Consider the following 144,179-nt stretch of genomic DNA (forward strand, 5'->3'; position numbering starts at 1 on the left):
TAAACGAGTTCAGGAATTTTGCTAGTAAGCGAGCCTTTGGCGAGCTTACTAACGAATTTCCTGGACGAGTATGATATTACAACTTGTGCCAGATCCTATATGTATAAGTGAAATGATGTCGCAAACTTGAAGTCACGATGGTATACAGTTGGCATAACCGCAGTACTTAGTGGAACTAGTCGTTAAAAATCACGTGAACAAAACGAGCTGGTTTTCATGGTAAGTGCATACAATATTTATCAAACTCACATTGTGTGCTCATTAGCACGTTCATCTTCGACATGTATGTAACAGAGGGACCAGTCAATAAACCACGAATACACATTATGTAATATGTATAACAATATAATATGCATAAAATGGCAACTCATACAATGGTTGCTCATGTTACAAACGTACAAGTGGATCATGATTACCTTTTAATGTGAGTGTGGCTAGACTCAGTTTCAGGCTTATGATGATGAGGCAAGTCTCTGTTTTAGGCTAGGCCAATATGTCTACACTCAGTTTTAGGCTTAAACCAATGAGCAATATCAGTTTAAGTGCCGGATAAAGAAACCTATGAGATATAACATGTTTTGAACCTGTAATATGTATCAATTCAACAAATAGTTTGTATTTGTCAACATGTTTGAACTACTCTATAATGACGCGACGTGTCTGGTACCTTTTTCATTAAACAAAACTTCAACTTATCATTGCCAACTTTATATAATAAGCAATGAAAAAACAAACGTTCTGTTCGTGTGTTTAGAAACTTTGTTAATATTGGACCAAGTCCGAAGAACATGCTTATATGTGCACGTTTGCAACACACGAAATGCAAAAATTGATGTAATCTGCCGTTATCTTTTTAATTAAGGAGTAAATAGCATCGTTTTGGCATGCTAATCTCAAACAAAATTATGTTTTGGTCCTAAGCTGACTCGACGTGACCACGACGCTGTTCAACTGCATTTAACTCTGAAATGGGCATTGCTCCACATATGTATATGCATTAATGAAACATGTAGGTGCATAAACGACCAGTTGTTCAAAGAACAAGAAGCATACATTTAACTAATATTTCTTAAGATCAGAATTTTAAAAGGCAGCCTGCAATTAAGAACACATGTGTATACATTAGAGGTACGTTATGAAACAATTGCTGTGAACAAATCATATACCTACTTCATGCATTTTAAAATTTTCCAATTAACTTAACATTCATCGGATGACCTCTGTCAATACTGGCTCAGTCTCAGAACACAAGTCACCAATCCGTGCGTGAAGTAATTCTCACAACACAATTTCATCACTCCATATTAGAACACCCAAAATAACTGTGTTATGTTTCCAGCTAGCAACAAGTTGACATCTTTAAATAATGTGAAGTAAGCAACGTATGTGTGCACTTTGCATTCACACTGGAAAAACCGAAATCACGAACATCAAATATGAAATAACAAAAAAATAACGTGCTATAAAGCACTTGCATCGAGTTCCTAGATTCACTCAGTTTAGACGGTATTTATTGTGTTCAACGAGTGTTCGTTGGTGTAAGATTGTTTTTATTGTGTTTAACGAGCATTGTTGTGTCATTAATATTTTGAATAAACACTTTCTAATTTAAGTGCAACATACAAGACAGATAATAGAACATTGTAAAGAACACAAAATGCAAATGTGCGTCAATCTCTATCTTACATGCAGCAATACTATTCATCCAAATTAAGCGATGTTGTGAGGTTCTTTTGTAAGTGTATGTGCATCCGGACTTCGAATAAGTATATGCCAAATCCTTCTGTTTGCTAATTGTTGCTTTTCAAATGATTAATGGCCGTGAGAATCTTATTCTTGTGTTTCCGGTCCCTGATGTTCATATTGTCCAAATCGCTTTCGGTCAGCTCTCTCAACACCAGCAGGTTCACCCAACCATTGTCCTCTAGCGTGCGAAGGTAGAATCCTAGGCTCAGGGCGTCAAGCCACTCGCCCAATGTCTTCTTCTCGCACGATTGCACAATAGGGTCGCTGATCCGTCTAGTTGTATACGCCTCCTCGAAGCCCTTGTCTTCCAGACAGCTGTACACGTGTTTCGGCGCGTAACTCTCGTAGATCTCGTGACGTTGTTTTATTATTTCGAGCTCGTGGTCACCAAGGACGTTGTATACGTTTTTAGTTTCGGGATTCAATGAACCAAATTGAGAGTCCTGAAAAGAGAACATTCAACCTTAACAACATTCATTCAATTATGTCATACGAAAGACTTGGGCAAATTAATGTATTTTCTTTCACAGAAAAGTTTTGCGAAACTATCAAAGGTTTGTGTAAGTATTAAAAGATAAGTTTGTAAATTTGTTCATTATCTGTTTCAATTGTTCCTCTTGATCTCGTGTAAGGCAGAACACTATTTAATTTATTTATGTTATAAAAATTAAAGTTTATTGGTAAATCCTGTAAATATGTTTACGGTTTATTTAGTTATCTTAAAAATAAAACAAGTTATATAGCTTATATTGTTCATTAAGGAATCCTTTAAAGTGAATACTGATACTATCAGTGCTATTATCGTTTAGCTTTGGGCCCCTGTAAAACGACGTTCTGTGTATATAACTGACTACACAGATTCAGGAATTCATCGAATTGTATTTAGATCTTATATTTAGAATTTTATGCATTTCGAGTTATTTCTCATGTCTGAAGCAAGTCGTATAAGAAAGTTTTTTGGGCGCTAATATAAACACAGATTCTGCTTATTTTAACGCTTAATCCCATATATTAATCAACAAAATCATTGTGTTCCACTTTCTAGCAGGCAGCACAGTTAATCAAACCTACAGTGTGTTTTGATCGGTTTTCTTTTTTGTATTACAAATGCCATGTAAGATGTTACACAAGCAAGCCATCACGTGCGCACCTATATCACTTTTCATCAGGAATAATAATATGACGGGCATAAAGAGTGAACGGAATATGGTGTAAAATAACTCAAGACTACGCATTACATGCACTAATCCAACTCCCAGCTATTGACCGTCAGGGTCGGTGGGCAGTACGAGCAGTATGTGAGCACTCATAAAACCTCAAAACATTCAAGCAGAACTAGACTATACATACCACTATATCAGGATGTTTAATGATCAACTCTGGGACATGGTATTCGTTTTCTTCTGGTTCTGCATATTCGTTCTCCTCGGTGATATCGTCGCCCTCATCAAAGTGGCTGGGAGAAAACTGCCCAATCACTCCACCGTGTAGGACATCGCCAATATCGCTGGCGTTTGTTAACAAACGTCCGCACGTTCCAATATCAACGCCCGGTTCTTGTTCGTGGGTATTTTCGTAATGTCTATTGCAGTATGTGGAGACATCGGGTGACTGGAAAGTGGAAGAAATATTTGTATCGTGTGTGCACGTACGAACTCATCCCTTTAGAGGCAATTACATGTATATTCCTTTATGACGGACGGGGTCATCGTAAGCAAAGCATGTGCAATACATGTATATATATAAAATTCTGTTGCTATATGTGAAGGCATATATTTCATAATTAGCGATACTATTCGTTGATATGTTAGTTTGCATTTGCATGACAAACATGTTTATTGTATGATATTATGAATGATATTATGGTTATATAAGTGTCGACAATGATATGTACTTAAATGGTATTTACTACCGATAACGATGTGATAAGACATCTAATGTTACCAAAAAATATCTTCTCATTGTTGCCCGCACTTATAATGTATTGTTCCCCATATTGTGAAAGAATTTGAATACATGTGTGGATTTGCAAACGTGTTGGTTTATCATGACATTGAGGCGTAACATTTTATCAGAATCTTCATTCACATATACGTGAAATAATATTAAATCATGTGTTTGTCATTAAAAGACAATATCGAGATTCACTTGTTATTGCTGGGTTAAATAATCGAAAAATAATATTTCTTCTTTGCACTTTATTGTGTTTGTATTTTCTGCCAAAACAATGAAATAAAACATCCACACTTAACATACATAAGAAAAGTGAACATTTAAAAACAGTTCTATGACATCAAACATAAATTAAACATGATCTTTAACTTAGTGCATGGGTAAGATTCTGGCACACAGTATTTGTTGAAAAAGGCATTAACATTCAGTTTACTTCAAGACATTGAGAAGGTATGGTGTATAACAAAATTTGAATAAAAGATTTAACTTGTAACATTGACGGACAAGAAATAATTACAATAATCATCCAAAGAAATATTAAATAAATAAAAAACATTAAGAAGTTTATATGTAGCTGAAACTAAATGTACTTGAATTTTGATGTGTGAATTGTGACCTTGATCTGAAATGGAAAACCATTTTGTTGTGAGGGGTAGAAATCTGAATTTCTATTTCAAACCTTCAATACATTATGAAGACAAAAGTTTGAAATCTGACCTTGATTTGTGCCCTTGTCCAATGCAATGGAGCCCTCTGTTTTTAAAAATGTGAGTTCAATTTGCTACAAACACTATAAATTCAGTACGACTAGCAAAATATTTTCATACATTTGTTCTTAAAAAAAATAAAACATCACATCAATTTCTAGTGAAGAAAGATGTGCATGTACAGAAGTAAATGACTAATACCTACATATGTGCATGTAACAAGTCAATGTCAAATATTTAGAACATTATGGGACTAAAAATAAATATTTACCATATATGTGATATGCATTATCAAAGAATAACTATAACAATTTTAACAACTGGATTATGAACAATACCCCATACTTTTTAACAAATACTAAACTTACTTCACTTTATAAAAGCAATTCAATTGAAGATGGTTTTAACAAAAAAAAACATAAAAAAAGAAAGATTTGATAGATGCACTTCAGTGATAAGACAGTACCGTTTGTAGGTTTGTAGGTGGACATACAGCTAGTCCTTTTTTAAACAAAGACAAGAGTTCCGCGGTCGGAGATGACCGCATTGAAGCCGGATTTTTGATTTAAATGACAGGAAAGTACCTTTCGTGTTTTTGTCAATGCAATACTTAAATTACTGAAATATTGTTCAAAGGTCAAAATGAAATGTAAGTACTTTTCAAGGCATGAGCAAACCTTGTGTTATGTTTTGAATGCATGCATATACATGAACAACAATAACATTTAAGGTCACAAATATGAACTTGAATTGACAATTAGGAAAGTTTGATCTCAATTTTTTTATTTTTTAACATTTTTACATTCAAGGTCACGGTGACCTTGACCTTAAAATGACCAGTGGTCATCTACTAGTTCTGGCCAACCTTCATATCAAGTTTGAAGACTCTAGGTCTAAGCATACCAAAGTATTAACAACTTTAACATATTTACATCCAAGGTCACAGTGACCTCGACCTTCAAATGAATGACCTTGAAATGACCAGTGGTCATCTAAGTGTGCTTGCAAACCTTTACGTCAAGTTTGAGATTCTAGGTCCAAGCATACCAAAGTTATAACAATTTTAACATTTTAACATTGAAGGTCACAGTGACCTTGACCTTCAAATGAATGACATTGAAATGAGCAGTGGTGATCTTCTAGTACTGGCCAACCTTTATGTCAAGTTTGAAGACTCTAGGTACAAGCATACCAAAGTTATAACATGGAATAAGAACTTTAACATTTTTACCTACCAAAGTTATAAGAACTTTAACATTTTTACATTCAAGGTCACAGTGACCTTGACCTTAGAATGAATGACCTTGAAATGACCAGTGGTCATCTAAGTGTGCTTGCAAACCTTCATGTCAAGTTTGAAGACTCTATGTCCAAGCATACCAAAGTTATAACAATTTTAACATTTTAACATTTAAGGTCACAGTGACCTTGACCTTCAAATGAATGACATTGAAATGACCAGTGGTAATCTTCTAGTACTGGCCAATCTTTATTTCAAGTTTGAAGACTCTAGGTACAAGCATACCAAAGTTATAACATGAAATAAGAACTTTAACATTTTTACATTCAAGGTCACAGTGACCTTGACCTTCAAATGAATGACCTTGAAATGTCCAGTGGTTACTTACTAGTTCTGGCCAACCTTCATGTCAAGTTTCAAGACTCTAGGTCCAAGCATACCAAAGTTATAACAACTTTAACATTTTTACATTCAAGGTCACAGTGACCTTGACCTTCAAATGAATGACCTTGAAATGTCCAGTGGTTACTTACTAGTTCTGGCCAACCTTCATGTCAAGTTTCAAGACTCTAGGTCCAAGCATACCAAAGTTATAACAACTTTAACATTTTTATATTGAAGGTCACAGTGACCTTCACCTTCAAATGAATGACCTTGAAATGACCAGTGGTCATCTGTTAATCCTGGCCAACCTTCATGTCAAGTTTGAAGACTCTAGGTCCAAGCATACCAAAGTTATACCATGAAATAAGAACTTTAACATTTTTACATTCAAGGTCACAGTGACCTTGACCTTCAAATGAATGACCTTGAAATGACCAGTGGTTACTAACTAGTTATGGCCAACCTTCATGTCAAGTTTCAAGACTCTAGGTCCAAGCATACCAAAGTTATAACAACTTTAACATTTTTTATATTGAAGGTCACAGTGACCTTGACCTTCAAATGAATGACCTTGAAATGACCAGTGGTCATCTGTTAATCCTGGCCAACCTTCATGTCAAGTTTGAAGACTCTAGGTCCAAGCATACCAAAGTTATACCATGAAATAAGAACTTTAACATTTTCGAGCACGCCGCCCGCCCGCCCGCCCGCCCGCCCGCCCGCCCCCCCCGCCCGCCCGCCCGCCCGACAACATCAATCTATAAGCCGAGATTTTTTCGAAAAAAATCCGGCTAACAAATGTGTCAATATTTTCCTGTATCACAGCTTCAAAAGTTGTATAAAACATAAAGCACAAAACCACACATCCATCCAAAGAATCATTAAAATGAAATGCTTGCCTTAATTAATTCCCTACAGCAGAACTAGTATAATGTTAATGTCTTGCTAGGTAACAATTAGGAGGAACAAGGACATTAAAGAATATTGCAAGCAAAACTGAAACAAACTCTTGACAAATACTAAATGTTATAAACAATCTTAATCAAGAAGTCCAAATCCTTGAAAGAGTTTAACTTTGGAATAAATGTTCAATCTAATTTAATATTAGGCTTGGTAGCAACGCTACCTTAACATTAGATCTCAATGAACTTTGGTGCATTGGTTTCTTCGAGTCAAGAGATATGTAAAACTTTGGCTATGCATAATCTCATATGTTTACAGCATAAACTTGTTTAGAAAACACAATGTATAAACGAGCATCTTTAGGATCCTTGCACGTTCATATACCGACCAATATATAAAGCATCTCCAGGCTTTGTCGTTTAAGAAAAGTTATTTGTACAGATAGACTTCACCGTATCCAGCTAGCTAAATATGAGCATGTTCTAAAAAGAACTGGGACAAAACTGATATTATCATGATACAATGTCATGGCAAAAGCAGTGGCGATTGTTTGACTCAATTCCAATCATGGCCACATCTCCATGACTGATTAACGCTTATTTTTTATACATGTAACAAGCCTAATGTTCAAAAGGTAAATCTGGAGTACATTTCCAGTACATTTCCAATATTACTTCATAAAAGTCACATCCAGTCTTATTTCAATAAATGTTTGTTTAGGTTGTTTTATACCGTTTTCATTAACGAAAAACCAAACTTATCATACAAGCTTTATTAATACCACAGAATTTTATCATTATGGAAACATGTTTGTCATCTTACTTGTTTGATCTTCAACACGAATTGTGAAATGTTTCCCATGGCTTTCATCCTTATAATTTATAAGCCATGATGACAGATAAATAAGTTAATCATACAAATATATCAATTTAAAAATTATCAGTTTTTGATATGTGTGAAAACTGAAACGGATATCGTTTAACCGTATATGTTGACTGACAGATCTAAGAATGGTTATTTAGTTTTTAACATAAATCGATTTCAAAGTGTATAAGTTCATATAGTATTTAATTTTATTTATGAAAACAAATGAAACAATATTATATAAGATAAAATATATATATATGGCATAAAAGTAACATGTAGTTACATGATGTTTATCAAAACTAGCAGGCTAGTATAAAAGCATCCTGTCATGGTACAATGGAATAGTCACTGAACACACGGAGTACTGTCTCTCTTTGTTTTGGTGTCAAGTTATAGTAACATACATCAGTATATACAATATATAATATACATCAGTATATTATCACATCATTAACTATCATTTTCAATGCCAAAACGAGTATCATTTTCATAAAGTGATAATGCATGGTGAATATTTTATTAATACTCAAATGACGATGGATTAATACTATAAGGAAACAGAGAAACAAGAGTTGCGTAGTCGGAGACATATGCCCCCCAATCACTGCTTTGAACTAGTGACCCAAATTTCAATAGGGGTCATCCACTGTCCAAGGCCAATGCACATGAGAAGAATCAAGCCAATCGGTCGATTCATTGATGAGTTATTGCTCAAAAACGATGTTCCCACTTAAATTGTGACAGTGACCTTGACATTTGATCAATAAACCCCAATTTCAATAGGGGTCATCTACTGTCCAAGGCAAATGCAAATGTGAAGCATGAAGCCAATCAGTCTATTCGTTGATGACTTATTAATCGGAAACGATTTTCTCACTTATTGTGACAGTGACCTTGACCTATGACCTAGTGACCCCCATTTTGTTAGGGGTCATTTACTGTCCAAGACCAATGAACATGTGAAGTATCAAGCCAATCGGTAAATTCGTTGACGAGTTTTTGATCTGAAACGAACTGGTCTACCAACTGACACACCAACAACCAGCAAAACAATATACCCCTCTTCTTCGATGGGTGGCATACAAATAATAAATACAAAACAATTGCATGTTTAAAAATGTGTCTGAAATGATCACAAAAGGTATGCTTTATATAAAAAAACTAACATGTACTAAAATATTTATAATTGTTTTTAACAGGAATTCAGATTAAATATTCACTCAGTCAGTATATAAGTGTGATTACAGAAAAAAGTGCTTAATATTTACAGCAGATTCGCAAACACTGAATGGAATATTTCCATGTATACGAGACTTTATATATACATACTCCAACGTTTTCAGTTACCACTGTTGTTAGTAAAGCCAAGCAGTACAAATTTGCAAATGGACGGTAAACATAAATATAAAAAGGGTGTTCCTGGGTAAAGTGGGCAGGGACAATGTTTGTAGGTACAATTGTTTATGTAAACAAGAAATTTGTTTGTCCGAAACACTATGTCCCCTTCTGCGCCGCTTAGACTTTTTTTCTTTTTTTTTTACCTTTGACCTTGAATGATGACCTTGCCCTTCCACCACTCAAAATGTGCAGCTCCATGAGATACATATTCATGCCAAATATGAAGTTGCTATCTTCAATATTGCAAATGTTATGGCAATTGTTAAAGTTTGACCAAACCAACAGACAGACCAACATACAGGGCAAAAATGCATAATAAAATTAGGTATAATACATCTTAATGTACGTGATTTTAATGTATATTGTATTTAAAATGAAGCATGACATATCCAAAACTGACAGCCAACATCCAACATAACATTGATTAACCTAAGAAACCAAAAGAAAATTGCCCAATAATGCAAATAATCCAATAAGCCTTGAACAAACTATGAACACAGTGTTTTAATTCTATATCGAAACATGTTTCTTAGCCCTTAAAAGATATCTGTGGTCGCGCATGCGGAATCAGTGTGTTTACGCAATATGGCGGACGCTGTTCGCACCTAAATTTTATCAGTCTTTTAAAAAAAAATACGTTTTAAGCGTGTGACGCTTGATGTTTTGTGTTAGATTCGGATACTTATATGGTCATTTGTGAGTATTTATTTTTATTTATTAATACTAGTGTTTATTTCGGCCGAAAATCAAAAAAAATCTGAACCACGTGGAGTGTTCATGTCAACTGCTTCATTGAAGCATGGCTTAGAATTTGGATAAATCGTAGGCCGAAAGCAAAGAAAAAGACAAAGCTAAGGAAGCAAAAGAGCCAAAAAGAATGAAAATTCTCGATTTATTAATGGAAATTAAACAAAAAATTGATAAATCGGAGGAAACGCTATCTGATGTTTGCAAACAGGTCGTGGACCTCGAGAACAGTGAAAATTGTTACGATTTGCAGGGTAATAATGAAGAAAATGTGGATTACGAACCGGATCCATGTTCAAGTAAGCGATCCCATGACAAATCTTGCCAAGATGCGAACAATAATGAGACTGTCACTGACAGCAGGTTCTCTTAGTTGGCAAAGAGGTTCAAGGAACAAGAAGTTACAGATAAAGACATAGACACTGTATTGGCCAGTAATGTAACTGATTTGTTTAGGAAAGGGATGGAAGAAGACCAGTATATGTTACTTCTTAAAGATGAAAAGCTGGCGAGGCCAGCTAATTGTGATGGATATCAGTTGTCAAATGCAATCAGCTTGTTTGGGTTTTGCTAGCGCCAAATGCTCGTGCAACAGACAAAAAGTTACAGAACTTAGAAACTTCTGTTGGGAATGCAGCAGTTGTTTTGACTAAGATGGTTGATCAAGTCGCAAACATGAAAAGAAATTGGGTGAGAAGTGCGAAGACATTTAGTTCATAGTGGACAATGTGAATGACTCGTTGGCCTTCCTTGGACATGCCAATAGACAAATTAATTTAACAAGAAAGGACTTGTCAAAACCTGAACTCAAGTACGAGTATGCGCATTTGTGCAATCATCAGTCGCCATACACAAATCAACTGATTGGAGAGGATGTCTCAAAGGCTGACAAAGAAATAGAGGATGAAGCCAAAAATTGAAACACGATGCAACAGTATGGGCCTTATAGAGGTCATGATGGTAACTTCAGAGGAGGCTGAGCTGGTTTCCGGGGTCGTTTCAGAATCCGAGCACAAGGTGTTGATCGAGGTCCAGGTTACTACCTGGGATCAGCTGGTCATGCTGGAGTTGATCCACAAAACTCTGCGAGGAGGGGAGGCCTGAGAAACCCCTCCAAGAACTAGAAAGAACTCAGGTATGTGGGTTTTCTGCTGGTAGATTGAGATTTTTTGTTGCCGAATGACAAAAATCAACATCTGATCCTTCAATTTTGCAGATGGTAGAAGGTTAAAAAATAGAGTCTCTTGACAATTCACCACCAAAACAGCCAAACATGATAAGCCATTTTTTTTCAATACAAAGGAAACACATATTATAAATACAATTGTCGATGAGCTGTTGTCTCAAAATGTAATTGGTTAAGCCAAGTTTAATGAAGATCAATTCATATCACCAATTTTTCTTTGAGAAAAGAAAAATGGAGAATTTAGATTGGTAAATTCAAAAGATCTAAACAAACATATTCCATATAGGCACTTTAAAATAGATACCTTTGAGATAGCATTGACAATGATCACAAAAGATCTGTATATGGCCAGCATTGATCTTCGTCATGCTTACTATTCAGTGCCAGTTGGTAGGAGTACAGAAAATATCTTAAAGTTGACTGGAGGGGCCAAATATTTGAATTTGCATGTTGCCAAAATGGCTTATCATGTTTGCCATTGAAATTTACAAAGCTTCTTAAATCAGTATATGCAAAACAATGAACTAAAGGTGAAATATGCACTTGTTCATAGATGATAGTCTGATTGGTGCAAACTCGAAGCTAGAATGCTCAACATCTTTCAAAAAAGCATGTGCTTTATTCGAAAATTTAGGTTTGCTGATAAATTATGAGAAATCAGTGCTTATTTAAAATCGCTAACTTTGCTATCTTGGCAACATAATAGACTCTGAGAAAATGATAGTAGCTTTGCCAGATGACAAAAAAGTCAGAATAGATAGAGAATGTAAAAATCTATCCTGTTAAAATATTGCAACAATCAGACAGTTTGCTCATGTTATTGGACTGATTGTTTCCAGTTTTTCATCTGTAGAGTATGAACAACTCCATTATATGGAACATGAGAGAGCAAAATATGTAGCTCTAAGAAAAAAACATGGGAATTATGATGGTCAAATGTTGATTTCGGATAGCATGAAATCTGAGTTACAATGGTGGTGTGAAAATGTTCACTCGCAGGTTAGACATATATATATAAAGGAAATCCTGATATGTGCATTACAACTGATGCAAGTATGTTAGGCTGGGACTGTCTGTGAAAATTTAAAAATTGGTGGTCGTTGGAGCGATCAATAAAAACAAAAACACATTAACGAACTAGAGTTTCTAGCCATATTGTTTTCATTGAAATCATTCTTTGCCGATCTGCAAAAGAAACATGTTAAAACTTTAACAGACAGCACTACTGCAGTGTGCTATATCACCAACAGGGGGGGGGGGGGGGACCCAGTCATTGGTTTGTGACAGAGTTAGTCATGAAATTTGGTCTCTTTGCATTGCACATGATATCTGGATTGCATGTACACACATAGCAGGAAAAGAAAATGACGCTAATAAGCCATCAAGAGTGTTCAATGTTCAGAAGGGTCATTGTGTAATGATGTATTAAAAATTATGTGTGATAAGTTTAAAAAAAAAGTGAGAAGTGTGTATGAAACTAATAAGCCCATAATGGCGTTTAAAAGGCCTAATAATATAGGAAACTTCATTACACGTGCTCAATTTACGAAAAGTTTGAACAATTCACGTGCGTCAAGTGCCTGTGGAAGAACACGTTGCTCCCATTGTAAATCGATACACGTTGGAGAAAAATTTAAAAGTACAATAACAGGCGAGCAATTTAATTTACAGAAGAATATGAATTGTGTATCTAAATATGTAATATACCTCATTGCATTGTAAACAGTGTAAGAAGCAATACGTTGGACAAACCATGCAACCGGTGTCAAAAAGAATGAACAGTCATCGATTTGACATAAGAAACTTATCTAACCCTGAATTTTCAACTTTGGTCGCATCACATTTTAATGAAGATCACCACAGCGCAAATTTCTTTTCCTTATGCCAATTTATGTTGTTAGTAACAACATGAATCGTCTGTGTAAAGAAACTTACTGGGTACATAGACTTAAAACATTACACACTAATGGTATGAATAACAAAGTTCTTTTTAACATAAAAGACTAGCTCTTTAATTTAATTTAGCTTACTTTTGTTTTTTCCTATTAGTATTTTTATATATAATTTTATAGGAAATTGGGTATTCTTGAATCAGAAAGTTAAGCTTAATTTAGTTAACATTCATTTTATTGACGTACATTTTCCCGCATTTTAATGTACGTTAAGTCAATGACGTAACATCCGCTTTTTGTTATTATTTGTATTATCCTGATGAAGGCGTAAGCCGAAACGTTGATAAAAAAGGAAAGAAAAGTATGTGTTTTTGTTGGATTTATCATACTGTGTGTGATAAGTTTAAAACCTCAGATATTGATCTATTTGCATCCCGACTTAATACGAAGCTTAAATTGTACTGTGCATGGAAGCCAGATCCTGGGGCTAAATTTATTGATGCTTTTACGCTCAACTGGGCAGATTATGATTATTGCTATATTTTCCCACCTTTCAGTTTGTTTACCAGATGCGTTCGAAAGATCAAATAAGACCAATCAAAAGCCTTAGTTATAGCTCCATTGTGGCCAACACAGACATGATTTCCATTATTAATGAAACTTTTGGTGCAAAACCCGTCGATTCTACCGACAGCAAAGAAGCACTACCTTCCACATCAAGAGATACCACATCGTCTCGAAGAAAAACTAGTGTTAATAGCATGCAAAGTGTCAGGAATTCTTACAGATAACAGGGTTTTTCTAGAACTGCTACCAGAATTATTATGTCCTCTTGGCGAAACTCAACAAAATGTCAATATCAATGCTATATTTCGAGATGGATTCAGTATTGCGATAGAAAACAAATTTCTCAAGTTTCAATTTCTATAACAGATGTAGTTGAATTTTAAACTGAACAATTTAACAAAGGGCTAGGTCATAGTGCCTTGAACACTGCACGTGGTGCTCGTTCATAAATTGGACTTCGATTGGAAACTTTTCCTTCTGGTTACTCACCCTACTGTTGTGAGATTTATGAAGGGTGTGTATAATCTTAGAACTCCTACACCGAAACTTACTGAAACATGGGATGTTAATTTGGTACTGAATAATTTGCAGAAACTTTCGCCTGTGAGGACTCTTACGCTTAAGAATTTAACAGTGAAATTGACCATGCTTTTGGGACTTACGGACTCAGCTAGGGCACAGACTTTACATGTTTTGAGTTATAAACTGTTAAAAAAGTTCAGTTCAGGTTACATAATTCAGTTTAATAGTTTGTTAAAACAGAGTCGGCCAGGCTTTGATTGTTCTTCTTTAGTTTTAAAAGCTTATCCTCGAAATAGGAGATTGTGCGTTATAACTGTGTTGAAGGAATATTTAATTAGAACTAAACCAGGTAGAAATAATACCGATTATAGTCTCCTTATAAGTTATATCAAACCATTCCGACCAGTTACCAGAGATACAATAAGCCGGTGGATTCCAGTTGTGATGGCAAGATCAGGAATGGACTACCAGAAATTTACTGCTCACAGTGTTCGGCAGCAGCTTCATCTAAGGCCAAAACTATGTGGGTTCCAATAACTGACATTCTGAAGACAGCAGGCTGGTCTCAGGAAAGTACATTCACAAAATATTACAACGAAACTATCCATGGACATAACTCATTTGCTGAAACAGTGTTAAGGATGTGACAACAGATGTAACATAAAGGTATTTGCAATGTGCTGTTTCATGTAGTATTTCCCAAAATTGTTTGGCATCAGGCTTCAAAATCTCATTAAAGGACCACGAAACATGTTTCCTTATAGAATTTAGAAATTAAACGAGACTTACCTTGGTTAAGTCGCTGTTTGATTTAAATTCGATGAGAAATAAAAATTGAGGAGGCATTAAATGCCACCCTCCCTCCCAACTTCAGTTACAATATAATATCTTTAATGAATAGTAATGATTATAAGACTTAATTTATGTTACATTTATGTAGCATCAAAACAAATTTTGTATTTTAAAGACTGATTGCGCATGCGCGAGCATAGATCTCATCTAATGCCTCCTCAACTTTTATTTCTCATATAATTTAAATCAAACAGCGACTTAACCAAGGTAAGTCTCGTTTAATTTTTAAATTAAATTAAATGTTTTCTAAGAGCTGATTTCTTGCACAAAAATAACCAACATTGATCAGTTAAGTAACTTAATAGACATTTCGTGATTTACAAATACTTTTTAAAGTGCAGTGCCTGATGCTTTAGGCATACATAATTGATGACATTCAGAAACAGAATGATTATATACAAAAATACCAAGATGAAACAAGAACTTTTTTGAAAGTATAGGACCCAAATCTACGTTCTACAAAGTTTGGTAGATATCAATTATGTAAAAAAAAAATAAACATCAAATTTAACCAAGTATTTGTAAAATGAACTTGAATGTAATAAATAAGTGAAAGATTAAAAATGAATGAAGTAAATCTACACACTGTTATAAGATGATGTCATGGTCTGTTAAATTAGGTATATAACATGTGAGCACAAATAGTATATCAATGCAAAAATATGTATACAAATGTTAAATGTCTAAAAATTATCTAGTAAGTTTGAACAACTTACATAAACAATTTGTGGAAAGACATGGATATAAGCTTAGTATAAAAGGTTATGGACAAAAGATGTACACAGATCATTTTCATTTGCATGAATGGTTTTTCAAATGTTTGAAGTGGTATAATACATGAAACAAATTCATAAACAGGTAACAAACATAGAAAAAAGTCAAATTTGACATTCCATAACAGCGATGTTCAGATAAGGGAGTTCATTCAGCTGTTTTTTTTTCCATGTTAACATTAGGCAGAAATATCGCTTTAAAGGCACAAATGGGCTAATTTTAAATCACCCAACAGTTTTGGTAGGTATAAACAGGAAAGCAACAAATGTTTATACTTTAACGAAAAGTTTTTTTAATAAACAACACTAATAAAGATGCATAAGATCAACGCTATTTTCTGCGTTCTTGCATGTGTTATTTTGTCTCTTATCTGTTATATTTGGACAATAATTTGTGTCGCGTTCTAAGAAAACTGGGCATAATGTCTGTGCGTAAAGTGTCGTCCCAGATTAGCCTGTGCAGTCCGCACAGGCTAATCAGGGACGACACTTTCCGCCTAAACTTGATTTTCGGTAAGGAGGGACTTCCTTAAAACTAAAAATACTATAACAGCGGAAAGTGTCATCCCTGATTAGCCTGTGCGGACTGCACAGGCCAATCTGGGACGACACTTTACGCACATGCATTAAGCCCAGTTTTCTCAGAACGCGGCTCATTTATTTGAAAGACCCTTCATGCACATGTTGGATGGCTTCATAATGTGTTATTATAAAATTGCAATGACAACATGAGCATATAAGCTGCAGAGCAGAGCAAAGGGTGTTATTACAGGTGGGTAAAACTACAAAAGCCACCCTTTGGAAAAAATGGGCTTAATGCATATGCATAAAGTGTTGTCAGAGATTAGCCTGTGCTGTCAACAGACGCTTTTATGAGATGACACTTTCTGCTTTTATGGAAAATTTCTTTCCATAGAAATCTCTTCTAAACAAAAATCAAGTTTAGGTGGAAGGTGTTGTCCCTGATAAGCCCGTGCTGACTGCACAGACTAATTAAGAACAAAACTTTCGGCATATGCATTAAGCCCACTTCTTCCACGGCGAGTCTGATACATAGGAAATACAAAGACCAAAAAAATATCACACTTGATTGAGGTCTTTCACGCTGCTCAGGATGACTTTTTGGTGTTCGGGCACGTCTATGCCGATGTTTCTCAAGTCCTCCTGTTTGAGCTCAGTCAGGTACAGGAGGCTATCCCAGCCGTTCAGCAGGAACTTGTCTGTGTAGCAGGAAAGGTTTAGCCCCGCCAGCCACTCATCAAGGGTGGTGGGTGCGTGGCGGCCGTCATGCCTCGCGCCTGGGTGCTGGTCCTGGGAATGTACCAACAATAAACAGGGGCCCGTATTCATCACCCCATTCTTAGACTTTAGAAGAAAGAATAGACTTTGAACCAAGAAATAAATGTCCAGTGTTTTAATGTAAACATGCTTTGACTGGCAATAATGTCCTTAACAAATGTTTTACGTGATGAATGGTGTAGACAGAGGCAGTTAATGCCAAGTTTGACTCAACATTGGAGCTTTTCTTGAATATTCCAATTAAAAGAATATTCTTTTTTCTAAGACTTATCAGTCTAAGAATTGCTTGGTATAGTATGAGCCCAAGGTAAAATAATAACAGTGTGGTCCAAACTTACTATTTCACTCCTTCTTTAACAGCTCTTACTCAAGTTTTCCTAAAGAATCAAGGGGATTTAAGGGGTCGAGAGACAGAAGTCTATGGTAGTGCAAGTATACCACCTACTTCATAACATGAGGCTATAATGACACAAAACATTAGTACAATCTGTACCGGTTACTTACATATAAGACCTGTACAAATTGCTACCTACCACACTAGCAGTCCTGTGCTTGGGTGGCAGTGGAGGCCCAAACTTCTGACCCCCTGGGGCCGAGGTTTGTCTCAGAGGCCGTTGAGCCCCTGCTGAGAGGCCCCCATGACCCATCAGGGGAGTGTTCCTCCTCACTAGGGGCGGGGGTTGACCTTCGACCCCAGAGCCAGGGTGGGCGTGTATGTGCCTTTGGTCAACCAATGACCTGGCCATCTTAAACATGCATAAAATAAATAATCAATTGATTTAGCATTTATTAATTGTTGGTGCCAGAGTCTGATCTGATAAGGCAAAATCATTTAAATGTTAGGCAAAAAACAACAATTTTAATGACCACTTTTGGTTTTGATAATTGACTTTAATGCAAGACAATTACTGTTAATATCTAGTTTAATAATATTAATCCTGTATAATAAATGTAACAAACAAGGCTACATCTTTTTCTCAGTAGTGTTCTTTGTTTATTTATTTACATGTTTGGCTGTACTTAACAGAATTTCAGGCATATTACTAAATTCAGTTAACCTTCTCACCTTTTCCCATGGTAAGCTCATTTATCAGTGACGCTAAATAACAAACAAGAGGGCCAAGATGGCCCTAGTTTGCTCACCTGAGAGGAGTCGGTTCATTTAATCTTTACCAAACTTCAAACTTGACCTAGATATTGTCCAGACATACATCCTGGTCAAGTTTCATCATTATTGAACCAAAACTCTGGTGTATGGAGTGTTTTTGTTTTTGTAAGATTTTACCTGGTGACCTATATTTTGAGTTGATCCCCCTAACCAAACATCAAACTTTGCTTACAAAAATAAATATTTTGACTAAGATTCATAAAATCTGAAACAAAATTGTGACCTCTAGAGTGTTTACAAGGATTTTGTATAATATAATGAAACTTTGGACAATCAAAGGGCAATAATTATGGCATTAATTATGTGATTTTGCTCACTTGACTGAGATCTTTCAGCAATTTTCATAAAGAATGCTTGAGAAGTGTGAATGCTAGAGCGTTTACAAACCAAATGTGGACGAACGGACGGCGGACAAAGACCAATTCTAAAAAAGTGTGTTTCACCGATCTGAGCCATTTTCCAAATTGTCCGAGAAATCAATATTATATACATATAGAGAAAATTGCCCCGCCCACTGGCGGCCATGTTTTTCACCGATATGGACCATTTTCGAACTCGTCAGAGATATCAATAAAACCAATGTTTTGTCCAACTTTCATGATGATTGGGCAAAAATTTTGACTTCTAGTGTGTTTACAAGGTTTCTCTATTGCCAAATAAGGAAAACTGCTCCGCCCACTGGCGGCCATGTTTTTCAACGGACCAGAACCACTTTTGAACTCAACCAACATATCATTAAGACAAACATTTTGACAAAGTTACATGAAGATTGGGAATGAATTGTGACTTCTACAGTGGTTACAAGTTTTTTCCTTTTTTGACCTAATGACCTAGTTTTTGACCCGGCACGACCCAGTTTCGAACTCCACCGAGATTTCATTGGGACGAAGTTTCTGAACAAGTTTCATGAAGATCGAACAATAAATGTGGCTTCTAGAGTGTTTACAAACAAATGTGGATGGACAGACGGACGGCGGACAAAGACCGGTCAGAAAAGCTCACCTGAGCAATCAGGTGAGCTAAAAATTATATGGATGGGCTTGGAATTTAACCTATAGGCCATCACTATACCTATGAAGCTACCAGTCTGCTTAATGTTATATACAGTTGAGGACTGAGCTTTAACGTAACCCTTTACCCCTTTAAAGACGCACTTTGATGCGCTGGTAGTCTCTTTGAAATTCTGATTAAATTTAAAATCCTCTTTACTAGAATCAAGTTCTAAAGGCTTCATTACCAAACCTTACATATTAATGAGCAGCAAACAGCATGAAACCTGAACAGCCTGCAAGTTACTCGCATGCTGTTCTGGTTTTATGCTGTTTGCACATAGCCATTTTTACTTTGGGTCTGAGTGGGAAAGGGTTAACTCTTTCAGTGCTGGAATCGAATTTTGAAGGCCATTGCAAACAGTTTGGATCCAGATGAGATGCCACAGAACGTGGCATCTCATCAGGATCCAAACTGTTTGCTATTCTGATAGTATTCTGTGATGAAAAAAAATGAAGAAATTGCTAATTTTAGAAATTCAGCAGACAACATTTTAGCAGACGACAACTTTCCCAGCATGCAAAGGGTTAAATAATTCACTGCATTATGATGCTCCTTACATCTCTATGCGGGTCAGTAGAGCGACTATCCATGGTGTCGCTGACAGTCTGACGGAGTGCTGCCCTTGACTTGAAACCATGCGCAGGCTGCACTGAAGAGGGACCGGGCTTCTTCTGTGTCTGTGGCGGAGCACTGGAGCGATGCATGGGATGGTCGGACACGAACATTTCAGGGTCCTGGTACTGGTATTCAGTGTCGAAGGCAATCAAACCTTAAAGCAAAAACAATATAACTATTTACTGAACATTTACAATTTTACTGACCATTCAATTGTAACTACAAGTAATCATTTTAAAGCAAATTAAATCACACAAGACTATTGCCAAGCAATATAAGTCCCCTACTGGTGAAATTCCCCCATTTTCAGCAATATTTCTAGTCTACTTGTTGCCATGGCAACCAGAATCCTTGACGTAAGAACAAAATGAAATTACGTGCATAATCTCTATATTGCCATCTATCCATGTTTCAAGTTTCATGAGCAAATATGACGAACTTTTAAAGATATCACAGGATCCAGAAAAGTGTGACAGACTGAAAGACGGAGCAAAAAGTCCCCTCTGGTTTCATCGGTAGGGGACAATAAACAAAAGCAATGATTCTAAGGAAGTGAGACAAGAGCACCGCATAACAGGTACCAATGCTCGGCTGCAAGTGCCGTAATAAATGAAAGCTTGTCCGAAGATTTTGTTTACGTCACAGTGACCTTGACCTTTGACCTAGTGACCCAAAAATGGGTATTGCATGTAGAACTCATCAAGGTGAATCTACATAATGAAGTTTCAAGGTTGTATGTGGAAGCAAGGTCATTTTATAAGAGCTGTTGAGTGCACATAAAGGTAAATTTTCTGTCAGTGCCTAACAGTATTGTAAACCTGACAAATTTCCCAGCATGCAAAGGGTTAACACAGAGCACGGCTCATATATATTAACAATAGTGTTTTGTTAACAATAAATTTTGATCACTGAGCATCATTATTTTCTAATAGTGTTCATGTAATTCATTTTGCTTCAATACTTACTGTAATTCCTATGCATGGTTCTGGTGTTGGTTTGCTTTCCTACTGAACGAACATGGAATTTGCCGCTGAAATTTAAGGTGAAAGCAATGTAAGGTAGTGAATAAGTTATACCACAATTGGATAGCTTTTATGTCATTTATGATAGATGAATCAATTCAATGCCCCGCATAATCTAATGCACATCATTTATACACTTTTCAGGATCTAGCAATATCATAATGGCAGGGGAGGCCCCTATTCCAACTGTAGACTCCATTCATTCAAAAAATATGACTTCCAACTGCATCTATTTTGAGGTTAATGATGATTTAATAGAGTAAAAAACTGCATAACGTGCCTAACTGATTGAATATGCTGCATGGATGATTTAACCCTCTCCCAGTCAAAAGCAAAGTGAAAATGGCTTGTGCAAACAGCATAAAACCAGAACAGCCTACAAGCAACTCTGGTCTGTTCAGGTTTAATGCTGTTTGCTGCTCATCAGTATCTAAGGGTTAAAAATGGAGCCTTTAAAGTTAAATTAGTAAGAAAAGTCTTTCATAAAATTTAACTATCTGAGGGATATTGTGATAGATCAAGTACAGAGGGCGCAAGTCAACATGTCTGCTCCAGGTCAAAATCATACTTCAAGGTCAAATGTTTTTGCCTCCATTTCATTTGTCTCCTGTATATCTTCTATACCCTTTAATGGATTTTCATGAAACTTGACTAAAATGTTTAGGTCCTTGAGATGATGTGCACAAGGCATACATCAGTACACAAACTGCACAAGTTATTCTTGGACAATAATTTTCACAAAAGCATTATAAACCATCACAAAAAAGTTAAATAGATTCAAAATGTTGTCAGCAAAAAATGTATTGATGCTATATTTAAATTTTATGAAATTCAATACTATCACGTGTCAAGCCTTGACATATGCTACTTTGTTTTGATCATGTATACTCATGGACTGTATGTCTATTTTATCCTATTACCAGATGAAAATCGATAGTATAACAACGATCGTATAAACATGAGCTTTATACTATCGCTATTTTTAGATCAGATTTGGGTTTTTCCAAAAATTTGAGAATCTGTTTTTGTCAACTACGGAAAAACTAAATCGTCAAAAAATGCCATATTTGACAGTTATTAATGGAAAATTGTGAGGAAATAATAGGATAAATAGAATATTATGTGAGTTTTGGATAAAGATCAAGTTTATCATGCTCGGCACGAACCATGTTACCACGAGGCTTACATCGGTTCTAAGCCTCGCATGATAAACTTGATCTTTATCCAAAACTCACATAATATTCTCTATGTATATATTGAAGAAACCATCATGTCCAGTTCTCCACAATGAGACTCAATTAAATAAATCACATGTCGAGTTTCTGACCTGATTTTGCCCACCTCCTCCCCCTGGTGGTGCAGAAGGCACTCAAAGTCCTTGGGCTCCTCGGAGAACATGCCGCGCAGGCTGACCACACATTCCCCGTAGGATTCATTGTCCGCATCCTTGGCTATCACAGCTATCAATATGTGCTGGTCCTCCAAGTAGCTTTGGTCCGCAAATATAGGCCGCATCTGAGAATGATGAAAATGTTTTCTATTTTTAATTTTTGCCATTTTGAAAAATATTCCAATCATATCATGTGAATCTGTTTATCAATTTGATACGAAAAAAGAAGTCGCATCTGAAAATGACGTCAACCTCTTTTGTTTACATATTTCTTCAGGTTTTACAAGTTTTTTGGTTGTTTCATGACTGTTTGTTAATCTACTCACTTTCTTCCTGGGTAATTTGGTTAACCAGTACTTACAGCACATTATTATGCTAGCAACGGACAACTGCCCTACTTGAACCCTTTCCCACTCAGAAGCAAAGTAAAAATGGCTATGTGCATACAGCATAAAACCTGAACTCACAGTATGTTCAGGTTTGATGTTGTTTGCTGCTCATCAGCATCTAAGGGTTTAAAATGATAAGTCTAGTAGGAACGGAGGTCCACGGTGCATGATTGGAACCTTTTTTTTATATATGCTGATTATGTTCTACATTGTCTTGGGTAATAGAAAATTTTCATGCCCACAAGGTCTTAATCCAAGATGGCCGACCAGGAACATAGGAAATGCCGTTTTTTCGCAAATCGACACACACAACATATATTTTCCATGATATTTTGGTAAGCTTTTTAATTTAAGCCATTAAGAACATATTATTCTTATTAAACAAATAAGTTTTTTGGTGAAAAATTAAACATTGTATGAAAAAAATGACTAAATCAATGAAAAAAAGTAAAACAAGAATAACAGTAAAACTGATGGATGCTCCCCGTAATGCGCTTTGTCAATAAATGTGTTAATAACCACATAAAAAAATCTACTATTAGCCTCTGTGACCTTGACCTTGACCCCAGTGACCTCAAACCTCATCAAAAGGTAGAGGTCCATGCAAGGTACCTACATGCCAAATATGAAAGAGATTGGTAAAGTATTGAAGGTGCTCTGAGAAACTGTAACAAAAGTGTGACCGGAAAATTTATTATTAGCCTCTGTGACCTTGACCCCGATGACCTCAAAACTCATCACAAGGTAGAGGTCCATGCAAGGCACCTAATGCAAAATATGAAAGAGATCAAATAAGTATTGAAGATGCTACATGAAACTGTAACAAAAGTGTGACGGAAAAATCTATTATTAGCCTCTTTGACCTTGACCCCAGTGACCTCAAACCTCATCAAAAGGTAGAGGTCCATGCAAGGTACATACATGCCAAATATGAAAGAGATCGGTAAAGTATTGAAAGTACGTGTACTATGAAAAACTGTATAAAAAAGTGTTACGGAAAATTATATTATATGCCTCGGTGACCTTGACCCCAGTGACCTCAAAACTCATCAAAAGGTAGAGGTCCATGCAAGGTACCAACATGCCAAATATGATAGAGATCGGTAAAGTATTGAAGGTGCTATGAGAAACTGTAAAAGAAAGTGTGACGGAAAAAGTATATAATTAGCCTCCATGACCTCGACCCCAGTGACCTCAAACCTCATCAAAATGTAGAGGTCCATGCAAGGTACCTACATGCCAAATATGAAAGAGATCGGTAAAGTATTGAAGGTGACAGGAAATAATGTAACAAATGTGTGACGGAAAAAGTATATTATTATTAGCCTCAGTGACCTTGACCTTGACCCAGTGACTTCAAACCTCATCAGAAGTTAGAGTTCCATGCAAGGTACCTACATGTCAAATATGAAATATATCGATAAAAGGTGCTATGAAAATCTGTAAACAAAGCGTGATGGAAAAAGTATAATATTAGCCTCTGTGACCTTGACCCCAGTGACCTCAAACCTCATCAAAAGCTAGAGGTCCATGCAAGGTACCTACATGCCAAATATGAAAGAGATCAGTAAAGTATTGAAGGTGCTATGAGAAACGGTAACAAAAGTGTGATTGAAAATGTATATTATTATTAGCCTCGGTGACCATGACCTTGACCCAGTGATATCAAACCTCATCAAAAGGTAGAGGTCAATGCAAGGTACCTACATGCCAAATATGAAAGAGATCGGTTAAGTTTTGAAGGTGCAATGAGAAACGGTATCAAAAGTGTGACGGAAGCAAGGAAGTAAAGAAGTAAGGAAGGAACTTCAAATTGGCAATTATATGCTCCCCGAAAATTTTCGGGGAGCATAAAAAACATGTGTTTTTGCTGTTATAACATGTTTCAATTTGTATCTGATAAACAGTTTAGATACAATAATTATCCTAACTACATTTATACACACCTATGGGACTAAGGAATATAAATATATAATATTTCATGTGAATTTTATGATATTAATGTGATTTGTAAGACAAGAAAAGTGGGTGGGGTAAATGAAAAATATAAGGAAAAAATGTGCCCAATGTGCATATTGATATATTTTGAGATATTAAAGGCTTGTTATCTTGTTATGTTTATGTATTTTGATCATTTTGATACTTTTTAGTGTATGCACATTGTTATACTCCCGGTAGGGTGGCATAAAGCAGTTGAACTGTCCGTCAGTCTGTCAGTCCGTCCGTCCGTCTGTCTGTCTGTTCGTCCGAAAACTTTAACATTGGCCATAACTTTTGCAATATTGAAGATAGCAACTTGATATTTGGAATGCATGTTTAGCTCATGGAGCTACACATTTTGTGTGGTGAAATGTTAAGGTCATCCTTCAAGGTTAAAGGTAAAAAAACACCAAGGAAAGTAACAAGCTTTAAAGGGAGATAATTTCTATTTATCATTTGGCAGGTACAGATCATTTTCACAAGGGAAGTAATCAAATTTAAAGGGATAGAATAATAATTAAACAAAAGCCGCATAGTAGGAGGGCATTGTATTTCTGACAAACACATTTCTTGTTTGTAAACATAAATTTCGTGTTCTCTTTATTATAATTGTAAAACTAAAGATAAAAATCATTTATCAACAATGGGTATAATTAAAATCTCTCACAATGAGGTCTAGTAGTATCACGGGCTCACGCTGCATGATTCTAAGATTTTATTGGAACATTTTGATGATAATCTATATTTTTGAAGGTAAAACATTATTTTTGTACCCACGAAACTTATTGATCACATGGTTTCTAAAGCCAAGATGGCTTCCAACATCCATGGCTGCCCATAAACCTATAAAATACTGTGTTTGCAGGAAATACGCAAACAACATCTAATTTCGACCGTTTTGGTTAGCTTTTTAATTTAAGGAACGTACAACATATTATTAAAAAAACTACAACAATTTATTGTTTTTGATGAAATTTATTACGTAAATATTTTATATGAAAACATGATTAAATACACGTTAAATTGGTACACAAAATGGTTGTTTTTGCGTAGGACATTTTCAAGTATTACCTGAACAGCTTTTTGGATGAAATTAACATGTCAACTGCATATATAAACCATAAAGAGAATAAAATGATATATTATTTTATGTGAATATAATCCATGATTATTATATACAAGAACATAAACATGGATGAGGCAAGTGACAATCTGAAGAAACAATGCCTAGTGCATGTAGATAAGACAACAGATCATTTTTAATCTTGTTATGTTCACAGATATATGGGTTTATTTTCGTGCTGATTAGTGCATGTACATTGCATGTAATAAGAAGCTAATTCCACTAACTCACACCAGTATTGTTAATAAAAATATGAAAACAAGATCATATAATTGTATGCACATAGCTTACGCATTAAAATCCCTCAAATGAAAGACGCTGTTGTAAGATGTCATTTAAATTATCCAATAAAACACATTGTTACGAAACAAAGATTGTTATTTTTACACACACAAAATCTGCTTAAGATGTGTATTTTTTTGTATTTTTTGGGAGGGGATGAGGGTAAAGTGTCAATGCTGTTTACTAAAAGTGAAACACTGCATAATACACAATGACGAGACAAACTCTTAGTCTTTACTTAATTATGAATTTTGTATATTGTTATTGTAACGTATACTTTCCTTTCTATGTGATTATAGGAAACATATTGCATTCAATCAAGTAAGTAGATTAAATCTAATTAAGTTGAGCAACCAATCCAGTTGTGCCTGTGTGTTTTTTGAAGTTTATGAAGTTCTTCCACGCCTGAGGCTGAATAATGTGTGGACCCAGAGTTGGTTCCATAACTTCTACTATATGAACTCACTAGACTGTTCTTTAAAAATCAAATAGGAAACTAATAATAAATTGTAAACAGCCATCAAGAGCTAGATTTGTATGTGAAGTTATTGTGTATCTCTGATTTAGAAGAAACACAAGTTTTACATTCAAATCCGAATGAGCATTATAATAATGTTCAGCAAGCGGTTAACACTGTATCTTTTAATGACGAACAAGCTTCATGATAACGCCGCTTTGATTTTTTTTTTTACCTTTGACCTTGAAGGATGATCTTGACCTTGAATAATGAACTTGACCTTGAACTTCCACCACTCAAAATGTGCAGCTTCATGATAATGCTGCATTGAAATTTTTTATTTGTTTTTTGACCTTTGACCTTGAAGGATGACCTTGACCATGAAGGATGACCTTGAACTTCCACCACTCAAAATGTGCAGCTTCATGAGAACAACGCTTTGAATTTTTAATTTTTTTGACCTTGAAGGATGACCTTGACCTTGAACTTCCACCACTCAAAATGTGCAGCTTCATGAGATACACATGCATGCCAAATATTCAATATTAAAAAAGTTATGGCAAATGTTAAAGTTTTCGGACGGACAGACGCCATATATTTGACATTTGACCTTGAAGTATGACCTTCACCTTCACATTTCACCACTCAAAATTTTCAGCTCCATGAGATACACATGCATTCCAAATATCAAGTTGCTATCTTCAATATTGCAAAAGTTATGGCCAATGTTTAAGTTTTCGGACGGACAGACAGACGAAGGGACGGACTGACAGACTGACGGACAGTTCAACTGCTATATGCCACCCTACACCCTACTGGGGGCATTACAATGTGCATACACTAAAAATTATCAAAACGATCAAAATACATAAACATAACAAGTTAACAAGCCTTGTATATCTCAAAATATATCAATATGCACATTAGACATTTTTTTTTATATTTGTCATTTACCCCACCCACTTTTCTTGTCTTACAAATCACATTAATATCATAAAATTCAAATGAAATATTATATATTTATATTCCTTAGTCCCATAGGTGTGTATAAATGTAGTAAGGATAATAATTGTATTTACACTGTTTTTCAGGTACAAATTGAAACATGTTATAAGGACAAACACATGTTTTTTTACCTTTATTTCATTGATTTAGTCATTTTATCATATAATGTTTAATTTTTCACCAAACAAATTATTTGTTTAATAAGAATAATATGTTTTCAGTGGCTTAAATTAAAAAGCTTACCAAAATCATGGAAAATTTATGTTGTTTGTGTAATTTGCGAAAAAACGGCATTTCCTATGTTTTAGGTCGGCCATCTTGGCGGCCATCTTGGATTTAGACCCCTTGGGCATGAAATTTTTCTTGGGAATAAACATTTTCTTTTACCCCAGACAATGTAGAACATCATCAGCATATTTAAACAAGAGGGCCAAGATGGCCCTTGTTCGCTCACCTTAGAGGAGTCAGTTCATTCAATCTTTACCAAATGTCAAACTTGACCTAGATATTGTCCAGACAAACATCCTGGTCAAGTTTCATCATTACTTCATCTGCCAGTCATGATCAATGTACCTATGAAGTTTCATGATCCTAGGCGTAAGCATTCTTGAGTTATCATCCAGAAACCATTTTTCTAAGTTGAGTCACCGTGACCTTGACAGCCATAGTGTGAATGCGTTTTTTGGCACTGTGACATTGACCTTTGACCTAGTGACCTGATAATCAATAGGGGTCATCAGCGAGTCATGATCAATATACCTATGAAGTTTCATGAACCTAGGCATAAGCGTTCTTGAGTTATCATCCAGAAACCATTTTACTATTTCAGGTCACCATGACCCTGACCTTTGACCTAGTGACCTGAAAATCAATAGGGGTCATCTGCGAGTCATGATCATTGTACCTATGAAGTTTCATGGTCCTAGGCATAAGCGTTCTTGAGTTATTATCCAGAAACCATTTTACTATTTCAGGTCACTGTGACCTTGACCTTTGATCTAGTGACCTGAAAATCAATAGGGGTCATCTTCAAGTCATGATCAATGTACCTATGAAGTTTCATGATCCTAGGCATAAGCGTTCTTGAGTTATCATCTGGAAACCATTTTACTATTTTGGGTCACTGTGACCTTGACCTTTGACCTAGTGACCTGAAAATCAATAGGGGCCATCTACGAGTCATGATCAATGTACCTAAGAAGTTTCATGGTCCTAGGCCTAAGCGTTCTTGAGTTATCATCCGGAAACCATTTTACTATTTCGGGTCATCGTGACCTTGACCTTTGACCTAGTGACCTAAAAACCAAAAGGGGTTATCTGCCAGTCATGATCAATGTATTTATGAAGTTTCATGATCCTAGGCATAAGCGTTCTTAAGTAATCATCCGGAACCATTTTACTGCTTTGGGTCACTGTGACCTTGACCTTTGACCTAGTGACCTGAAAATCAATAGGGGTCATCTGCAAGTCATGATCAATGTATCTATGAAGTTTCATGATCCTAGCCATAAGTGTTCTTGAGTTATCATCCGGAATCCATTTTACTATTTTGGGTCATCGTGACATTGACCTTTGACCTAGTGACCTGAAAATCAATAGGGGTCATCTGCGAGTCATGATCAATGTACCTATGAAGTTTCATGATCCTTGGCATAAGCGCTTTTGAGTTATCAATCGGAAACCATCTGGTGGACGGACCGACATGAGCAAAACAACATACCCCCTCTTCTTCAAAAGGGGGGGGGGGGGGGGGGGGGGGGGGGGCACAATGAGAAAACTGCCCCCCTCCCAGAAGCCATGTTATTCAACTGACCGGAACCATTTTTGAACTCAACTCTCGTATCAAGGAAACAAATGATCTGAGCAAGTTTCATGAAAATTGGGCCAAAAATGTGACTTCTACTGTGTTCGCATGTTTTCACTATATACATATAGAGAAAAATGCCCCGCCCACTGGCGGCCATGCTTTTTCACCGATCCCAACCATTTTCAAACTCCTCCGAGAAATCAATAAAACCAATGTTTTGACCAACTTTCATGATGATTGGGCAAAAATTGTGCCTTCTAGAGTGTTTGCAAGGTTTCTCTATAGCCAAATAGGGAAAACTTCCACTATATACATATAGAGATAAATGCCCCGCCCACTGGCGGCCATGTTTTTTCACCGATCTCGACCATTTTCGAACTCGTCTGAGACATCAATTGAATCAATGTTTTGACCAACTTTCATGATGATTGGGCAAAAATTGTGACTTCTCGAGTGTTTCTCTATAGCCAAATAAAGAAAACTGCCCCGCCCACTGGCGGCCATGTTTTTTAACGGATCGGAACCACTTTTGAACTCAACCAAGATATCATTAAGACAAACATTTTGACAAAGTTACATGAAGTTTGGGCATAAAATGTGACTTCTACAGTGTTTACAAGGATTTTCTTTTTTTTGATCTAGTGACCTCGTTTTTGACCCAGCACAACCCAGTTTCGAACTCGGCCGAGATTTCATTGGGACAAAGCTTCTGACCAAGTTTCATGAAGATGAGACAAGAAATGTGGCCTCTATAGAGTTAACGAGCAAATGTTAACGGACAAACGACGGACAAAGACCGGTCAGAAAAGCTCACCTGAGCAATCAGGTGAGCTAATATAAATGCTGTCAAACATACACTTCTCAATTTAAATTCTGTTCTTATAATCATATTTATAATGCTCAATGTTTCCCAATTTCATGGTCTATCATGCTTTTTCCCCCAATTTCATGGTTGATTGCGTTAATTTTAGCAATCCAAATGGCACAGGCTGTAACAAAAAAAAGCAAAAAAAATCACGAGTGTATGGACAGGCAGTGTCCATATACACATGCACACCAAATATAAATGTTATATTTGAAGCAACATAGAAGTTATGAGCATTTTTCGAAACCTAAACGCGAAGTGTGACAGACAGAAACTATATGCCCTCCTTCAGGGGCATAAAAACTATTTCAAGTTTGTATTACAGAGGGTATTAAATCTGTCATAAGATGAAAGAAAAGAAAATTGCCAACAAACACTGCAGGATTGCATCAGAAAAAGATAAACTTCCACCTGTAAAATGTAGAAGTGTACTTCATAGAAAGACCTCAAATTTTTCTAGACATCGGAGAAATAATCCTATAATGTTCAATGTTAAAAATATTAATGTTTAATTTTATGCGAGTATTAAAGAGGAATAACACAGATAATTTAAATTAATTAAAGTAACAATAATACTCAAAATCAACAAATATTTTGCTAATAAAATAAAGTTCAACCAGAACAAAAATCAGTACTCCTTATAATATAGCAAAAATTTCAAAGTTAGATTTGGTACCGTAACATAGATTTAAAGAGAAACCTGATGCTCATTTTTGTTGTTTTTTTCGGAACAATATATTAAACACATGTTCACGCACCAAGTTAGTGTTCATTTAAATAGATATTGTAACAGGAAATTTTAATTTGGAATATATTGTGCCTCACATGAACATGTGTGTAATATATTGACCTGCAAAAAACAAAAAAGCATTTTGTACCTTGTTAAATCTATGTAACCAGACCACATCTAGCATTGAAATTTTTGCTATTGCTATAAGGAGCATTGATTTTGTATGTGTTAACTTTATTTCTGAAATATTGTGAGCAATTTTTGTTTGTTCTGAGTATTTCCGGGTTTTTAAGAAACAGGAATGATTTTTGTTTTCAATGTCCAAAGCAGGTCGGTAGCCACATTTTAATTTTCCAAGAGGTTTAAGTACCATATTCACAATTTAAAAGCATAATTGCAATTTTGTGTAGGGTAGCTACACTCCGGGTCACTGAAGCTCCAAATACATATATACTGACCAAGACAAGCAAGATGGCTATAACTTATGTTACTCACCTCAGGCAGATTGTTCTTGAGCCAGACTGGAACTGTGAAGAAACCAATCTTGTTCTCCTTAAACGAAGTGTTGGACTGGCTTCGAAACATGTCTGAAACAGTGTGGGCATGAATGATAATAAAATGAGCCTTGTTCTGTGAAAACTGGGCTTAATGCATATGCGTAAAGTGTCATCCCAGATTAGCCTGTGCAGTCCGCACAGGCTAATCAGGGACAAAACTCTCCGCCTAAACTTGATTTTCGGTAAGGAGGGACTTCCTTGAAACTAACAATACCATAAAAGCGGTAAGTGTTGTCCCTGATTAGCCTGTGCAGACTGCACAGGCTAATCTGGGATGACACTTTACGCACATACATTAAGCCCCGTTTTCTCAGAACGCAACACAAATGAGTTCTCCTGAACAGAGAAACAAAGGACCAAAGAAACAAATCTGATCAAAGAATTTAACAAATGCTCTTCAAGCATAATGCCTTTTGAAAGTGAAACATATGAATCTGAATATTTATGACAAACATACACAAACAGGCTAATATGAGGTATTCAGGTAATAAAATATATAATATTTGTTTACAGTCTGATATATTTCAACAAGAAAGGGCAGTTACCAATTGTTTAAAGAAGTATTAAATATTTGCTACAACTATGCTTTTTTGTGGGAATCTAAATGTTGTTTGACATTTGACTTGTAAATTAAGACTCCATGAGAAGTTGAGCTCAATATTTTCAAATACTTTTTAGCTGTTTTTGGAGAAACATTTACCTGGCAAGCAGGAGGAATGGAAAGTCAGCTGGAAGTATTGCTTGCAACATGTCTTCACCTGCAAAAAGTAACAACTTCACAACCTGCAGGGTTGAGCACAAAACTAGCATATCTAACATAGAAATATGAAGCAGATATAACAGTTTCACGCTAAACTCTTGACTAAGGAGCAAGTAATACTTATTAAAGCCTAAACAAATAATGAGTGTCATTGGTGTAACCAACACTTAACTGTTGGTTTGTGAGAAAGAAAGTAAGGTTGTTGTTGTTGTCCTGTTGTCCTTAAATTTATTTCCATTTCATAGTTACAAGACGGTGGTATAGGTTAATCGTGTGTATTTTAAACAATAAATAATTTTATGATAAACTCTTTTAAGAGAACTGATCTTTTCAACTTGCAACAGCTTCAGTAGTTTGTTAACTTTGGTAATCTTCAAATGATAAACAGTCCTTTTTCTGCATGAAAAATTATAAATTTAAAATTAAGATATTTGTTAAGATAGCAAGGATATTCAAACAGATGATATTTTGACATACAAACATACCCTTATTACAATTTCCTTCATATTGGAACACGGAATACGTGTGAAAATTTAAGAATAAATAGGATTTCATGTTTATTGCTTTCCGTTTTTGACTTTGGGGCAGTTATTGTGTGTTGCTTAAATTAATAGCATATTGGTCAATTGCTATCTATCAGAAACTCAAAGTTTCAAACTCTTCAATTCATAATTAACAAGCAAATTCGTTGAATTGATATCCCCGCAAATATGCTTCTGGGCAAAAAAGTGTTATATTTTCAAGATACAAAGGGCCATTACTCCGTTATCAACAGATGGTGTACAATGCCATTTTGCTTGCATTATCCTCTTATCTATATATATAAAGATACCAAGTTTCAATGAAATCCGCCAAAGCACTTACAAGATGTGACTCCGGACACACAAAAAAAGCATTTTTTCAAGATACAAAGGGCCATTACTCCGTTATGAACAGATGGTGTACAATGCCATTTGGCGTGCATCATCCTCTTATCCATATATACGCATACCAAGTTTCAATGAAATCCGCCAAAGCACTCCCAAGATATGGCTCCGGACGGACGGAAAGACGGAAGGACAGACAACGCCAAAACAAAATACCCTCCACCTATGACGGGGGATAATTAGTTAAGTATCATAATATGTTTTATGCCTTTACATAGCATAGACATTCAAAATGATGTTACACGTATTACAATTCACTAGTACCTGTGCTTCCACTGTGTTGAACACAATGGTGACGGGAGCCATTTCTGAGAGGGACTGTCGTGTCTGGATGAACTCAGAGGATATCCCAACATTGAACGAGGAAAACACGGGCCTGTGGTCGCTGCTGAGTATGGCATCAGAACAGCCTGCAGAATTTCAATACAAATTCAATTTTGTTTGTTTAGATGTGTATACTAGTTATATAATGGCGGTAAGTTACCACTAAAAACTTGTGACCCAATCCAAAGAAATAGTGTGACCTGTTTGAGCCCTTAGTAACTTAGAAACTCATGAATCTTTGATGCCAGTCCTCTGTTTGTCCAACTGAACTAGCAGCCAAGCTACACCATCACTAATAATAATAGGAATAACATCACACCTGAGGAACTTGCTACGTGGTTACATGATTATCAGTAATAACAATAATAACAAACCTCACACCTAATGCATTGATTACACAATTATCAGTAATCAAAGTAATAACACACCTCACACCTATGGTATTATGTACATGATTATCAGTCACATAAAAAGCACAGTTAAGGCACTAACTATATGATAATCATTTAGAACAATAATAACACACCCAATGCACTCATTACAATTTTGTCAGTAATTATGCTTATATACCTTTTTCACTAGATTATGCAAAATAGGTGCATACCATATGCTACGTTTTCCACAAAGGTTCCAGGATATGATTTCCACAGCACACGGTCACAGTAAGATGGAGCATTGATTCGAACCTGTATACAAATGTATTACTTATCAACACCTGTCAACAAATATATAACTTATCAACACAAAGAAACTAAACACAAGGAGACATATATGCTTTGTAAAAAATAGTGTTATCAGCACAAAACCAAATCATATGTGATTGTTGAATTCTGAGATGTGACTTAAACATATATAACTCACTAAAACCCTGGCACTTCTTTGTCAAAGGCGTACCATATACTAGGCCAATAACTGGGGAATACTTGGATTACTGCATTTGAAAACTGTGTCTTGCACATCTACACTCATGGTGATGACACATTTTAATTTCAAATAAATTGCTTGCAAAATTTAGAAGTTTGCTCAAAATAATTTTTTGTGGAAAGTCCGAACAACCATCTTATGGACAAGGTTACTCCAATATACCCTCCTCCTTCTGGTATGATACAAGTTTGAACAACCATCTTATGGACAAGGTGACTCCAATATACCCTCCTCCTTCTGGTATGATACAAGTTTGAACAACCATCTTATGGACAAGGTGACTCCAATATACCCTCCTCCTTCTGGTTATGATACAAGTTTAAACAACCATCTTATGGACAAGGTGACTCCAATATACCGTCCTCCTTCTGGTATGATACAAGTTTGAACAAGAGTGCCAAACTGTCACAAGGTTTTGGAAAACTTGATAACTTTACCATGACCCATATTTAAACTTGACCTACATATCATCTAGACACAACTTCTAACCAAATTTGGTGACGATCGGATGAAAACTACTTCAATTAGAGAGGGGACACCATGCTAAATGCTTGAAATGCACTAAGTGACCTCATGATCTAGTTTTTGACCCGGCATGACCCATATTTTGAACTTGACCTAGATATCATTTAGGCACAATTTCTGACCAAAGTTTGTGAAGATCGGTTGAAAACTACTTCAATTAGAAAGCGGACACCATGCTAAATCCTTGAAATGCACTAAGTGACCCCATGACCTAGTTTTTGACCTGGCATGACCCATATTCAAACTTGACCTAGATATTGTCTAGATACAACTTCTGACCAAGTTTGGTGAAGATCTGATGAAAACTATTTGAACAAGCAAATTCGTTGAATTGATATCCCCCGCAAATTATATGCTTCTGGACACAAAAGTATTATATTTGACACTCAAAAAAGCATTTTTTCAAGATATTAACAGATGATGTACAAAGCCATTTTGCGTGCATCATCCTCTTATCCATATATATACTAATACCAAGTTTCAATGAAATCCGCCAAAGCACTTTCAAGATATGACTCCGGAAACACAAAAAAAGCATTTTTTCAAGATACAAAGGACCATAACTCTGTTATTAACTGATGGTGAACAATGCTATTTGGCGTGAATCATCCTCTTATCCATATACATACTCATACCAAGTTTCAATAAAATCCGCTAAATCACTTCCAAGATATGGCTCCAGACGGACGGACGGAAACGGACAACGCAAAAACGATATCCTATTGCAGGGGATAACAAAGTTTCAATGAAATCCGCCAAAGCACTTCCAAGATATGGCTACGGACGGACAGACAGACAGACAGAAAGACGGACAGACAACGCAAAAACAATATCCCTCCGCCTATGGCGGGGGATAATTAGAGAGCGGACACTGCTGTGGACGCCCCCCGCCCGCCCGCCAAGGGTGAAACTATAATACATCCCGTTTAGAAAAAACGGGCGAATAAAAATCTGATAAAATGGTCATTCATTGATCCCAATGTATGTCAAGTACAACAGACTAACCCCTGTGGTCTTGACTTTTTTCCAGGCATATTTGTTACCAGGAACATTTCTTTCCAGTCGATATGTTGGCAAAAATGTAACTTCTGCTTCCTCTGCAAATGAAATAATACATACAGAATATTACACTAGTCAATTGTTCCAAGAGTTTGTATCAGTCGAGTGGCTTGTGTGATGATGTATCACAGGAGAGGCGGAGCCTCGAGTGTCATGCGAAATAGCACAAGCCACAAGACTGATACAAACTCTTGGAACAATTGATTAGAGTAATTTTCCTTTCTTTATATACAACAACTAACGAAAACAGTGAACAATTGGTTTTTTTTGCTTAAACAAAACTGAAAAAACAATTACTAGAACTATATGCCGTAGTTAATTTAAGACGCATATAAATACAGTTTATGTAAATTAACATGCAAACATTTGAACACAGGTTTCTGACACGCTAACCGTAATGACATCGTTAATTAAATGTTTATAACAATTAAGTTGACAACTTTAATCCAATGTTTATAACAAAAACGTTGAAATGATATGCACTTCAACTTCTATTCGTCCATGTCTTTATCAAAACTTAGTTTAAAGCACACTATTTTATTTTACATTTATGCATATGAACACACACTCAGAAATACGTTTTGCATTCGTGCGATGTTTTAAACAAATAGTTTGCTGTTAAAAAACACCACTTCTGACATGTCCTTAAATTCCAGAGAGTTTAAATAAAACTATTGTGTTTCATCACAGAAATGACGTCACACGATGTTCTACGTAATATATTTCGTAATATAAAATATGGGTTTTCCTACTTTTGGTGCGCGTTATATGTGACGTCATTAAATGGGTTGAAGAAAGTAGTCCGGCTAGTATGGTAATACGGAATCGGAAAACAGCGAGTAGCATAATACGGGATTTATTTCAACAATTGATAAAACATGTATTTTGTTAAAAGCATTAAACAGGTATATAATAAAACATGATATTAGGACATGAACACAGGCCTAGCTATCATCACTTTTTTTCTGAAAACCTGCCCACACCCACACCCCAACACCTGAACTTCCTTCACCCAAGCTCGGATTTTCCTTAACACATTGAGAAAAGGATTCGTTATTGTATTTGGAAATCATTGGATTCTCCACTTTTACTGGCAAATCCATACAAAATCAACCATCCCTGTGCTGGAAATTTATCATAAAGGTTAAACAGTGTACTGTATGTGCTTACGGAAGCCGCTGAAAGCGGTCTTATGTTTCTGCTGTTTTCTCAGCTGGTCTCTCTCCATAAGGAACCCTATGTCCTTCTCATGGACCTTGCGCAGGATCATCTGCACACACAAACATACATGGAGAATACTAGCTTTGTGTAAAACACAGTATATATAGAAAACCTGACCAACAAGCCTAGGCAAGTGTTTCACACTTCCATGCCACCTACTTTAACATGCTAAGACACTTATCACTTAAACACTTATCATAAAAACACATACATGTATCACTAAAACAATTATCGCTAAAACACGTATCACTAAAACCCTTATCTAGCATTGTATTTTTCAATTTATTTTCCTTTTATTTGCATCTTTGATATAAAAAACACACATAACAGCTTGCAGAAAAAAAACACACGAAAAAAATCATGAAACTTCTTGAAGATAAAGAGTTCATTATATATGTCATGACAGCTATAGCCCTGCATACTGAAATAAGCCAAGTTTATACCAATAGATACATGGAAGGATGGAACGGAGGGAGGAGGGACGACAATGAATGATAATATCATGTTGTCTATGTTGCAGAAGTCAGAGAGGGAGTGTTTTCCTTACACATGTTTAAGAGGGTCCTAATTTTGACGGACAAATACCGCAACCCAAAATATTGTCAGAATGAGAAACATTCCACAATCAGAGGGCAGGGGCGTAGCTAGCAATTTTGGAGCTGTAGGCCCGGATATGATACATAAAAACGGAGGGTCCGGGGGTCCTCCCCCTGAAATTTTTTAAATCCTATAACGCCTGTGGTGGGCTTTCAAGCATATCTAGAAAAATAATAAGATATAAAAATTCAAGACTTTGGCCTGTTTTTCTTTGATAATTTACTGTTTTTTGAAAGCGAGTTAGAATCTATACACATAGAAAGAAGTAGAGTTGATAATCGGAAGATATGTCCTTTGAACACGACCACAATCCATTGTTTGAAGATTATGTCAATATGAAATGCAGATTTCTAACACCTCACTCTCCTCAGGGTCAACATTTTAACACCTTTTCGAAGTTGATTCATTTTTATTTTGTTCATGTTTAAAAAGAAGTTGTGTGCTGTGCCTAATAGCAGCTACGCCCCTGGAGAGTGTAAATGCTTTATAACAAATGCAAATGCGTTTGATACAAATTGAACAACATTATAATTCATTTTTCCCAATTGCAAGGCTTAACAATTCAAAGCTCACACTTTGATACCAATAGGTATAAGACCCTTTGACCCTTTTCCAAAGCATAAACAACTCATGCCCTCACCTTTATATCCTCCTCGATTCGATAGTTGAGATCACCCAGCCAGAACACGTGTTGGAACTGACTTGTGATGTCGAACAGTGACAGGTGCTTCTGACCCAGATTCAAGGTCAGGTTCTTCACAATGTCACGGAAATTCTGGTTCCTCCTGAAATTTTGGTTTTGTTTCAAAACATTTGTCTGCATGCTGAACCGAAAATTTGAACTTTACAAGTAAGACCGGTCATTTGACAGTGCATGTTCCAAGAGAAATAACTGCAATTTCACAAAAACCTGAACTGAACCCTCAGTTTATGTCTACGAACATTTCATTATTGTTTCATACCTATTGTACTGAACATTCATGAGTAATTTTCAGCATAAATTTCAGAGCAACCACTGCCGCCAACAAACTTAGACCTATGTTTGTAAAATTGCAAAAGTAACAATATTTATTACACTAAATAAAATTTCTAATGCAACATTTACACTGTTTATTACACTCAATAAACTTTCCAATGCAAAAGATACATTTCTTATTGCACTCAATAAAACTACTAATGCACCAGTTACATTTTTTGTCTAGATTAATTATTAACTGATTTCTTCACAATTTGGCATACATTAAAAACTAAGCATTCAAAAAACTCTCCTAGAAACTTAATTCATCCATGAAAAATCATTTAAGTGTATATTTGATATGGGGGTGTTCTTAAACAACACAAGACTTTTGCTTTAATAATTTGAAAAGTGTCTGTGTTTACAATATGATTAGGGACAGAACATTGATACATAAAATGGGCAGTTTTTTACTCTTAAATATGTTTTTACTATTTAGTTATACTAACAGGCAAAATCTTAAAAAATTCATATCGCATTATTGAAGGATGATGCATTTTGTCAACCATGAAAAATACTGTTGCAGACAGGTTTACCTCATCATGCAATATGCATATAATGCCAGTACGATAACTATTTTGGTAAAATGTATATAATAAAGAAACACAATCATTATTTTGTCAACATTTAATATGAATTTTAAAGGTGCAATTTAAAAGGCAGAATACATCTAACAAAATATCCCACAATTAAACAACATGATTTCCATACCTGTTACACCGCTCGTCTCCAGATGTCAAATGAGTATTGATGAAACAGAACGAAGTACCGTTGAAGTAGAAGGAAATTGCCACGGCCCCTTTGTTGCCTAGAAACGACATATACAATGAATTACAGAATGGTGACATTAATGTTGCCATTCTTGAAGAAATTGTATTAACATTAATATAACACTCTTAACTCAGTATTTATGTATAAATTATGAGCATGTACTGATTCCTACAGATCTATATTTATACTTGATTTTATTCATAAACATGTACCACAAGTTACATAATACAGTACATACCTTTACAGTATTGTACTTTTTTTTCAAATTTCTACAGTGGATTGAATTTTATTTAAGCACCAAAACCAAGTTGAAAAAAACATTAAATGTAATTATATGCATCCTAGCTATTTGTTACATACAGATTAGCTATGCACAACTGTACACGCGTTATTATGAAAAACATTATCATACGTGATAAACTCCATCCACTTAAAGCTGTCCACAATACTTTCATATGTATTGATGGTATGAAATATAAAACACGTACCTAAAGCATTTGCAATTAAAATACTCACAGTATTGATGGTTGCTTTGATGATATGCTACATAAAACACGTACCTAAAGCATTTGCAATTAAAATACTTACAGTATTGATGGTTGCTTTGATGATATGCTACATAAAACACTTACCTAAAGCATTTGCAATTAAAATACTCACAGTATTGATGGTTGCTTTGATGATATGCTACATAAAACTCGTACCTAAAGCATTTGCAATGCCAGTCCTCACAGAGCTGCGCTGCACCCTTGTGATGTGTGCCTTGTGTTCAGGCTTACACAGGATGGCGAGACGTATGCCCCACAGAGAGCAGACTTCCACCAGCTCCATGTCCACCAGGACACATGCTGAAACAAGAGAGTGATGAATTCAACCCTTTCCAAGGACACATGCTGAAACATAAGAGTGATGAATTCAACCCTTTCCAAGGACACACACTGAAACAAGAGTGATGAATTCAACCCTTTCCAAGGACACACACTGAAACAAGAGGGAGGAATTTAACCCTTTTCAAGGACACATGCTGGAACAAGAGTGAGGAATTGACACATGCTGAAACAAGAGTGAGAAATTCAACCCTTTCCAAGGACACACACTGAAACAAGAGGGAGGAATTAAACCCTTTCCAAGGACACACACTGAAACAAGAGGGAAGAATTCAACCCTTTCCAAGGACACATGCTGGAACAAGAGTGAGGAATTGACACATGCTGAAACAAGAGTGAAAAATTCAACCCTTTACCACCATGTCCACAAGGACACATGCTGAAACAAGAGTGAGGAATTCACACATGCTGAAACAAGAGGGAGGAATTCAACCCTTTCCTAGGACACACACTGAAACAAGAGGGAGGAATTCAACCCTTTCCAAGGACACACACTGAAACAAGAGGGAGGAATTTAACCCTTTTCAAGGACACATGCTGGAACAAGAGTGAGGAATTGACACATGCTGAAACAAGAGTGAGAAATTCAACCCTTTCCAAGGACACACACTGAAACAAGAGGGAGGAATTAAACCCTTTCCAAGGACACACACTGAAACAAGAGGGAAGAATTCAACCCTTTCCAAGGACACATGCTGGAACAAGAGTGAGGAATTGACACATGCTGAAACAAGAGTGAAAAATTCAACCCTTTACCACCATGTCCACAAGGACACATGCTGAAACAAGAGTGAGGAATTCACACATGCTGAAACAAGAGGGAGGAATTCAACCCTTTCCTAGGACAAATGCTGGAACAAGAGTGAGGAATTGACACATGCTGAAACAAGAGTGAGAAATTCAACGCTTTAGATGGTGGAGCCGGTAGGGGACATATATTGCTTGGCAATAGTCTTGTTTTATTTATTAGCTTAAAGATCCCATCAGTATACAATTACAAGAACTGTAATCTTTTGGTGTATGTCAATGTGTAAATCACCATCAACTAATAAAACTTTTTGTTAATTATGCAAACATTTTCCACAAGTTCAAGTGCTTATCTGGAGCAGCTGACACACAACACCTGAAAACAATCTACTGAAACTTCAAGTGTTCACGCTAAATAAAATTAATGTCTGCGTCTTTAATGTATGTCCAGAGATCTGTTTCAGGATGTCTCTTTCACACAGATGACTCAAGAAAGTCTGTCCCAATAATCGATATATTCAGTAGCATCCCCTAGACATTTGAGGGCCTTTGTATGGTAACATTTGGAACAAGAAAATTTGTTGTATTGATATTCCCATCCATAAATAAATTGATATCCCCAACCATAAATAAATTTTAAAAAAGACAGACAGACGGACTGAAGGACAGACTGACAGATAAACAACTCAAATAAAATGTCCCTCCACCTTTGGCAGGGGATAAAAAAAGAAATAGACCCCACAGTTCCCTACCTTTGAGTCCTGCCTTCAGCTGACTGACCCAGTCCTTCTCCGTGGTGCTGGACTCCTGTGTGCCCACGACGTACACATCATGGGGGATAACTCCCAGCACCCGGTCCCGCGAGGCACCCGACCCCGTGCACTTTAGCCACGTGCTGAGACTCTGATTGATGGACGCATCACCTGGGGAAATATACATAGAGAATAACAGGTGGGGAAATATACATATAGAATAACAGGTGGGGAAATATACATACAGAATAACAGGTGGGGAAATATACATAGAGAATAACAGGTGGGGAAATATACATAGAGAATAACAGGTGGGGAAATATACATAGAGAATAACAGGTGGGGGAAATATACATAGAGAATAACAGGTGGGGAAATATACATAGAGAATAACAGGGGAAATATACAAAGAGAATAACAGGTTTTGCCTAAGGGTTTTGTAATATATCAGGTATGGAATAAAATAACTGGCGAGGCTTGCCAAGATGTCATTTGATTTGTGCCGAGCATGCTATATTACAAAAAGATTAGGCAAAAACCTGTTTTTCTGTTTATCATACCTCTACGACCCAGTTTTAAAAGAAATAAGTAAACAAATTGTTACAACACTTCAATTTTAGTGGAAATAAATATGATTTTCAACTTTTGACTTGACCATAATGATGTGATGAGCACTTGACCTAAATATTTGTACAATATTTGTTTTCTGTTTCTTTTTGTGTCTAAAATTGTTATCATCTTGGTATCAAACAGTTTTTTTTTATTTTACTAAACATATGATGGCTTTATGGTTGTTTTCAATTAATATGACCTTCCTCTTAACATAAACTGATATACTGTGAAACCATTTATTTTCGTCAGCACGAAATTTCGTCCTTTTTAAAAAAATGACTATTTCGTCAGCACTTGAATTCGTCCATTTCTGGTTTTGAAAAAAAATCGTCCGATTTGTTTTTAATGTTTGTAATACATGTAACACGCGGTTGCGAAAAAATCGTGCTGGGGAAAGAGAGGTGACACTTGGTAGTCACTTGCAGGAGGTGGGCCTTGTTTGGCATATGCCAATTAACAAGTCTGTTATTTCAGGTGATAGTAACTGTCCCTTATTATTTTATGTCATTGACACGTTCTTTGTTATGATTAGCGGATAAGTGGGACTGAATAACCGTTAACGAGTGTTTTAAACAATGAAACCAATTGCCAATTAGTATTTTTCCATTACAATCATTGACAACCAAACACAAATCAATATGTTCTTTATTAATTTGTAAAAAAAGCGCAGAATATATTTCAGTCAGGTGTTGATCACACATCGTCATATTTTAATTGTGTTTAATAGTATTGTCTTTAATCCGGATTCACCGCGTGTTGACTGTATAATCTGCAACACCCCTGAAAAACACAATACACACAATGGGTAATAAAGTTGTTAACAATTAGCGCTAATCAACACTATTATACCTAAACGAAGTCAACGCATTCGATACAGCCTTATTGCATTCGCGTTTTACAGGAAATGTCAGTTGTCAGTACACGTATAATGTACACCCCTTTGTGTCAAAACCGGATTTAACTTGAGTGTGAATAGTCGACTGTTTCATGTTCTTTGTATCAATACCATCCGGGTATCTGTACTATAAATATACCAGTCTACAAACAAGGTGCGCCCTTTCGCATATGGGTATTCGGACGTTCAAAAAATTGACCTACGTTCATGCCGTCGAACGCATTTAGCAATATAACTCGTTTTTTTTTCACTATTTCTTTACTTGCAAAAAATACTAGTGGCTTATAACTAACCTTGCAATCTTTTTTTCTCGCATTTTGCAAGTGTGCGAGTGTTAATTTCGAGCTCTGTGTATATGCGTGGATTATGCTGGATTTAAATGCCTCATGCCTATGGTAATTCAGTCTTATTTGTTTCAAATATGGGACATGATTGTTCGTTAGGATCTTGAATTCGTCCATCGGTCAAAGGACGAAAAAGACAAAAATTAATGTCCGACAAATAATAATGGTTTCACAGTAACTATTTCCTGTTGAACTGAAAAACATCCTACATTCATACCCATGTACCAGATCTCAACATACCCATGTTCCATGTCTTAACAAACAGACATACACATGTTCCATGTTCCAACAAACAGACATACCCATGTTCCATGTCCCAACAAACAGACTAACCCATGATCCATGTCCCAACAAACAGACTTACCCATGTTCCATGTCCCAACAAACAGACTTACCCATGTTCCATGTCCCAACAAACAGTCTTACCCATGTTCCATGTCCCAACAAACAGACATACCCATGTTCCATGTCCCAACAAACAGACATACCCATGTTCCATGTCCCAACAAACAGACATACCCATGTCCCATGTCCCAACAAACAGACATACCCATGTCTCAACAGACATACCCATGTTCCAAGTCCCAACAAACAGACATACACATGTTCCATGTCCCAACAAACAGACATACCCATGTTCCATGTCCCAACAAACAGACATACCCGTGTTCCAACAAACAGACATACCCATGTTCCATGTCCCAACAAGCAGACATACCCATGTTCCATGTCCCAACAAACAGACATACCCATGTTCCATGTCCCAACAAACAGACATATCCATGTTCCATGTCCCAACAAACAGACATACCCATGTTCCATGTCCCAACAAACAGACTTACCCATGTTCCATGTCCCAACAAACAGACATTACTATGTTCCATGTCCCAACAAACAGACATACCCATGTTCCATGTCCCAACAAACAGAGATATCTGATCGATCTCAGCCTCGGTTGAGTGCATGTTCTTCATCTGTCGTATCTGCAGACAGAAGTTCTCTCGAGCATGAGGGTCTGCAAACGAGTACGTCTGCTTCTTCTTGCCATCCAGTATCACGTCCAAGTTGCACTTGTGCTTCGTGCTCTTAATCAGGTGCAAAACTGAAACATACAAAAGGAGTCACCACCCTTTACCACTTAGATACGAACTTTGACATGTTTAAAGTCCCTAATCAATCAAATTGAATCAAAATATCTTCCTTACAAGGTTCAAGTGTTACAGGCTTCATTTCCAACTCTTAAAGATACTGATGAGCAGCAGACACCATAAAACCTGAACAGACTGCAAGTTACTCGCAGGCTTTTCTGGTTTTATGTAAATTGCTTAGAGCCATTTTACTTTGCTTCTCAGAGGAAAAGAGGTAGGCATTTTAGATACAAATGTGTGAATACATTAGCATTTGAAATATCTAGGACACTGCAATTCATAGCTGCATCCATATAGGACATAATTATATCATATTATATGAATATGTTGTTCTAATACTTTCAATAGATGTAATGCTTCCTCATTTCATGGTCTATAATGTTATCAGAATATAATTAACTAGAAGAAACAACCTATTGAAATCCAGATTACTTCTGTTACAGAAGGTCCTTGAATAAACAACCAGCAGAAATCAAGCTTACTACTGTTACAAAAGGAGCTAGCAAAAAACAACCAACAGAAATCAAGTTTACTTCTGTTAAAAGAGATGCTAAAAACAAGAGCTGTGTTTGTGAAACATAATGCCCACAACTGCGCTTTGAAGTCACACTGCAGCTATTTTAGAACAAGAGTTCCGCGGTCGGAGATGACCGCATTGCAGCCGGATTTTTGATTTAAATGACAGGAAAGTACCTTTCGTGTTTTTGTCAATGCAATACTTAAATTACTGAAATATTGTTCAAAGGTCAAAATGAAATGTAAGTACTTTTCAAGGCATGAGCAAACCTTGTGTTATGTTTTGAATGCATGCATATACATGAACAACAATAACATTTAAGGTCACAAATATGAACTTGAATTGACAATTAGGAAAGTTTGATCTCAATTTTTTTATTAGCAAATTAGTAACATATTGTTTGAAGTTTCCATCAATTTCATTACAGTGACCTTGACCTTCAAATGAATGACATTGAAATGAGCAGTGGTGATCTTCTAGTACTGGCCAACCTTTATGTCAAGTTTGAAGACTCTAGGTACAAGCATACCAAAGTTATAACATGGAATAAGAACTTTAACATTTTTACCTACCAAAGTTATAAGAACTTTAACATTTTTACATTCAAGGTCACAGTGACCTTGACCTTAGAATGAATGACCTTGAAATGACCAGTGGTCATCTAAGTGTGCTTGCAAACCTTCATGTCAAGTTTGAAGACTCTATGTCCAAGCATACCAAAGTTATAACAATTTTAACATTTTAACATTTAAGGTCACAGTGACCTTGACCTTCAAATGAATGACATTGAAATGACCAGTGGTCATCTTCTAGTACTGGCCAATCTTTATTTCAAGTTTGAAGACTCTAGGTACAAGCATACCAAAGTTATAACATGAAATAAGAACTTTAACATTTTTACATTCAAGGTCACAGTGACCTTGACCTTCAAATGAATGACCTTGAAATGTCCAGTGGTTACTTACTAGTTCTGGCCAACCTTCATGTCAAGTTTCAAGACTCTAGGTCCAAGCATACCAAAGTTATAACAACTTTAACATTTTTACATTCAAGGTCACAGTGACCTTGACCTTCAAATGAATGACCTTGAAATGTCCAGTGGTTACTTACTAGTTCTGGCCAACCTTCATGTCAAGTTTCAAGACTCTAGGTCCAAGCATACCAAAGTTATAACAACTTTAACATTTTTATATTGAAGGTCACAGTGACCTTCACCTTCAAATGAATGACCTTGAAATGACCAGTGGTCATCTGTTAATCCTGGCCAACCTTCATGTCAAGTTTGAAGACTCTAGGTCCAAGCATACCAAAGTTATACCATGAAATAAGAACTTTAACATTTTTACATTCAAGGTCACAGTGACCTTGACCTTCAAATGAATGACCTTGAAATGACCAGTGGTTACTAACTAGTTATGGCCAACCTTCATGTCAAGTTTCAAGACTCTAGGTCCAAGCATACCAAAGTTATAACAACTTTAACATTTTTTATATTGAAGGTCACAGTGACCTTGACCTTCAAATGAATGACCTTGAAATGACCAGTGGTCATCTGTTAATCCTGGCCAACCTTCATGTCAAGTTTGAAGACTCTAGGTCCAAGCATACCAAAGTTATACCATGAAATAAGAACTTTAACATTTTCGAGCACGCCGCCACCCCGCCCGCCCGCCCGCCCCCCCGCCCGCCCGCCCGACAACATCAATCTATAAGCCGAGATTTTTTCGAAAAAAATCCGGCTAAAAAACAAGCAAATTTGTTAAATTGATATCCCCCGCCATTATACTTCTGGACACAAAAGTTTTCTGGATAGATGGACAACGCCAACCTTCATCATCCTCTTATCCATATCTATACTTATACCAAGTTTCAATGAAATCCGTCAAAGCACTTCCAAGATATGGCTTCGAGACACAAAAACAGCATTTTTTCAAGATACAAAGGGCCATTACTCTGTTATTATCTGATGGTGTGCAATGCCATTTGGCGTGCATCATCCTCTTATCCATATATATATACTCATACCAAGTTTCAAGTAAATCCCCCAAGATATGCCGGACGGACGGACGGAAAGACGGAATTACATACAATGAATGACAAACAGACAGACAGACTGACAGACAGGCCAAAACCAATATGCCCCCGATCTTTCGATCTGGGGGCATAAAAACATCCAATACAAATCAAGCTTTGTTTCTGTTACAAGAGGAGCTAGAAAAAACCACCAATAAGAATCCAGCTTACTTCTGTCATGATCGAAGGAGCTATGCACCAGGTTCTCTTTGCCAGCCAACTTTAGAACAGAGTACTTGCCAGTTTGCAGGTCTACATTCAAAGTTATCTTCGACATTGCTTTACCCCCATGCTTGATCTTTTTAACCTGTGAAAAAAAAAATCAACATCATACAATTTAGGAAAGCTTGAGGATATCATGGTGACGAATTGCAGCATATCAGTAAATATTAGAGATGGCAACAATTATTTGAATTTTTTTAATAAACTGATAATAAAAATTATTTGAATATCTGTTCATCTCACAAACAGTAAGGAAATATCCCTAATACAGTAAGGATGTTAGGAACAAACAGTAAGGAAATATACCTAATACAGTAAGGATGTTAGGAACAAACAGTAAGGAAATATCCCTAATACAGTAAGGATGTTAGGAACAAACAGTAAAGATATCACCCATAAGCACCAAGCTCTTTTGATCATTACAATAGGTACACATTTATAAAATTTACATAGGTACACATTCAGTTAAGTTAATTTTTTTTTAATTGTCCAGTTAAATGAAACATCATGTTCATTCTATTGACCTGAAGCAATGTTAAGATTTTTTATTTCAGAGGAAAAAGGAAATCAAAATACATGATTGTGTCAACACTTCAAAAGCTTTGTTAAACATTTCTCAAGTCATGTACCCACCGCGCACACAGTTGCACAAATACATACCTCAAACTTGCTCTGTGGAATGTAAGGTCGGTACTTGGACTTGAGGAAAGGACCGGCCACTATGCCCGCGACAAATTCCTTCTCTGAGACATGACAGTCCAGGAACTCGTACTCCGAGGGAATCGTGGTTAGTTGAATGGTTTCCTGGGCCTGAATCGAACACAACAGTACATCGGGGACCAGAGTACAGAAACATATATGACCCCTGGTCTGGGAAGATGGGGCTTAATACATGAGGGTAAAGTATATACATGTATGTCAGAGATAAGCCTGTGTAGTTCGAACAAGCTAATCAGGGGCAACACTCTTCTAAGTAAAAATCTAGTTTAAGCAAAAAGTTGTTGTCCCTGAGTCAGCACAGTCTTATCTGGAACAATACTTTATGCAAAAAAAATCAACCTAGTTTCTCAGAACAGGGCCTATATGAAGCAAAATCTTATCCTGTGGCAAGTTAATATTTACCTTCTAAGTCTGAAACAAACAAAGCAATTAAACTACTTTATCACTCAAAAATAACATTTCAGAATTAATGTAAAAATACAGAATTTCAGGTATCAAGATTATCTGACACATATATTTCATTTAAGTTGCAATGTGTCCCTGAAAAACTTTGTTAAGAAATACTTTGTAAAAACTAACTCGCTTTTAATCAATATATCTGAGCCTTGTTCTTGGACAACGGGGCTTCATGTGTGAAAACTGTCATCCCAGATTAGCCTGTGCACTGTACACAGGCTAATCAGGAACAAAAAAATTCAGCTTTCATGGTGTTTTTGTTACAAGGAGCTCTCTTCTTTAAAAAAAACACAACAGTTAAGGCTTAGATCAGCCCGTGCAGGCTAATCAGGGACGACCCTCAACACTCATGCATTAAGCCCAATTTTCACAGAAAGCGGCCACCAGTGTCCGTACCTCTGTCTGGATGTTCAGCACCTTGGTCCTAACACGCGACATCTGTTCCAGCAGAGAGGGCAGGCCAGAACCAGTCAACTGAAATAACACATCAGAGGAACCAGTCAACTGAAAATCCTACATGAGATTAATCAGCCAACTGAATGTCATGTTTACCAGGCAAACTAGAGCTTTGTCACAAACGTGACCAATACCCCCACATGCCGCATTGACACAGAATATTTTGCATGTTGTCTTCACAAAAAACAGCAGACACCATGCTCAATGTTTAAACACACTAAGTGACCCGTGACCTAATTTTTTACCCGGCATGACCCATATTCAAACTTGACCTAGACATCATCTAGATACAACATCTGACCAAGTTTGGTGAAGATCAGATGACAACAACTTGAAATAGAGAGCGCAGACACTTAAAACAGACCGACCGACCACCAGACCGACAGACAGACAAGCTCACTCCTCTATACCCCCCACCTAAACTTCATTTGTGGGGTAATAATGAAACTGAATATGGCATTAATCTGTCAACTAAAATAGATCACAAACAAGTCCACTGAAACTCTATATGAACTGAAATATAATATGTTATTAATCAGCCAACTGAAATATCATATGAAGAGAACCAATCAATTGAAATATCATATGATGAGAACCAGTCAACTGAAATATCAAATGATGAGAACCAGTCAACTGAAATATCATATGATGAGAACCAGTCAACTGAAATATCATATGACGAGAACCAGTCAACTGAAATTCCATATGACCAGTCATCTTAAATATTATATTTTGCGAACCAATTAAATAACAAGGGCTGTTTGTAAATACATGCATGCCCCCCATATGGGCTGTCCGTTGTAGTGGCAGCCATTGTGTGAATACGATTTTTGTCACTGTGACCTTGACCTTTGACCTAGTGACCTGAAAATCAATAGGGGTCATCTGCGAGTCATGATCAATGTACCTATGAAGTGTCATGATCCTAGGCAAAAGCGTTCTTGAGTTATCATCCGAAAATCATTTTATTATTTCGGGTCACCGTGACCTTGACCTTTGACCTTGTGACCTCAAAATCAATAGGGGTCATCTGCAAGTCATGATCAATCTACCTATGAAGTTTCATGATCCTAGGCGTATGCGTTCTTGAGTTATCATCCGAAAACCATTTTACTATTTCGGGTCACCGTGACCTTGACCTTTGACCTAGTGACCTCAAAATCAATAGGGGTCATCTGCGAGTCATGATCAATCTACCCATGAAGTTTCATGATCTTAGGCGTATGCGTTCTTGAGTTATCATCCGAAAACCATTTTACAATTTCGGGTCACCGTGACCTTGACCTTTGACCTAGTGACCTCAAAATTATTAGGGGTCATCTGTGAGTCATGATCAATGTACCTATGAAGTTTCATGATCCTAGGCCCAAGCGTTCTTGAGTTATCGTCTGACAACCACCTGGTGGACGGACCGACAGACCGACATGAGCAAAGCAATATACCCCCTCTTCTTCGAAGGGGGGGATAAAAATAGTAAAAAGGAAAAGTCATTAAAAATATCATATTACACCCAAATGTTCTCTAAACTATGGCGTGAAAGAAAATATTAACGGAAATGTACATTACAGTAACCAGTCAACTAAGTATCACATGAAGGGACACCTAAAATACCACATGTCAAGAAGCAGTTTTCTAAATATCTTGTCATAAGTTTTGTGACACAAAAATCCAAATACTCAGACATAAACAACATAAAAAATAAGTATAATTTTCCAACTATCAAGACTATTGCCAAGCAATATATGTCCCCTACCGGCTCCACCATTGTCAGATTTTTTTTATTTGTTGCCAAAGTAACCAGAATTTTTGACGAAGGAACAAAATGAAATGACGTGCATAATGTCCTTATTGCCATCTATCCATGTTTCAAGTTTCATGAAAAAATATTAAGAACTTTAAAAGCTATCTAGCAGGATCCAGAAAAGTGTGACAGACTCACTGACTGACAGACTAACGGACACACAGAGCGCATACCATAAGTCCCCTCTGGTGAAACCGGTAGGGGTCAATAAATATTTATGTCCTACCTTGCACTTAAATTTCATTTACCCTAGGTCTAAATTATAATTCTAATTTCAATTTTACATCAAACAAACACAGTTATTGATAGACAAAGAAAAATAATTTTATATAACAAATTATTAGAAAAAGAAGCTTCCTTAAATGTACAATACAGTTCTTCAAATACATGCCAACACTCGGCTGGTTTTTCCCAAACATCAGTACAAAAAGTAATTTTGTAATTTGTAATCACCCAAATATGTCTCCATGTGGTAAACATTTCTCTGACTGTATGACTGCACTCGTACCTTTTGTTTGGAATCCAGTGTTGAGTGTTTTCTGTCCCCAACCCTCAACAGCTCATGAAGAGTGTCAATGTTCCTCATGAACTTGTCCAGTTCTCTAAAAAATAAGGAAAGAATTATGCTACATTTTTATGTCTGAGTCCTGGGTAGAACCAGTACATATTTTGAGTCTGGGTCCTGGGTAGAACCATGCAGTACATATTTTGAGACTGTGTTCTGGGTAGAACCATGCAGTACATATTTTGAGTCTGGGTCCTGGGTAGAACCATTACATATTAGATATATACAACATTCTCAAGGGTGACACCTAATCTCAAAACCACTTTCATGTGTTTGTCTTTAACTGGAACATCCTGGTAAACACTGGCTGTCATATTTAACAAACTAACTAATACGTTATTGAGCCTTGTTCTGGGAAGTAGGGTTTAATGCATTTGCATAAATTGTCTTCCAAGATAAGCCTGAGAAGTCTAATAAAGGACGACACTTTCTGCTTTAATGGCACTTTTCCTACAAAGGAAGTCTCTTATGGACAAAAATCCAGTTAAGGCGGGAAATGACATGCCTAATTTGCCAAAGAACTGCACAGGTTAATATGAAATGACACTACGCACATGAATTAAGACCCATCTTCCCAGAAAGCAGGTCAATTGTTTTTTCACATGAAACAGAATATTGTAGAAAACCAAGTATAAATAAAGAACACAATTTATACATGTTATGTATGCTAACGAAATTAATGACTATCAGAACAGTTATAACAAGCTATAATAACATAAAGTAAAGCTGGTTTTTTGTCATAATTAAAGACTGCAGTAAATCAAAGAAGCAAAGTTTTTGTTCTTGGAATGGTATTTATTTATATTATATAATACATTATATGGACTTAATTCTTAAGTGAATATTAAAAAATAATAGGCCACTGGGCTTAATGCATGTGTGTTAAGTGTCATCCCAAATTAGCCTTAGCAGTCTGCGCAGGCTCATGCAGTCTGCACAGGCTCATGCAGTCTGTGTAGGCTCATGCAGTCTGCACAGGCTCATGCAGTCTGCAAAGGCTCACCAGGGTCATAACTTTCCGCTTTTATGTTCAAAGGAAGTCTCTTCTTAGCCAAAATCCAGTCTATGCAGTAAGGCAGTCCCTAGGACTTAACATTACACCCAAAAACACAGCTCATTTCATAGCTCAGTGACTACAGGCTCTACTGGGTTACCTCCTGAGTCCATCAGCAGTGGACTCGAGTAGCTTTGTGAACTCGTGCAGTTCTGAGTCCCCGGCATTCAGAGAGGCAGAGTCCTTTGACACACCATGGTCTATGTAGTCCTTCAAGGCCTGCTTGAACTTGGCTTCACATCTGAAAGGTCAACAATGTCGGGTCAAAGTGCAATCATGCAATAAATTAACATTTAAAGGCTCAAGTTTTAAAAGACACAGACTTATTCAATGATCATTTTTAGTGTGGAATATAAATCCTTAATAAGTCTCAAATAACAATTTGTTGCAGTTTTACCATTCAAATTTCTGCTTATGCTGCTCTTTTTTAGATATTGTTTGGCCATATGTAAATGAGTTTTGTACCATGTGTCATTATTAGATTTTTCATAAAGAATTATTACGGGGAAAGCAATACAATGCATACATTTCCAACTACAAGAAAGTAACAGCTCAATATCAATATGCTACTATAAATACAAAAATACAAATACTTTTTTCATCACCATATATGGGTATTTCAGAGTTAAATTGAGCCACAATTTGGGAAAAAGGACTTTATGCAAGTGCTTTAGGGCTTGTCCCAAATAAGCCTGTGCAGTAAACTCAGGATAATCAGGGGCAATAATTTTCGCCTACACTGGATTTTTGTGTTAAAAACAGACATCCGTTAATCGCAAAACCCCATAAAAGCAGAAAGTGTCGTCCTTGATTTGCTTGTGCAGACAGCACAGGCTAATCTGGAACGTCACTTCACGCACATGCATTAAGCCCAGTTTTCACAGAATGAGGCTCAATTGTAAATCTTGTACACACAATTTAACCCTTTCAGTGCGGGAACCGAATTTTGAAGGCCTTTGCAAACAGTTTGGATCCAGATGAGACGCCACAGAACGTGGCATCTCATCAGGATCCAAACTGTTTGCTATTCTGATAGTATTCTTTGAAAAAAATCGAAGAAAATGCTAATTTTAGAAATTCAGCAGACAACATTTTAGCAGAAGACAAATTTCCCAGCATGCAAAGGGTAAATACAGACAAAAGATGTACATACCTACAACAAAAGTTTTATAATATATGTAAGCAAATTTGTTGCTATAGTGCTAGCAATATTAAATCGTATGAATTGTAAAATGAATGTATGTTTCATAACTTCATGTATGCTGTACTCAAATAGCTGCACTTAAATATTCTGTAAATAACATGCGTTCATGTATGCATGTTGTATCTTATGGAAAGAATAGTTTATGTTCCCCTCCAATACATGTTCTTAAAATACTATGTTTAATAAATGCTTGTATGTATGTGTGCATGTCTGTAATATCTTACGAAGAAAATAAAAAACTTGTTAGTTTTTTTATTATCTTGTACACACTGTGACAGATCAAGTTGTGTGAATCTTTTCTGGAGATCTAGTTTGTCATGGTCCGCATGACCGTTGGATTTGCGCTCTTTCTGGCCAGGAGGGGGACTTCTGAGAGGAGGCATCTCAACAAAGTCTTCGTCTTCATCCTCCTCATCTTCCTCGTCATCCTCATCATCTGAAATATTGTGTTCATTTTAGCAACATTTTGGGAAAACTGGGCTTAATGCATGAGGGTAAAGAAAAGTCCTAAACAAGCTTTTGCAGTAAGTTTATCAAGGACAAAACTTTCCACTTTATGCCATTTTTCTAAAAAGTAAGTATTTTCTGAACGAAAATCCAGACTAATCAGGTTAATCTGGGACAAAACTTTATTCATATGCATCAGACCCAGCTTTACCATAACGCAGCTCATTTTGAAAACCACGACCACACAGCTTATCATGGGTGCCAAAAGGTACAAAATCTTATATTTAATCCTTTACCACTTAGATAAACATTTTGACATATTTGTTGTCCAAAAATCCAATAATATTAAAGACCTTTATTACAAGACTCAAGTTTACAAGGCTTCATTTCCAACCCTAACATACTGATGAGCAGCAAACAGCATAATACCTGAACAGACTGCAAATTACTCGCAGGTTTTATGCTGGTTGCATAAAGCTTTTTCTCTTTGCTTCTTAGCAGTAAAGGGATCATTCGTTTTGGAAAGAGTAAGAAAGACATAACATGGATGCAGCATTCCCTACCTGAGAGAGTGACATCTTCTGAGGAGCCATCTGGTGGTACAGGGTGCACCAAGGCACAAATCAGGCCATTGTTCTCCTTCTTCTTGATGTAGTCTGCTATCAGCTCTGTCAGGTCGTTGTAACCTCGCTGAATAGTACCTCCTTCTGACTGCAATCACAAACCATGCACACTGTATAATAGGTTTGCTGTGTCTTCTTGTTTGCCTTAGGAAGATAATCTAAGGATTTGTCATCAATTCAGTGCACTATGCTACCATGAAAGTCTATTTTACATTATGCTACCATGAAAGTCTATTTTACATCAACACTTTACTATGTGACTATTATATAAGACATCACACTTTGGATGGACATAAATTTACATTTATTTCATGTCCCTGTTGCATTTTTCATTTGTATTTATCTGTCTATACCTTAAGTATAATAAACATTTTTCCATCACTTTTTTCGTAACAGTGATGTAATTTTATCATTATAGTTGTAATGTTAAAATGCTTTCATGCACACATGGGCATAGTTTCATTTTGTTAGAATTAAAGATAAAATCCAATTAACATCAAGTTTTGTAGCAAATCCATTAAAACAAGAGTTCCGCTGTCCGATTCATATGCCCCCCAAACAGAGCTTTGAACTAGTGACCCTAATTTCAAAAGAAATCATCTACTGTCCAAGGCCAATGCACATGTGAAGTATCAAGCCAATCAGTCAATTTGTTGATGAGTTATTGATCAGAAACAATTTTCACACTTATTGTGACAGCGACTTTGACCTCTGACTTAGTGACCTTAATTGCAATAGGGGTAATCTATTGTCCAAGGCCAATTCACATGGGAGGTATCTAGCCAATCCGTTTATTCATTGAAAAGTTATTGATCAGAAAGGATTTTCCAACTTATTGCGACAGTGACCATGACCTTTGATCTAGTGATCCCAATTTCAATAAGGGTCATCTACTTTCCAATTCCAATGCACCTGGGAAGTATCAAGCCAATCGGTCAATTTGTTGACCAGTCATTGATCGGAAATGATTTTCCCACTTATTGTGACAGTGACCTTGACCTTTGACCTAATGACCCAATTTTCAATAGGGGTGATCTACTCAGGTTAAGGCCAATAAACATGCAAAGTATCAAGCAAATCGGTCAATACGTTGATGAGTTATTGATCGGAACCAATTTCCCCACTTATTGTGACAGTGACCTTGACCTTTCACCAAGTAACCCCAATTTCAATAGGGGTCATCTACTGTACAAGGCCTATGCACATGTGAAATATCAAGCCAATCAGTCAATTTGTTGACAATTTATTGATTGGAAACGATTTTCACACTTATTGTGATAGTGACCTTAACCTTTGACCTTGTGACCCCAATTACTATAGAAGTCATCTACTGTCCAAGGCCAATGCACATGTTAAGTATCAAGCCAATGGGTCAGTTGGTTAACAAATTATTGATTGGAAATGATTTTCACACTTAGTGAGATAGCGACCTTGACCTTTGACCTGGTGACCCCAATTTCAATGGGGTCTTCTACTGTCCAAGGCCAATGCACATGTGAAGTATCAAGCCAATTGGTCAATTCGTTGACAAGTTATTGATCGGAAACGAACTGGTCTACCGACAGACTGACTGACATACAGACCGACATCCAGCAAAACAATATACCACCTCTTCTTCGTAGGGGGGCATAATGAAGCAATATTATAAGTTTAAGTATCTACTTTACTTTTACTTTCCAAAATATATTAAATACTAAAGGTAAAACTGCATACAATGCATTATTGAAAAAAGACAATTTATTAAAATATTGCATTAAGCCAAGTTTCCCTACAGTGAGGCTCCTATGGATACCAACTTGTGGCTACAATGTAAGCTATTCTTGTAAGTTACCTGAACATGCAGCTTGCAGTCTGGGCCAGGTAGAACCCTGTACTGATGCACCTTGGATTGCATTCTGTAAACAGTGCAACAATCCATAGATGATATCTTGTGCACAATGAAAAGCATCCTTTAAAAATCAAAGAAATCAAAACTTGGATTGCCACCTGCAAAGAATTAAAACAAGAGGGCCAAAATGGCCCTAGTTCGCTCACCTGAGAGGAGTGGGTTCATTCAATCTTTATCAAACGTCAAATTTGACCTAGATATTGTCCAGACATACATCCTGGTAAAGTTTCATCATTATTGAACCATTATGGAGTGTTTTTGTTTTTGTAAGATATGACCTGGTGACCTATATTTTGAGTTGACCCCCATGACCAAACATCAAACTTTGCTTAAATAAATAGATATTATGACCAAGATTAATAAAATCTGAAACAAAATTGTGACCTCAAGAGAGTTAACAAGGATTTTGTATAATATAATGAAAATTTTGACAATCTATTAGAGACATTATTATTAATTATGCAACTTTGCTCATTATCAAACTTGACGGAGATCTTTCAGCAACTTTGATAAATAATGCTTGAGAAATGTGAATGCTAGAGTGTTTAAAAATGTGGACGGACGGACGGCGGACAAAGACCCATCCTAAAATCTCACCTGAGCAATCAGGTGAGCTAAAAAGTGTTTTGTTCACCGATCTAAGCCATTTTCCAACTTGTCAGAGAAATCAATCGAACAAATGTATTGACTAAGTTTCACGATGATTAGGCAAAAAATGTGACATCTATAGTGTTCACAAGGTTTCTCTCTAGTCATATAAGGAAAACTGCCCCACCACCCCCCACCCCTAATGGCCATATTTGCTGACCGATTGGGATCATTTGCGAACTCATCTGAGATATATATAAAACCAATCTTTTCACCAAGTTTCATGATGATTGGGCAAAAAATGTGACTTCTAGAGTATTCACAAGCTTTAATTTTTTACTATATAAACATAAGAAAACTGGCCCCCCCCCATTAGCCATGTTATTCAACGGACCTGAACCATTTTCAAACTAAACTCTCGTATCTAGGAAACAAATGTTCTGACCAAATTTCATTAAAATTGTGCCAAAAATGTGACTTCTATAGTGTTCACATGTTTTCACTTCATACATAATAATTATAGAGAAAAATGCCCCGCCCACTGGCGGCCATGTTTTTTCACCAATCTGGACCATTTTCGAACTCGTTCGAGATATCAATAAAACCAATGTTTTGACTAAGTTTCATGATAATTGGGCTAAAATTGTGACTTTTAGAGTGTTTACAAGGTTTCTCTATAGCCAAATAAGGAAAACTGCCCCGCCCACTGGTGGCCATGTTTTTCAATGGACTGGAACCACTAATGAACTCAACCAACATATCATTAAGACAAACATTTTGACAAAGTAACATGAAGATTGGGCATGAAATGTATTTTCTACAGTGTTTACAAGGTTTTTCTTTTTTTTGACCTAGTGACTTAGTTTTTGCCCCGGCATGACCCAGTTTCGAACTCGACAGAGATATCATTGGGACAAAGCTTCTTACCAAGTTTCATGAAAATCCGCCAAAAAATGTGGCCTCTAGAGTGTTTACAAACAAATGTGGACGGACGGACAGACGACGGACAAAGACCGATCACAAAAGCTCACCTTTTTTTTTCAGGTGAGCTAAAAATCAAATATAATGTCATGTGTTTTCCTCACTAACTTTCGAACTAAAATGCTGGAATGTTGGGGGCACTTAGAAATCAAGTTGGCAAAGTACAAAATCTTTAGAACTGGAAAATGTGTGCCTTATTTTAAATCCCAATTACAACAAGATACAAGCATTTACTTTTCATTTATGCATTCCTAATGCAAGTCATATATGCAGATATCCTAGGAAAAACTTGCAAAGATAATAGAGCAATAACCATACCCTTAACCCATTTATGCCTAGCGTCTAGAAAAAAGGCTTTGGCAAACAGCGCAGACCCAGATGAGACGCCGCATGATGCGGAGTCTCATCAGGGTCTGCACTGTTTGCTTAAAGGAATTTCTGTAAGAAATATTCTAAATATAGAAATAAATATACTAGACATCCCTTATTTAGGAAATAAATTGATCCAATTTAGAAGGATGGGAGAGTCCACTAGGCTTAAATGGGTTAAAATCATATACCCTTAGTAATCACTTTTTGAATCAGTTACTTTGCGATACCTATATTAAACTGATACTCCTCTAGTCACATAAACATCCACAGCACACTCTCCATTCACATTTCCAGAATCCAGCACCAACTTGCGTATCTCGCCATACATGCAAGCATTGCACACTTATTGCAGGGGGAATGAAATTTTACAGAAAATTGTTGAGGTACCAGAGAGCTTTGCCAGACAACAGATGTTCTTGACAAAAATCTGGCACTTGCTTCATCCTGGAATCCATTCCCCATAAATCATGAAAAGTAAATCATCTTCAGTAAAACAATTGTCTTAAATATGGCGTTTTAAGAACAATTATTTTAAACAGTATTTCTTTCACTATTTTGGTAAAGAGGTCAGGTCCATTTGAATTCGGAAAAAATCTTGTTGTTGTGACTAAAACTAGGATTTTTTTTAAATATTAACAATGTCATTAATGGCAATGCATATTAATGAATACACTTTAACTCCAATATATTGCGGTCCGTTATAACGCTGTGTCCAATATAACGCGGGGGGTGCTTGGATCCCGTTTTTTCTCCAACCTTCCATTTCTGATTCAAATCCGTGTTATGCAACTTCATGTATTTTTCATAAATTCAAAGAAGCCGGCGATCACAGCTTGATTGCTTTATCCGTCCGTTTAACTGATTTTAATCGATTAGAGGTTAAACGACACTCGACAGCTAATTGGTGTTAATCTGTTGTGTAATGTCAATAAAGGTGTGAAAACTCGCGAGTCGGTGTTTATTACATGTATTCCCTATCAGAGCGGTTCGATGCGCTAATTTCAATAAGGCAAGTGCAAGCGGAATAATTATCAAATTAAAGTTATTTAAAACGATTACCTGTTTATGTTTTGTATTTATCGCGTATTGTATTTCATTGTATAAACTATGGCTGAGTAAGTGTGTTATCGTTTATTATATGCTACACATGCTTGATAAATAAAAATATCTTTGTGTGTGTTTAATGTTTCAGTACGTATACGAAAAATAAATTTAAAAATCCTGACGATTTATTTACATGCTAACGCAGTGTAATAGTTAACAGAGATGCACTTAAATTTTTGCCCGTTATCAGAAAGTCCACGGAAAGCACGTTTTTCACATGCTGCGTATGACGCAATAAAACATTTCTTTGTACATGTATCGTATTGCATTCAATCTAAATTCGCTCGTCCAATAAAAGCTGTGTCCCATAATGCACTGTACTAATTTTTCTGAAAAATGGCGTAGGCATATGAATTTGTTTACGAACTTCGTAAACATATTTCTTGTCATAAATGTTAAACATTATTTTTTCGTAAGTGATGTAATTATATTGGATTATCGGATAAATGTGCACATTAGAAAAGCGGTAGTTATACAGTGTTATCGTTCGATTCCGTTTACATGCATGCATTTGCGGATGACAACACAGCATGACGATACACAGGACCTATATTATAGGCTATAGTCTTTACCTGTTTTTATAGCCCCTAAAATAAATAAGCTCAAAACTTATAACGCTGTCCGTTTATAACGCTGTTGCGTGGCTTGGACCCCGTCATTCGCGTTATATTGGAGTTACAGTGTAATCAGGCAATGACCGTTGAGCTTATTAGCCCTTGAAATCTGTGCTGGAGTGAGCTAGAGGTTTCAGTTAGGGCAATACAATATTCCCTTTCTATATTTTGATAACAGTCTCAGACTGAACACTATAAAGTTACTTCTTCAAATCAAGAATAAAAATATTGTTGAACTTTCTAGAAGTTCCTTTAGGCAAAATCAAAGTTTCAGTGCCCAAACACTGTTAGTTATCTTGACAACATAGTCTAATGCGGCATGAAAAACATCATGATTTTCAGTAAATCATACAAAATTAATATGATCATTTATTACAACCAAAGTTATTGTCAATCTATGCAAGGAATCAGCTGTTGATATAATTATAGCTTAAAAAAAGCTAAATCCACAACAATCTGAAAGTTTGAGTGATTCTTTGAACCCATGATTTTGTGGATAAGGATGCAATTAAAGAATTGGGTTGCAAAAACTCATAAAATAAAACAAGAGGGCAATGATGGCCCTGAATCGCTAACCTGACTAACCTTGCTACATCAACTTAAATTCTATCAGACCCATATACAATCCCAAGCCAGACTTTATCAATCAATACATTCTGACAAAATTACATAAAGACATTATGAAAACTGTGGCCTCTTTTATCTACACAAGGTTTTACTAGAATTGGCCTGGTGACCTAATTTTTGACCCGAGATGACCCATATACAATCCAAAATCAGATATTATCAAGATAAACATTCTGCCCACATCTCATTAAGATTAGCTGAAAACTATGATCTATATTGTCTTCACAAGGTTTTTCTAAGATTTGACCTAGTGACCTAGTTTTTGACCACTGATGACCCAAATACAATCCCAACCCAGATTTCATCAAGATAAACATTCTGACCAAATTTCATAAAGATTGGATGAAAACTGTGACCTCTATTGTCTATACAATGGTTTTTCTATTATTTAACCTAGTGACCTAGTTTTTGACCTAGTGACCTAGTTTTTGACCCCAGATGACCCCAAAAAATCCCAACCCAAATTTCATCAAGATAAACATTCTGACCAAATTTCATAAGGATTGGATGAAAACTGTGACCTCTACTGTCTACACAAACAAATTGTTGACGTTTTCTTCTATTATTTGACCTAGTGACCTAGTTTTTTTTACCTCAGATGACCCAAATACAATCAGAACCCAGATTTCATCAAGATAAACATTCTGACCAAATTTCATAAAGATTGGATGAAAACTGCGACCTCTTTTGTCTACACAAGGTTTTTCTATTATTTGACCTAGTGACCTAGTTTTTTACCCCAGATGACCCAAATACAATCCCTTCCCAGATTTCATCAAGATAAACATTCTGACCAAATTTCATAAAGATTGGATGAAAACTGTAACCTCTACTGTCTACACAAGGTTTTTCTATTATTTGACCTAGTTTTTGACCTAGTGACCTAGTTTTTGACCCCAGATGATCCAAATACAATCCCAACCCAGATTTTATTAAAATAAACATTCTGACAAAATTTCATAAAGATTGGATGAAAACTGCAACCTCTATTGTCTACACAAGAATTGTCTTTTATTTGACCTAGTTTTTGACCTAGTGACCTAGTTTTTGACCCAAGATGACCCAAATACAATCCCAACCCAGATTTCATCAAGATAAACATTCTGACCAAATTACATAAAGATAAGATGAAAACTGTGACCTCTACTGTCTACACAAACAAATTGATGACGGACGGACGCACGCACACACGCACGCACACACAACGGACGCTGGACATCACATGGTCACATAAGCTCACCATGTCACTTTGTGACAGGTGAGCTAAAAACACACAAGAATCCTTCAATGCGATATCTTAAGTGAAATAGATTCCTTGGTATACAAGAAGCCGTAATATAATACCAGTCCATATCTGACAATTCATGTAACAAGTTTAAACACAAAATTCCCCTACAGGTGTAAAATAAGGAAAGTTCTTTGTTTGTTAAGCACGATTTTCTGTACAGCCTGTAACTTGATATTTTCTATCACGCTTTTCATGACCATTTCTCAATCTTAAAAATAACTGATAAAGATAAACATCTTTGGTGTCCTGGCATATCAATTTTTGCAAAACAGTGTGAGTGCAGAAAAGAAAGAAATGATATTGCACCTTAATGTTAGCAGTAAATTTAACCCCAAAAAAGGTTAGCCATAGTACAGTCAATCTTGTGCTTGCGACCACTTGAATTAAGCGACTTTTGTCTTATGCGACCACTTTAAATCCCGCCCCGAGCGTTTTACCTATATTTTCGTGTTGTATTAAGTGACTTTTGTCTTACGCAACCAGTGACCGCTGATTTTAGTGTATTATGATGCCCGAGTCTTGAATTAAGCGACCGCTTTAAGGTAAAAGTGGTAAATCTGTTGACCGTTCAGGGACAAATCAGTGTTGATTGTTTATCTAAGCCGATAAAATAAACGATTACACCTTTGTTTTGATTTCACACCAGCCATTTTCCTTTGTCTCGATGACCGGTTCTGACCAGTGTTAATGCTGACTGCGTATCAATTTTTGGTGTCGAATAATACAGTGAGGTATTGCCAGTTCAGTCTACGGGTTAAAGAGTTTACTATCTGGGACGTTAAGTGACAAATTTGATCGCCGATTTTATTGCAGAAACAATGCGCCAACGCGACAAACATTTTCACAGTGTTCTCGAGAGGTGTAAAACATAAACTATTAATCGGTAACATGTACCGAAATCTGTTCATTACAAAATGTAATTGTTATTATGCTAATTAGTTTGTGTTAGCAAATTTTCCAATCAGGCGTGTTTATTTAGTTTTCAATCAAGGTGTTTTATTTATTTCCCTATGTACCATAATCGAGTCATATATATATATATATATATATATAAGCTTACATGCAGAAATTAAAATGTCAAAACGGAAAGTATTAAATCAGAAAAAATCGGGTATTGGAAGTGTCAAAGAGTAAAAGTGCACGTAAATTTAATCGCGAATGAGTTTGGAGTCGGAAAAACCCATTCTCCGTGCAAACCATTTACATTGTATTTAGAATTAGAGAGAACAAATACAACTTATTTTAGTAAAAAAATGTTTTATTCATTTTATTTATATTTAGATTCATTTGATTACAAAAGCAGAAATACCTGTGTTAAAAGGAGATAATCCGATATCTGGATTTAAAATCAATGGTCTGCATCCATCACAAATGGCCTTTTTTTTATTTAAAGACCATTTTATTAAGAGACCACTTTTGGTTACTCCCTTTAGTGGTCTCTAAATACAAGATTGACTGTAGTTGGATTCAATAAAATATAAACAAGATATGTTTGCATAACATGTTTACCCCCCCCCCCCCCCCCATACACACACACACCATCTCATCTCACCACTTGCATTTGCATTTGTCCCTGCAACCTCAATCTCATAAGAAGTCTTCCTCTCATCCCTAGTAACCATCAAATAACTAATTGCATAATGATGGGTCAAGATTTCATTGAGAAAAAAAATGGTCTGTCATATCATGTTCCTTTGGACCAGTGAATGCTAGCATTGATAGCCAGCTTCTTGTCATATCGAGAAACCATCATACTAAATTCCATGATTGTAGGACAAAAGGTAAACCAGTGTGGTTCAAATTTCATGGTTCAAGCCCATTTGACCTTGACCTTTGACCATGTTAAACACAAAATCAATTAGTCTTTTCCTTTCATCTGAAGGGACAATCATATCAAATGGCAGGATCATAGGCTGATTGCCTGATCATGGGATAAACCTTCCCCTGGGCACCACTTTGAAATGAAATGATCTACTGACCAACAAGCCAACTGTCTGAGGCAGCAACCAACTGACCAAGGCAGCAACCAACTGACAGACATGTGTAAAGCAATACACCTTTACCCCTGCTTCTTCAAAGTGGGCCATCATTAATTGCTAAAGACTATGGACCACACTGATCACGATTACAGTGACTTACAAGAATAGCCATATTCACCCAATAGGATCACCTTTACCACAAAGTTATCCAGGACATATTCATCAACCCCTCTGTGAATACTAAATAAACTTTTTTAAATCATAATATTACAAAGGTATCTAGTACGTTCTTATATTTTGAACTTTACAGGTTTAAAACAAGTAAATATTGCTTGAATTAATATTGTGTGTGCCTTTTATAAGCAGAAAACCAGGATTTCACATATTATATATGAAAAGAAATTTAACTTGAAACAATCAAAGTTAATATTCCCTTAGGTTGTTTCTTTATGAAAATGCTAAAAACCCACATGAATGATAATCAAAGCGAGCCCCTTGGCCTACTTACAGCACACAGAGGACGTACGCTCCAGACAGGGACTCTGAGTCACGCACAAGGAAACTCCCATCATCCTTGGCCTGGGTCAGCAGCACCTCGGCCTGGAAGCGTGTGATCCCCTTGTGAAAGAATGCAACGGACATCCTCGTATGGATGTCACGTAACTGTGGGGGCCTCGTGTACCTGGAATCACAAAGTAGAGAACAATTTTAGGAAAGTTGAGTGTGTCTGTGCGTGTGTGTGTATTTCGAAGTTTATGAGGTGGCTACATAATGTGAGAACCAAGAGTGTGTCAAATCACTCCTACCTAATTAACTATTTGACTTACGAAAGTTGGGATGATTTTTTTTAATAAAGCTCAAATGTTCAGCTATTGTTTTTTACTTAAATATACACTGTAACTCCAACATAGCGCGGTCAATGGGGTCCAAGCCGCGAAACAGCGTTATAACGGATCTGTGTTATAGGTTTTGAGCTCATTTACTGCAGGGCGCTATAAAAAAAACAGGTATAGAATAGCCTATAATATAGGTCATGTATATTGCCATGCTGTGTTGACGCAAATACATGCATATAAACCGAATCGTATCGATAACAGTATACATACCGCTTTTCTTATGTGCACATTTATCCAATAATCCAATGAAATTACAACATCACTTAAAAAATAATAATCTTAAACATTAATGACGATATATGTTTAAGAAATTCGTAAACACAACCGTTCGCATATATGCCATTTTCAGAAGTGTTAAGAGTACAGTGCATTATGGGGCAGAGCTTTCATTAGACGAGCGACTTTAAATTTAGATTGAATGCAATACAACTAATGTACAAAAAATTGTTTTATTGCGTCATACGCATGCAAAAAACGTGTTTCCCAGGGACTTTCTGATACCGCGCGAAAACGAAAGTGAAACTCTGTTAACAATTGCCGGTACACTGCGTTCGCATTTAAATGAATCGTCTGCATTATTTAATTTCTTATACACGAACTGAAAGATTAAATGACATAATACTAGAATGATAATGAAATGACAGAAAAAGTTGTTTTATACAGTAAGCAGTATATTTCACAGCCGCTCATTTAATATAGTCAAACTGCAACCATATCAAAGTAAGAATGTTACAATCGTTTTGAATTACTTGAATTGTATAACTATCCCGCTTGCACTTAACTTATGGAAATTATCGCACTGAACCGCTCTGATGAGGAATACATGTAATAAACACTGACACGCGAGTTTTTCACACCTTTATTGACATTACACAACAGATTAACACCAATTAGCTGTCGGTGTTGTTTAACCTCGAGGCGATTATAATCGGTTAAACGGACGGTTGAATAAAGCAATCAACATGACTGTCACATTCCCGCCATCTTTGCATTGTCTGAAAATACATGAAGTTGCATAATACCGATTTGAATCAGAAATCAAATGGAAGGTTGGAGAAAAAATGGGATCACAGCACCCTCCGCGTTATATTGGATTCAGCGTTATAACGGAGCGCTTTATATTGGAGTTACAGTGTATTTTTATTTTGGTGTGGTCTTGTGTTGTGTGTGAGAAGACAGAGTAGCTGAAAGAAACTCCACCTGTTCAATATTGTGACCACAACCACACTCACATGCTTCCAGGAACAGGGATTAACCCATGTATGCCTAGTGGACTCTCCCTTCCTTCTAAATTGGATCAATTTATTTCCAAAATTAAGGATGTCTAGTATATTTATTTCGATATTTAGAATATTTCTAAGAGAAATTCTTTTAGCAAACAGCGCAGACTCTGATGAGATCTGGGTCTACGCTGTTTGCCAAGGCCTTTTTCTAGACGCTAGGCATAAATGGGTTAAATCCAGGTCACCCACGTGAGAAGCATTGACTGGAGTACTAGGTAAATATAACAATGTTAGATCTAATGAGAAATAACAAGAGAAGTGTTTGTCAAAAACACAATGCCCCCTATTGCGCTGCTATGAAGCCATAAATTTGACCTTTGACCTTGGAAGGATGACCTTGACCTTTCACCACTCAAAACGTGCAGCTCCATGAGATACACATGCATTTTAAATATCAAGTTGCTTTCTTCAATATTGCAAAATTTGACCTTTGACCCTTGAAGGATGACCTTGACCTTTCACCACTCAAAATGTGCAGCTCCATGAGATACAAATGCATGCAAAATATCAAGTTGCTATCTTCAATAGTGAAAAAGATATCAATATCTTCAATGTTAAAAATATGACCTTTGACCTTGACCTTGAAGGATGACCTTGACCTTTCACCACTCAAAATTGTGCAACTCCATGAGATATGCATGCATTTTAAATATCTAGTTGCTTTCTTCAATATTGCAAAATTTGACCTTTGACCTTGAAGGATGACCTTGACCTTTCACCACTCAAAATTTGCAGCTCCATGAGATACACATGCATGCCACATATCAAGTTGCTATCTTAAATAGTGAAAAAGTTATGGCCAATGTTTAAGTTTTCGGATGGACGGAATATTTTACATTTGACCTTGAAAGATGACCTTGATCTTCACCTTTCACCACTCAAAATGTTCAGCTCCAGTAGATACACATGCATGCCAAATATCAAGTTGCTATCTTCAATAGTGTTAAAGTTTTCTGATGGACGGACAGACGCCATATATTAGACATTTGACATTGAAGGATGACCTTGACCTTCACCTTTCACCACTCAAAATGTGCAGCTCCATGACATGCAAAAGCATGCCAAATATCAAGTTGCTATGTTAAATATTTAAAAAGTTATGACCATTAAAGTTTTCGGACGGACGGACGGACTGACGGACAGTTCAACTGCTATATGCCACCCTACAGGGGGCATAAAAATATGCACTTAGCCATTTTAAAACCAAAAATGATTTCTCATAGTTTAATACTTTGTACAGCTGATTTTTCTATTTACAAGAGTTTAGATATGAATTTTAACTTAATGTACTCTAATATTTGTGTCTTGTTCTGAGAAAACTGGGCATAATGCATGTGCATAAAGTGTCATCCCAGATTAGCCTGTGCAGTCCGCACAAGCTAATCAGGGACGACACTTTCCACCTTAGCTTGATTTTCGGCAAGGAGGGACTTCCTTGAAACTAAAACTACTATAAAAGTGGAAAGTGTCGTCCCTGATTAGCCCGTGCGGACTGCACAGGCTAATCTGGGATGACACTTTATGCACATGCATTATGCCCAGTTTTCTCAGAACAAGACACATTTGAATAGTCTTAAACCATTAGATCAAAAGTAATAATTCAAAATAGATCAAATGATTTTATACACCAATAACTTGCCTTATCTATAAACCATATCAACTCTCAAAGACAAAAACAAACAATAAAACAACAGTTTTGATAAGTTGCAATAACATTTATAACATATTAACAGCAGATCAAAGTTTACCCCCCTTGACATTGTTTAGACAACCTGGTAAAAGTACTCATTATAGAACTTCTGGAAAATTGAAAATTGGTAAAACAGGCAGTTAGTTATTTGGGGATCACGCATTGGTCAATTGCTTTTCCACATTCATACATTTGCAAATCATTTTCACATCGGCTTAAGGATTTACATCTGTTTCTGAATTTTTATCATGTCTAAAGAAACTCCAATAACCATTAATTAACACAATTTAAGGTTGGTTAAGTAGTTATCAACGGAAAACATATTTCCTGAAAATTCCACCTGTTCTATTTATTTTATGATGGAGATCAAAAAGAGTATATATCTAAGATTTGTTATTAAAACCCAGGCCATACCATTTAATGAAAACAACAAAGACGCATGAACAACTTATTGCTGAGCTTAGTAACATTTATATCAAGCCCAATTTTGGTCTGGTGTATCAAGCCATAGGCATCTATTATTTTGAAAACTTATTCAGAACCATGTTCTAACCAATCCGTCTTCTACTAATTGACAGCAAAAAGGGAAAATGTGTTATGCTAGAGCCTTGTAAAAAGACTGTAAAGCAACAGGTAAACCTTGATAACACCTTGATAAAACCTAATGATAAAACCCAAAATAATCTGGATCAATCTAAGACCAACCAAGCTGTCAGAAGAAGAGATGAATTGTCAGAAGACACTATGAGCCACCTGGATATTTATATATATTGAGACAAGGAATTGCAGAATGATCAAACAGTTCAAAATTTCAGGACTATTGTCTTTCATTGCCAGATAAAATCTGGGATTCACAGTCTGTGAACATTCTGATAGTGAAAACCTACCCAATGTAATGCCCGTGGACTGATTCATTTCAGATAGATTATTTGAGTCGTGTTCGGAGAAAACTGGGCATAATGCATGTGCGTAAAGAGTTGTCCCAGATTAGCCTGTGCAGTCTGCACAGGCTAATCTGGGACACAACTTTCCGCTTTTATATTTTTATTAGTTTCAAGGAAGTCCCTCCTTACCAAAAATCAAGTTTAGGCAGAAAGTGTCGTCCCTGGGATGACACATTACCCACATGCATATAGCCCAGTTTACTCAGAACACAACACATTGGATGCATTTGGTGCATGCCATGATAAGACAAGATGCTTGTCATCAAAGTGTGATGTGCAGAGACAATTGTCAAAAATGCCATCATATTGTAAGTATTAAAAAACCATGATGACCTTGACCTTTGAGCTTGGGACACAGGCATTACTCTCTCAAGGGTATGAACATATTAGCCAATTTTTATTATGATGTTGCTTGTGAAATGATTATTTATTTAAGTTACAGATCAAACAAGTGGTATTAGCCTTAAATTTGACCTTTGATCGCTATTTGTGACCTTGACATTTGAGCAAGTCTAACATGTACAACTGTGTCTCTTCATGGTAAACATTTGCATTTAGTATTTGGAAATGCAGACAAAACCTTTCATACAACGGGGCCTTTACATGGTAAACATTTGGGTAAATGTATTATCACAAAATTCAACATTTGTTCTCTAAGTGACAATGACCTTTGAGATTCGAACATGGTCTTAGGTCCAAAATGCTGATTCCAGATGGGAAATATTTAGGGAAAGTTCTTGAATACTGTAATTTTTGGATACTCTTTTTTTATTCAAAAAGTTTTTTTTGGTGACCCTATATTTTTTACATCCAAACTACTTAATTTCATAAATGACTCTATTTTTTCTAGAAATAAAAACAAGAAACCGTCAGAGACAGGTGATGCTCCCCAAAGTGTTTTTTGTCACAATATTGCACTATATATTCAGATAAAAGGAAACGTCTTGAGGGCACAGTAGTTGGGGGGACCATAATTTTTTTATAGAAATTTCAAAGGGCCATAACTATGTGAAAAATCATCCGACCAGAACCCACTGATAATATGCACATCTCCTCTTGGTAGTGAAGCTTCCCATAAAGTTTCATTGAATTCCGGTAATTAGTTGCTGAGAAATAGCCCGAACAAAAATTGTGCAAGACAGACAGACGGAAAGACAGACGCACACACACAGGCACAGACAGACGAAGCAGCGACTATATGCTCCCCCCCAAAATAAATTTTGGGGGAGCATAAAAATCTGTGTCTTAATTTTAAACAAATTTCTTTATTCTAAAATTCGACATCATCAATTCTTTTTTTACAACAAGATGATGGTAATAAAACCTGTGGGGCTGATTTGTAAGTTACTAAAAACTAAACCATGCACATACATAGCAGAAACATTACAAACAAATTATATGGAAGTATTTTAACCCTTTCAGTGCGGGAACCGAATTTTAAAGGCCTAATTGCAAACAGTTTGGATCCAGATGAGACGCCACAGAACGTGGCGTCTCATCTGGATCCAAACTGTTTGCTATTCTGATAATATTTTTTAAATTCTTTTTGTGAAGAAAAGCTAATTTTAGAAATTCAGCAGACGACATTTTAGCAGACGACAAATTACCCAGCATGCAAAGGGTTAAAAGCCTCTGAGTAGCAAATCAGCTCTGCAAGATAATTAAGGAACATAAACAAACTATATGAAAGTGTTTTCATCGCCCCTGGCCTATAAACAAACACCATTTTTCTGTCTGGCACCATTGCAGGAAGCTGTATGAAATACCAGACAACTATATCATATCTTATATAAACAAGGTATGGATTTTCTCTTTCATCAAAAGGTAAAGTGATTCATAATGTATAGGCTAAAGCCATCAAGCCAAATTGTTCACACATTTATTATTTGGCCACAGCTTCTATATTAATATTTTTTCCCATAACTTACTCATTCAGTTTTGTTAACATAATGCTTATGTCTTTGGAATCCTGATACTGTTGTCAGTAAGGCTATTCAGAATCCGTCAAAATAATGAGTGGGAGCGACACCATTTAAACAAAAAAAAACTTTGTTTTTATTATTTGCACATAAATTATTAAATTATAATTTCTTAATCTTTTTTATTCTTATACTTTCATAACCTTGACATTATTATAATAGGCCCTTAAAATGCTGATGGTGATTGTTATCATACAAAATTAACAAAAACAATTAACAACACTCAGATAAGGATGTTACCAGGTAGCCAAGAAACTGCCAAAATTCATCTTTTTGCAGCTGATGATTAAAAGAGGTGTTATATTGATGTTATCAAAGAGATGCTGATAAGCATGCAAAAAATGAGCAATAAAATTCTAGACCTTCATGATTACAATCATTACAAACTGCATGGGGGTTCAAATGTTCAAATATGTTTGCTGTATGTTTGTTTAATTTATAAAGAATAACAGAACAAGCCTCTTGAAGAAGTCAGTCACTTTGTTATTTGCTCAAAAACAAATCTATGCTCATTGAAATCTATATGTTACTGACTGTTTTTAACCCATTTATGCCTAGTGGACTCTCACATCCTTCTAAATTGGATCAATTTATTTCCAAAAGTAGGGATGTGTAGTATATTTATTTCTATATTTAGAATATTTCTTACAGAAATTCCTTTAAGCAAACAGCGCAGACCCAGATTAGACGCCGCATCATGCGGCGTCTCATCTGGGTCTACGCTGTTTGCCAAGGCCTTTTTTCTAGACGCTAAGGCATAAATGGGTTAAACATGTTTGAGCAGTTTTTTATTTGAGGATGAATTAAAATATAGCATTAAACCACAACCAATTGATCTGATGTTAAACAGAATTTTGCCCAATTTTTTTAGAGTGATAATCTTTTAATTAAAACTTTTAAACATAAATATTTTTATTCCATTTTCTTTGTAGTAATAACTGGTACATGAAAATTAAAAAGGCTACAAAAAAAAGGCTTTACCAAAATAAATAGAAACAAGAGGACCATGGATGTCTTTAAGCGCTTGCCTGTATTCACAAAGACTTGACCAAGTGATCTAGTTTTCAAAATGACCTTGGTATTGTTAAGAGAAACAATCTGGCCAAGTTTCATCAAGTTTATGTCATAAATGTGGCCATAAAATGGTAGATTATTTCATATTTGACCTGATGACCTTGTCTTAGTAAATATTCTTACCAAGTTTCATAATGCTTGCGTCATATATTTATTCCCCTGGTAAGATTTTTGTTAAAGATTTGACCTGCATGGTGATCTGCTTAATGTAGATGCAAGTGATTCAGATTCAAACTTGGCCTGAGCAAGTCGAAATTAATAATTCAAACCAAAGATCCCAAGGATTGGGTCATACCTGAGTACTCTAGAGTGGTTTAAAGGTTTTCCTACATTCTGACCTGGTGACCTAGTTTTTTTATGCAGTATGCACATGACTCAGATTAACCCTTTGCATGCTGGGAAATTTGTCATCTGCTAAAATGTTGTCTGCTGAATTTCTAAAATTAGCATTTTCTTCAATTTTTTTCAAAGAATACTATCAGAATAGCAAACAGTTTGGATCCTGATGATCTGAACGTTCTTTGGCGTCTTATCAGGATCCAAACTGTTTGCAAACGCCTTCAAAATTCGGTTCCAGCACTGAAAGAGATAAAACTTGGTCTAGATTTAGTCAATATACACACTCTAAATAAAGTCTCATTAAGATTGAGTCATAAACGAGCTTAATGTTGATGACACATGCTGCAAACAAAAAGACGATGGATGACGGACATACTGTGTTCAAAACATCTCACTTTGAGCTAACACTTTGTGCTCAGATGAGATAAAAACAACAACTCTTCTTTTAAACAAGAGATGTGTTTGTCAAAAAAACCATGCCCCCTATTGCGCCGCTTTGAAGCCATATATTTGACCTTTGACCTTAAAGGGTGAACTTGACCTTTCACCACTCAAAATGTGCAGCTCCATGAGATACACATGCATGCCAAAATATCAAGTTGCTTTCTTCAATATTGCAAAAGTTATGGGCAATGTTAAAGTTTTCGGACGGACGCACAGACTGACGGACAGTTCAACTGCTAAATGCCACCCTACTGGGGGCATAAAAATTGATAGTGGTAAAATAATGGACCACCGAACATTAAATCTTTTTGTTTTGGCCTTATGATAATAAAATGATTTATTTCCGACAAATATATGAATTTTATGCTGCCTCAACATTTTAATTTTTCTTTACATTTGCAATCACAGAAAATAAACACAAATATTTAAAAAAATATAATCTTAAGCAAACAAATTGTCAACTTTTTATTGAATAATGAAAGCAAATAAAACAAACTTACACTTCAAACTTAGAAGCAACACAAGTTAATGGTTAAATGTTCCAATAAGTAAAAATACCAGATTAAGCCAATGCCCTATTTAAACATGAAATGAAAACAAAGAGAACTGTAATAAAGCTCCATTATGTTGTTTTGTCTTCTGCCAATTTCTCAGAAATGTTCAATGCAGCCACACTTAGTCACTGTCTGCTTTAAAGAAAGCATCTGCAAAGGGGGTGGGGGGGATCTTTATGTTAATTAATGTCCTTATTATCATAGTCTTAAAATCCCACAGAGAGATTCAGCTGAAACCATTGAGTGTTTTAAAACAATTGTATTCATTCTTTCTAAAGCTAAATTTACTTTTGGCTCCAAAATGTGCATAAACCTGCAAAATTGCAATCAATTTTTTCCATATTAAATTCTATGAATATTGCAAAACACAGCAACTGTTCAGATGCTGCAATTACTACCGCTGCTGCTGCTGTTACTACTACAAAATATGCCACCACAGCAGGCTAAATTAATAACTTACACTGACGGATCAGATTGGAAGATGTGAGTGGCAAACTCACTATATTGATGATGTATACTTAATTTTCACAAGTGTAACTTTCAAAAGCAAAAAAGCAATCCTCAGTTTTGAATGTTGTTTGTTTCCAAAGTAAAATTATGTTTATCTTAGTAATACTTCATAAAGAGTCACTGAAGACATGAGTCAATATGTAAGCTCAATTATAATTGATCCTCTTTTATGTTCAAAGTTCTTAACATTCATATACATGGATGTGGTTTCTTTACTTCAAAGTTTTAGTTTTACAGATTATTATTAAAATAACTTAATAAATGTTAACTAATCGCAAAGAAGTTACATTATGGAGCCCTTAGCGTTAGGCACCAATTTAACCCAGCCAGAATAATCTGCGACCACCATGGGGATTGAACCAGCACCATATCAGGCAGATATCACTACGTCACTCAGTGAAAGCTAGCTCATATAGCAAGGCAGTATTTAGTTCTCCTTAAATACCGAACCCTGTTACAATTATATTAAATATTATGTACTTATTTATTACATAATCATTACTATTTCTATTAATTATTATTATGATAATTGTAACTGTAACTAAATGTAACACAAGTCACTGAGTCATCGTTTAAATATATCCACAGATAACATCAGCACAGATGTAAGGATTCGGTGCACTAAAATAAATGACTGGTGACAGTCTTATGGGTAATAAAGCTTGTTTTTCTTCCCCCTACATCTGTTACCGATATGCAAGCCTGTAAAACTCATCATGTCAGCTTTAATGGCCCCAACAATCTGCTCTAAATGTATGCTCTGTTGTTTTTTGTTGATTTTTATTCTACTATATGACTGTATCATTCCTACATGGCACAGCTATGTTACTACAGTACCACAGCTGCTTGCTACTTTCATGCTCCCATACATGCAGTTGCTTCTGTATCATTATTTATACCACCCAGGTTCATCACAGCACAGAAATTCACAAATATTGCAATTAATGAATTCAAAACATTATGATTGTGCATTTGTTTTCATTGGCGCACTTGTTATAATATTATTTGTATTTGTTTTCATTGACATATACTTGTTAGAAAAAGGTTTGAGTAAATCAATATGCAATCAATATTGTAACTGATTTTTGAAAGTCCTGAAAAGAAAGCGCTCATGTCAAACTTCATTTGAGATTAACACCAAGAAATGATCTTTTTGTCGAAATAATAAATACATAATTTTATTTTAAACATAATAAACAAGCAATATCTTACCTTTTATTAGCCCAGGGCCACCTAGGTCGAGTATCAACCATTCCACACAATAACATGTTGGTGGACTGCCTTCCTTAATTTAACTTACATGTAAAAGCATCATTGCATTAAATAATGTTAATACCTTAAATTGCTGAGCTGCAATATCACTAACCAGTGTTATGCAAGCATCATAAAATAATTTAATAATACTTTTACCACAATGTTAAATAACTAAATCACTGCTTTATGCCACACCAGATTTTATTAATCACTGGAATGCAACTTGAAAAATAGTGTATGGTAACTTTTTTTATCAATCAATTATTTCAAATATTGCTCTACTCACTCTTTCAATTTAATTTCAAAATCATCATATTTCTTTTTTCACAACACCTTTCAACTGCCTTTTATGCAATAGCAACAGTTTTATTTATAATCCAATTATTTGACACTGTAAACTTGCAGTTTATATTGCAATCATATTTACTTAGTTTTTAAATGCACAATAAACCAAGTCCATCCACTGCAGCACTAGACCTCTTATGGCACTGGCACTGGTCCCACTCATTACACTGAAAAGCCCTGGCACAGCTTTGGAGTCCTCTCCATTTCATATCTTGACAACATTCCAGTTCTAATCAAGGAACTACATTACACTCTACATCAACTGGCTTTGCCAATTACGTTAATGAAAGATTTTCATTTCTTTTTAAGTTTTTTAAAGATATTTCTCCATTTCTACCATTACTTGTATTACCTTTATGATAAATTTGTTCTATGCTTCAGACCCAATAACATGTTTAAAGACTTTCTAAGAATCTCGGCTCTTCCAGTTCATTTTTACTGACAGTTAAGCAAGGTTCTTTAACATTATAACTGCAAAAAACAATACTTTAGCAATTCTTATTCATTTAAATGTTCATGTATAAGTCTAATAAAATTATAGATTTTGATATCATTTTAAAGTTTATTTAGACAATAATCACAAGTTATTACAAGTTTCAGATAACTGTTTCCTTTTTAACTCAGATAAAACTCAGAAATTTCCAAATAAAAACTTAAGCATGCTATAATAGCAAAATTGATATACAAAGCAAAATTAAGCTTGTTGGTGACTTGAATAAGCATCGAATAATATAAAGCAATAGACTCCATTTATCACATTTTCAATTTGTTAACCATTTCCATTTTCACACTTAAACCTTCCACAAGAGAATTATTCACCAAAAATCTATTTTAATGTATTTTTCCTCATGCTACTAGACACATCAGCACACCCAGAGCTCCCCAAAACCATTAAGAACAGCCGTCTGACCAATCGCATTAGTTTCTCTACAACATTAGAACACCAAAATTCTGCTTCAATCAGCCAATGAATCAGCAGAACATCATCACAAATCATACCTTTTTTCAATGTCTATCTTGGGAGTCAGGCATGAAAACCATCACTATATCAATTACAGCAACCTATGAACATCTGGGTATGCAGTGAAATGTTTTTTAAATGAAGGTATGGGTAAATTACTTTTACAGACTCCATCTACACCACCCCTAAATCACAGTATTTCAGATCGGACCCATGCATCAACTATCTTAAATATAATCAATATAGTTACTCTGATCTTAAGTGGTATTTATATTGATTAAAAGCTGTTCTATGTGTGCAATATGTATTCTTAAAATACTTCATGTTAAGTCATTGAATTCTTGCTGATTGTATAATGACAAGAGGACCTTGTATTGCAGAATATTATCTCATTCACTGACCAAAGCAATAGTTACAGCCAGAGAATATCAAATCATTTACTATGATGATCTTGTCAAAATATCTTAAATCATATGACTTCCAAAACGTATAGATAAAATCTTTTTTGTTAAAATGATAGGTATATACTACATCTGTTATATGACTTCCTATGTGTAATTTTAAACCAAATCTAGCTGTTTGATTATATCACTACATCCTATATCTTATATTCTTAATCGGTCTGATGACATTACTTTCAATATGTATGTGATAATTATGTTTGATAAAATGACTTCCAGGCCTTTTCCCTCTATGTATAGCTTTTACAGGAAGCAGTAGAATTGCTTAAATCTGAAATTCTTACTGAAGGTTAAACATATCCAAATAAGAGAAAACAAGGGCTGTATGTAAAAAACGCATTCCCCCCAAATGGGCTGTCAGTTGTAGTGGGAGCCATTGTGTGAATACATTAGAAACCATTTTACTGATTCAGGTCACTGTGACCTTGACCTTTGACCTAGAAACCTGAAAATCAATAGGGGTCATCTGCCAGTCATGACCAATGTACCAATGAAGTTTAAAGATCCTACGCTTAAGCATTCTTGAGTTATCATCCGCAAACCATTTTACTGTTTCGAGTCACTGTGACCTTGACCTTTGACCAAGTGACCTGAAAATCGATAGGGGTCATCTGCCAGTCATAATCGATGTACCTAAAGAAGTTTCATGATCTTAGGCCTAAGCGTTCTTGAGTTATCATACGGAAACCATTTGGTGGATGGACCGACTGACGGACAGACCCAGTACATGTGCAAAATAATATACCCCCTCTTCTTTGAAGGGGGGCATAAATATTAATGAAGTACCTTAAGTGATAAAGATGTGCTGTTTTTACTTTTGTATTGTCCAAGCATCTACCGCAATTAAAACAAGTAAACTCGTTGAATTGATATCCCCTGCAAAAAATAATTTTTGTGACAGACGGACAGACAGTCATACGGATTGACAGACAATGTCTCCGCCTTTGGCTGGGAATAATCAGTTACTGTGATAGTTAAAGTTATTGTGTTTTGTGGTGCTGTTGGCCAATGATTTCAATTAATATTTATTGTTTCTTATATAATTAGAAGGCTGAGAATTGGAACCAACTAAATTGCACTGCAGTTTTGCAAATGTCAGCAATGTTCCAAGGCGATGACCCCAGCTTTAATCTTTTATGTGTGTATGCTGCTTCGTACTCTTTTGGCAATTGGTCACTTGCTTTTAATAAAGGATCAACTAATTGTATATAATGAGAAAGCAATAGTGCTCCAGCAGCTGAAGTTTCACTTCTTTATTATATTATGATAGAAAATTTAATACAGAAAACCCATCAGGTTGCAATATTGTATCTAGGATAACAAGAGCTGTCTCCATAGGAGTACATATGCCCCCGATAAATGCTTTCATAGAAGTTATGAGTATTTTTCGAAACCTAAACGCATTTTTCGAAACCTAAACGCGGACCCTAAGTTCAAGTTCAAAGTCAAAGGGGTCAAAATTTGTGTACATAATTATGGAAAGGCCTTGTCCATATACACATATGCTTACCAAATATGATTGTTACATCTGAAGTGACATAGAAGTTATGAGCATCGAAATCTAAATGCAAAGTGTGACGGACAGACGTCACTGACAGATGGACAGTGTGATCACTATATGCCCTCCTCCGGGGGCATAAAAACTAAGCTAACAGTTAGCAACAAGATTGTGACTATGAGTATTGAAGCTTAAATAAAATTAATATGCAAACCACAGTATTCCTGATGAAACTTGTGGAACAAAACAGTACATGTAACTTAGACAGATTCAACTTATCAACTTATCAAGTATTTATGAGCATGTCATTCATGTCCTGTTTTAAGATAATATTTTTCACCTTAATTCAAGTACAAGAACAATTAAAAGTTTTTTTACAAAAGCAATACTTTACATATTAATGTGACATCCACTTGGTAGCTTCTAAAGAATTTGATAAATTCCCTATTTGGCTGAAAACATAAACGCGAGTTCTCCCACTTTGACTTGAACAATTTTTAAGGACAGGAAGAATGCTGATTCCTATTTGTTTACACTGTATTTGTTTGATTATACAAAGGGAAAGTAAGTGACCTTAATGTTTGACCAAAAGAGACCAAATATCCAATCAAAATAAGCTTCATGTGTTCAACATAATTTTGACTTTTTCCTTTGATCCTGAGGTGCCAAATATGCAATATAAGAAGGTTATATCTACAGGAATGTTGACCCTGACCTTTGAACATGTACCAACATTTAATCTGCATAATTTTTGTTCATCTAAACTATGTCTGTTTTGGCTCAAATTATGAAACATAAAAAAAGTTAAAATGCTACATGAGTACTATAAAACTTATGTCATTGATCTACAATAAGCTATGAAAAAACAGGCCTTCTTAATGGCTAAAAGTACTACAACGGTCAATTAACTTCTGGTCAGAATGGAAAATGGTTGGAAAATTTTGATTAATGCTAATGAAAAGTGCCAAGTCTTCATGCACCCACCAATTGGCTTTTAATTGCAAACATTGCCAAAACAATGTCTGGAAAATGAAAATACCCTCCTCAACCTGGCATAAGTCTTCAGTTACCTGAACTGTTCATGCTATAAAGCATTAACCCCATATATATTGTGTATGTGTACCCAAGCAACACTGACAGACTCGCTTATAAAAAAATTCAATTAAACAAATCTTAGATCCAAAGATGTGTACAATGAACTTTGTCTTATTTCACCTGCCAGTTTTATTATTACGCCCCTTGTATTATGGTAACAATGTTTAACAATTTAATGGTGTCAAGTCAAAACAGACCATTTGACCAGTGGTCTATGACCATTTGTTATGGCCAGTTCTAACAGCACAAATCCAGTCAGCTAACAATAAATTTCCAAAGTTTTCTGGTTTTTATACAATACAGATCACAAATTTTGACAAATTATCAGCCATTAATGAATTCTTAGAGACATGTATATGCTAATTGTAATGTTACCATGATGTCAATTCAGAATTTAAATTCTTAACATGTTGTTTTTTTGTGTGCCTCAGCTTTAAAGTTATTTTTTGTTAAACAACAAAAATGTAAAAATACAATAAAACATACTTTGATACAGCTTTTTCAATACAGTCGAAACTGACCTAATGGCCACCTGAGAATAATGGTCATCTCAGGGTTCCTCTGGGCTTTAAAAATTTGTCGCCACTCACTTTCGCCAAATTTAAAAAGTTGTCGCCACACTGGGGCAACATTTAGGCAATGAAGATCATATTATTATAATACAAACACAAACTGAGCATTTTACAGTATGTTAAAGAATTTATTTAATAACAGTATTATTAATAATAACAACACATTTAACATTGTTCATTAAATAAAGGCACATTCAATCAGTTGTAAGTCTTGTTAATTGACACTTTCTTAGCAGCCTGAATATGTTGCCATAGCATGGGTGCTTCAGCAGCTTTCTGGTAATCTGAAAATACAAAAAGGGAAAAATAATATTAATATACTACTACTAATAATAAACTAATGTGTAGTATAAAAATAATATAAATGTGTGCTAGCACATGACTACATAAAGCTCATAACACAACAGTCAAATAAAATAAGCATTTGTGTACATGTATATTAAATTGTGTGTCAAATAGATTTTCATGTGTGTCAAATGGATTTGTCAAATGGATTTTCATGTGCTTAACGATGTTTACCTTTTTAAAACAGTACATCCGATAGTGAATTAATTGATTAGTTATGAGAGTATAAAGAGTTCATACAGCATATATTGTGTGTTGGAAATCATATTGAAGGAAATGAAATTCTGATAAACAACTGTCTTAGTTTGTTTTTTGTTTGTTAGCTGGTGAATGTTAGCGGGGGACCGTTTGCATTTTTGAATGAGTCTCATAATTATCAGAATCTAATGTTTACTTTCTAAAAGTCGTTATACACTCTGAACTTGCCATGTTGACAAGTAAAACAGAAATGTCACCATTTACATGTAAATAGAATCAATATATCTAAAATGTTCAATTATTTTCTATAATTACATCGATTTTTCTAAACACAATCGATACTTACCTTTTTGAGTGTCACATGGTTGTCAATGTTACGGTCTTGGAATCGGCTTCGAACACTGTGACAAACACTTCACATTTAAGCGCAAAGTCGGTATATTTCAATATTGCCTTATCTCTGAAGCAATAAAACTGCCAACCAATTAAGATAACTTGCAACAACACCCCAGATAATGGCAATTATCACCATAACATGCCACTTTGCGGTAGTCTGCAGTCAGCACCATGCTCCATTGATAAAAGCTGTATCACTTACATCATGAAAATCTATAGTATTACGACTGCTGTAAAGCGGCTGGTAAACACAGCGTCTTTTGTCATTTTAAGAAAATATGATCGCAGAAAAATGACGATTTTTTTATAAAATCGCCATTTACAAAATTTTGTCGCCAGATTTTTTATTTTGTCGCAATTGGCGCCAATGGCGATCAACAGCAGTAACCCTGCAACTGCAGACAACGGTCAGTCTGGATTCCTCCCCCCCCCCCCCAATTATATTCCACTCAGAAATTCATGTTTGAAATGAAAACAACGGTCATGCGTCAGTTGTCTCGAGTCGCGAAAATTAAAAGCACAGCACATTATTTGTCCGTCTTTTTTGCGGGTAAAGCGTCTGATAGCGGTAATTGCCTTCTATATTATAAAAGCGGCCCGCTGCGAGTAAACAAATAATAGGGTGTTGAGAAGATTTGTTTTCCGGGGATAATTATGGGGGGTATCTTCAAAAGAAAATATGTCAGAGTTTGTGATACGTTTAAAGTAATTATTTCCAATTAAATGACCGCTAATTAGTACATTTTACTTTCAACCTTGAGTATGGTTTTGAAAATAACATTAATTTTGTGGATCATTTTTTTAAAGAGCTTTCTAGCGCACACAACACTTTTAAAAGCAATCGGAATAATAAATCACAGAATAACAATGAGTGGTCAGCGTAAGTTTCCTCACATTAGAGAAGTGAGTCAAGTGTTTGAAACTGTCTGAATCAGGAAAAAGTTATCGTGTAATAGCAAGTGAGCTCTGTGCTGGACGTATGCAAGTGCAGCGTGAGCTTAAGTGTAAGCAAGAAATCATGGAGGAGTATGAATCCAATGCAAATGTGAGTTTGAAACATCCGAAATTTGACACAGAATCAGCAGGTTGAACGATCTGATTTTTAATTGGTTCACCTAGGCTATTGATCTTTTGATAAATGTTTCTGGACCAATGATTCAAGAAAAAGAAAGGAAGTTTGCTGGTGAATTAGGTTTGAATGATTTTAAGGGCAGCAATGGTTGGCTGGAATCATTTCTGAAACGTAATAATATCGTGTTTAAAACTCAAAGTGGGGAACGCGGTGAGACGGTAAAATATAGCCATTGTTAAGGACCTGGCCATTTGTGAGACCAAAATAAAGGACTGGGAGAGGTCTGCGATGGAACTTATAGACGAACTTAAACCCACACATCCGGATGCGGAAACCTAAAAGGAGGAAAAAAACACGGCACTTCCACCATCCAGCACCGTCAGCTCCGTCAGCAAAACATGCCAGTACATCGATCGCTTAAAGAATGTTACTTTGTCAAAGAACAACCAGGTGATGCAAATGACTCCATCATGAAATTTCAAGACGAATTCTTTTCGCATTTGGTCAAGTGTTTGGTATTCAAAAAACAGATTAGTGATTTTTTTAATCGTGGAGTGAATCAGGCAATGTTTGGATTGTTGCGAGTGAGAATGGTTGTGTGTGTTTTGAAGTTTTTTTGAAGTTTGAAAGCAATAGCCTTGATACTTAAGAAGTAAAGTGGATCGAAACACAAAATTTAACCATATATTCAAAGTTACTAAGTCAAAAAAGGGCCATAATTCCGTAAAAATGACATCCAGAGTTATGCAACTTGTCCTTTTACTGTACCCTTATGATAGTTTGCGAGTGTTCCAAGTATGAAAGCAATATCTATGATACTTTAGGGGTAAAGTGGACCAAAACACAAAACTTAACCAAACTTTCAATTTTCTAAGTATAAAGGGCCCATAATTCTGTCCAAATGCCAGTCAGAGTTACATAACTTTGCCTGCACAGTCCCCTTACGATAGTTAATAAGTGTTGCAAGTATGAAAGCAATAGCTTTGATACTGTAGGAATTAAGTGGACCTAAACACAAAACATAACCAAATTTTCAATTTTCTAAGTATAAAAAGGGCACATAATTCTGTCAAAATGCCAGTCAGAGTTACATTACTTTGCCTGCACAGTCCCCTTATGATAGTTAGTAAGTGTTGCAAGTATAAAAGCAATAGCTTTGATACTTAAGGAATAAAATGGACCTAAACACAAAACTTAACCAAAATTTTCAATTTTCTAAGTATAAAAAGGGCACATAATTCTGTCAAAATGCACGCCAGAGTTATCTAACTTTGCCTGCCCAATCCCCTCATGATAAGTGTACCAAGTTTGAATGCAATAGCATTGATACTTTCTGAAAAAAGTGGACCTAAACGCAAAACTTAACCAAATATTTCAATTTTCTAAGTATAAAAAGGGCACATAATTCAATCAAAATGCATGCCAGAGTTATCTAACTTTGCCTGCCCAGTCCCCTTATGATAGTAAGTAAGTGTACCAAGTTTGAATGCAATAGCATTGATACTTTCTGAGAAAAGTGGACCTAAATGCAAAACTTAACCGGACGCCAACGCCGACGCCGAAGCCGACGCCAAGGTGATGACAATAGCTCATAATTTTTTTTCAAAAAATAGATGAGCTAAAAAATAATTTTATTTTGCTTTTTCTTGGGATATGTTTTTTTCTATTCATGTAACAATTCGTACGATTTTACATTTTTCGAGCGACTTACTGCCAATTTGCGCTGGCGACTTTAGTAAGAACAACATGCTGCACCATCAACAGTAGTAAATAATGTGTCAACAAAAAATGCAATAAAGCAATAAATCAGTACCTTTGTGGTAACAAACAGGAGGTATATTTTGAAAATCGGCACTGTTTTGTTTAACTCGCGAAAAAAATAACCAGCGAACTGCGGGGAGTGGGGGCTATTTGCGAAGACGCAATTGACACGTTCATCGAACTCGCGATAAAATTCAGTTGAGACATTGGATGGCTTATTTTGATGTTTTGTTAACCAATATCCAACACTGATTGCCCGCGAAAATAAAGTATTTATAAGTAACCTTTTATCAACAATTGCATTTTTAGTTCAAATCTTGGTGAGTTCACGTCTTAGTTGTTATATCAGAAATTTAAATCATTGTCAGTAATTTACGTCATCCATGATTCCCTCACTACCGTCTGAGGCAGGTTTTATTTTAGAAAGCAAATAATTTAACTAATTTAATAAGTAAAATTAATAATACAATTAAAAGAGAATAAACCAAGAAACACACCATTTGTGAGCGATACGACACGAACGTAACATAACCCAACCAAAAATAAGCTTATGACCCATGAAAATGAACATTGTGTAATACTTAAATTTTGTATTCATATTCTTTTTCGCAGGGAAAATAAAAACAATATATAGCAAACATTTACAAAATTATTAAAACTAGAGGTTTGTCACAGACGTGACGAATACCCCCACATGCCGCATTGACAAATAATATTTTGCATGTCGTCTTCACATTAAAACGCACTAAGTGACCCCTTGACCTTGTTTTTGACCCAGAAAGGCCCATGTTCTAACTTGGCCTTAAGATCATCTCCATAAAACTTCTGACCAAGTTTGGTGAAGATCAGATGTAAACTACTTGAAATAGAGAGCGGACACAATGCTGAATGTTAAAAAATGCACTAAGTAACCCCGTGACCTAGTTTTATGCCCAGAATGGCCCATATTCAAACTTGTCCTAGAGATCATTTAGATAAAACTTGTGACCAAGTTTGGTGAGGATTGGATGAAAACTACTTGAATTAGAGAGCAGACAACATGGTGAGGTTTAAAACGCACTAAGATACCCTGTGACCTAGTTTTTGACCCGGTTTAACCCATATTCAAACTTGACCTAGACATCATCTAGATACAACTTCTGACCAAGTTTGGTGAAGATTGGATGAAAACTACTTGAATTAGAGAGCGGACAACATTGTGATGTTTAAAACGCACTTAGTGACCGTTTTTGACCCAGCATAACCCATATTCAAACTTGCCCTAGACACTATCAAGACCAATTTTGGTGAAGATTGGATAAAAACTTCTTGAATTAGATTTTAACATGGTGAGGTTTAAAACACACTAAGTGACAGGTGACCTAGTTTTTGACCCGGCATGGCCCATGTTTAAACTTGACCCACACATCATCTAGTTACAACTGACCAAGTGTGGTGAAGATCGGATTTAAACTACTTGAAATAGAGAGCGGACACCATGCTCAATGTGTAAAACGTACTAAGTGACCCTGTGACATAGTTTTTGACCTGGCATGGCCCATGTTCGAACTTGGCTTTCAGATCATCTAGATAAAACTTCTGACCAAGTTTGGTGAAGATCGGATGAAAACTACTTGAATAAGAGAGAGGACACCATGCTGAATGTTAAAAAACGCACTAAGTGACCCCATGACCTAGTTTTTGACCTGGCAAGGCCCATGTTCGAACTTGGCCTTAAAATCATCTAGATACAACTTCTGACCAAGTTTGGTGAAGATCGGATGAAAACTACTTGAATTCGAGAGCGGACAACATGCTGAATGTTTAAAACGCACTAAGTGACCCCGTGACCTAGTTTTTGACCCAGCAAGGCCCATGTTCGAACTTGGCCTAGACATCATGTAGATACAACTTCTGACCAAGTTTGGTGAAGATCGGATGAAATCTACTTGAATTAGAGAGCGGACACTTAATACGGACCGACAGACCGACCAACAGACCGACCGACAGACAAGTTCACTCCAATACACCCCCTAAACTATGTTTGTGGGGGTATTATAAATGTTACAAATTACATTTTATTAAAACACATACATGTTATCAACGCAAGATTTCAAATTACTTTCGTTTCTACAGAGAGTACAGGTACGAGCGGTAGGACATTGTTTACGTATACTTTAACATTTTAACTACTAAAGGTGTGTCGGTTAACTGGTTACTAACCGGTTATGGCAATAGGTAAACCGGTTAATGATTTTTGTAACCTCTTGCATCCCTATAAAAAACAAAACTTTTACTGCCCATTTCTTATTTTTCTTTAATTAGGAAGTTATGGGTTTTTTTACTTTACAAAGCTTGTAAACTTCTCATTTCTAATTTAAACAGTGCTGAACTAACAAAAGAAATGCATGAGTATTGTATAATACCATAACATATGATATTAAGAACTTGTACAAATGCCAGATATTTCATATCAATGTGTTATTTTTTCCCAAGCAATAGTCCCCTACAGGCTCAACCATTATCAGAAATTCCACCATTGTCAGAATTAAAAAAAAATAAATTATTTGTTGCCATAGCAACCAGAAATTTGACGTAGGAACAAAATGAAATGACGTGCATAATGTCCATATTGCCATCTATCTATGTTTCAAGTTTCAGTTTATACATGCACAAATCAATACAATGCTACACCAAGGCATTGAGAAACTTTCAGATGTTGGCATAAATTGTCAGTTAAAACCTGAGTCACTGAAATAGATACTATTCAATTAACATTATAAAAATCCTCAACTTAAATTTCCTGATAGCTTCAAGTCAGAAACAACTGAAAGTTATTATTTCTTGTTGTCGAGTGTTCTAAAAATGTCAGTATTTCATTAAAGGCTCTATAAAGGTGACAAATCCAATTATTATACATATAAACTGGTCTAATTTTACCGGATTTCAGTTACTCTTGCATAAAAATTGATAATAACACAGCTTAGGCATACATGCCAGACGCCCCGATCTTGACGGGATCGACAGTCCTGCTTTTGGGGTGTTTGTCCCGGTGTCCCGATGTAACACTATTTGTCCCGACATTTGAACAAAACCATATACGCTCTTTAATTTGAAGAAATGTTTAAAACTTTGAAATTTCCGTATATTTTCGCTATCTCCGATGTTCCTCGGCTTCTTTCGTAAAGTACGGATATATTGGAAAACCGGTTCTGAATCGCTCAGCATGATTGAGTAAACAGCGATGTAAATAAACTGATTGTTTTTAATCACAATTGACATGGAAGACACTGTATTTTGAGCTCAAAACAAGTTGTAATGCTCATTTTTTATGGTTATGTTCAATAGCATACATAGATATTTTTTTGATAACCTTTATAAATAAAATATGCAAAAAATATTTAAAAATTGGTAATAATTACGGATCGCCACCTTTAACGGGCCAAAATTAAAATAAAACAAGAATTCAAACTTGTCTCTTGTATTATTAAGCTTATCAAAGGCAAGCTCTTTTTTACTACCTATTACACAGTTCCTATTATAGTCAGGCCTTTGTGTTTTCCTTGTCTGAAGGGATTCAAGCTTGCTTTTGGTTCTGCTGTCCAAGTTAAAACAGAAACAGTGAAATGTCTTCTTGGTTTGAAAAGTGTGTCTGGATGGTGTTTTGGTTTAACGTTCCAAAGAGCCAGTGCACAAATCATACACAATGACAATAATTAACACAAATAGATGAAAAACGATTGAACATACATACATACATTCCCGCAAAATGAACACAGACATCTTGAACCAAATTGATATACCGTCTTTATCCTAATAAACGCTCCCACCCTAATAAACGCGCCCCTATCGTAAAATAAAAAGAAGGAGTGATCAAAATAATAGCACCCCTTTTTCTCGGCTGCTAAGGGGTAAAGTAATTGCATTTTATTGACAGAACATTCCATTTTACAACAAGGTACAGTACAGCTCACGCAAAACCAACAAATTCCGTGATCGGCGGAGTTTGACAACATCAAGTGTTCGCAGAGTTGACTCGGCATCGACCATCTAGTTGCCGCGTCTGTTCGCCGAGACGAGCCTCGGCATAATGCCGAGGAAATTGTTGGTGATGTGACACTCCGGGAACACTCTTATTAACCATAATTTACCTAGGATAGAAACTTATTTCAAGTTCCGAATCATAAACTTTATTAAATGTAGATTAACTACGTTCGGACATAAACTATCAAAGCCAATCCCCTCCCCGAATTTTTTTTTATTTGTCTGTAGAACAATATGGGATTGTTAGTGTTGTTGTTTTCAAATTTCAACATGTATTTCACACTGTGACAGTTTTTTCTGTCTTTTTAAATGCCGCCTATAAAACAAAACCATGTTCGCACCTAGCTGTAGGATACTGCACCTCGATGAGTGATAATTGTGTGTTTGATAAGGCAAGTAATCGTTTGAAGCCATAGAGAATTCATAACTGATTGTAATAATCTTGTTGTCCCGAGTCTCTCGATTCCCCGATACACACGTTTAAACTGTCTCAATCGCATACATGCAACTTCTCCCGTCTTTATCTATTACTCGATAATCTCGCATATGCCCGATTTCCATTTTTAAAAGCAAATTTCGGTTAATATTGATGATAAAAGTGCTCAATTTCTGCATATGCTTCTATTGAAAGATTTGATGAAATAAGCGCCCAATCAGGACAGTTGTGTTACAGCATGCGTAAATCACCTGACATGGTTTGCACTCGTCTTGTACAGCTATTTTCGGCTTTAAATTCTAGCCACATATACATAGTGCACATGAATTAAATGAATTTCTTTGTTCTGAAAAAAGCGCGCGAAAAATTGGCGTGGGTGTATTTTTTTGTGAATAAACATTTCATAGCGGGTAAAACATTGAGATCATTAATTTTAATTTCCAATAAAAGTTTCGTTGTGAATTTCAACTAAATTACCGGGGTATGTCGCGAACTACTTGGCATGGACATTTCCTCTTAATAAAATATAATTCAAACACGCTGTATTGTTACCGTTACGCTGTTTCAGGTCCTTAATTATTGAAACAATTATTTTATTTTTTACTTACTGCACACAAGTGTCGTGTACAGTTCATATTCGTCTGCAACGACCAATAAACAACTTAAATCGGGACGGCAGTATTCCCACTGAACACGCAGTTCATCACCTGAAGCAATGTGTAAATTTAAATTTAGATGCACATGTACACAAGTCATTTTCTGAAAATCGGGGAGAAGTGAAAGTAATCATTTAAAAAATAAACCAACATTTGATTTTATTCAAATGGTCAACATTATTTATATTTTTGTTGTCTGTGTATTTTAGCATGTCGATCTTATGCAAAATGATTTCTTTTTTTGTCGATGTTTAAAGCAAGTCTCGTTTACGAGATTAAACTGTGTAAATTCCTTCGATATGGTTACTGACCTACATTGTTTTGACAAATGACATCCGATGGTAACTGTATGAAGTATGCAGAAAAGATGACAAAATGTTCAAACAATCGCGTATAAATAAGAACAACAGGGTATTATCTGTATCTGTTTCTTATATTCATTAATTTGAAATCTTTTATTCTTTCATTTGAAAATTATTTAACATTTGTTATAGTATACAATCAATATTTGTACATATTTATCCGCGGCGAATCGCGGCGTGTCAAGACGCGGCGTGATTCGGCGGATCGATGCCGAGGCAGAAACAGAATGATAATAGGGTGCAGATTTCTGGTAAAACTAATTGTGATATGTTTACCATTGCTCAATGAACTTGGAACTTTTCGCAAATACCGGTAAACATATTTTATGTGTCAGTTCATAAAATACCTAAAGGGGGTGAAATAAACGCGCCCCCTTTGTGATTTGCATTGCGCCCGGGCGCGTTTATTAGGATAAAGACGGTAGTTGACATCTTTTTCCAAAGTCTGTAATGTTTATATAACATATTTTTTATATGTGATAATATTATAATAAGTTTATAACTTACACTGGAAATGACTGATTCCTGTGATAAACCACTCTTCAATAAGTAAGCATGTATTTAGCAAGTAACAGTCCTGACAATATAACTTTGAACATAAATAAATTCTTACCAATGAACCAAACATTTTAAGTGCTGAATTAATTAAATATATGTCTATATATCATGCCTAATTGTTTGACATTGAATTCCTTTTTGAGATGCAATTTCATGTACACCACACTGATCTGTATTTAAGTTATTATGTTTATGCACTGATATTTATATATTTTCCTGTTTCAATAACAGCTTTTGAAAGCAGTTAAGTGTCATTGATCGGGTCAAATATTTATTAATACCATTTTATTACTTAAATCGTAGATGTAGTTTGTTGATATCAGAGTGAGATTGTAAAAAATATGTATGCATTAGTGGTTGAAACTCAAATTACCATACATGTTCACTGTGACTAAGGTAAACTAGATAAGCTGCTTTAGACTAGAAAAAAACAGCCTAAAGTGCATGTGCACAAAATGTCATGACAGGTTAGCCTGTGCAGTCTACACAGGCTAATCAGAAATGACTCTTTCCACCTTAACTGGATTTTTGTTTATATTAGAAAAGACTGGCTTCCAACAGAAAATTCCATTCAAGCAATAATTGTGTGAATTGCACAGGCCTATCTGGGACAACACTTTACGCATATGCATTAAGCCCAGTTTTCCCAGAATGAAGCGTGTTCATTGGAGACTGAAATGACCGTTCATGTTCATGCACACTTAAAAAAAGCCATGAAAACGTGTTTAATACATTACAAATATAGATTTTAATGTATGAAACATTTATAAAGGACAGGAAATGCACAGTTTTGTGTAAAACGTCAACAAAATGATATCCATTTTAAGTTATATGTCTTATTTCAGCTTCCCGTAATACTTTTCTTAAAGGTAAAAGAAAATTATATACTTTTTGTGGGGCCAGACGCTGCATTGCACGATCATTTTCTAAATTCACAAAATAACTTTAAAGATTGCACTCATCAAGAGCTTACAGATAAGTTTTATCGGGTAAAAGGGTAATAATCTTCAAAATAATGAATCAATTGGGTAATGGAGAACGTGATTGGGTATCAAAAATTATGATTCCCGCTGATATGAAAAATAATTGGTAATTTGTAACAAAACAAACAAATGTACATGTATTGGGTAATTGCAATAAAGCATTAACTTAGACTTTAAAACACCTATCTATGAATTTAATATAACTATGTTAACAATTGCAACAAACATTACTTTAATACGCCTAAATACTGATTGGTTTCTGGTAAATATTTACAGGCCATAAATTATACTGCGAAACCACTATTATTCGTCAGACATTAATTTTCGTCTTCTTTTTGTCCTTCGGCCGATGGACGAATTCAAGAACCTTACGAACATTTATGTCCCATATTTGAAACAAATAAAACTGAATTACCATAGGCATGAGGCATTTAAATCCAGCGTAATCCACGCAAATACACAGGGCTCGAAATTAACACTCGTACTGACAACTGACATTTCCTGTAAAATGCTAATGCAATAAGGCTGTATCAAATGCGTCGACTTCGTTTAGGTATACTAGGTTGGCGCTAAGGAAAAAAAATTAGTAGCCAAATTTCAGCACTACGATAACGACCCACATTATAACCTTATCTGCTCAATGAACAACATAATCATTATCATGAATCTATAGGTATCAACAATGACTGTATTAAATTATCAATGAAGTCACATTTAAATAAATTATTTGTTACCTGAAATCAAATAATTTCATGTTTTTTTTATTTTTCATTTATATTTATTTTCATGCACTGGCATAAACAGTATACAATGTTAGAACTTTCAGATATGCCCCGGTCTTTGATTGGGTGGGTCTTGCTTTGCATGCGTAGAACTTGTCATTGCAGACGACAGCAATAATTTCGCGCTCTTTCTTATAACACGGGTTTTACATGGCATACCAGTATTAATGCAGTCTGCGAAATAAGCGCACGCACGGTGGCATTAATAATGCATAGTTAATAGTTATAATCACGTGGCTGTAGAAAAACGGTGTAAATCAGTTCTACAAATAGACATGATAAAATATACATGCACTGGATTTAATTTGTTACCGCATCAAATTATTAACGGGTTTTGTTTTTCACAACTTACTGTCCGTAAGTAATTTTACACTGCTCACCAATTGAAATTAACTTCTCATAATTAATGATTGTTTACAGTACGGTAAATAGGTGTGATGATGATGCCCGAAACCGCCTTTAATGTACTGCTTTATTTACCGGTTTTATATCACGTATTAATGCTACAACTGTGATTCATTGTTAATAAACCTGCGATAAACACTTACTATGTGACCGACGTCAATCAAAAATAATAATCGCTATATAACTCCGCCTCCATAAACATTCTCGTAACCGATTGGACGTTAAATATCACAGTTTGGCGACTGAAAAGTTACCCGAAAATTTCCCGTGATGCATCTGTCAGCATACATGACTGTGTTATGTGGCTTGAATATACGATACGAGCATCCGGTTATCTCTTATCAATGGACTATCTATTACCACCTAGTGCTTTTATGGCGATTACATGTGGAAATCGGTACCGAGTTGTCTTTAAAAGTAGGGAATATTATATACTTATAGAGAAATATCAGGGTTTTTTGCAATCGCCATTTTCATTAACATTTTTAACTGTAATGGCCAGCTGAAAGATTAAATCGCCTTTGGCGATTTTGGCGATCGGAAACGCTAACATAGGTATAATAGTGTTGATTAGCGCAAATTGTTAACAACTTTATTACCCATTGTGTGTATTGTGTTTTTCAGGGGTGTTGCAGATTATACAGCCAACACGCGGCGAATCCGGATTAAAGACAATACTATTAAACGCAATTAAAATATGACGATGTGTGATCAACACCTGACTGAAATATATTCTGCGCTTTTATTACAAATTAATAAAGAACATATTGATTTGTGTTTGGTTGTCCGTGATTGTAATGGAAAAAGACTAATTGTCAATCGGCTTCGTTGTTTAAAACACTCGTTAACGGTTATTCAGTCCCACTTATCCGCTAATCATAACAAAGAACGTGTCAATGACATAAAATAATAAGGGACAGTTACTATCACCAGAAATAACAGACTTGTTAATTGGCATATGCCAAACAAGGCCCACCTCCTGCAAGTGACTACCAAGTGTCACCCCTCTTTCGCCAGCAAGATTTTTTCGCAACCGCGTATTACATGTATTACAAACATTAAAAACAAATCGGACGCTTTTTTTTCAAAACCAGAAATGGACGAATTTAAGTGCTGACGAAATAATCATTTTTTTAAAAAGGACGAAATTTCGTGCTGACGAAAATAAATGGTTTCACAGTAAACGTCATCACACAAATACAATTATAGACACCCATTGTGTTTTCATTTGTATTATAATGATATAATGATATAATATTTGTACATTCAGGCTTCAACTATTTCCAAATAATTCTCTATAATTTTTACAGAAACATGCTGGTTGCATTTTACAGCAAAATTGAATGCTTGTGCAAAATTATGTCTAAAATTATATGAAAATGAAATCTGATAAATTATCTTCATATTAAGTTAAATTCCATTGCAATTTTAGTAGAACTGGATGTTTCAGAACTCGTTTGGGTAGCATTTCTTGTACTGACTTATATTTTATCTAAAACAGGAAGCATTAATTGTTATTTAAACAAAAATTCAACAAACTTTAACCATATCAGTATACATGGAGAAATTGAGTAATGTAGAAATGCAATGCATCGAGATGCATAGTATTACAATCATATTATAATCCATGTTGCAAATGGCTCTATCTCTTATAAGTAATGTAACGTAAACTTTGAACATTCTTTGTTCCTTAAGGTTTTGTAGAAAATGAGGCATAACACCCAAACAGATACCAAATATTGAGAGAAAAACTGTTGATTGTGTATTTGCTAAACTTTGCAATATAGGATAATTATAATTTATCAGCTGCATAATTACATTTCAAAATAGGGAATGATGCAAAAAAAAATTCCTATCAACATTTATAAAAGAGACTTACCCTTGTCCAGGCAAACAATTCAAATAAAATCCTTCTGTACTAATACTAATAATGAATTTGAAAAAAAAACACTATAAAGTAGCAAAAAGCTTAATGTACAACTTCATCTTAAACCAAAGATGAAATTTTATGATTTGAATTGTCTACTGCAACACATAAGGAACATTTCAAATAAAGAACAAAGATGACATTGATATATGTGCTGAATAAATACTACCCTAGCTAATTCAACTTTATTTGACTGGGGAATACCCTTGCCTAAGATGTTCATTAAAGCAACTCTTACAGAGAAGATCCTGTTCATTAAAATAACTTGATGCAAACCATGTTAAACCATAATAAGGAATGGCAATATTTAAAATCACGCACAAATCTATAATATCTGAAAAACAGTAGGGATGGCACATATTTATGAATTATGAAACAGCCATGTTTAAATAAGATCAAAATTTTAAGTCATTATAGAAATCTGCAAGACCTTATTAACTGCTGTCTCAAATAATAAAATCTACCAATTAGACTTAGGAGAAGCTTGTATTACACCTTATATTCATGCCAAGATGGTCACAAATTCACAGACAAGTAATAATTAATGACCAACCCTCTGATTTATAAATTTAGTTACCTGAAACCAAACATTGAAATTTTTGTCCTCAGAGCAGACCAAATATAGGGTACATGTATATACTAATTTGAGAAGGATCCTTGTTTATGTGATTGCAACATGTATACATTCTTTTTTATATTCATTACTTTGGAGGATTGCAGTACAGTGAAAGTTATCTCTAAATAAGTCGTGTTCTGAGAAAACTCAGGGCATAATGCATGTGCATAAAGTGTCATCCCAGATTAGCCTGTGCAATCCACACAGGCTAATCAGGGACAACACTTTCCGCCTCAATTGGATTTTTGCTAAGTAGGTACTTCATTAAAATGTAAAATGTCATAAAAGGGAAAGTGTCGTCCCCGATTAGCCTGTGTGGACTGCACAGGCTAATCTGGGACGACACTTTACGCACATCCGTTATGCCAAGTTTTTCCAGAACGCGACTCATATGTTGCAGTTATTGTCTATCTAACAATCACGAAGTCCTGGGTTTGGCAGGGAGTGGCAATCTTCTTTTACAATACCATTCTTATAGGGAATCAATACACTGCAACGCCGATATATCGCGGACCGGTATATCGAGCTGTCCAATATATCGCGCTTTGGCTATGGCTCCTAAAAATCCGACGAGCATGATCACTAAATGACATGTTTTAATCTGATAATTCGCTAACTTAGGCGAAAAACCGGTTCTAGCTAGTATTAACACCCTATATTTCGCGGCTTACTATGGCAAGAAGTGAATCGTGAAAAACAGTCGATAAGTTACAGTGTTGTTTACACACCGCTGGGTTTGTTTTTAACACTTAGGAATTAACCAATTAGTGTCATTGCAAAGGTAATAATGGCAGTTTACTGGTATATAAATCGTTAAATTTCGGTACTTGTCATGAATTTCTTTGTCCTGATAAAAAGCGCGCGAAAATCGGTGTGGATATATTTATTTGTAAATTAACATTTCGTAGCAGGTACAACATTGAGATAATTTAATTTCCATTAAAAGTTTTGTTGTAAATTTTAACTAAAGTACCGCGGTATCTCGCGAATTATGTGGCATTGACATTTCCTCTTAATAAAATACAATTCAAACAAGCTGTATCGTTACCGTTACGCTGTTTCAGTTCCTTTATTAGGACTATTTATAAGGATAAAATCTATGCACAATTATATTTTATACATTTTTTACGGCAAAAATTCTTCTTTTTAGCTGATTCGCGAGCGATCGTACATGAAAATAAAAAATATAATTTACATTTTGATTTTTTATGATAAATACAGATACATATGTAGTTATGAAAATGTTTATTGTAGAATTGGTTTGCAATTATTACTATACAAAAATGTAGCAGCGCCGTATATTAAATGAAAACATTGGGGAAATCTGACAAATTATAACCGCAATACAATTAAGTTAGACATTTCTCGAGTTATATCACGCACCAGATATATCGCGCTCGCCATCTTTGGACCCCACCAACCGCGATATATCGGCGTTGCAGTGTAGTTTTTAGTTAAGCTTTACCCTTTTCATGCAATCAAGATAAAATGAAGGTGTTTAAAGTACCCCTTACTGTTGCAGCTCACCGCTACCCCAAAATAAGATTTTAAGACGTGAAAACAAAACATTACATGCATTAAACAGTTAAAAGATGCATGGATGGTGCTAACGTTTGAACATGATAAAATTGGTGTGTATGCCACAGTGTTAAAGTTAAAGCAAACCCCAGCCCTGCTTAATATTTGTTTGATGTCACGCATCAACTGTAGAGTCAAGAGAATTGTGTATTTTTTATGAGGACCTCATCATTAACAAAGCAAAGTTATAACATGATCAACTTAACTCATTTAATTATGCCTAGCTTCAAGAAAAAAAGGTCTTTGCAAACAGCGTAGACCCCGATGAGACGCCGCAATTGATGCGGCGTCTCATCAGGGTCTGCGCTGTTTGCTTTAAGGAATTTCTTAAGAAATATTCTAAATATAGAAATAAATATACTAGACATCCCTAATTTGGGAAATAAATTGATCCAATTTAGAAGGATGGGAGAGTCCACTAGGCTTAAATGGGTTAAGTTGTTTGCAAGATAACCCAAACCTTAGTTTTTTACGGAAACACTGCTAAATATCTTTTTATTTTTACCAACATGTGGTAGAGCAGCACTAATCAGAATTTCAGCAGGGTTGATAGTGGAGCTGTTTTAAACAACACTTTATCAGCAATTCAATCACTCTTATATTGTCAAGTTACAAAATGGGGAAGTCCCAATTGTGTTTTTTTCCTTCACATGTCTAACATAATCATAGACAGATCAACCCACGTATATTTACTTTGCTTTTTAGGTGTAGCTGTTTAACCAAGCTATAATTCATCTTAAATGACCATAACACCTGCAGACCAGAATGAATACATTTGCAAAATTTCATTGGCTGATTTGAGCACAATCCCCGCAACATTGGCATAGTGTCAGCCATGAAAGTGAAATCGTTTAACTATCTAGCCATACGTGTGGGACGTACGCGGTCAGTCTGTCTGAAAATTATTCCTGCAAGCCAGATTAGGCTACCGACATTTGCCAGTTTGCTATAAATAACACATTGTGACCTCAATTTTCTTCGGAAAGTATTCAGGCTTCTATTTTTACAAAATTTCTCATCTAAGTCCTGGGACTCGATAACTTGCAAATCTATGAGTCCCCAAATTGAAAGAATGAGTCAAAATTTTGAACGATATTATTTTTTGAGAAATTTCAATGCATTTTTGGGACTCACATAATACAAACTTTGCATCCCCAGAGTTTTTTGTGAGTCCACGATGCTGCAGGAATCGCAGGTAAAAAAAATCACTGAATATGACAATGCAAATTTAAGATATTGTACTGACTGTTAACCACTTGGCTGCCCATCTGCCCACCCACTCATTTATCTGCCTGATAACTTTTTTCCATATGATCTTAACCCATTTAAGGCTAGTGGACTCTCCTATCCTTCTAAATTGGATCGGGATGTCTAGTATATTTATTTCTATATTTAGAATAGTTCTTACAGAAATTCCTTTAAGCAAACAGCACAGACCCAGATGAGACGCCGCATCATGCGGCATCTCATTTGGGTCTACGCTGTTTGCCAAGGCCTTTTTTCTAGATGCTAGGCATAAATGGGTTAAGTAAACAAAGATTTCAAATTTGGTTGAAAACCTAATTAAAAACTTAACAAGGGCTGTTTGTAAAACATGCATGCCCCCCATATGGGCTGTCCGTTGTAGTGGCAGCCATCGTGTGAATACGTTTTTTGTCACTGTGACCTTGACCTTTGACCTAGTGACCTGAAAATCAAAAGGGGTCATCTGCGAGTCACGATCAATGTACCTATGAAGTGTCATGATCCTAGGCAAAAGCATTCTTGAGTTATCATCCTAAAATCATTTTACTATTTCAGGTCACCGTGACCTTGACCTTTGACCTTGTGACCTCAAAATCAATAGGGGCATCTGCGAGTCATGATCAATCTACCTGTGAAGTTTTATGATCCTAGGCATATGCGTTCTTGAGTTATCATTCGAAAACCATTTTACTATTTCGTGTCACCGTGACCTTGACCTTTGACCTAGTGACCTCAAAATCAATAGGGGTCATCTGCGAGTCATGATCAATGTACCTATGAAGTTTCATGATCCTAGGCGTATGCATTCTTGAGTTATCATCCGGAAACCATTTTACTATTTTGGGTCACCGTGACCTTGACCTTTGACCTAGTGACCTCAAAATCAATAGAGGTCATCTGCGAGTCATGATCAATCTACCCATGAAGTTTCATGATCCTAGGCGTATGCGTTCTTGAGTTATCATTCAAAAACCATTTTACTATTTCGGGTCACCGTGACCTTGACCTTTCACCTAGTTACCTCAAAATCAATAGGGGTCATCTGCGAGTCATGATCAATGTACCTATGAAGTTTCATGATCCTAGGCCCAAGCATTCTTGAGTTATCGTCTGACAACCACCTGGTGGACGGACCGACCGACCGACAGACCGACATGAGCAAAGCAATATACCCCCTCTTCTTCGAAGGGGGGCATATATATAGTATTTAAATTTTTCAAATTTTAATCGCACATGATAATGACTTTGATTATAAGTGATCAAAGTGAATCAGGTATTATCTTGCAGAGCAGATCATCAGTGCACCAAGGCAGTTTAAATTCTACAATAAAGCCCAAGCTATTTGATCCGGAAATTACAGAATTGTGGTGTGTATTTTGATTTAATTTATCTTAACGGATTTAAGTATACATGTTAGCAAAAAGCATGTTATTGAATACAAAATGTATGCATTTGAACATACTTTTAACTTTTCATAGATATTAGAAATAAATATATTGCAAAGGGAACAAGATATGTACATACACTGTTTCACTGTAACCACTATCCAGTTAATCCCCATATATGGGAGTACTTTATTTCAGCCACAACCAAGTGCATGTCTTGATGATTTGTAATAAGCCACAACCAAGTGCATGTCTTGATGATTTGTAATAAGCCACAACCAAGTGCATGTCTTGATGATTTGTAATAAGCCACAACCAAGTGCAGGTCTTGATGATTTGTAATAAGCCACAATCAAGTGCAGGTCTTGATGATTTGTAATAAGCCACAATCAAGTGCAGGTCTTGATGATTTGCAATAAGCCACAACCAAGTGCATGTCTTGATGATTTGTAATAAGCCACAACCAAGTGCATGTCTTGATGATTTGTAATAAGCCACAACCAAGTGCATGTCTTGATGATTTGTAATAAGCCACAACCAAGTGCATGTCTTGATGATTTGTAATAAGCCACAATCAAGTGCAGGTCTTCATGATTTGTAATAAGCCACAATCAAGTGCAGGTCTTGATGATTTGTAATAAGCCACAATCAGCCACAATCAAGTGCAGGTCTTGATGATTTGTAATAAGCCACAATCAAGTGCAGGTCTTGATGATTTGTAATAAGCCACAATCAAGTGCATGTCTTGATAATTTGTAATAAGCCACAATCAAGTGCAGGTCTTGATGATTTGTAATAAGCCACAATCAAGTGCAGGTCTTGATGATTTGTAATAAGCCACAATCAGCCACAATCAAGTGCAGGTCTTGATGATTTGTAATAAGCCACAATCAAGTGCAGGTCTTCATGATTTGTAATAAGCCACAATCAAGTGCAGGTCTTGATGATTTGTAATAAGCCACAATCAAGTGCATGTCTTGATAATTTGTAATAAGCCACAATCAAGTGCAGGTCTTGATGATTTGTAATAAGCCACAATCAAGTGCAGGTCTTGATGATTTGTAATAAGCCACAATCAGCCACAATCAAGTGCAGGTCTTGATGATTTGTAATAAGCCACAATCAAGTGCAGGTCTTGATGATTTGTAATAAGCCACAATCAAGTGCAGGTCTTGATGATTTGTAATAAGCCACAATCAAGTGCAGGTCTTGATGATTTGTAATAAGCCACAATCAAGTGCAGGTCTTGATGATTTGTAATAAGCCACAATCAAGTGCAGGTCTTGATGATTTGTAATAAGCCACAATCAAGTGCAGGTCTTGATGATTTGTAATAAGCCACAATCAAGTGCAGGTCTTGATGATTTGTAATAAGCCACAATCAAGTGCAGGTCTTGATGATTTGTAATAAGCCACAATCAAGTGCAGGTCTTGATGATTTGTAATAAGCCACAATCAAGTGCAGGTCTTGATGATTTGTAATAAGCCACAATCAAGTGCAGGTCTTGATGATTTGAAATAAGCCACAATCAAGTGCAGGTCTTGATGATTTGTATTTTTTTATTGAATGTTTGTAAAATGCATGCTGTTACTACAATAACTAAATATCCTTGCTGCTTGAAGTATTTAACTCTTTCAGTGCTGGAACCGAATTTTGAAGGTCTTTGAAAACAATATGGATCCAGTTGAGATGCCACAGAATGTGGCGTCTCATCAGGATCCAAACTGTTTGCTATTCGGATAGTATTCTTTGAAAAAATATCGAAGAAAATGCTAATATTAGAAATTGAGCAGACAACATTATAGCAGACGACAAATTTCCCAGCGTGCAAAGGGTTAAGATGAAGCAGGAAACACTGCATACTAGTTCAATGAAAGGTTGATAGGATTACTTGATATAACTTGACTTCAAATAAATATCAGACATTGATGAAAGACCTGTAAACTTTTAAAGATTTTACTAACAAAAATAACCAGGATCTTTGGAAACTTGCTGCAACTGTAATCTGCTGGTTGAATTTTCCAATTATAGAACAAGGGGAGATTAAAAATTAATCTTTGCTAGTCTATTTAAATGTATTACTGATATTCTTTTTTTAATTAATAATAAATATAATAAAATAATCATATTATATAAATATAATATAAATTAATATTAATAAAATACAAATGTATGAGCTCTCTGCTGTGCTTAGTTTCACCATGAGGTACATGTATGTGAGAATCCTTTCCTTCCCATCAAGGTTTCAAAACAATATTGAAATCAATGGAATTTCTGATGCAAAACTAAATTTTAATTTAAAGTTTCACACTGTTGCAGTCAAAAATTATTACAGTTCAGCCAAATGTATCTCACATTTGATTTTATATTAAACAATTTGGTTGTGCCTTATCAAGAAATCCCCTTCATATGACAGCAGTCAAGTGGATATGACATGATTCAAATACTGCTATTTAAAAAACCTGCCACTGTTCTTATTAATTTACATAAAAGGGACAATTATCAAATAAAAAAATAATCAAGAAATTTATTTGATTAATATACAGTCATCCGATTGAACAGAAATACTTAGTTGTAACAACATTTCAGAAGCTTTCCATGTTTTGATATAACTTGTGAAAGAGTTGTAAAAACAGATCGGCATATGCACTTTTTCATTATGCACCAAAAAGTTAGGTTTCCCAACTGACAATTATGAGTGTTAGATGATACATCCTGATCTCTTGAAGTCACCTAAACCGCAGTGCTTTTAGATGTTTACTAAAAAATGCCACAAGGTAAAAATGTAGAACTCATTGGTTGTTTATTTGATTTCAAAGTGATTTGCCTTGTCAGTGATGTTACTTTGAAGTTATTATCACTTTTATCCTTTTTTCAAATCATTAATAGAAGAGATAATTCAAGCTTCATTTTGGGAAAATGGGGCTTAATGCATATGCATTAATTGTCATCCCAGTACCAGAGACTGTCTTTAAACGAAAAATACCATAAAATCAGAAAGTGTTGTCCTTGATTAGCTTGTGCCCATTGCACAGGATAATCAGTGTGCACAGGCTAATCTGGGACTCAGGGACACCATTTATTTGACATGCATTAAGCCCCGTTTTCCCTGAAAGCAGCCAATATGTACAGATTTTAATGACAAACTCAGACCTCTTTACCCTACCGATTACTTCTCAGTAGTATGGAGGGCATCTCTCAGTAGTTTTGGGCTGTTGTCAGTAGTTTTAACCTTTTCAATCATTTTGAGCATTAAAACACCATGACCAGGTCGCATATCAGTTTAACGTTACATAAAGCATTAGATGAATTTACTTGCTTATAATTTAATCTGTTAAGTAATTTTTTTTTGCTTTTATTTGTTACAGCCTGTGCCATTTGGATTGTGAAAATTAGCGTGATAAACCATGAAATTGGAAAAAATAGCGCGATAAACCATGTCAAATTGGCAAACATTAAGCATTATAAATATGATTATAAGTAACTAAGAATTAAAATTGTTTTTAAGTGCATGTTTGACAGCATCTTTATATAATAAAGTGCTGCTTCTTACAATGAAGACAATATGTAGTTAATATCCACCCACATGCATATTAAACTTGCAATAATCTATAGATTCTTAAATACACCATTTGATCATAAGCTCTTTAAGAGTAGCTATTAATTTAATTCAGTACTTTTTTCTAATTAAATATCATAAGGGGAAAACATAAACAAATAATTACAAACACGTACCCTTTAGTGTTCTTGTTGTGTTAATGATGTATTAAATGGAGTTAAAAAAATATATTTAATATTTGTTTACCTTTCAATATCTTGCACTGGACAACCTCAGTTCTATTTCATTAAACTGTACAGCGTAACAAACATAATAAAGCAGAATATGCATATGAATCTGAATATACACAGATCCACTAACATATAAATCAAATCAAGTTTGTCTCTTTCCATTTTCGAACGATATTCATCGTATAATAATAAATGCTTTAACATTGTGAGTAGACTGAACTCCGATTTTTCAACACTCGTTTCCGTGGCGCACATTCACTGTGCAGATTTCTGATAAATATTTGTTGTAGTTTTTTTATCTCAAACGTAGTATTTTGCATTAAATGACACACGCATTACATATTCCCTAATGACCATATGATATCTGTTGTTAATTTGAATGGTATTAATTATTTTCGCCGTAAATCGCAATTTCTCGTCTGCTTGATGCCATCTTGAACGTGTGTAAAAATAGGCGTGCTCAATCCCGATACATCGACTATCGTCGGTATTCTCCGCAATAGAGAGAGATGTGTATATTGGAAAGCAATGTAAAATCGTATATATATTCCGCTAAATTTGCGAACCAATACGTAAGTCAGTTGTCGTTCGGTGACGACTCGACAAGCTTGATCAGCACTCGTTCCCCGGGAAACTTGAATTTTAAAGTTTCTTACTAGGCAGGCGCCAAAATGATTATGATTGATAAATTACCCGCAAAGACCGAAAATAAGCAAAAGTACGATTAAAACTGAAATTTGACCATTTTGATCGATGGATCAGTAGTTTTTCAGTACAAATCCATAGTGCGTAGTTTAGCCAAATAATCCGTAGTAACTACAGCGAATCCGTAGAAGTAAAAAGGTCTGCAAAGTGGCCAATGTCTGTTCAAAAGCTTTGCAGCTTATGTTACTTGTTATATGTCTTGCCGACTCAAAATAAAATTTATTTGATTTGATTTTGATTTGATCGTAAATCCAATATCAAATGTAATAAATTATTAAGATTCAACAAAGATGCCAGATTTGATGATTTCAAGAAATTAAATGTCAAGATAATTAAATAAGCCCTCAGAATTGATATGCTAATCTTCTTGATCAACCTTGGAATAAATTCACTATTATATTAATTTAGGCCAACTACATTATGCCTCTTTCAAGGTATAATAGCTTAAATACTCAACAAATACCCCATACTGCGTTATCACATATTAAAGACACAAGAAACATACACTATTATGGAGTTTATATGCATTAAGGTAAACTGAAGAATAACATTTATTTAAAGTAATAAATCTTTATATTATGCAGCAGGAGCATTCATTCTGCTATACTGCATGCTACCAAAAGGTGCATAACGTTTGAGGACTAATCAGTAGAAGCCAGCCAAAAAGACAGGAAAATAAAAATGGACAAATGGAAATAAATAATTCTGTATAAAGTGCATATAGATTTATTCACCATACGTCTACATTGTATACGCTGCCTGATATAACCCTGCCATCTATATATTCTTTTTATAACATCAACAGGAAGTTGATATATCAGTCATTGTTTGGAGGAAGGTCATATTACTTTGAATCAACTATTAAGTTGGCATACGTTGGTAAAATAGAAACAGGTAAATCAAAAGAAACAATTTGTATCAAGATGTACCATATTAAAGACACACAAAACTACAAAAACAACTAAAACATTTTCTTACAAATATTAAGCACAGGTGTTCATGATGTCCTTTTTGAGATGTCAAACATCATATAAATGACAGATAAAAAATGCAGCCATCTAATAATTATATTTTATTATTTGTTTTAATGGAAGATTATGGAGGTATGCCCAATCGTCCTGTTTTATATCAGGCTTAGCACAAAAGAAGGCTCTGCAATCCTCAGATATCTTAATCTTTTATTCTAAGCCTCACCGGATATCTTACATAACAATAGGGGCAGTAACCCAGCTGATAATCTATGTGTCTGAGGCAATTTCCACTCCTCATTTTACTTATTCATGTTTGATTTTTTTTAAATTAAATCTGAAGTAAACTGAGAAAGGCCTCAGGGTCAAATAACTTACCACATGTGGTAACACTTCAATATTATTACAACAAGAGGCCCCAAAGGGCCCTGGGTCGCTCACCTGAGAGACTAAGATGGAAAGAAACAAAGATTAAAACTCTTCAGCAAATACTGAAAATTATTGGTATGAGAAGACTGACTTTAAAAATAAGATTGTTCCAAAGTATTCGCAATAGGCCTATATAGAAAATTACCCCACCCACCCTGTTGGCCATGTTTTTAATACCCAGATTTTTTTAAATAGAGCGGCGTCGGGCTTCTCCGAATAGGGTCTAAGTCCGGATACTTTCAACCAATCATAAATAAGTTTACATGTCAACTCCCTTAAGTCATTATCTATGCATGAGCAGAAAGCGCGATGTTTCTTTTCCGGTTTTGCAAAATTTCAAGGCGCGGACATTTTGAAAGGCTAGAAAAACAATCACTTGTTCTGAAGGTAAGAATTTTCTTTAACGTTTTTACTGGGTCTGCTAAGCAACATTGATAACATTATTTTCGAATAATATTTTTTAAATTAAACCATTGACAGCGTACACGTGAATTATGTTATGTATAGAGGTTACAGTCATAATTGACAAGTATAAATGTGACGTGACGCGATTTGTATGGGTATTATGTAGGTATCCGAAAGAGCCGACATAAAATTCAATAGTCGGATCTTCCGAATACCTGTTTTTTAGAATGAAACTTAATACAAATGTATGTAAAAACTTGTACTCACGTTAGCAATTGATATTCTATTGACCATTGGTCAATATAAATGGTTTTGAAATAAGGAAATCTTGTCAATTTATACCTTTTAAGAAAATAAAACACTACACAAAAGTCAAATATTTAGATATTTCTATCAGCCTGGAGTGTTTCCTGACCCTGTTGCTATGTATTTGGTAAGTTGTTAAGACTCTGTATTTTACTTCTAGGATGAGTCGTCCACTAAAGTATGACAAGACTGCCCTGAAAAACGCAGTTGGAGCAGTAAAAAGTAAATCTATGTGCTACTTTAAGGCATCTAGGCTCTACAATGTACCAAGGTCAACGATATTTAACAAGGTTAAGGGTTATTCCAGCATCGAATGCACTATGGGGTCACATACAGTTTTCACAGCTGCTAAGGAAAATAGGATAGTCGAGTGTCAGACACAAATGTCACGTATCGGTTATGGACGGACTTAATATGAACTGATAAGGACTGTTGGCAAAATTGTAAAGAAAGATGGACGATCAACACCCGTCAAGATGGGTTAAGTGTGAAAATTGTCAAATACGTTGGCATTATATGTGTGCCAACAGGCCGGAATATGAGTTGTTGGATGAGAAAGAAAGAGCAAAGATAGTGTCTGTTTGTCTGATGTGTGATAGACATGATTGAAGTATTAGACGCAATTATAAGAAATAGTGATGCTTTTTAAGTGTTATCACATGATCAGGGCCCTCTCTTGCCGCCAGGGGAAGCCACCCACATTCCTCATGAGAGGGAATTTCGCGTCGTTTTGGGCGAAAAGGGGAATTCTAGAAGATCTTTTCACCAACCATTCAACACCTAAAATTGCTGTCATAAATATACATTTAATCAAAGGTTAGTAGCACGATACAAGCTGGCAACATAGGTATAAAAGCATAAAAAAATATTTATTTTTTTGGAGGGGGAATTTTTAGCTGAAAAAGGGGAAAAAGTATACTTTTATCATGGGGGAAGCCGCCGATATTCGGCGGTAAAAAGTGCCAAACGAGGGCCCTGGTGATTGACTGATTACTAGTATTTGAATGATGTACTGCAGTTGCGTTCGTGTTCCTGTTGATTTCAAATATGTTTGACATGTTTTATGAGTGTTTTTACTTGAACAATGGTGTAAAAAGCGTAGGTTATTTGACAAAAAAGCGTTACGTGACTGAAATAAAATGTTTTACCATGAAATAATATCATAAAAGATTAAGCTAGTTTACAATATTTTCATACGAGTTAATATTGTCAGTAAAACTATATTTTATTTTTGTATAATGGACAGTCTCAAGAAAGAAGTGAATACAATTCGATAACGCTATGTTTAACTAAAGATTTGTCTGTGTTTTAAATCGTTTTTTTTTTTATAAACCTCATATGTATCCGAAAGACCCGATGGTATCCGAACTTACCCGACAATAGTTACTTGATGGTTCCTGGCTTACTTGACATTTTCATAAGAGTAACGCTGTGCAATATAGACGAAATGGATGATAAACAGCTGCTTTAGGTAACCTGCTCATAATCGTTCGGCACATTCGGATATTAAAAAGACAATCGAAAATAATCTTTAAAGTATCCGGAGACTGCCGACATCGCTCTATATATATATATATATATATATATATATATATATATATATAATAAAAGTAAAAACACGTGTCTGGGATTTTAAATATATATTGATTTAGATATATATATAAGGAAAATGCTTCTTACATACATATAGAGAAAACTGCCCCATCCCCTGGCGGCCATGTTTTTCCACTGATCACGACTATTTTCAAACTCATCCAACATAACAATAAAACGAATGTTTTGACCAAGTTTCATGATGATTGGCCATAAAATGTGACTTTGAGAGTGTTCACAAGCTTTTTTAGTATATAAATTTAAGGAAAATGACCCCCCCCCCCCGGCGGTCATGTTACTAGTTGGATCTAAACCATTTTTGAACTCAACCGTCTTATTTGAACTCAACTGTCGTATCCAGGAAAAAATCTTCTGACCAAATGTCATGAAGATTGGGCAAAAAATGTGTCTTCTAGACTGTTCACATGTTTTCTTATATACATATAGAGAAAACTGCCCCACCCCCTGGCGGCCATGTTTTTTGACTGATCATGACTATTTTCGAACTCAACCAAGATATCCATAAAACCAATGTTTTGACCAAGTTTCATGATGATTGGACAAAATATGTGACTTCTAGAGTGTTCACAAGCTTTTTTTACTATATAAATATAAGGAAAAAGACCCCCCTCCTGGCGGCTATGTTTTTTTACCGATCCGAACCATTTTCGAACTCAACAGTCGTATCCAGGAAACAAATGTTCTGACCAAATTTCATAAAGATTGGGCGAAAAATGTGTCGCCTAGACTGTTCACATGTTTTCACTATATACATATAGAGAAAACTGCCCCATCACCTGGCGGCCATGTTTTTTCCACTGATCATGACCATTTTCAAAATCGTCCGAGATATCCACATAACCAATGTTTTGACCAAATAAATGATGATTAGGCAAAAAATGTGACTTCTAGAGTGTTCACAAGCTTCTTTACTTTATAAATATAAGGAAAAAGACCCCCCCTGGTGGCCATGTTTTTTTACCGATACGAACCATTTTCGAACTCAACCGTCATATCCAGGAAACAAATATTCTGACCAAATTTCATGCAAATTGGGCAAAAAATGTGTCTTCTAGACTGTTCACATGTTTACACTATATACATATAGAGAAAACTGCCCCGCCCCCCTGGCGGCCATGTTTTTTCACAGATCATGACCATTTTTGTACACATCCAAGATATCTAAACAAGAGGGCCAAGATGGCCCTAGTTCGCTCACCTGAGAGCAGTCGGTTCATTCAATCTTTACCTAATGTCAAACTTGACCTAGATATTGACCAGACAAACATCCTGGTCAAGTTTCATCATTATTGAACCAAAACTCTTGCGTAGGAGTCTTTTTGTAAGATTTGAAATGGTGACCTATATTTTGAGTTGACCCCCCTTACCAAACATGAAACTTTGCTTACAAGTAGTTGTATAATACAATAAAAGTTTGGACAATCTAAGGGCAATAATTATGGCATTAATTATGTGATAATGCTCATCAGATTCATCAAACTTGACTGAGATCTTTCAGCAACTTTGATAAAGAATGCTTGAGAAATGTGAATGCAAGAGTGTTACAAACCAAATGTGGACGGACGGACGGACAGGGGACAAAGACAAATCCTAAAACCTCACCTGAGCAATCAGGTGAGCTAAAAAGTGTGTTTCACTGATCTGAACCAATTTCCAACTTGTTCAAGAAATCAATAAAACCAATTTATTGACAAAGTTTCACGATGATTAGGCAAAATATTTGACTTCTATAGTGTTCGATCACAAGGTTTCTTTATATAGTCACATAAGGAAAACTGCCCCACCCAACTGGCAGCCATGTTTATTGATCCATAAGGACCATTTGCAAACTCATCTGAGATATATATAAAACCAATCTTTTCACCAAGTTTCATGATGATTGGGCAAAAAATGTGACTTCTAGAGTGTTCCCAAGCTTTTTTTTTTACTATTTAAATATAAGAAAACTGCCCCCCCCCCCCAGCAGCCAAGTTATTAAACTGACCAGAACCATTTTCCAACTCGACTCTCGTATCAAGGAAACAAATGTTCTGACCAAATTTCATGAAAATTTGGCAAAAAATGTGACTTCTAGAGTGTTCACATGTTTTCATATATAGAGAAAAATGCCCCGCCCACTGGCGGCCATGATTTTTCACCAATCTGGACCATTTTCGAACTCCTCCGACATATCAATAAAACCAATCTTTTGATTAACTTTCATGATGATTGGGCCAAAATTGTGACTTCTAGAGTGTAGGTTTCTCTATAGCCAAATAAGGATAACTGCCCCGCCCACTGGTGGCCATGTTTTTCATCGGACCGGAACCACTTTTGAGCTCAACCAACATATCATTAAGACAGACATTAAGACAAAGTTACATGAAGATTGGGCATTAAATGTGACTTCTACAGTGTTTACAAGCTTTTTCTTTTTTTTTACCTAGTGACCTAGTTTTTGACCCAGCATGACCCAGTTTTGAACTCGATCGAGATATCATTGGGACAAATCTTCTGACCAAGTTTCATGAAGATCGGACAATGAGTGTGGCCTCTAGAGTGTTTACAAACAAATGTGGATGGACGGACGGACGATGGACGGACAGTAGACAGACAAAGACCGGCCTTAAAAAAAACATCCAACCTCAAATAACAATTAACACATAAATGATTCACACAACTATTATTATTATGAAAACAATAATAATCAAAGGGGAGTAACTACTGTAAACTAAATTGTGCACAACAATAAATGCAATATTTAGAAGAGTTGTCTCGCATGTTACATGACCTTAATTCATTATTGTTTAAAAGTCTTTTTACTATATAAATATAAGGAAAACTGGAACCATTTTCAAACTTAACTCGCGTATCTAGGAAACAAAAGGTGACTTCAAGAGTGTTCCCATGTTTTCACTATATACATATAGAGAAAAATGCCCCGCCCACTGGCGGCCATATTTTTTCACTGATCTGGACCATTTTCGAACTCGTCCTTAAGAAATCAATAAAACCAATGTTTTGACCAACTTTCATGATGATTGGGCAAAAATTGTGACTTCCAGAGTGTTTACAAGGTTTCTCTATAGCCAAATAAGGAAAAATGCCCCGCCCACTGGCGGCCATGTTTTTCAATGGACCGGAACCACTTTTAAACTCAACCAACATATCATTAAGACAAACATTTTGACAAAGTAACATAAAGATTGGGCATGATATGTGACTTCTACAGTGTTTACAAGTTTTTTCTTTATTTTGACCTAAGGGACCTAGTTTTTGACCTGGCATGACCCATTTTCGAACTCAACTGAGATTTCATTGGGACGAAGCTTCTGACCAAGTTTTATGAAGATCGGACAATAAATGTGGCCTCTAGAGTGTTTAAGAACAAATGTTAACGGACGGAGGACGGACAAAGACCGGTCAAAATAGCTCACCTGAGCAATCAGGTGAGCTAAAAATTGATGTTTAAACAAAATTTCATGATGATTAGGCAAAAAATGTGACTTCTAGAGTGTTCACAAGCTTTTTTAACTATATAAACATACGGAAAAAGACCCCCCGCCCCCCTGGCGGCCATGTTTTTTTACCAATCCAAAGCATTTTCGAACTCAACCGACGTATTTAGGAAACAAATGTTCTGACAAAATTTCATAAAGATTTGACCAAAAATGTGACTTCTAGAGTGTTCACATGTTTTCACTAAATACATATAAAAGAAACTGCCCCGCCCCCTGGCGGCCATGTTTTTCACAGATCTGGACCATTTTCGAACTCGTCCAAGATATTAATTAAACCAATGTTTTAACCAAGTTTTATGATGATTGGGCAAAAATTGTGAATTCAAGAGTGTTCACAAGGTTTCTCTATAGCCATATAAGGAATACTGCCCTGCCCCCTGGCGGCCATGTTTTTCAATAGACCAAAACCATTTTTGAACTCAACCAACATATCATTAAGACATACATTTTGACAAAGTTACATGAAGATTGGGCATCAAATGTGACTTCTACAGTGTTCACAAGGTTTTTCTTTTTTTTGACCTAGTGACCTAGTTTTTGACCCAGCATGACCCAGTTTCGAACTACGTCGAGGTATCAATGGGACAAATGTTCTGACCAAGTTTCATGAAGATCAGACCAGCGCTTCCGTTAGTGGACGTCCGGGCGTAAATTACGCCCGAAAACGGCAGTCGTACATCCATTATGCAAATGGTTGAAGTCTCTTGGACGTCCGATAATCCGCATGTACGCTATTTTCTAATACACAACACGTACAAATGTCAACAGTAAATCGGATTATTCAGACCGATAACTCCGCCTTAGAGCTACTGTTTTCAATGAATTTCACAGCGAGTGGCCAATATTGATTTCTCCAGCTGTCAACCAAAGTCTTCTTGGTAAGCCAACCAGCTCTCAGGCAGCCGAATACACGCAGACCCCACGTGAAGCTGTATACATTAGCGACCTCTGCGTTACGATGTGTTTATTCAGCGATCAAATATTTCAGTCCAAGCTTTCCCCGAGGAAGAATGACGTGATGTCGTACATGAAGTCTAATTTTCGCATGAATTTCATATGTACACAAAATACACGAGAAATGTTAATGTGTTGCTAGAATTTTCGTAACTTTCCGTGAATAATAAATTCTGGAAATGATTTCAGATAACACGTTTGTTTATACGCATTTGAAAATAAGCAGTCTGCAAAATTAACCCATCGCCTGATCGCCAATGCAATGAAATCTAGGCTCAGGCGATAGAAAAATTGTCTATCAATCGCCTGATTTGCGATGAAAAAAAATCTGAAGACAGTATGGAAATAACCGACAAATAATTAATTCACGAAAATTCGTTCACATGCGCGATAATTTGAGAACGAATTTAATAGTCGGCATTCCGGAAATTTTCAGTACCGATTTTCCCCGGTATTTTATTGATTTATTTCCGATTTGTTAGCAGATGGTACAGACATGAACTGCAACTGACGAAATATCTTCGCTTGTTTCCAAAAATCTTACAAGTCAAATGCCCGCCATCTTGAAATATTTTAAGTGTCGATTAGTCCAAATTTTTGACGCTCTTAAATATTGAGCTACTTTTTAATTTAGCCCATATAAAAAGTATCTCTAAATTCTTTGCGCGTCTTATAAATGAGACTAAAGTGTCGATTAGCAAAGTAAAGTAGTGCAATAGCATATTGTAAAGCAATATGTTAACCAAATTATATATTGCTTACGTATTTAATTAGTTATTGGTTTATATTTTCTGCAGTCAAGCGATGTGCAAAGATTATTTCATGTGCAAAACACGTACATTTTTTTCGAACAGTCGTTTTCGGATACAGTATTTGTCGTCGATCATAATTTACATGTAACATTTAAAATTCAGTTGTTGATTTGTCATATTACTAAATATGAACAGTGCTCTATTTTCTCAAATCGCATCAAGTGATTAATGCATGTTCAATAGGAATTCCCCCATCCCACAATTCAACTTGCATAAAATGGCGGACATTTGCGGACGTCATTATTGTCCGTATTTTGGTTTTGAAAATAGAAATCGTTACAATACTGGATTATCGGGTAATAGATAGAGTTGGAACATGTACGTATATTAAAATTATAAAATGAAATCAGGACTTCAAAATGTATGTGTGGGACGTCCAAAATTTTAGGCTTGGAAGTCAGGACTTCCAACTTTTAAAAGCTAACGGAAGCGCTGGATCAGACAATAAATGTGGCTTCTAGAACGTTCACAAGGCAAAATGTTGACCACGCACGACGGACGACGGACAAAAGGCGATCACAAAAGCTCACCATGAGCATGTTGTGCTCAGGTGAGCTAAAAAGGGAGACAACTATGTCAATTCAACATAATTTTTCAAAAGCCATTTTGCAGTTACTTCCCTTGACATGCCAAACTAGAGTGTTCACAAGCTGCTTTACTATATAAATATAAGGAAAATGACCCCCCTCCCCAGCGGCCATGCTTTTTTGCCGATCAAAACCATTTTCGAACTCAACCGTCATATCTAGAAAACACATGTTCTGACCAAATTTCATGAACATTGGACCAAAAATGTGACTTCTAGAGGGTTCACATGTTTTCACTATATATATATATTGAGAGAAAACTGCCCCGCCCCCTAGCGGCCATGTTTTTTCACCGATCTGGACCATTTACAAACTCGTCCGAGATATCAATAAAACCAGTGTTTTGACCAAGTTTCATGATGATTGGGCAAAAATTTTGACTTCTAGAGTGTTCACAAGGTTTCTCTATGGCCATATTAGGAATACTTCCCCGCCCCCTGGGGGCCATGTTTTTCAACGGACCAGAACCATTTTTGAACTCAACCAACATATCATTAAGACAAACTTTTTGACAAAGTTACATGAAGATTGGGCTTCGAATGTGGCTTCTACAGTGTTCACAAGGTTTTTCTTTTTTTACCTAGTGACCTAGTTTTTGACCCAGCATGACCCAGTTTTGAACTCAGTCGAGGTATCGATTGGACAAATGTTCTGACCAAGTTTCATGAAAATCAGAAATAAATGTGGCCTCTAAAGTGTTTACAACGCAAAATGTTGATGACGCACGACAGACGACGCACGACAGACAAAAGGCAATCACAAAAGCTCACCATGAGCATGTTGTGCTCAGGTGAGCTAAAAACACATCTGGACCTGTGCTTTAAGACACACTCTTTATAAATTTGAATGGGTTTTGTTCATTTAAAACTTGCAATATAAAAAGCTAGAACATAATTTCTAAAACTTAAACAACAGCGAACACCTACAGTGCCTTCAGCGCTTTGATTTATTGTTTAGTAATGACTGTGCCCTAACATTTCCACAGCCAGCTTATAAAAACATTATTTACATGGAAAAACTGGTACAGGTAAATTCGATTGTCGCAAATGCATATGATTACAGCATATTTTATATACAAAAAATCATGATTCTGTCTGTTTTTTAATAATCTATTTTTTGTCAATAAACATTAAACTGACAGTACTCAGTACGTCAATTTCACCACGTTTCAAAGTTTTCTTTTTATATTCTACATGCAAGAATGAATACATTTTATTTCAGGGACACAAAGTTAACTCACACCTATTATTTAAAGATGCAACATTTGCAATATTATACTGATTACAGCCGACAAGAGCTTGTCAATGTGATAAACACCTCACTCAACTTATTTAATGTCACAATTCATAATGAGTAGCACGCACATTATCTCAAATTACCATTAGATAACAACAATATGTTCAATATTTGATAAGTTAACTGGGCAATTAATGAATTGTCAGTTCTACAATGACACTAATTGGCCATCATCAATGATAAAAGGTTCAATGAAATTGTAAGTGTATATGAAAACAAGTGTGCAGCCATTCCGTTCAGGAATGTCCTAAGTGGTGCGTAATTATGTTTGCCATGGTCATTCAAAATGTTGACCCTTCAAGGCTATTATCAATAACTTATTCTTGGTAAGTGAAAATTGACAGCTTTACATCTGCAAGAACTTTAAACAGTTGCACTATGCCTGATGCAGACAATCTTCACAACTACTATAACATTTCAAATGTCATTACATGACTGATGAAAACAATCTGAAAGTTTTAAGTAAAGTACCTAAAGAACAATTGATTAATTGTGTGATTGTGTGAGTATTATTTTATGTTAAGTTTTTAAAAGAATGAGTCAGTATTCCGTTTGTGGCAATATTTTCATACAACAATATGTGCTTTGAATTTCCCTGTTTCATGACTTATAGTCATGAGCATATTCATCAGAAATCATTTCAGTTGGTCTAAAAGGGTCAATTTTACAGTTTTGAGCTGGATAAAAAAAAAACTTTTCTTAAAAGAACTTTAAACTGGAAAATTGTAGATTATAAAATGTATTGTCTGCAGTGCTGTCGCATAATTATTCGTGATTCCAGTTAAAGAACAAGAGCACCGCATAACGGGTGCCACGCTCGGCTGCGAAAGCTTGTCAGAATTATTTTTTTAAAAGGTCACAGTGACCTTGACCTTGGACCAAGTGACCCAAAATGGTTGTGGCGTGTAGAACTCATCAAGGTGCATCTACATACGATGTTTCAAAGTTGTAGGTGGAAGCACTTTGATTTTAGTGGCAATGTTAAGGTTTTTGTTAAAGTTTTATATTAGAGGTCACAGTGACCTTGACCTTTGACCTTGTGACCCAAAAATGGGTGCAACTACATATGAAGTTTCAAAGTTGTAGGTGGAAGCACTTTGATTTTAGAGCCTATGTTTAAGTTTGATATAAGAGGTCACAGTGACCTTGACCTTTGACCTAGTGACCCAAAAATGGGTGTGGCGTGTAGAACTCATCAAGGTGCATCTACATATGAAGTTTCAAAGTTGTAGGTGGAAGCACTTTGATTTTAGAGCCAATATTAAGGTTTTCGCACGACGCCTACGGCGGACGGCAGACGAGCTGGCTATGACAATAGCTCGGGTTTTCTCCGAAAACAGCCTCGCTAAAAATTATATTAAGGACTGCGGTCATTTTGTCTACCAAGTAGTAATGTTTTCTCAAACAAATAACAGAAATATGTTAAAATATTAATTTAACAGACAATAAGTATGCTTATCAAAAAGTAAAATACAATTAGGTTCTGGTGTTTATTTTAATTCAATCTCAAACAAATAATGATTTCACAGCCAATTAGAAATTGTCATACTGTCCCCATTTCTCGACATCAATTGTCAAGCTATATGTTACAGTTAAAGAGGCATCACTTAAGCAATTCTAATATAGTACAATTAAATGTTAGAATACAAGCGTCAAGCGGGACAACAATAATAATAATAATAATAATCTATGGACTGAGGGACATAAAAACGTCCATGAGTCAACAAATGCGGTATATCCATAATCTACTCCTGTAAATTCATTGATGACTTTATGAAAGTGAAATAATTATCCGCAAACAAAATTTAATATTCTGACCTGTTTACTTGCTTTCAATGGAATTTGCAAGTGCAGTAATGGCCACCAGCATTATGCCAAACATTGTCACAGCGTCTGAAAATACAAATCAGGTTTCACTGACCATGAGGAGCACTTTGGGGCCTTTTACCCTTTGCATGCTGGGAAATTTTTCAACTGCATAAATGTCGTCTGTTGAATTTCTAAAATTAGCATTTTCTCCAATTTTTTTCAAAGAATACTATAAGAATAGCAAACAGTTTGGATCCTGATGAGACGCCACGTTTTGTGGCGTCTCATTTGGATCCAAACTGTTTGCAAAGGCCTTCAAAATTCGGTTCCTGCAATGATAGAGTTAATTCATACTGGTAAAGCATCGTCCCAGATTAGCCTGTGAAGTCCGCAAAGTCAGGGACAACACTCTATCCTAAGACTGGATTTTCGTTTAGAAGTGACTTCCTTCATCCGTAAAATTCCATAAAAGTGGAAAAAGTTGCCCCTGATAAGCCTGTGCAGACAGTGCAGCCTGTGTATTAAGCTTATATGAAAATCTAAGATGACACATACTTAGCCATTTTATGGGGGTTTTGCATCAAGGAAACTTGTCTAAAAACAAGAGATGTGTTTGTCTGAAACACAATGCCCCGCTTTGATTTATTAAAAAAAAATCATTTGGCAGGTACAGATAATTATCTCCCTTTAAAGCTTATTACCGATACTTCCCTTGGATTTGTATTTTTGACCTTTGACCTTAAAGGATGACATTGACTTTTAACCTTTAACCACTGAAAATGTGCAGCTTCATGAGATACACATGCATGCCGAATATCAAGTTGCTATCTTCAATATTGCAAAAGTTATATATGGCCAATTTTAAAGTTTTCGGACTGAATCACAGACTGACAGACAGACGGACTGACATTCAACTGCAATATGCCACCCTACCGGTGGCATAAAAAAAGCTTACTGTAGGCTTAGTGGGCCATTCTGAACTGCACGGACACTGCCGCAGTACACTATGTTTCTCCATTACCTGCATGTAAATTGTATACTAAAATCCTTTAGAAACAATAGTCCTTTTGTTTTGAATTCTGTCAAACAATATGACCACCACTAACAGTAACATTAAAGCTATGCTTAAAAGGTCAGGAATAAAATATTGTTTGTTTCACCTGATCCATGCTAATTAGCTGTAGGAAGGTCAGTATGATATTTAGACAATAACACACAGCAGAGCAGGTCCGGACATATATAATCGGCCCGCTGCCGACATAACGGCCCAAGGGCCATTATGCAGCTAGGGCCGATTTTAGACGTCCGGCCCAGCTCTGTCGTGTGGAGGGTTTTTATTTAACAGTTAAATATTTTTTAAGCATCGAACGATTCCTAAACGTATTCCGGATTTTGTGTTTCACAAGCATAATTGGGAGATTCGATAGAAATAAAATTATTATAATCGCTTCGAGATTTGATTTCGTAAATCGTGTTTATGGTGACAGTGTTAAGCATTCGATGCAATCGCTTATAAAAGGGTGATTTCAAATCACAGCAGATAAACGGATGGAATAACAGAAAATGCAGTTACAAATTTTTGTTATTTTATTATTATAAGAACCGGATTTAAGTTGTCATCGAGGTATGTGTGTCTTTTTCTATACATTTTGCTGTTTCACAATGTTTGACAAATGTTGTTAAAACACAAATAGAGGCATCAATTTAATGTACAGATGAGTGTCAGTTATAATCATGTTTGATTCTCTCTTCGAGTTGATGCTCAATTTTATTGATCACCGTTGGCTAAGGCTGAATGTGGACGCCATTTTGTTCAGTAAAAGTCGCGCGATTCCATTCTTTTCTGATATGAAAAATCGGCCCGGCTCAGCGGGCTGATATAATTTATAATGGCCCGCTAGATATGAATAACGGCCCTGTCGCAACGTCATTTTGTTACTATTTATAGTAACGATATGTGATATAACTATGTTAAACATTTGTTCTGGCTTGTCACTTACAACTCATTAACATTTAAACAGTAGAAAAACAATATGCCACAACAAGCATCATACTGTTGTCTGAATGGTGGTTAAGTGGGTTTTATTTGACATCAGTAACTTAAAATTACAGTCAGTTCAAACAACTTTAAGCATCCATTAAAATGAAACGTGATACTAATAATACAATTTTAAACATATATAAATTGACTTGGCATTTATAGTACATGTGTAACATTTGGGAAAACAATCAAATTATTCTAATTTAAGCATGAACAGTTAAATTCACTTATTAACTTTCATGTTCAACAACATTCTTGCTTCATTTTCCTATTGGAGTATGTTATCAATAACATTTTGAATGGACACTTATTATTATCTGCATACATATCAAGGTTCTGTTTATATCTACATAAAATTCAATGTTCTATTTATATCTACATACAAATCAATGTTCCATTTATACATACATTTAGCATGATTGTGATTTGACCTGTCAGCACTACGATTAATGTGTTTTATCATTTTATGACATTCATTGTGTATGCTAAAATAAATATCTAAGATATATAAAATATGTAATAAATTAATAGAATTTAAAGTAAAATTAAAAGTACACGATATTATTCAAATATCTGAAAAAAGGACCTGAATTTAAAATAAATGTACACCATCTTAGCAATTATACATCCTATTTACAGCTCCATTCATAAAATATCCAGGTAGCTTATTTATTTATATATTTAGTTAAATAATGCAGAAAATCATATTAATAATATCTCTGAAATGCTGTTAGATTAACTTTTTGTCATGAAAGTTTAATGTTTACAAACTCAATGCCTTTCAATGAAATATTTACCAGTGTAACCTGACTAGAGCTACTGTAGCCATAAACACTATTTACAATTAAATGTTAAAAATACAACCTTTTGATACACAATGAACAGTATATACCAGTAGATGCAATAAAAATCCTTATCACCCCCGGAAACCCGACATGCTGTGAGAAGTTGGACATGCTAGGAGATGTAGCCGATATATTTCAAAGAATTTCGGTAGGGTAAGTAAATCCAGTTCTATAATTGTTTAAAGGCATTTTTGAAATAAAATATATTTTGGTGCATGCAAAGGAGGTATTACCTTGTATGTTAGAAAAATCCTGGTTATTAATATTCAGGATTTATTGAAATATGGCTATTTAAAGTCGATGATGCAGGGATTTGTCCCAAATTTAGCACTTTATTTACAAATTTCTTTAAAGGTATGCCAGTGAAAAAGTTTTTTCATAGACAATTATATTAACCAATGTCCTCGAGTAACAAATCCACCAGGGTTTCTTAAAAAAGTTCGTATTGGTGGAAAAATTTGACTTTACATACCATGTGTTGATGAAAAAATGATATGACATAGTGCTGTACAAAGATGTCGAGATATGACATGTGTGAAGTTCATTTATAAACTTAAAAGCTCACTATTACAGCTGATTTATGCCCACTTTGACCCATTGTTGGGTATTAAAAATAAATATTTACATTTTGCATATATCACTACCAAAAAGAACAAAAAGAAACAAACATTTACATGTGTGCACTGTCGGAGAAGTTTGCAAAGCTGTCAACTTGAAGTCATGTATAACAGATCCAAATTTAGTTCACATTTATGAAAGTCTACCGCCCATAATTGGAACTATAGGCACAAAATATTATTATAAATGTTTGTTTGCATACCGGACGTATATTTTTACTTGTATGAATCAATTGCTTTATATTGACAATGATTTTCAAACAATAAAAGTTACAAATTAGCTGGAAATTAACTTAGCTTCAGAGCGGATATCATTATAAAACCTCAAAGTTCAATGAAAATGATCTACAATGCGTCAGAGTGGGCATAAATCAGCTGTAATAGTGAGCTTTTAAGTTTATAAATAAACTTCACACGTCATATCTCTACATCTTTGTACAGCACCATGTCATATCATTTTTTCATCAACATGTTGTAAATATGGGACAAATCCCTGCATCGTCGACTTTAAATAGCCATATTTCAATAAATCCTGAATATTAATAACCAGGATTTTTCTAACATACATGGTAATACCTCCTTTGCATGCACCAAAATATATTTTATTTCAAAAATGCCATTAAACAATTATAGAACTGGATTGACTTACCCTACCGAAATTCTTTGAAATATATCGGCTACATCTCCTAGCATGTCCAACTTCTCACAGCATGTCGGGTTTCCGGGGGTGAGAAACACAACATTTTTTTATACTTATAATACTTCAATTGGCAATACCTAAGAAGTTTTATCCAGATTTATTATTTCACTCAACAGATATTTGCATAAGTCTCCTGCACAAACACTTGAGTAAAATATCTTCCTCCTTCCATATTTGTACTTGACATAAAATACTGAGGTTTATGATGTTAATGACGATATAAAGAGTTTGTGACCGACCACCAATACTATCACAATACTTACAGGCAAACTAGATAGTTTACAAGCACATGACTGAACTGTGAACTGTGTCAATGCTTGAACACATTTTAAAGATTAAATTACTAACTTCACTTTTTAATACAGTACAGTGTACATTTTGTCTATTTTTAACTCTTTTAATGAAATCAATCAATTAATCAATCAATGAGTCACAAATATATATGCATTAAAACAATGATTATTTCAGGGCATTAAATAAAAATGTTTGTTTCCAGTCCTAATATTTCAAAATAACACTCAAAACAGAAAGGGTATTAAAACAACAATATGTGAAATGTTTTTAGATTTAAGCCATAAACACAATTATTTCGCAAACAAAATAAATCCATGATTCTGCATTTTATTTGTCCATTATTAGAAGACATATCATGTTTGTCTAATTCTAACTATTAAAGTTTGAATAATTATTATCAAACACTTCTCAACCTATTAAAGATTCATAATTTAAATAACAACATTATATTAAATGCGGTCAATAAAGCCCACAGTTTAAACAGTTACTGACACTTAAAGGGACTTATGTTAAACAGTTACTGACACTTAAAGGGACTCATGTTCATAGATTGACAAGCTAAAGTGACAATATTCCATATTTTTGTCACAAATTCAAAAAATAAAAGAACACTGTACATCAGCGAGCAAAGTAAAAGTAAGAAATAGACATACACTGATAATACAATTGTGTTTACCAGATATCATCATTTAAAATTGATAAAAATTCAAAGCAAAAAAATGCTTAGAATGATGAAATAATTCTGAACATTTATTATTTGTTACATTTTTAACAATGAATATAAATGAATGGATGAGACAACAGGGGCGTAGATAACCTCCAAACATTAGGGAGGCGGACGCAAAATATATTAGGTCCCGGCTCTGAAAAGAATAACATTGTTAATGTAATTAATTTTTGTGTTAAATATTAATGATAATAATAAATAAACATTATTAAGCAACAATGTTGTGTTTTTTTCTGAATATCGTTTGTATTTAGATCGACACATACCTGGTTAGGTTTATAAAAGGTAAAAACGGTCGCAAATTAAAATTTAATACCTCATCATAGTGCAGCCATGTGAACGAATCAAACCAACAAGATTGGAATGAACGCTGTTCTGGCTTTGTCTTCCCGAATGTACTCTTAAGGAAAAGCAAAATTTTGAGGTTGATTAGGAATACTCATTTTGAACATTAAACAATTACATATAAGATATTGTTTCAATGTTTTCTAATCAAATAATAACTGTTATACATAGAGAACAAAATATTTGCAATCAAAATAATGTTTTTTACGCGTATATTTACTCAAAATTGTTTTAAGTGGCAGTTACCGTTTAATTAAAGCAATCAATTAAAATTAAAGAAAAGCCTGTCCTTAATCAAAACACAGACAGTGCAATCACGGAAAAGAACAATAAAACAATTAACGCAATGACATTTACCCGGGTCCCTGGTTTATGACACGCGTGATTACAAAAATACTGGTTTTGGGGTGGCGATTTTTGGGGATTTCACGTTTTATTTATATAACGACGACTAGCCGAAAAATTGGGGAGGCGGCCACTTCCCCTGCCTCCCCATTACCTATGCCCCTGGACAACATATGTCACATAATGGCTGACAGGTTAAGGCAAAAGCTTTTCAATATGAAGGACACATGGTCAAATCACACTGGTCATTGTTTTTCTCTTCAATTCGTTGTCATTCGCACACTTGAGCTCTCTCTTTCTACTTGCTCAATACGAGACACTATTTAAGTCAAAAACTTAGACTAATACCAACATATGTGAACAAGTACCTTTAACTCTTTCCAAGTAAATACCTATGCAATTAAAGTTGATGTTAATTAACAATGTGCCAGCAGTTTATTACTAATATATGGCCAAACCTTTGCTATTGCACAGACTAATTAGCCCTAATTTAAGAATAGATAATGCAATTTTATAGTTTGAAAAAAAAACTACTATTTAAATAAGTGTTTATGAAATGATTGTTATTAGCATATGACTGGTTTTTCATTTATTTTTATTTTATTTTGAGTAATACTTGTAAAAAAAATGTCACTGGAACACTTTTCCCAAGTGGAGACAATATAAATAAGCTTTAAAAGTAAAACTGTTGTAAAAAAAAAATGTAAATGAAGTACTGCTTTATGCAAAAGCTCTGTTGAAAACAGTCAAGATGTTAAAGCAATTTACTTGCATCATCGTTAAATGCCAATATCATTAAAACTGCACTCTGTCCATAAGAGAATAAGTGAATTTGACACTTGACACAAGTTAAATGTAATCGCTGCAACTTACATTGATTTAAAGAAAAAGCAAGTTTTAATTTATTTGACAGACATACTCTTTCAATCCTATAGGGTAATATAAGCTCTTTTACAAGATAATTGCTTATCCAGGCCTTAAACTTAAAAATAATGCTTAGGTATTTAGATTTATATGCTTGCATATGATTTAAATCTGACTTAAATAAAATTTTAAGTTACTAAAAAGGCAACTTGAATTATTAAATAGAATAAATAGAAAAAGTTAATTGCATACTGTGAAACCATTTATTTTCGACAGCACAAAATTTCGTCACTTTTATAAAAATGACGATTTCGTTAGCACTTAAATTCGCCCATTTCTGATTTTGAATTTTAAAAAAATGCTTCTATCAATATCCGATTTGTGTGTAATACATATTCGCGATCAATCGCAGTTGCGAAAAAACGTACGAATGCGGGAACACACATGAGAATCACTGCAGGAGGTGGGGCCTGTTTGTCACATGCCAATTAACTAGTCTTTTGTTATCAAGGGACAGTAATGGACCATCTTAATGTATGCCATTCACACGTTCATTGTTATGATTAGCGGACAAGTGGGATCGAATAACCGTTAACGAGTTTTTGTAACAACGAAGCCAATTGCCCATTAGTCTTTTTCTATTATTATAATTGCCATACTGATAACAATCGTAATTCTAGTTGGTATGATTTTTATTAAAATGCTGTCAATACCGTTTTAAAACTGTTTGTGTTATACGAAAGAGGTTCCAGTTTGTTAAGTGTTTTTTTTCAAATAAAATGCTTTTTTATTCTGATATCAACATTAACATTATAAACTCTATGCGTGTGTTTGTTCTTAAAAAGTAAACTACCGGTATATAAATCAATAATGTCAAAAATTTAAAAATAAATAAATTGATACATTTAAAATAGTAATAAGTGTGGTTAAACGCAAACAATCAAACAACAAACAGCAATTAAAATAGTCTTTATTAATTTGTGATAAATACGCATATTGATCACACATCGTCATCTTTTCATTTGGTTTATTGTCTTTCATCGGCATTCGCTGCGTGATGGCTAATATGCAACACCCCTGAAAAACACAATGCACCTAAAGGGTAATAAAGTTATAAACAATTAGCGCTAATTCATTACCATTCTACATAAACGAAGTCAACGCATTCGATACAGCTGTACTGCACACGCGTTTTAAAGAAGTGTAACGTGTCAGTTAAGTACCTTGTGTAATCTACATCCCTTTGTGTCAAAACCGGATTAATCTTGATTACGAAACAGCAGTGAATATGTGCATGGATTATGTTGGAATTTAATGCCTCATGTCTACGGTAAAGTTTTAAAATATTGTTCAACTTAGTGTTGTTTTTGTTCAAACATAGAGCATGATTGTTCGTTAGGATCTTAAGTTCGCCGATCGGTCGACTGACGAAATTTATGAAAATTAATGCCTGACGATTAATAATGGTTTCACAGTATTCTAAAGGTAATTAACACAACCTTGACACCGGATTTTTGTTTAAGGTGCGAAATTACCCGCTTACCAGCCTTTAGTCTTTATCACATCGGTTTTATGGCGTACTCAAAACTCCCCTTGCGCTTCTTAAAACAGATACTATTCTTGCTTTGAAAAACTCAGAGCCACCACTAAAATCTCTCAGTAGCAACAATGCATCACCACAACTGTGGGTTAGAATTGTTCTGCATTAAGGTAGCGCACCTCTAATGGGCACATATCCAAATATAATCTAATTAACTATTTTCTTAATCAGCATCATTTCACTGAACTACATGCAAATTTGTAGGTAGGCTTTCCATGCTTTTTAAAAAAATATACCGTTTTTTTAAAAACCACCCCCACGCTCAGCTTTTGTACAGTTTATTTTCACCCCTGGGGTATATAAAAGTTCCATAATTCATTCAAATTTCCAAATATGGGCATGCTGTTGGTGTGTATAGATGAAGTCGAGGTGTTTAAAATATAAACAAGATGAAATAAGTATTCTTTTACAGACATTTATTTTTTGCAAATTATTATCTATGGAAGAGCGCCATGAAATGTAAGTGATTTCAGCCAAGTAAAAATTGGGTCGGTTAAAAACAAAGTGTCATAAAATTCAAAATAGTATCATTTAAGTAATATTTTAAACATTATAAGTTTTTATAGAAACACTATAAACAGCAAAAATACCAAGAAATAGACAGATTTACCGTTTACTTTTTGAAATAAAAATAAAAATGCAACATGCATCATTCGTATTTTCAGTAGTAAATCACACAATTTAGCCATATCATTGTTTTAATTTAAAAAATTGAAGGATGTGCATAAAAATTTCAACATATTAAACAAAAACCATAGCATATATGCTACATTAAATCAAATTACGTTAGTAAAGAAATAAAACGTGTCGCAAAAAGTATGCGATGTCGGCAGGATTCGAACCTGCGCGGGAAGATCCCAAAACATTTGTAGTCCATCGCCTTAAACACTAGGCCACGACAATTTCACATTTGTGCAAGCTTAAATTTGATATGTATAAGTAAACAGGTAAAAAGGCTCGCCAACCTTTGAAGAAATCGCGAAATCGTATTTTTTCAGATGATATTTGGATCAAAGTCAATATTTATTGTGAAAATAATGTATTCTAAAGGAATTACGTAAACATATAACAAAATTCGAACTTTGAAAAAAATTAAATGCATCTCTCGAAAATAACCGATCTTTGAAGATCGGCAATGATCGTAAAATAAATCGCGGGAAATCATTAGAGGTGCGCTACCTTAACAGAGCCCACTCAAACAAACATTTAACAATTTTTTAATCAGGTTCCACAGAAAGGCCTCTCTGTTTAATATGAACCTTGCTCATGCTAGTATCATTGTCACTGATGTTGTTTTTCATTTCATAATAAGTCCCTTTTTGAGCTTATACACTTTAAATTATATTTATATTTACATACATTATTGCCTATATATATATAAATAAAATCTATTGAAAATGTAAACATTAATGGACAACTCTAATTATAACAGTTGTTTAAAAAAGAAATGTTAACCCTTAAAGCGCTGGAGCTGAATTTTAAAGGCCTTTGCAAACAGTTTGGATCCAGATGAGACGCCACAGAACATGGCGTCTCATCAGGATCCAAACTGTTTGCTATTCTGATAGTATTCTTTGAAAAAAATCGAAGAAAATGCTAATTTTAGAAATTCTGCAGACGACATTTTAGCAGACGACAAATTTCCCAGCATGCAAAGGGTTAATCAGTCTAAGATTAAAATCATAGTTTGGTCCCAACAATCTAAAATGATTCCAATTATGTCTTTAGTTGGGCACATATTTGTAGTCACTTAATTAATAATACAAAAACATATCAACAGGAGAAATTGTCTCATAAAAACTTTACTGTGACAACAAAATATCACTTATGTTGTCATTTAAAGGGATCTTTTCACGCTTTGGTAAATTTACAAAATTGAAAAAAGTTGTTTCAGATTCGTAAGTTTTCGTTTAAGTTATGATATTTGTGAGGAAACAGTAATACTGAACATTAACCATGCTCTAATATAGCCATTATATGCATCTTTTGACGATTTTAAAACCTAAAAATTATAAAGCGTTGCAACGCGAAACGATTGAATAATTTGGAGAGTTCTGTTTTTGTCGTTAAATTTTGTGAAACTACGAAGATTGCTTATATAAGGTATAAAATACGTAAAGAACGTGTAATCGGCGGAATAGCTCAGCAGGCTAAAGCGTTTTTACTTCAGGACACAGGCAGGACTCCAGGGGTCACTGGTTCGAAACCTGCTCCGGGCAATGTTCTTTTCCTTTTTTTTATTTTTTTCTTGATTTTTTACTGGAGCTTTTACGATCCAATGTTTACATTTATCAATATAAAGCATTTAATGAATACGTTAAAAAATTGCCAAAATCTGTGAAAAGGCCCCTTTAAACTTAATATTGTATGTATTATTAAACAATATACATGAATAGCATGAATAAAATTAACTACCTGTGATTGCATGATGTTGTATTTCTATTGAAATTAAAAAGCAGTTAATTAAGAAACAAACCAGCTTTTTAAAGTACCGTATTCTTGTTTCTAAACAAATTGTTTTCAACTGTTTGTAATGATGGAAATTTAAACACAATCATGTACATGTTTGTACCCTTATAATAAGTTATGCAAAACTCACGGAAACAACATGAATATTGTTCTTTGAAAGAAAAACGTATGAAGCAACAACTTGAATGCCCTGAATGCCAAACTCTTGGTGAGCATTCAATTTTAATACTAGGGTTAGGTTTAGTTCAGTATCATTTTAACAAAAGAAGGGATTAAAATTAGCATAAACATAGATGACTCAGAATGCTGTTGCTGTCTTACGTCAAATACATTTTTTGTTATTCTAACAAATTGTATGATTGTCTTCATTGAAACATCCAAGTTCAGATATTACAGTCAACACCAATTTAATCTATCACTAGTACATAAAACATAAAAAGTGATTCGTATTTTTTAAAGATTTTGATTCCAAAGCTATTCCAAATAAATGTACTCAGTTGGGAAAATTTTCTGCTATAATGGCAGTCACTTTGAACCAAATCTGAATAGCTGAAATAATAAAAGTTGTCCCCAGACAGAGAAATAAGCTGGGGAGCAAAAATTTAAGTTTAAAACGCACGAAAAAAAACTCAAGTTACCTTGTATATCAAACAAATATGTATTTTAAACCTTTATGTGACATATCCATAAGCTATTCCATTTTTAAATCACAAAAAAAACGCCATTATGCTCTGCCTTATGATTTTCTTTTAATCAATGATGTAGATGTAATTTGGTTCCCTGTCAGATTGGACAACGGTACCGGGTATTTTCTTATACCAAATAGTAACTTAAACAAGCAAATTCCTTAAATTGATATCACCCGCTTATTAATTTTTTTGTGAAAGATGGACAGACAGACATCATGACTGACGGACAACGCCAATTTTTTATTTTTTATCCATATGCCTCTGGCAGGTGATAAAAAGTACAAGTATATACAGTTTAATAAAAAACAACATTTTTTTTGTTCAGTATAAATGACCATATTTATACAAAATAAGAAACCTGATTTCTACATTTAAATGTTTTTAACGAGGTTAAGAATTGGTCGTTCTTAACCTTGGTCTGAATACGGGAGGAGCACTTCATTTTTCAGCACCTCACAATGTGATCTATTTTTATGCATTAAGCTTTAGTTTTGTTATTACTCCTAGATTGATCATTCATTTTTGTTTGCTTTCAGAAATTTATAAAAGCAGTTTGCAAAACTAGCTTTTTGACCTTCATTGTCAATGTGGCTATAAAACTTTAAACATTTCATAGCCAGAGGACATTTTTGATAGTCACAAAGATTTTTTTACAGTTACATTAGCATGAAAGGACAAAAACAGTTGTTTTATATTGAAATTATTAAAAAAATGTACTTCAGACTTTTATTCCAATCTTGATATCTCGCTTATTTACAAGAGTTCTTAAAGGTCTACATAATAAATGTTTCTCATATAATTTCAGCCATTGTCATTACTGTCATCATCTGACAAAATGTCTATCTCAAGAAATACATCATGATCCACTAATACTGCCACATCTATTTGAACATAAAATGCATTGTCAAATGTTGCAGGTCCCGTGCTCATTTTAAAATATGGATGTCTAGGTCTGGATGATGAGGTCTGAAATACATCGTTGACAGGCTTTGAAAAGATTCAACTACCGTAAATACTCTATGTTTTCGGACACTCTAAGTTTTCGGACACCCATTTTTTTAGCAAGAACAATTATTTTTCATGACTCTTAATTATTGGACACATAAGTTTTCGTCCATGATTAATGTCTCTAAGTTTTTCGAGAGTATATTTTACAGCGCTATTATACCAAATTTTGGTCATGTTTTCGATATCTAATGACACTTCGATCATGAGGTTTTACAACCAGATTAACATCATAAAACAAGGCAGGTGCATGCCTGAGGGCAGCGGACCATTACATTTGCGTCTGGTCAATAACCTTGTAAACCGGTATTAAACAATGGTTTCGCCCGATAGCATACGCGTTATGACAATTACCAGGGGTAGTGCCAATTAAGAGTACAATTATCTACCGCAATGGTACTACCCCTTCTCAGAAAATAACTGTGACAAATACTAAACGCTTTAAAGTTTGATGCACGATATTGCATGTTTTACGAAAAACGGAAGGTGTTAGACAACAACTATCGGAAATGAACAAACAAAGAATTCATAGTTTGATTTTTTTATTGCGTTAATTACAGGTTCATACTAGAGAGTATCGGTACATCACATGCTCATCTTTGAACTCGTTGGTCAAATTACAACCTTGTAGTAACTTTCTGTGAAATAAATTAAGCATTTAAAATTATTTAAAATGCAGTGCAAACATATCTAACTGTAATTTATACTATATGGCTTGGTATTTTACAAGCGCGTGTTATTACCGGTAGTCGTTGATACCATTGACGCTATTTTGGGACACTTCAATTTTTTACTCTAAGTTTTCGGACACCTGTATTTTGTGAATATTTTTCGTATCTAAGTTTTTGGACACGAACAAAAATAAATATTTTTAAGTGTCCACAATCATAGACTAATTACGGTAATACAATTGTTTCTTTACAATACTTAGAAATGCTTTAATGAAATAATTTGTGTACTATATAATAGTAACTGTAAAACTTTGAAAACCATGAAATATGACAAAAGGTGTCGAGGTCATATTAGATACTTTGTGTTTCTTCACTGTTACAGTATAATTATCTCCCTTAGTTTTACAGTTGCCACATTAACAATATGAAATAAGTTCTTTTATTTTACAGAGTAAGGTAATTGTCCCGTTAGAAATGATTTATTAAGCATTGTGAAAAAAATTGATATTTAGGAATGTGTCTAGTAAAATTCTGCATATATTCGGCTTGTTTTTGTGGCAGTGAAGGAGAAATTCATGAACAGTTCTCCGTAGAGCTCAAAAGGCATTCCATGTAACAGTGGCTATCCATGATTACCGTGTATCAACGGTTAAGGAAACAATTAAGTAAAACAATTTCTGAATGCATGTACATGTAATCAATGCGGCAATAAATGATTTACCTTGAATTATTATTTTTTAATTCATGTCAAATCCATGTCAAAATTGTTTATTACCAGCGTTTCTAACCATGCAAAGCTGATAACACATGCAATAACATCTATTACTGGTATTATTTACCTGGTATCGAGACTTCACATCCAGAAAAGGATAGCACTCTATTGCAATAAGCATGCGGCCGACTAATCTTAAAAAAATAATTCACTGAACTATTAAAAGATTTGACGTGATAAACATCCAATAGTAATGGGGCAAGTCCCACTTGACACGCCTATATCGCTTGACACGATATTTGCTCATTGCTGTTATGCCAGAATTTACAATGATTTCATGTTACTTTTCCTGAAAATCTAGAGAAAGTTTTAAAATTATGTTTTTTATTAAAGTGTTGTGTTACCACTACAGTAGTGTAATTGTCAGCTTGTAATCTTGCAATTTATGCAGATATTTTATGACAAGGACCAATAAAATTTATGGAATATGGATACATTTGAAATTTTTGTAGTTGAAGTAAGATTTTGAAATGTAATAACACCTGTTTTTTCTCATTTTGTGGTTGTGTTTGTATTTATTGTCAAGTGTTGTTATGTTAGTGAAATAAAATACTGGGACAGCTGCATTTTAATGTAGTCAATACAAATTGCCGCCATAGAGTCTTTTGATGATTTTTGTTTTGGCAGACTCTTATTCTGAACGCGAATTATTTCAGCTACATTTTAATGTTAACAAAATTATCAAAATATCAATATCAGGAGCTGCTTGATATCATAGGCGCTCGATGTCAATGACAATGTTTTTTTTATTTATTCAAATGTCTTCTTAAAAACAAGATAGTTCGACTATGCACATAGATATTGACAAGGTAAAGCACTAGCCATTTTCTAAAGCAACGGAAGTGCGTCATTATGCATAATTGTAGCGCTGTCACCCCACTTGCTCAATATCTATGTGCATAGTCGAACTATCTTTTTTTTAAGAAGACGTTTTGTCGGAAGATTTTTATTAATTTAGTATGTGTATGCATTATAATAAACAACGGGTAACTAAAAAACAAATAAATAAATAAATTAAAAAAATATTGTCATTGACATCGAGCGCCTATGTGTTTGCAGACGATGTTCTAGTAATTGCGAAACCAAAACATTAAATAACACTCTTGTCACTCTGAATTTTGTCAACAAAAACAATTCTAAAGAAATGAAGTTTAACCTCTCTTATTAAATCTCGCCACTGTTTGTCAGAGTCAATAAACTTTTTAACTCAGTCCGAGAAAGTATTGTTATTGTTTGTTGCTGTTGTTGTTGTTTTTAGGCGAATCTAGACCATTAGTTAAATACAAATTGAGGTTACACTAGACTGGATCAGCAGACGGTTTATTGCTTAAATCTTACGGAGGATTCCGGAGATAGTCACGGTTGCTTTTTTAAAATTCGTTTAAATGTCACAATATCCTAAAAGATTGCTTTAACAATTTCAAGGTAAACGCAATAATTTTAATAAAATCAAAGCGCTGAAAGCATTGCAGTTGTTCGCTCTTTGCACAGGCAGCAGTATCATAAATTTGCCCCCCCCGGGACCCTACCCCCTTCCCCCGAGCTTACCCCAGGGGTTCCAGATTGTTAAATATACACCTATTATGTATGGTATGACTTTTCAACAACGAATGTTGACAAAAATTCATAGTTTGAAAAAATAACCCTCGTATAGGTATTATATATACACAAGGTATGAAACGCACTATATGCATATTGCTGAAAGATTGTGGAACACTGGACGTGACCTTTTTCATCGAAAACACACATGTTCCCATGCAGCTGCCGACACAATGCAACTGGATTCGTTAAAAGACAGTTAAAGCAACGTGATTACACAACTAACCGATCTCCTGCTCGGCTAATAACTTTAATATTCAATTAAATTTGAATTTTAAAGGTGTACATTTAACAATCTGGAACCCCTGGGGTAAGCTCGGGGGGGGGGTAGGGTTCCGGGGGGGGGGGGCAAATTTATGATACTGCTGCCTGTGGCTCTTTGAACGTATTTAACATTCCTTACAGTCACCGGACATGAATTTCGACTTTTGAACACTAATGTAATTTACATTTAATTGTCTACATTGGTGAGATTATGAAAAACGGAGGGAAACGCCGTTGATTAACAATCTTTCATAATTGTATGCATGAATCTCACAAACTCCATAGATAGATAGCAAGAAAGACAGACAGACAGACAGACAGACAGACAGACAGACAGACAGACAGACAGACAGACAGACAGACAGACAGACAAACAGACAGATACAGACAGATACAGACAGACAGACAGACAGACAGACAGACAGACAGACAGACAGACAGACAGACAGAAAGACAGACAGACAGACAGACAGACAGACAGACAGACAGACAGACAGACAGACAGACAGACAGACAGACAGACAGACAGACAGACAGACAGACAGACAGACAGACAGACAGACAGACAGACAGACAGATAGATTGTAATCAATTCTGGATCAAACCACATTAAAAGTACTGACATTAACGTGTAATTCCTCTCCTCCGCCCGTCATTAATATGTTCATGAACGAACCATCTTCTGTAATGTAAATTTGTAAATTAACGTGTTTTTTTCAATATTTTCAATGGTTCAATACTTTATCATTGTGTGCATTTATTCAAATTTAAATTGTTCATTCTAAAGTACTTGATGTTCTGAATTAATTTGCACGTCTATTTTTAATGACAGCACCTGGTCTGTTGCAACACGCACGCTTTTCGTGGATGGAACTTGACAAACGACTGCAACTATTTCGAGATCTTTTTAAAACAAGTTTTATAGATGCGTACGAACGGACTTTAATCAGCCAATATTGACAATTGGCTATAAAAAGCGAAATATACATACATGTGCTGAAATTAAATTGCTACCGCGTTGATTCTTTAAAGGTTGTTGTTTTCACAACTTACTCGCCATAAGGATTTAGTTGCTCAACATTTCCTTTTAACTTTTCATTAGTAACTATTGTTTACAGTTAAAATGTGTGATGAAGATGCCCGACATTGTCTTGAATGTACTGTATTACTTACCGTTTAATATTACGTAAATGGCAAAACTGTCAATATAGGGATAATACACGTTTTCGAGGGCATGATCATCTGCGAGCGCTCGAAAATCCGAACGTATTTTGAGAGCGCCCGCAGATGATCATGTCCGAGAAAATGTGTATTTTCGCTATTATTGCATAAACAAATCACACATACCAACATAATTTTAAATAACATTGAAAACAATGTTTTGTCCATTCGACATCGACAAAATAATTCGATAATTTTTCATTACAGTTCAAGGTTGTGTTTTACATATGCCTCACTCGGTCATCATCCGAAATGACGAGGCTTTACCTTCGGATAGGCAGTTTTCGATTTAAAATGTGTTTAAACAGTGGATTAATGCAAAGTTGAAATGCAGCCGCGTTAAGTAAGAAATGAGGAATTATTTTGGAATTTACAGCAGGAACGTTGAAGGTACATAAACACTTACATTTACAGCATAGTCTTTTGTAAGTGTTGAGTAAATAACCTAAACTTCAATGACGTTGCCAATCGTCGCTGTTCTTCGAAAACCGCGTAAGTAAATTTTTACAACTTTTCAATAGGCAAAAAAAAACGTTTTCGAAAACTGCGTAAGTCCATTTTTAGAATTGAACCAAATATTAAAGAGAAAACTGCGTAAGTCCATTTTTAGAATTAAAATGACAACTACAGGCTTTATATTTTCATAAATAAAAAGTATGCCCATTTTGATTAAGACTATCTAAATTAATATATTTTAAAACTTAAAAAATATTTAAAAAATGTTTTTTAAAAAGTTGGAAAATTTGACTTACGCAGTTCTTGCAGAAACAATTAGTGCACCAATAAGTGTTCAGGATTTTCTCACGTGCTCATAACTATGCCTTCCAATTGGATATGAAATCCAGTAATTTCGCAGAAAATGACCCGTGAACCCGCCGTTCTTATAAAAACAAATAACATTTTGCGCCAAATTTGACTTACGCGGTTTTCGAAGAACAGCGACGGAATACAATAAAGCTGTTGTCAAGAGAGTGCAGATGGTATAACTTGAAAAGTGGATTGAAATAGTCATTATCCCTGTATGCATGAGGAAACTGGTGCTTATTCAGTTCCCCATTTATGCTTGGAAAGTCGTCGAAGGCTGGAAAAGGGAAGTAACTGCGCGTAGACCAGATTATGGATATGAAAAACATATAACAGGGCTTGAACGGCACGTGAATCGCATTGTTAATACACGATTTCTCCCGTTCAAGCCCTCCTTTTGCCAAGTTTCTGCACCCCGCCAGAGGGCATTATAGATAGGGCTTATGCAATAATATGATTTAAACAACCTGTGGTAAACGCTTATTTCATTGATCGACGTCAATCAAAAACAATAGTCGCCAGTTAACCCCGTCCTCATAAGCATTCTCGGAACCGATTGGACGGGAAAACTACAGATTTGCGACAAGAAAGTAACCTGCGAATTTATCGTGACGCGTCTTTTTTCAGAATACTTGACTGTAATGTGGCTTGTCAAATTTACCTCGGCTGGCCGGGTTTTCGCCAACGAAATAAGTTTGATCCGAATAGGCAAGTGCATGGTGGCAAATGACACCTTAATGTGCACTGGTAGTATAAAAAAAATTAACGACAAATCATGTCTGGTAACCCATAAAAGGACAAGGTTACTCTGCAAAGGGAGTGCTGAAAATTAAAGAAGATCTTCTACTCGCGAGGTGCGCTGCTTGTATGGCCTCTCTAGACGCCACAAGCTGTCGACCCGAACCCCAGAACGGTTTCCTCAGCACGTTGAGCGTACTGAGTACCGCCGTCCTTCGACACATCTATTATCTTCAACTGTCTTCGCAGTTGCGCAAGGTTTCGTGGTCTCATTATGTATCTTCTAACCTTCTGCAAGATGCACAGGCTGGACCATAGCTACGCTAGCTGCATATGACAGAAGTCCAATTTTCTATAAAAATATCTTTGTTTCTTATAAATGGAACATCTTAGCACAATACTTTTCGATAGGAAATTGAAGATAAACTGTGTTATTTAGTTTAGTTTAGTTTAAACCTATTTATTTTAGCTCGATTGCATAGAAAGTAATTCCTACTTATTTGAAATGCTCTCGAGTCCGTTTCCTGGGCCTAGAACCAGTACTTGGTGTCTATATGGGAGATCGAAAGAACGCTCCCACAGCGGGGATCGAAACCGTGACCTCCCGGTCGCTAGGCGGACACCATATCCGTTACACCACGGCGACCTTAAACTGTGTTATTTATAGCGAACTGGCAAATTTCGGTAGCATTTCAGTCTTTCTAACGACTTCCATACCGACTTAAGAGTACGGAAAACATTTGTGGTTAGATAAGGAAATGATTTCTGTCTTATCATGACACGATTTTTCTTAATTTTTTGTTTCTCGTTTTGAAAGCAATTCTTATCAACGTTTATCGATAGTTCATTGTGCTTTCAACGGACGGTTTAGTACAGAGCCAAAATGCAAAGTATTATTTAAACATATATCACACACACACTAATATTGAAAGTGATCAACCCAAACATTTTTTTTCTGTTAAATTTAAGCGAAAATTGATTAATGTATTTCCGATTGTCACGAATTTTCACAATGAACTGCGTTTTATTTATTATTATTAAACAATAATGACATAAAATACATATGAATACTACAATAAAACGTTTTTCGTCTAATATTGTTTTTGCTTGATTTTTCCATTCTTCCGTTAATGTGATAAAGAATCGGCCGTTATTACGGTTGGTAACTAATAGCCTCATCTGTGCACGTGTATGTGTGAATTTCAAAGTTCATTTAGAAGTCCTGCTGCAGATTTCCCAGTCATGCCAGACCCTCCCCCCCCCCCCCCCCCCCCCCGCTGTACAAGCAAAATCAGTCAAGCGCTATCAACGAGGTTACGCAAAAGACGCATTATAGTGTACATTTGTACATTTGTATTGCAATCTCGACATCCAATTGTTGTTCAGCAGTCGTTTTATTTTCCCTAATCTATTGATAGCCTCATGATGTTGATGATGTTGTCTGGGGGCTGTATTCGTACGCTTCGGATCAATCCTCTAAGCAGAAGTCTTCTTGAGGATAGCTTGCATCAATATTATTCACAATACACATATGTGCAGTTCCAGAACACAACTTACATGTATATACAGCTTTTATGCACATCAACTAGTTTGCAATTTTATGATAGTTTAGTATCAGTTCATGTAATTTTTTGCTTACTTGGTCATGCAAAAAACCCAAAAGTATAACGATGACCATTTATGAGGGGAGAAACATAATTTAGGTACCCACTATATTGCTACAGAAAGTTTGCCTGTTCGAGATGAAATGATTCGCTCTCTAGTAGATCTGTGACCATCTCTCGACATCAGTCTTCTGCTTTCTCGACAGGTTCAGATTTGGAATAAGCTGCGCAAAAATACCAATTGACTGACGTAGCACGTAGTGTAATATTTTAATCATTCACAAGATAACTATTGATGCAAAGCATCAAAGGGCGTCGGGAATTTCAGTGTAAAAGGCACTCAAAGAAGTTACATGGAACGATTTTTTTTCTACTGTAAATATTAATAAATTGGCCGATTATTTTAAACAAAATAGAAAAAGATACTGGTATAACCATTATCTATGATTTTGTGTTATAACCCCAAATAACCATTATCTATGATGTTGTGTTATAACTCCCAAATAACCATTATTTATGATTTTGTGTTGTTACCCCCAAATATTTCATAGTTCATTTTATTTACATTGGTTTCCTTTTTTACTGGTACCTGTGTGCAGTTTTCATTAATTGAACAGAACTGTGTAGGTTTTAAAAATCTGCTTCATCTTGTAAGCGTAATTTCATATTTTTCTCAACTTCAAGGGTATTCTGAACTTATTCTTACGTTGCTCATTTACGATAGAGGTTGAGAACACATTGATAAAACACTGTAAAAGTTTTAATGTGTTTACGAACCCCCCACCCTCTCACATATATATATTTCATGGGCATAATAATAACAACAAGACTATTGCCAAGCAATATAGTCCCCTACCGGCTTTACCATTGTCAGAAATTCCACCATTGTCAGATATTTTTTATTTGTTCATTTTGTTGCCATAGCAACCAGAATTTTGACGTAGGAACACAATGACATGACGTGCATAATTTCCATATTGCCATCTATCCATGTTTCAAGTTTCATGAAAAACTATTAAGAACTTTTAAAGTCATCGCAGGATCCAGAAACCACCATTTTCAGCAGTGTTTCTAGTCTATTTGTTGCCATAGCAACCATAATTGTGGACGTAGGAATAAAATGAAATGACGTGCATTATGTCCATATTGCCATCTATCCATGTTTCAAGTTTCATGAAAAAATATTAAGAACTTTTAAAGTTATCGCAGGATCCAGAAAACCGGTAGGGGACAAAACATCGTTACAATAAAACAGCATATTTATTTAAACTAAAATGTCTACATTAAAACAAAAAGTTAGCATAGAACACAAATAAAATAATTAGGCTCGAACCTTGGGCCTCTCACATGTGAAGCGAGCGTGTAACCACTACACTACGGAACCGCTTGAAAAATCACTTTCTAGCTAAGATATTAATAAGTGACTGTAGTGTAACGGTTGTCAATAAAGCAATAAACCGTGTAATTGTAAAATTGAAGAAAATACGCGTTAACTAAAACTCGAACTGCAATAGTCTGCGCTATTGTTAGACAAACCACAAAATAAATATATTTTTATTATGTTTTGATTTTATACAAAACCAGAAAGTTTCACCGGTTCGCGTATTTGCCCAGTCCATGTGATCTTTTATTATTGCCCAGTCCATGTAATCAGTTATTAATTAATATAATTAGCTTTGCATTATTGACAATAATGTTGTAGTAAATGTAATTGGCACAAATAGAGTACTTATGTACACTAATTTACACAAAACATCACCACTATGCAAGATATTCTGACAACAAAAATATATACATTGATCCGTAAAATAACTTCTACTCCCATAAGCGAAAAAAAAGTATTACATACGAGTAACCGCACTAAAGTACGACGCCAATAAACTTACTCTTCCGCGACACGTATTGCTAAAAAATAGTTTTATGACTTTTTATATATACGCTCCTTTCAAAATATATAGTTTGGATTCATTGTATCACAACGAATTGAGTATGAAATAATAGAAAACATGTTTTTCAATCAACTTGAATGTTTCTTATTACAGGATAGTACGTGCGAAATCTGAATATTGAGGTAATATTAATCCACACACTTATGTGATCCCATACAAGTTATAGTACAAATATGTCCTTAATCGAACTAATTGAAACCGTTTCGATAGTTTGCTTCTCTGTATGTAGTATGTGCCTACAGGTAATAATTAAAATTCTTCGACGCTTGAAGGTGCAGATTTTAAAATATTGGCACAGGAATACAAGAGATAGTTGCGATTTATCTTTATATACAAAATCCTTTGACGAGTCTGTTTACAAATATGCATCACAAAAATGAAGTTTGAATTAATTGCTTAACAACAGATTATAACAAAGTGGTTGAAAACATGCTGTTCAATCAATTTGAATAGTGAGCTATGACAGGAAATTATTTTAAAGGACTGAAATTAAGAGGTAATATTATCCCACTCAGTAATGCCAATCCACAAAAGTACTACTTCAAACATGAGCAAACATTCAACATATTGCTATACAAAAAGTATTTAGGTTCAGACAAAACAGAAATGAGAACTAACATAAATGAAGCGTTTCTTTTCAACTTGTAAATATACAGTTTCAGTGTGTGTTTTTCAGGTTGAGGGGAAAGGTGGCGGGCCCTTCAGTAAGGGAATTTTGAGTCGTTTTGCTTGAAAAGAGGATTTTTTAGCTTTTTGTATAACTGTGTGTTTTAAAGGGTAAAATCACATTCAATAGCTTAACAGTGTTTTATAAAGTTATAGAAGCGTCTTTCCAGCTTATTAGCTATTCTCTTAGAGGATACATTTTAAGATAAGACAAAACCGTCATGTAAAACATCATATTCTACATAGCCAAAGACTTCAATGAATATGGAAGAAGTCATGTAATACGTTGGGCAAAGATGATAAATATGAGTAGGCAAACCAAATATGAAGGCATGATACCGACTTGAAAATCACATGTAAATCTGCTTAATTTCAGTTTTTAAACCAGGTAAGATTTTCAGGTAAATCTATTGATTATCACTTATAAAATCACTGACCCTGAAAAATTTAACCACCTATTACTAAGCAATCAGGCAATGACTGTTTTAAATTACCTCCTTTTCATATTGTATATTGTACCCGACTAGCAACTATTTGTTAAAAAACATGAGAAAGCCAATTATTGCGTCTAAGATGTTTTGATTTAGATAGAGCTAGCTATATTTATTGCAAGGATGCCTGTTTCCACGCTTCTTTATAATAATTTCTTGGAACGATAAAAAATGGGGTCGCGAAATCCGTTGACAAATGAATAATCGCAGAATGTCAGCTTCAGTTTTCTCATACATGTACTAGAGGTCAAATAAATGTTTCACATGATTTTAAGTTGTTTTGATACATGTTTCCTTACATGTTTCTCATAATGTGGACTGAATTTATGTAATAAAACTATTATTTTTGTTATTTTTTTCTACATATATTATAGACATCCTGAGGGGAATTTTCTTCAGAAAAAAGGGGAATGTTAATGTGTTTTAAGGAGGGTAATGAACCCAAAATGCCATCCCCCCAAAAATAAACAACAAACAAACAACAACAACACAAAAACACTAAGTTTCTTTCACCAGCATGATTGTGGTAAAGAATGAATGGTGAACCTACTACCATAAAAAGACATTACTTCATAAAAACAATGACATTTATGACGTATAAATTCAAATCTTCAATTCAATTCTAAATGAACGTTTGAAGGTAAATTTGTTTTGCGATCATCCAAACATACCTCGCAATAAAAAAATCCGATTGCCAAGGCACATTCTGGATTCGCCGACTCATCAGCAGTAACACCACTTTCAATGTTGCAAAGTGTAGTTTCTGTTGAGTCAAATAGGTTTCTATCTCGAAAAAATGAAACTATAGACTTTTTAGCTCACCTGAGCATGATGTGCTAAAGGTGAGCTTTTGTGATCGCATTTTATCGGTCGTCCGTCGTCCGTGCGGCGTCAACATTTGCCTTGTAAACACTATAGGGGCTACATTTATTGTCCAATCTTCATGAAATTTGGTAAGAAGATTGGTCTCAATGAACTCTTGGATAAGTTCGAAAATGGTAACGTTTGCTTGATAAACATGGCTGCCAAGGGGCGGGTCATTTTTCCCGATATGGCTATATGGCAATAAAAACATTGTTAACATAATAGAGGCCACATTTATTGTCCGATCTTCATGAAACTTAGTCAGATGAATCATCCCAATAATATCTTGGACGAATTCGAAAATGATGTCAGTTGGTTGAAAACCATAGCCGCCAGAGGGCGAGGCATTTTTCCTTATATGGCTTTAGTGAAACATTGTTAACACTCTAGAGGCCACATTTTTTCCGATCATCGTGAAACTTGGTCAGAAGATTTGTCCCAATGATATCTAGGACATATTTGAATATGGTTCCGGTTGCTTTAAAAACATGGCCACCAGGGGCGGTGCCTTTGTCCTTATATGACTACATATGGCTTTAGTAAAACCGTGTGGACACCCCAGCGGCCACATTTATTGTCCAATCTTCATGAAACTTGGTCAGAAGATTTGTCCAAATGATATCCTGAATTTGTGCGACAATAGATCCGATTGGTTGAAAAACATGACTGCCAAGGGGGCGGGGCATTTTTCCTTATATACCTATAGTAAAACCTTGTTAACACTCTAGAGGCCACATTTATTATCACCACTTCATGAAATTTGGTCAGATGATTGGTCTCAATGATACCTTGGACGAGTGCGAAAATGGTTCCGGTTGCTAGAAAAACATGGCCATCAGGGGCGGGGCATTTTTCCTTATAAGGCTATATATGGATTTGGTAAAACTCTAGGGGCAACATGAAACTTGGTCACAAGAATTGACCCAGAGATATCTTGGACGAGTTGAACATTGATTATGTTTGCTTGAAGAACATGGCTGCCAGAGGCGGGGCATTTTTCCTTATATGGCTATATAATTATGGCTATAGTAAAACCTTGTTAAGACTCTAGAGGCCACATTTATTGTCCGATCTTCATGAAACTTTTTCAAAAGATTTGTCCCAATGATATCTTAGACAAGTTCGAAAATGGTTCCGGTTGCTAGAAAAACATGGCCATTAGGGACGGGGCATTTTTTCTTATAAGGCTATATATGGGAGGGGCAAAATGAAACTTGGTCACAAGAAATGACCCAGTGATATCTTGGACAAGTTGAAAAATTGTTCCAGTTGGTTGAAAAACATGGCCACCAAGGAATGGGTTATTTTTCCTTATATGGCTATTGTAAAAACTTGTTAACATTCTTTTATCACATTTTTTGTTCAATCTTCATGAAACTTGGTTAGAATATTTGTTTAAATGATATTTTTGATGTGTACGAAAATGTTTCCAGTCTGTTGAAAAATGTTGCCGCCAGGAGGTTCACAATTCATGAAGGAGGTTCACAATTCATGAAAGTTGGTTAGAAAATTTTTTCTTATAACATATTGGGCTGCACAGAACAGATCAGTTCATTTGAATCACTGGTTAGTGACTTAAGGCCTTTCAGCCCTCTTGTTTTCTTTGGAATCTTTGCAGAACATTGCCTTTGTTGTTTTCTTGTGCTGCTCAGTTTTTTCATACAAACTGTTACTAAACTCCTGCACTGCTGAGTTCATCTGCTGGCAATGGGCATAGAAAATAACCATTTAGTTCTCTGTGTGTCTGACAAACCTCTCCCTCTTGTCAGGCCTCCTGATGACTTCAATGACTTCATTAATACTTTTTCTATAAAAGGTATGTTGAAAGACCGGCTCAATAATGTTCTGTCCGTTGTTTTACGTGAGCTACAGCTTTGAAAGCTTCGTGCACCTCCGGATGCGTTGCATGCAAAGACAACATATTTTGCAAATTGATATAGGCAATTTTTAGGTATTTATTATGACCAGATGATGCAATTCATCTTTTGCAATTTAGTTGCAATCTATTTAAATGCATGTCCAGTCACCAGTTCTTTCAGCTCCAATGAATCGTTGTAACAACGAAACCATATCCATGTACTGGAGCCTTGGACATGCCGTTCGATTCGAACACATCTTCGACCTTTTGTCTTCACGAAGAAGAACAATGGTTTTCAGATTTCCATTTGTTCTAATTTTATTTGCTGACAGAAGTCCATTTTCAAGAGCGTCATACAACATTGCAAAGTTTTGTAAACCAGCATTCTTCTGCAGATAGTTTCCTGACAATGATGCATCATCTGATGTATGATCAAGACGACCTCGAATATCTTTAAAGCAAAAAGGATATTTTGATCAAAATAGCCTATACTCTTTTTTTTCTGAAACCACACGGCCTTAGCTTTAAAGTCTCTATAACGCTCAAAATCAACGAAACGTTCGTAAAGAATTTCGTAAAAAAAGTTTACACCTAAACAATCATTGTTCCTTATAGCAATAGCCACAATTTTAACGCTAGATGTGGTATAATTACTTAGATTTTTGTAGATACAAAATGCTCGTTTTATTTTATTTGTGGACACAATAAATTCAAAGTTGAATTCCTGCGAATATATCTATTCATACGACACACGAACACTAAAATTGTACCATATTAGAACCATAATAAAAACGAGCATTTTGTATCCACAAACATCTATTTTATCAGACCACATCTGGGGTTGAAATTTCGGCAATCGCCATACGGAACTATAGTTTTTAATTGTAAAGCTTTATTTTACGAAATATTGTACGAAATTTCCATTGATTTTGAGTAGTATTGTTACTTTAATATTTTGTATGTAACATCGTATTCCGATCACTATTTTTTTCGGGAACTGCATTGGACTGTTTGATATATAACATTGTATAATAGTCTACAACGTTGTAATCTACAACGTTTTCTTTAAACCATTCCTTTGTCGTGACAACTGGCTACGCCGCAGAGGTAACATTTTTATCAACGTTCTACATATAATTGCAAAATTGCAAGCGGCGTCGGCGTCAATTGTTCGTCATTCTTGAGATAAGCACTTGTTGATACTCATCTCAGTGAATGAGTGTAAACGATTATTTTGTAAACGATGCGGTCGGAATAAAAATGTTCGGTTGATTCGTTTAGTAAAGTCAAGTTTCTCACCAACGTGCTTTTATGGTTAATATTCCCAGCCATATTCCAATAAAGATAAGTTCTCTTTGAGCAACAATTATATTAGGAAAACGTGAAATACACATAGTGATAGCAGCTAGCTGTACAACGCAGTACGACTGTGACTAAAACAGCAAATGTCTGTCATGTACTTTCAAAAATTGTTTGAACTGTTAAAAAGGTATGTCTTTGTATGTCATACCGCCCATAACAAAAGTTTTACTACATATATATTGGAGTCACTCTGTTGGTTTGTCGGTTGGTTGGTTTGTCAGTTGGTTGCATGGTTGGTTCAGATGAGCCTTCGCATGAAGAGAAACGCTTTACACATGTACATTATTTGACGAAGTATGCTCCTTTATAAAGGCAAAACTACTAATAAAAACATACAACCCGCCATTTTGTTATCGAATTCCGGATGAGAATATAACCATTAATTGTATGGACAGTTTAAAAAAAAAT

General features: G+C 35.4%; 1 protein-coding gene across 5 annotated transcripts; it reads right to left on the bottom strand.

The window, feature by feature from the left end:
- Nucleotides 1–322: 322 nt before the first annotated feature.
- Nucleotides 323–120,852, bottom strand: LOC127836301 (phosphatidylinositol 3,4,5-trisphosphate 5-phosphatase 2A-like). Of its 5 annotated transcripts, none has more exons than XM_052362815.1 (29): nt 120,834–120,852; nt 116,377–116,451; nt 65,074–65,247; nt 56,956–57,019; nt 55,065–55,212; nt 54,325–54,490; nt 52,951–53,091; nt 51,740–51,833; nt 49,371–49,448; nt 48,459–48,608; nt 47,748–47,883; nt 44,743–44,940; nt 41,988–42,158; nt 40,306–40,449; nt 39,542–39,638; nt 38,456–38,600; nt 37,168–37,267; nt 35,944–36,035; nt 34,094–34,175; nt 33,430–33,575; nt 32,180–32,237; nt 31,418–31,509; nt 22,222–22,409; nt 20,838–20,902; nt 19,815–20,026; nt 17,570–17,782; nt 16,824–17,048; nt 3,097–3,357; nt 323–2,189 (listed from the first exon to the last, which is right to left on the bottom strand). In XM_052362815.1, the coding sequence occupies exons 3-29, from the start codon at nt 65,205–65,207 to the stop codon at nt 1,791–1,793; spliced, it is 3,999 nt and encodes a 1,332-aa protein (XP_052218775.1). In that variant the 5' UTR covers nt 65,208–65,247; nt 116,377–116,451; nt 120,834–120,852; the 3' UTR covers nt 323–1,790. The 5 variants fall into 5 exon arrangements, with proteins under 5 accessions (XP_052218775.1, XP_052218774.1, XP_052218777.1 ...); XM_052362814.1 differs by lacking the exon at nt 120,834–120,852 and adding an exon at nt 120,648–120,826; XM_052362817.1 differs by lacking the exons at nt 116,377–116,451; nt 120,834–120,852 and adding an exon at nt 94,321–94,482.
- Between the last annotated feature and the right edge of the window lie 23,327 nt (nt 120,853–144,179).

This window comes from Dreissena polymorpha, chromosome 6 (genome assembly GCF_020536995.1).
Source record: "Dreissena polymorpha isolate Duluth1 chromosome 6, UMN_Dpol_1.0, whole genome shotgun sequence".
Lineage (NCBI taxonomy): Eukaryota > Metazoa > Mollusca > Bivalvia > Myida > Dreissenidae > Dreissena > Dreissena polymorpha.

Excerpts from the sequence above, each read along its gene's own strand:
- LOC127836301 (XM_052362813.1), bottom strand. The coding sequence starts at position 75,546 with ATGTTATTGTGTGGAATGGTTGATACTCGACCTAGGTGGCCCTGGGCT. Across the intron at positions 55,213-56,955 it reads ACTGCAAGCTGCATGTTCAG|TCAGAAGGAGGTACTATTCA; the intron begins GTAACTTACAAG and ends TTGTGATTGCAG. Across the intron at positions 36,036-37,167 it reads GACCGCTTTCAGCGGCTTCC|AGGAAGCAGAAGTTACATTT; the intron begins GTAAGCACATAC and ends TTTCATTTGCAG.